Source organism: Carcharhinus amblyrhynchos, chromosome 13 (assembly GCF_965287045.1).
Source record: "Carcharhinus amblyrhynchos chromosome 13, sCarAmb.v2.hapA, whole genome shotgun sequence".
NCBI classification, from domain to species: Eukaryota; Metazoa; Chordata; class Chondrichthyes; order Carcharhiniformes; family Carcharhinidae; genus Carcharhinus; species Carcharhinus amblyrhynchos.
In genome coordinates, this window is record NC_137336.1 from 66,708,655 (window position 1) to 66,843,730 (window position 135,076).

Here is a 135,076-nt window from a genome sequence, read left to right on the forward strand (position 1 = left end):
ATGGTGCTCAACTCATCGACAGTTCCAACGCGCCACAGCGAAAAACCGCACTGACCTCCTCAGAAGACAAACACAGGACACAGTGGACAGAGTACACTTCATTGTCCAGTACTTCCCCGGAGCAGAGAAGCTACAACATCTTCCCTGGAGCCTTCAACATGCCATTAATGAAGACGAACATCTCACCAAGGTCATCCCCACATTCCCACTTCTTGCTTCAAACAACTGCACAATCTCAAACAGACCATTGTCTGCAGCAAACCACCCAGCCTTTAGGAGAACAGTGACCACGATACCACACAACCCTGCCACAGCAACCTCTGCAAGACACGCCAGATCATTGAAATGGATGCCATTGTCTCATGTGAGAATACCATCCACCAGGTACACGGTACGTACACTTGCAGCTCGGGATGTCCCGAAGCATGGTACATTGGGGAGATCATGCAGATGCTACGACAATGAATGTATGGACACTGCTCGACAATCACCAGGCAGGACTGTTCCCTTCCTGTTGGGAACACTTCAGCGGTCACAGGCATTCGGCCTCTGATCTTCGGGTAAGTGTTCTCCAAGGTGGCCTTCACGACACACGACAGCGCAGAGTCACTGAGCAGAGACTGATAGCCAAGTTCTGCACACATGAGGACGGCCTCAACCGGGATCTTGGGTTCATGTCATACTATCTGCAACCCCCATGACTTGCCTGGGCTTGCAAAATCTCACTAACTGTCCTGTCTGGAGACAATACACATCTCTTTAACCTGTGCTTAACCCTTTCTGCACTCACTTTGGCTGAGCCTTTAAGACTTGATTACCTGTAAAGACTCTCATTCCAACCATTACTTTGTAAATTGAGTTTGTGACTTTATATGCCGTGTTTGTGAACAGAACTCCCACTCACCTCATGAAGGGGCAGCGCTCCGAAAGCTAGTGGCTTGTGCTACCAAATAAACCTGCTGGACTTTAACCTGGAGTTGTTAGACTTCTTACTGTCAATAACCCTTTCCATCCCTATCATTCCTTGCCTCTTCCTGTCTCTTGTTCCCCTTAATCTCCTTCTCTGCACAACTGATTCCATGACCATGATTTTTCTCCACCGCCTCCCCTCAACCCACCCCCCCTCCACCTCTACCCACCTCCAGCTCCCGATGCTCGATTTGATTTATTATTGTCAGATTATTGGGGTACAATGAAAAGTATTGTTTCTTGTGCCCGCACTATACAGTCAAAATATGCCATTCATAGAGTACACAAAGAGAGGGAAAGAATAGGGTGCAGGGTATAGTATTGCAGGTAGGGTGAAGAGAATGACCAGCTTAATAATAGGATTTGAGCAGTTTGTCTTCTTTCCAAACAGTAAGATGATTTGGCTTGTTGAAGAACCTACTGACTGTTCCTATCCTGACACTTATTATCATCACACAGTATCATCATAGATACAGGCGGAATAATTACCTGCACTACTCATTGGAACAATATAGAATGGGAATTAAAAAGTCAAACATTATTTTCTGCCATGCCATTTTGTACCTCTGCTGCAATGTGGGAAATGCAGCAATAAGTTTGATCACAGCAAGATCATATCGACATTGTGAGCATTGATTTGAATTAGGTCGCCCACGCCCACTTTATTCTGTGATTGACATCAACAGTCGTGAAAAGCTGATAAGTGGGTTATTTTGGTGAATGGGTGCTGCATTAACATGTCACGCTTGTTTGAAAGTCTGTTTTTAGGCAGCAATTTTCATCTAATTGCTGATTAGAGTAATTTGAATTTGCCCGAAGTGCTGAAGCAGAGCCACAGGATTAGCGCTTAATCATTGATTTGAAGCAGTTTCTGTGGAATGGTACATGTGCGTTTCACTCAATAACTTCCATTGTCCGTGTGAAGTAACAATTTCAGAAAGGCTGGATTTAACAGGTTCTCTGACATGGCACTGATGATGTGGAGATGCCGGCATTGGACTGGGGTAAACACAGTAAGAAGTCTCACAACACCAGGTTAGAGTCCAACAGGCTTAGTTGATAGTAAACTCACAAGTTTTCGGAAACATTGTTCCTTCGTCAGGTGAGCGGAAGGTTCTGATCAGAAAAGGGCATATAAAGTCACACACAGTTTACAGAAACTTGATGTCTGTGTCGATATGTGCAATCTTCTTGGAGATCCTCTCCAATTGGATCTCACAGTTTGCTTTGTCGATGGTAGTCATGATGTAGAGATGCCGGTGTTGGACCGGGGTAAACACAGTAAGAAGTCTCACAACATCAGGTTAGAGTCCAACCAGTTTATTTGATAGTAAACCCACAAGCTTTCGGAAACGGTGTTCCTTCGTCAGGTGTGTGGAAGGTTCTGTAAACTGTTTGTGACTCTATACGCCTTTCTCTGATCAGAACCTTCCACACACCTGACGAAGGAACACCGTTTCCGAAAGCTTGTGGGTTTACTATCAAATAAACTGGTTAGTCTCTAACCTGGTCTTGTGAGACTTCTTACTGTGGCACTGATGATCCAGAGATGACATTCTGTACCTTGCATCACTGACTCTCCCTCCTCTTGAAAATTCTAGAGTATAATTGCTGGTTGTAATATTTGGTCTCCCGTGATAGGCAGGTAATGGGGCATGTAGCAAGTTCTGGAGCCCTCCTATCCTCTCCTGCAGCTGGTGCTGCTCTCCTGGTCTCACCTCCTCCACCCACCCCCCTGACAGACAGTGAGAAGCCAATAATCAAACACTCCCGCTTTTCAGATGAAAACCTAAGAGAATTTCTGGAATAAATGTTGAAGATACAAAAAGTATCCCAACATGTCTCCAATGTTTAAAGTTTATTAATGCTTATTAATTATTATTATTAATTATTAGGCTTATTAATGATGCTTATTAAAGTTTATTAATGCATAGTAGGCTTACATTAACACTGCAATGAAGTTATTGTGAAAATCCCCTAGTCACTACACTTCTAGTGCCTGGTCGGGCACACTGAGAGAGAACTTAGCATGGCTGATGCACCAAACAACACATCTTTCAGACTATGGGAGCAAACCCATGCAGACATGGGGAGAGAATGCAGACTCCGCACAGTGACCCAAGGTAGGAATCAAACCTGGGTCCCTAGCGCTGTGAGGCAACAGTACTAACCACTGTGCCGCTGTGAGTTTCAAATGGCCTCGTCAAAACATCAATAAGTAAACAATGAAAGATTGTATACCTTTAAATAATCTTCAATTCTATGGCTAGTTTAATTGTAATCAGCTCATTTTTGTGGGACAAGGTACTAACCACCAAAATGCATGTAGCCTCCTTACTGAGCATTGGCAACGCAAGTGGCAATCAACTGCTTAAACTGATTTAAACAATCATTATTGGTGCAAACTCTAATTCCTTTAATAAAATTGTGTTATCTACAGGTTAAATTCGCATTTCAGCTTCAGACCCCATCTTGGCCACTTCAGAGTCTCTTTAATGCCTAAAATTCTGGGAAAATGGCCTGTTGTATTCTTATGTGTAGGAACAGGCAGTGGACACCAGGTGGTGCTGTTGTGCCAAGAATCTGATTCAGCACAGGCACTTTCCTTACTACACAACTTGCTTTTATATAGAACATAGCACACTACAGCACAAACAGGCCCTTCGGCCCACAAGTTGCACCGATCATATCCCTACCTACTAGGCCTATCTATAACCCTCAATCCTATTAAATCCCATGTACTCATCCAGAAGTCTCTTAAAAGACCCCAGCGAGTTCGCCTCCACCACCACTGATGGCAGCCGATTCCACTCACTCACCGCCCTTAACATAGTAAACTATTATAACACCCTTATATAACACCCTTAACATAGTAAACCATTCCAAGGTCCTTCAGTGGAGCATGATTTAACAATATTTGTCACCTTGACACGAGATGATGAAAGGGGCTGTCCAACCCAAAGAGTTTTGTGCAGCCGGCAAGATTCTCCTGGTTATTGACTAATGATGACTTTTAGGAGTAAACAGCATTCGATGACTCAAAGTCCCAGAACGATTTTGTGTATGAAGGGAGTGATGAACTGGTAAGAGCCCATGGTAGCATTCACGTGTCTTTTAGTCTTCCTAAAAGACATGGATCGGTCAAGAAAACAATCTCCATCCAGGATAGGCTGATAGGAGCATTTCAGAAGATGAAAGTGAGGTCAAGAGGTGGGAAGTTTATGGAGGGATTTCCAAAGCTTCAGGCCTAGGCAGCTGAGAGTACAGACAGCAACAATCGAGGAAGATTCTTGAATTGGAGGAGTGCAGATATCTTGGAGGGTTGCAGGGCTGGAGGAGGTTACAATGTTGTGCTCAGATCAAGGCCATGCTGGAGGAATTTTCAAACTGGTTCTCTGATTTTGACAGAATGTTAAAAGATTATATCTTATTCAATAGTCCTGTCAGTATTAATATGGAACTAATTCACCTTAACCAGAGGCTGCTCTGTCAAACACCTTCCTGCTTCTTGACCATTCAGCATGGTGGATATGAATATTTATTCGGGACTCTGTGAGCGTTTGAGTTCCGGGTGTGTATTGTTGCCCAGGTCTGACTTCTGTACATTGCCACAGATTATCTAATTAAGGTTAATGGGTCCCTGACCTTTGAGGAGAGAAGTGTGTCAGGGCTGCCACCCTGTCTGGCCAATTGTCTTCTATTTCCATGGAGCCTTTCCAGTGTCTCTCGTGGAAGTGGTTGTTGGGATTAGTTCTGGAAAGGCTGGCCATTGGGGCGGTTTTCTCGACCTCTGCTGTTGATGTATTCTTCATGTTCAGGAACCCGTTTGACGTGCGGGGGGATGTGTGAATACCAGGAAGTGTACTCTGCTGCGGTCTCTGTGAGGATCAACCTGGCTGAGCGTTCTGGAGTACTCTTGCATCAGTGGCTGAGGAGGCTGAGCAGGACCAGTCTCGTCTACCTGGGAGTTTATCTCAGTCCTGCTGAGGAATCTTGGCTGGTGAACTGGCAAGAATGGGAGGCCAAGATCATCATTGACTGCTCCAAGTGCTGTTTGTCTTCCAGAGGTTGAGTATTGACCATAAATCAATGGATTGCCGCCATGTTGTGATATAGGTTGTTCAAACTGACCTCTCCCCTGGAGATTGTCACAAAAATCCAGAGAATGGTCACTGATTTATTTTTGGAAAAAAGGCTACACTGTTTTGCTGCCAAGGTTCTGACACTCGCACTTAGGAGGATAATCATCTAGTGCGCCTTCATACCCAATCAACCTAACCCGCACATCTTTGGACTGTGGGAGGAAACCGGAGCACCCAGAGGAAACCCACGCAGACACGAGGAGAATGTGCAAACTCCACATAGACAGTGACCTGAGTCGAGAATTGAACCCAGGACTCTGGAACTGCGAAGCAGCAGTGCTAACCATTGTGCTACCATGCCTTTTACAAGGACGTGATCAAAGAATGGGACATGGTCGCCTCACATCAAGAGTAGTAGCTGTCTTTCGGGAGCAGCTGCTCAAGAATCTGCACCTCCACCATTACAACATTAGATAGCTGGCAGGAGGGAGTGCTATGGGAGTTCGGCTGACTAGATTGGGACGTGCTGGATAGCAAAGCAGTGGGTCTGGGTGACACCCTTTGAGTCAGCAGATGTCCACCTCGCAGTCAATGTCATCCACCCGCGCTCAGCCTTGATGGCACATCTGGTCTCCAAGAGATTCAGGTGTGCAATGGACTGCCATTCCTGAGCCTATCCCTGCTTGGACAGAATTTCACATCATCCACAAGCCCTGGCTCGAGAGTCAGAATCCCACATCCTGAGCCAGCTCACAGAAATACTGTCTCTGCCTTTTAGTTTGGCATAGTGTTTTCCTGCTGCTGGTCACCCCTCATCTCCTTGTCATCACCCTCCATCTGGACACACCTTGTCCTGTTACTCTCCAGTGGCGGAGGTCCCTAGTGGAGGATTATGTGGCAATTCTCCCCCTTACCATTGGGGTCCTGTGATGGAGGTTGTTGCGCGCAGCAGTTTCACACAAGCATCTATTGTTCCCGTCATGGACTCCAAGATACTTGTACTTTTTGGTGGCCTTGTGGAGCCTGTGGTCCACGCCTATGTAAGTTCCTTTGGGTTGCACTCCCTTTCTATGTTCCTTAACAATGGTTTGGTTACACTTCAGTCCCAAGCTCGTGATTTTTTTTGGCATCCAGTGTAGCGGGAGAGCGAGGAAGGAGGATGACCTTTTCATGCATCTGCTGCTGGGTCTGGTCATCAACAGGTCCAGGCACAGGGCAGTGGAGGAGTCGCCGACCTGGCTGTTAGATTCTCTTCTGTGACTGTTTTCATGGCCGAGTGTCCTGGAAAGGGAGCATGTGGTGCCCAACGGCATGCTAGATGACCTCAGGAGCATTATTGACTCCCATAATCACATTTTAATTTGAACTTTTGTAAGTTTCCTTTGATTTTGTTTCTTGGTTACAGTGCCCCTTTAATCTTTGTTTATTATTGTTCGACCATTTGTTGATTTGTCCTCTTTTTGTTCATTGGTTATTTCAAGAGTATATTGCAAAGAGCACTTAGCAACTTCAACAGATCTATTATTGAGTATAAAGACTGAAATTGGACTGGAATTCTTCAGACTTCTTTCCAATGACAATTACCTACACCTAGTAAACTTTGGTTTAAAGGTGTGTTCAATATTTGGAGGTATTTACTTATGTGAAAATACATTCTTTACTTTGCCCAATATAAAATCTTGACATTGTTTTTTGCTGAGTAATGAATCACTTTGTCATCTGCTTTGACTTGCTTTGAAGAGTCCTGAATTGGAAGAATGGAGGTATCTCAGAGAGTTGTAGCCTGGAGTTTACAGTTATACAGAAGGGTGAGGCTATGGAAGGAGTTGAAAACAAGGATAAACATTTTATATCAGTTTTTAAAATTGAAGCCAATCACTCCCAGTGATGAAGGGTGACTGGGACTCAGCATGAGCTAGAGTAAAGGCAGCATAATTTTGATAGGCTTAAGCTGATGAAGGATACAAGTTGAGAGGTGGGGCAGGAGAGAATAGGAATAGTTGGATCCATACTCAGAGGAAGCAAATGCATCAATGAGGTTTTAAGCAGCTGAGGAGAAGTGGAGATAGGAAATGTTACAGAAATGGAAGGCAGCTGTCTCGATGATTCAGGGTATATGGGGGTCAAAGATAGGCCCATGGTCAAGAAGAAGACCCATTCTGCTAATGAATCTCCAAATACCAATAATATACAGAATTTGTACATTCCTTGGTCCAAACAATCCCCATTCCAAAAACTGCCCACAGTTCACAGATGAGTGGATATGAACAGATATTTTGCATGTGTCTTCATTGTAGAGGATACAAGTAACATCCCAGAAATAATGATGAATCAGGACATGAAGGGAGGAAGGAATTTGAAACAATTACAATCACCAGGCAAAGGTAACTAAGGAAACTATTCGAACAAAAAGCTGATAAATCCCCATATCCTGATGGACTTAATACTGGGGTCAAAAGAAGAAGCTGCGAAGATAGAAGCAATTTCCAAAAGACCCTGGATTCTGGAAAGGTCCCATCAGATTGAAAAGTACAGAATGTGACTCCTCTGTTCAGGAAAAGAATGAAACAGAAAGCAGGGAAGTACACAACAATTCCTATTGCTGGAATAGATTATCAAGAATGTTATGACAGGGCACTTAGAAAATTTCAATGCAATCAGGCAAAATCACATGGTTTTGTGAAAGGGAAATCATGTTTGACTAATTTATTGGAGTCCTTTGGGGAAGTAATACACAATGTGGATAAAGGGGAACCTATAGATGTGCTGTATTTAAATTCACAGAAGGCATTTGACAAGATGCCACATCAAAGATTACTACACAGGATAAGGATTCATGGTGTGGGGATAAAGTGCAAGGCAAAAAGTTTTGACAGCATGCCTCATTTGTCACCAATACACAAGTTCTGTACTGCCAAATGACCATTTCCTTTGGTCTGTAATTTCTGTTTCCCTCTCCCTCCTTTTTTGAATTGCACTGTCAGATCTGCTAACTTTCAATGTACTGAGATCATTTCAAATCTGGAGAAGTTTGGAAATCATAGTCAGCACCACTACCTCTGCAATGACAATTAGCTCTAAACCATTTATCTCTATTTGAGCTACCAGCTCATATCTCTTATTGTGGATGCTTTGCACATTAAGCCAAAGAGCCTTTGATTTTTTTTAATACTACCTTCTGGTACTGCACAATTACTGTTAAGTTCTCTGTCTCTTCCTGTTCCATTCTGTTTTTATGCACGCCTCTACACAGTTCTATTGCCTTGAGTTTTCTCTTTGGACTTTTAAAACTCCTTTCACCTGAATCCTCCTACTCCTATGTTAGTTTAAAGCAATATCCAAAGCTCTAGTTATAGAATTCATACGGTGGTTATCTCACCCAACCTGTTTTAAGTGGACCCATCGCAACAAAAGTTTGTTGAGTATTAATGTCAGTGCCCCATGAATCAAAACCCTTCTGCCTATTCCACTCTTTGAACCATGCATTTAAATTCTGTCATCTGCTAATCCTATGTGAATTGGCATGTGAAGACATTTGATATTTTGCAATTTAATTTTGACCCTAACTTCTCAAACTCTCTTAGTTGCACATTATTCCTCAGATTATGTGGAACTTGGGTCTTTTTTTTCTCTTGTATATCTTTTCGAGGGCTATCTTTTGGTATTCAGGACTCCTTTTTCATTCTTAGTTTACCAATGATTGTCCGCACATGTAATATATGTATATGTGTAGAGAACAGGGTTTTATTAAAATTTAAGGAGGTATTTGCTAATTCAATGTGTGTACTTAACTGTTTATGTGTTGGTTGTAAAGAACTTAGTCAGACAAATTACTTGTGTTACACAAGTAAGAGGTTAGTTTTATTGTGCTCAAGCCCACCCAGGTATATTAAAAATTTGTCCCAACCTTTGCAAAACACATGCAAACACAACATGAATTAAGCATGCAAAAACAAACAAGTTAAATAATTTATCTCATCCCAATTGTCAACCTCAAAACTCAAGCCCTACCCTAACGTATCTAGGTTATCTAAGACTAACAGCAGAAACCATTTCTTACTTCCCTCCAAAACTTTCTGTTTCCAAAGAGATTGGTTACAGTAGCAGCAGAGCAACCAGAATAACTACTGCAGCTCCTCCAATCACACATTCCGACTCTCCCACACTTGTTTCTCCTCCAGTCATAGATTCTGTATCTAGAGAGGTAGCAAGGGTGGGGGAATAAAGTGGATAAATTAGCTATTTCATTGCTTTTGTTTCAAAACAACAAATTGCATCCCTGTTGTTTCAGAGAATGTAGGACATCCAGGGAGTGTTGATCTTGCGTATGCCATGTATATAAAGAAAAAGAACAGTACAGCATAGGAACAGACCCTTTGACCTGCCAAACCTGCGCTGACACATGACACCTTTCTAAACTAAAGATCTTTTGTCTCTATTCCCTGCCTACTCATGTATTTATCAAGCTGCTCTTAAACGTTGCTATTGTATCTGTTTCTCCAGCTCCTCTGGCAGCGCATTCTAGGCACTTACCACTCTCTGTGTAAAAAGGGTTGCCTCTCACATTTCCTTTAAACTTTCCCCCTTTTACCTTAAGCTAATGTCCCTTAGTAATTGACATTTCTATCCTAGGTAAAAGACTCAGACTATCTATTCTATCCAAGGTTTTGAAACCTTGGGGTTTCTGATCGGGTCCCGAACAGTATAGTAACTGGTTTAAAGCTTTATCTGGTCTTTCAGGCCTGGAAAGTTTATTAAAACCTATTTCAGAGAGCCAGCATATCTTTGGCTGTTTCTATATTTGTGTACAAACTTTCAATATGCGTTGTAAAAAATATGGCATTGGATTGTTCGGTTAGGGAGTTAACTACCTCCATAAAATGGTATTTGTCTTTAATGTAATGAGGGGACCTATGATTGGATGAGCTGCAGCAGGTAGCATGGGAGAGACAGAATATATGATTAAGGATCTACTGCTTTTCTTCCACGTAGAGGTGAATTATTTTCTCATCATCTTTCACAGGATTTGTACGGGCTTTTGGTGAATTAACCCTCTGCCCTCATGTACTTTGACCCTGATATGGACCATTAACCAACTTTTTGGAAGCAAGCTCACACATGATTTCTTTTTGTGTGCTGAGACTCCTCAACTTTCATCTTCTTTCTTGTCTGAAGGAAGTGTCTTTAGCCAAGTGCACTAATTCTCCTACATACTGAAGATGATTGTGGTTGCCATGCTGTGATTGTAACAGTCCAAGTTTGTGGCTGGAAACCAAAATTTGATTTGATTTATTACTGTCACATGTATTAACATACTGTGAAAAGTATCGTTTCTTGCGCACTCTACAGACAAAACGTACTGTTCATAGAGAAGGAAATGAGAGAGTGCAGAATGTAGTGTTACAATCATAGCTTGGGTGTAGAGAAAGATGAACTTAATGCAAGGTAAGTCCATTCAAATGCCTGGCAGCTGCAGGGAAGAAAGCAACAGCCTCCATTTACTTCCCAAATGTCATCAGTTTTCTGTTTCTGTCTTCACAGTTTGAATTTTTGAACTGTTGGCACTGGTGTGTGGAATTTTCTCTCACCTGTTTCTCTCACTTCCAGGACATCAGCGTGCATGCGATTATCACTTTCCATGGTTTCCTTGTAAATATACCTCAATGGGGATTTCTTTCCTCTGGGCTGCTTTATGAGGGCCTCCAGGCAGGTGAACAATCTAATCCTGTGGTATATTTTCATTTGAAAATTGACTGAACTATTAGGGAAAAAGACTTTCACCCTCTGTTGTGACTAGTCAGGTAGAGCTATTTTAGATGCATTCTCTCATCATCTATGCCCCCATTGGCTAAATCAATGATTGTCCTTTATTAGTACCCTACAATCCTTATCAGCAAGAAATCTAACAACTGGACAGGACTGTAGGTGCTGTCAGCACTGGAAAATTTGGCCTTTTAGGATCCGCATCGCAGTCTAGTTTGTAGTTTTTTTTCTATGAAGTGCTAAGTCAGGTCAGTAGCAGACAGCACAGTTATCTTCAGTGACACCACTGTGCGGTGTATTTGAAGTAGCTGACATAAATTTTGGTTTTGGATCCTCTGTCAGTTTGGCATATTTCCACTGAACATCCTCATTGTGTGAACATACACCAAATCTTTCATCAAACCCCAACAAATGGAACTGATATCCATGACTAATGCCGTTCTTTTCATCCCACCAATATCTCCAGACAGCTTGTAGAAGATGGAAAACACACAGATGGTTACAAACTGGGAGCACCTCCTGCAGACTTTGACATTCACTGCCACTATCTTCAGTAAGGAAAACAACTGGGACAGGTTGGCTTCACCCATAGAAGGCGTCTCCTGGGACAATCTGCATATACAACTTGGAAGCTAGAACAATAGCCTCTTGTGGTAGTTCCCTAACTGTGCTATGGGTAAAAATCATGAAGAGTCATATCTGCTTATTCAACCTGAAGTATCAATAAACACTGGTTCACTGTTGTACTGATGTTTTGAGTGAATCCAGAGCAACAGGAGAGGTGAAAACAGGGTTTTGCCATTTATCTGGCATTTTACAGAGCTCTAAACCTTGCTCTTCATTGTAGGATATGGTAGAGGCTTCAAGGTTATCAAACTTCTCACCAGTTGTAGTGCCACGTGACTTGTTGACTATCTTTCCTGAAAAAGAGGAAGAAAGAATACTTACGTTTTACATGCAAATATTAAAAAATAGTTGAACTATTGTTTCACGTTATTACAAACAATAACTGTGCATTATTTGTCCCTTGGAAAAAAATCAATGATACCTAGAAGGTTCTGTGCCTCACAAGATGCACGATGCCACTTCTACATTCAGTCGCAACTTTTAAAAGTTAAAATAATATTCTTCACCATCAGTTATTCCTTTCTTTCATGGGACGTGAGCATTCCTGACAAGGCCATTATTTGTTGCCCAGCCCTAATTGTCTATGACAGCGGTTTCCAAACTCTGATCCGGATGTGGTCCGCTGCAGGCCAGATGTGGCCCGCGGGCTGTAGTTTGGAGACCCCTGGTCTATGAGAAAGTGGTGGTCACGGGCCACTTTCTTGAATTGCTGCAGTCCATCCTGGTGTAGGTGGAGTTATGAAGGGGGTTCCATGATTTAGAACCAGTGATAGTGAAAGAAAGCGGTATAGTGTAAGTCAGTATGATGTGCAACTTGAAAGGGAATGTGTAGGGGCATCTGTTGTCCTTCTTTTATGATGTAGAGATTCTGATTTTGGAAAGGCTGCGTGAAGGAGGCTTAGCAAATTGCCACATCTTGTACAAGGGGTTCAAAGCATGTGTTTCTCAAGATAACATTTGAATCAGAAATACATAGGGCCAGATCTTCTGGTCAGCCATGATGCTATTGTGGTTGCTGTTGACAGTGAAGATTATTACAAACTTACTGTTCTTTGTTCTGCAGCTGGGTATTCTGGTCTCAGCTACAGCAGGGATCCCTTGTCGCAGTCATCCAGGCAAAAGCGTGTGGAGCACAGGAGAGGTGACACCCACTTTTCACAATAGCAACTGGGATGGGACCATGGCACAATGTTTAGCACTGTTGCCTCATTACGCCAGGGACACAGCTTCGATTCTGACCTTAGATGACTGTCTGTATGGAGGTTGCACATTCTCCCGCTGTCCACTGGGTACTCTCCACAAATGTGCAGGGTAGGTGGGTTGAACATGGCAAATGTGTGGGGTTACAGGAATAGGAGTGGAGGGCCTGGGTGGGATGCTCTTTTGGAGAGTTGGTGCAGTCTCAATGGGCCGAATAGACCCTTTCTGGAATTCTCTGTGTTCCCAAATGTTTGAAGATTTCATGTTGATGGGGAGGGAGTGACATAAGGGATATAGGTGTGTTTGGGTGGGATTTGAGGGGTAAGAAGTTTGGGTGGAGGGTGTGGATGGGGATTGCTGATGGGGTGGGCTCCATTGTTAATCAATGACCAAAATCAGGGCTTTTCAGTGGAACTACACTCACGTAAATATCCACGTCAACCATGCATAACCAGGCAGGCCCAAACCTCTAACACTGAGGTCAGTGTTGGAGACATTTTCACAGGGGTCCAGGAAGTGCAAAACAGCTCAAGCGTTTAAGCTTCTCGGGCAATTAGTGCACATGTGCATGGCTAAGGACTTCTGCAGGGTTCTTATGGGCAACTGCAAAGTACACCACAACATATGCTCTGATGAAGGGTCATCCAGACTTGAAACCGTGGAATTCCCTGCCCAGTGAAGCATTGAGGTTACCTCATCGAATGTTTTTAAGGTGAGGATAGATAAATTTTTGAACAATAAAGAAATTAAGGGTTAAGGTGAGCGGGTGAGTAAGTGGAGCTGAGTCCATGAAAAGATCAGCCATGATCTTATTGAATGGCGGAGCAGGCTCAAGGGGCCAGATAGCCTACTCCTAGTATTTATGAAACGTTGGCTCTATTCTCTCTCCACAGGTGCTGTCAGACTTGCTGAGGTTTTCCAGCAGTTTCTTTTTTTGTTACACCGTAACATAAGCTGCTGTTATCATTGGAAGATCAGGCCCATAAATTTAAGTCAGTGCACCAGGAACCTAATCTTTGTATGAAATTACTTAAAGACCATATTAATTTGCACAATGGTGGGGGTAACTAACCAAAGTTAACATTTAAAGACACAGATGCCCAGCTTAAGTTAGCCATGAAATGTTGCCTAGTTATGTGCCATTAATATTCTCTGAAATCATACTACAAACAAGTAAACATATCAATGTAAAGGGTGGCACAGTGGCACACTGGTTAGCATGGCTGCCTCACAGTGCCAGGGACTGGAGTTCGATTCCCGGCTTGGGTCACTGTCTGTGTGGAGTTTGCACATTCTCCCATTTCTGCCTGATGGCCTGGTTTCCCCCCACGGTCCCAAGATGTGCAAGTTGGTGGATTGGCCATGATAAATTGCCCTTTAGTGTTAGGGGTAAATATATAGGGTTACAGGGATAGGAACTGGGTGGGATCGTTGTCAGTTCAAGCTCGATGGGCTGAATGGCACTGTAGGGATTCTATAGCCTGTGCCAATATTGAAGACCTGGACATTTTGCTCGATCTGCAGCTTCATTGTAATGTAAGTTACTGTTAGGAAAGATATTACCAGATGTTGTAGTAAAGATAAAGAGGGACCCATTCATTGAGAACATGAGATCAGCACATAAGATCTAACACTGGATGAGGGTTGTCTCATTAGATTAGGTTTCAACATTGCAGTTGCAGAGGGGAATAGAAAATATGGCCATTCTACTGAGCAAATTCCATAGCCCTCCAGGGGACGAGATTGAGATAGAGTACCTCCCATCAATCACCCCACCACCCTCCAAAAAGCACCTCCCATCAAACACACCCATACTCTCCTTTCAATAACCCTCCCAAAATTCACCCCCCATAGCCTCCCATCAATCATCCCCCTATAGTCCCATCAATCACCCTTCAACCCTATCAATCACTCACCAACCCTATCAGTCACCCCCCCACCCCCACCAATCACACACCGACCAATCACTTCCCCAACCCTATCAATCACCCCCTCACCCCCACCAATCACCCATCATCCCCCCACCCCCACCAATCACACACCAACCAATCACTTCCCCCACCCCATCAATCAACCCCCACCCCCATTAATCACTCTCCTTCCTGTAAATTAATCCTGATTTCCCCAAACCCATTCTGTTTGAAGCTTGCTCCATTTCCAGTGGATTAGCCAATCAGAGCCGTGTTAAACTGTGCAACCAGAAGAGGCGGTCAAGGCAGCACATGAGCATAGAACCTACATTCAAACTGCAGCGTCAGCCTGCCGGTCGCCATGGGCTGAGGGTCACATGCACCATGGGCCAAGGTGCGGGCTGAGGGTCATGTGTACCAAGGCACGGCTGAGGATCATGTGTACCAAGGCACGGGCTGAGGGTCACGTGTACCAATGGCCAAGGCACGGGCTGAGGATCACGTGTACCAATGGCCAAGGCACAGGCTGAGGATCACGTGTACCAAGACACGGGCTGAGGGTCACGTGTACCAAGGCACGGGCTGAGGGTCACGTGTACCAAGGCACAGGCTGAGGATCACATGTACCAAGGCACGGGCTGAGGGTCACGTGTACCAATGGCCAAGGCACGGGCTGAGGATCATGTGTACCAAGGCACGGGCTGAGGGTCACGTGTACCAAGGCACGGGCTGAGGGTCACGTGTACCAAGGCACAGGCTGAGGATCATGTGTACCAAGGCACGGGCTGAGGGTCACGTGTACCAATGGCCAAGGCATGGGCTGAGGATCACGTGTACCAATGGCCAAGGCACGGGCTGAGGGTCACGTGTACCAATGGCCAAGGCATGGGCTGAGGATCACGTGTACCAATGGCTAAGGCACGGGCTGAGGGTCACGTGTACCAATGGCCAAGGCACGGGCTGAGGATCACGTGTACCAATGGCCAAGGCACGGGCTGAGGGTCACGTGTACCAATGGCCAAGGCATGGGATGAGGGTCACGTGCACCAATGGCAATGGCCATTGCATTAGGGACAGAACAGCAGGAATGGCGCAATATCACAGGGTAGGAGAAACCTTATTTTGGGCTGTTTCTGCGTTGTAGACGTGGTGGACTCTGCAGCTCTCCAATGGTTTTATTATCAGCACCATATTAGAATAGACCACTTCCGTTATCCATCCCTGAGACCAATGCTTCTTAATCACTGATCCTGGGCCCTGGAGATTTTGGTCTTGGAATCCATTCTGGGGAGAATGTTCTTGGACTCACCTGTTCACTGCTGCTCTGTGACTGACCCAGTATCATCCCCACCTTCCTAAGTGTATCTAGACTGTTGAATGTCTTTGGAAAATTATTTTATTTAATAACTTCAGTAAGGTACTTGAACATTGATGTTAATGTCATTGGTTTATGATGCATCATAGAATTAAGTGTAGTTCAGTTAGGGTTGTAAACATATCAAAGGTGTTGGGCCTAATATCTTCGGCCCTCACAATTTCAAATACTCATTGCAAATAGTTTTATACATTCCTCACCCAATAAGCAATAGGCAACACAGGTTTTGGAGTTGGTCCAAAGCTCGGTTGAAGAGGGGAAATGTGAAATAGAAAGCTGAAGTGGGTTAGAACAAATAATCCAGAGCATGGAGCCTCTGCAGTTAAAGATATGACTGCTGATGGTGGGTGATGAAACTGGATGTGCAAGATGTAGATAGCCCAGAAGTATTGGGCTGGTGGAGGTTCCTGAATTAGGGAAAGACGATGGAGAGATTCGAACACTTCAATTTGAAATTAAGTATTTTCAGAATGAGAGCTAATGTATGTCAATGAGCACAGAGGTGATGGATGAGTTTGGATACAAAACAGTAAAGTTCCTTAATTAAGACAGCAAATTTATACAACTGAAATGGACATAGATGCAATTTGTGGTGTCACATCTAAAGCAACTGTTTTGGTTTTGGTAAGCGTTTATTCTTTTAAAGCAGCAAGAGATTGAGTTCCTGGTATGATCAGAAGGACTGAGCTATCAGCTACCTTATCAGAGAGGCAGATCTTAAAACTGTCACCAAATGGTCCAGAAATGAGAAATGACACCCTCCATATTCTAATGTGCAAGTAACATCACCAAAGTGACCAAATACAATGCGATCTCTGAAACTGGAAATAATGTGACCGAGTCTTGGGTTTGAGGATCAGTTGATCAATTTTAGAGATTTTTCCCAACAGCAAAATGCTGGAAACACAGGTTCAGTGAACACGGTTCGAAATGTGTGTAAATGTGTCACTGTGGAAGTGACCTGGTAAAAGGACACTGTTCCAGCCTCATAGTCCAACAGAACTCGGATCGTGCTCTTTGATGGTAACTCTTGGATGAATATGGGCTGGTAATTGTGCCAGGCTCTGAGAAAATTACCGCCATAAAAGCATAAACCCCATGAGTTGCTGTTGTTGCCAAGATGTGAGTTTATTCCTTCCCTCTCCATGGTTCCACACGCAATACCTATTCTCCAATAATCCCCACTTGTTTCCACATCCCAGGAAAGGGATCCGGAGGAGAAGCTCTGAGTGCAGAGAACTTGGGGGTGGTGTTTAAACCTCTCTGGTTGAGGTGGGTAGGGCTGTTTCTGTTCAGTCCATGTTACTGATCTCAGATCATCAGATAGAATCAAGTTGCAGTTTGCTGTTTCTGGATCCAGGGTCAATGACCTTCTCCCTAGAGCGGTGAGAAGACATTGGTCAGACAGGATTATTTCACTCAATTGTTGACTGCTGTAGTGTCAGTATTTCCTCAACATTGTCAGCCCATATTACCTGTTAGGTTGAAAGTCATTTATTAGAACTGGGAGAATACAATCAGAACCTTCGCTAATTTAGCAGTGTGTGGGTCTGAAGTGCTGTATATTCTGCGAGCAGTGCAGCGAGACCTAGCAATCATATGTTTCCCACAGACACAATCGCTGAAATTCTACTGCCTCACTGCCACAGAATTGGAGAAGGCCAGGAGCAGACAACGGAAATGTCCGTTGACTTCGGGTGAGAATTTCCGGTCTCGCTCGAGTGAGACCGTAAAATCCCGCCCATCGGGTACAGCTCCACAATCTCAGTATAATGGAGTACACAGCTGACAGGAGTGTGTTCTTCCCTATCTCAGCCCGAGTAGTTTGATTAAAACTTTCATCAGTTTACTCATTGTTGTGAAGATTTATCTGCTGCCCCCTCCATCTGTACATAAGCTATTTATCCTTGTTCATTCTGAAGTCACCCAACATCCACTCCAGCTTTGGGTGTGACGCAGACCAATTCAGAACTATGAGGGAGGAACAGGTGCAGGAATTTGATTCCCAAATCAAATCAAATCAAATCAAATCAAATCAAATCGCAACATCGTGGGCCGAAGGGCCTGTTCTGCGCTGTAATGTTCTATGTTCTATGTTCTATATTAAATCCATCGTACTGAACACTGTTTCTATAATGTTTCTTCACTCAGAGTTAAATAGGAACAGAAAATGTGAGGGTTAAATAGAAAGCAAAATCAGTATGAAGGTTGCGTAAGAGTATAAACAAACCTTGGGATATTCCCGCTCCCCTGCTGATCCCAGTTGACAGCTGGAGAATGTTTTCTGGTACATGGGCTGTCCCAGGGGAGCTGCGAGTGGGAGTAGTTACATTTGATCGCTCCCTGTATTTGGTGAAAGGTGACACTGCAAATAAAGCACATGGTGACTTGGAATTGTAACACAGTGAGGTCTAGTCACCTTCATATTGCTCAGTGGTGCGTTATATATCCCATCCATGTATATTCCTATGTTACAATAGTGACTTCACATCAAAAATAACACTTAATCGGCTGTAAAGATCTTTGCATTGATCTAAGGTTGTGAAAGGCAATATTCACATTTTGTTCCTGTTTACTTTGCTTTATAATGAAGTTAACACTACTGAGGTGGATGGGGGACACACTGACAGTGAGTAACCCCCACTCCCCCGCACACGTGCACACACACACACACACGCACACACGCACACACACACGCACACACACACACACACCTGATATTAAAAGAATAATACATCACAGGAACTGGCCCTTCAGCCCTCCAAGCCTGCACTGGTCATGATACCTGCCTGAATTAAAATGGTAGCACTTATGGAGTCTATATCCTTCCACTCCCATCCTATTCATGTATTCGTTTAGATGCTCCTTAAATGTTGCTATTGTATCTGCTTCTACAACCTCCCCTGGCAGCACGTTCCAGATATCCACCACCTCTGTGTAAAAAAAGACTTGCCTCGCACATCTCAACTTTTTCTCATGCGCTTTAAATCTATGTGCCCTAGTAGTTGGCTTTTCTACCCTAGGAAAGAACATCTGAACATCCAGTCTGTCCACGGCACTCATAATCTTGTAAACCTCTATCAGGTCGCGCCTCAACCTCCATTACAGTTACAGTGAGAAAAAACTGAGTTTATCCAACCTCTCCTCATAGTTAATATCCTCCAGACCAGGCAACATTCTTGTAAACCTCACCAAAGCATCCATATCCTTCTGGTAGCGTGACGACCAGAATTGTACGCAATATTCCAAATGAGACCTAACTAAGGTTCAGTACAGCTGCCAATTCAATACATCACCTGCCAATTTTTATACTCAATGCCCTGATCAATGAAAGCAAGCGTGCCGTTTGCCTTCTTGACTACCTTATCCACCGACATTGTCACTTTCAGTGGTTGGTGGACATGAATGCCCAGATCTCTCTGCTGCCAATACTCCTAAGTATTTAAATACACCATTTACTGTATAATTCCTACATGCATTGGACCTTCCAAAATGCATTACCTCGCATGTGTCTTGACTAACCTTCATCTGCCATTTCTCTGCCCAAGTCTCCAACCGGTCTATATCTTGCTGTATCCTCTGACAATCCTCTTCACTATCTACAACTCCACCAATTTGTATGTTGTCTGCAAACTTACTAATCAGACCAGCTACATTTCCCTCTAATTATTTATATATACTACAAACAATAAATGTTCCAGAACTGATCCCTGTTGGACACTGTTAGCCACTGCCTTCCATTCAGAAAAGCACCCTCTACTGTTACCCTCTGTCTTCTATGTCCAAGCCAGTTCTCTATCCATCTTGCCAGCTCTCCTCTGATCCTGCGTGACTTCACCTTTCATATCAGTGTACCATGAGGTACCTTGCCAATGGCTTTACTGAGGTCCATGTATACAACATCCACTGCCTTTCCCTCATCTATCAGCTTCACCACTTCCTTGACAAACATAATCAAGTTAATGAGAAACAACCTCCCCTTCACAAAACCATGCTGTCTATCACTAATAAGTCAATTTGTTTCCAAATGTGAGTAAATCCTATCCCTAAGAATCTTTTCCAATAATTTCCCTACCACTGGTATAAGGTTCAACTGCCTATAATTTCCTAGATTATCTCTGCTGCTTTTCTTAAACAACGGAACAACAATGGCTATTTTCCTGTCTTCTGGGACTTCACATGTAGCCAGTGAGATTACAAAGATTGCTGTCAAGGCCCCAGCAATTTCCTCCCTTGCCTCCCTCTGTATTCTGGGGTAGGATCCCAACAAGCCGTGGGGACTTAGTTAATGTTTTTTAAGATGCTCAACACCACCTTCTTTTTGATATCAACATATTTGCACACCCTACCCTAGGCTCCTCATCCACCAAGCCTCTCTCTTTGGTGAATACAGAGGCAAAATATTCATTTAGTATCTTGGCCATTTCCTTTGCTTCCATGTATAGATTCCTTCAGGGATATTCCCAGCTCTCTGACCACAACCAACCCAACCTGCTCTCAGTCCCTTTTATTGGAAAAAAGCTGCATGTTCTTACTGATATTTTTCAATATATTTGAGTGGTACTTTTCCACTTCACTCAGCCTCTTCTGGATATGTTGAGATACATTGGACAGATTCAGGGTGAGCACTGGAACATCCAGGTCTGTGACTCTCTGAGTCTCAGTCAGTCTGTAATTTAAGAGGAAAGATGAAACATCAGTGGGGTCATTTCAGATCAGAAACCCAAAGAGGAACAAGTATTCGGTGCAACAACCTGCACCCCATCAGTTTCTCAGACCGATACCCTGCAGTAACCCATCCTGAAAATGGCAGGATCCCGGGATTTACCTCCTTCCTGCATTCACACTGATCTCCACATGCAGTGAGATCCTGGTTGGCTGCCACTGCAGTTCAGTTTCTGACTTTCAAATCTGGTTGTGTTCAGTCCAGTTTCCATACCGGAGACTCATTTTTCTACTATTACTAATGATCATTATCCTGAGGGTTCCCCCCCCCACCCCTTTTGCAGAGGCACAAGCACTACAATTGTGTGAAATGAGGAGAAGGAACTGCATCCCAGGGAACTGTTTTCAATGGAATTACTTCAAGAAGGCTGAATTTTGCCAAGATCATCAGGGTCTTGATGTTCAGCTGAATTCTGGTTGGGGAACCTAGAAGTGGACAAGGGCAGGATGTTGTGATCCTCTTGGAGGTTCTTAATTAAGAATGATGGGCTGACCAGGGAATGGGAAGGCCCCACAATGATGACTGACCAGCAGCATCACAGGGAGAGATGGGCACTGCTGATACGAGAATGCAAGAGTGCCTCAAGATGCATGTGCCTTCTGAAGGAAGTGTGAACAGTGTTGCTATAGCTGCCAGAGCATCATTGAGGTTTATATAGGATGGACTGATACCCATGGCTCCATGGTTAGTACTTAGCAGAAGCCTGGTCTGCTGCCAGAACCTGTCTCCAGGCTATGGCCTTAGGAGTGCCTGCCAGATGTCTGGAATATCCCAGCAACCTCACCAATTTGACCCCAAGTGAAGGTGTAGCTAGCTGATGGTGCTCAGACAAGGCCTAGGTAAGATCGTTCAGAGGTGGAAATGGCATTGAGAAGCTTTCCTGACATGAGATTCTCTAATTTTGTTCCCAAATCTGTTTTTGTTGGGATTGGGAAAATTCAGTCTGGAGTGTCTAATGACTTGGACATTCTGGGAAATCTCAACTTATTAACTCATAATAAGGCAATTACAGCACATTTTCCTGTCACTGAGGCACTGAAACTTGTCTCTCTCCTCATTTCTCAATGGGGTGGTTGATATAACAAGCCAATCGCATAACACTTATTCACCCAATGGAATAAAGCTGACAAAGATACACTTGGAACTTTTGAGAACTTTCTGTTAGATCCATCTTGTTGCAGCTTTCTCTCTCACTTTACAAAAAACAAAGAACAAAGAACAACACAGCACGGGAAACAGGCCCTTCGGCCCAATGAGCCCTTGCCGCCATTTTAACATTATGAGTGCTCTCCTCCATCCATGACCTTTGTCTACACCTATTGGGGAAGATTGAGGGAAGACTAATTTAGGGACAATTTGTTACACCAATCAGCCTAAGAGCACATTTTCGGGATGTGGGAGGAAACTGGAGCAGCCGGACAAAACCCACGCAATCACAGGGAGAACGTGCAAACTCCCGCAGACACCGGCCCAAATCCATGTATCTGCACAGCAAACCAACCTGCATTGAAATAGCACCTTGAACACAGTCAATGACCCAATATGTTAAACAGGAGCATGATCAGATAAATTTTGGATATTAGGTTAGATTACCAAAAGCTATGGCAAAGTTGGATTTAAGGAGTGTTGAAGGAATCAGAGGTAGGCCAAGAGATGAATAAGTTTAGTGAGGGAATTCCAGAGTTTAGGACCAAGTTAGCTGAAGGAACAGTTGCTAATGCTGGGAAAAGAAAGACAATATACAAAAGGCCAGAATTGAGGAGCATAAAGATCTCTGAAAGGTCAAGAACTCAATGACGTTACAGAGATAGAGACAGGAAAGACCAGAGAGGAATTGGGTTTCCCCCCATAGTCCAAAGATGTGCAGGAGAATTGGTCATGCTGAATTCTCCCTCAGTGTATCCGAACAGGCACTGGACTGCAGCGACTAGGGGATTTTCACAGTAACTTCATTGAAATGTGAATGTGAGCCTACTCGTGACTAATAAATAAACTTTAAAGAATTTCAAGTGACTAGGATATGGGCAGCAGAATTTTAGATTAGCTGAGGTTTATAGAGAGTGGAAGATGGGAGGCCAGCTGGGAGAAAATTGCAGTGATTGAGTCTGGAGCTAGCAAAAGAGGCTTTCAATAGCAGAGACATCGACAGAGATGTTAAAGAAATGGGAGGAGAATATTTTGGTGTTAGAGAGGGCATGAAGTTGGGGGCTTGGCTCATGTTCAAATAAGATTCCAAGGTAGTGAACACTTAGTTCAGCCTCAGACCAGGAACAGAGTTGGAATCAGTGGCTAAGGAGTGGAGCAGGTAGCACAGATGGAAGCCAATGGCTTCAGTCTTCCCAGTGGTTGATTGGAGGTAGTTTGGACTCATCCAGTTCTGGATATTGAACAAACAATTTAAAAATCATTGGAAGTAGTGAGATAGGGCTGGTTGTTAGCGTACATGTAGAACCTCCCATTTTCCATGGCTGCCTGAGCCAATAATCCCTCAAACCATACTCAAACATCACTCGATATTCCCACCATTTGAAAATACTGCATCTGGGAAGGTTTCTAAGCTGTATTTCTACTTTCAGTCCCAGATACCCATGAATGTTCTGTAGGAATGAGAGGAACGTACCTAGAAAGGAGCTGCTTTGAATTCTGTGGATAAAGAGAGAAGATCAAGTCAGTCAATGAACAAACTATTACCCAATGTAACCCATGGCTCAATGAGAGATTAGTATTTAGCAGGAGCCTGGTCTGCTGCCAGAACCTGTCTCCAGGCTATGGCCTTAGGAGTGCCTGCCAGATGTCTGGAATATCCCAGCAACCTCACCAATTTGACCCCAGATGAAGGTGTAGCTAGCTGATGGTGCTCAGACAAGGCCTAGGTAAGATCGTTCAGAGGTGGAAATGGCATTGAGAAGCTTTCCTGACATGAGATTCTCTAATTTTGTTCCCAAACCTGTTTTGTAGTGACACGGACATTCTGGGAAATCTCAACTTATTAACTCATAATAAGGCAATTTGGGATTGGAAGGAAAGAATTCAGTGTGTAACAGCCTGTGGGGCCGGTCACAGGGATGGAGAATAACTCCATCTTTCACTGCATTACACAGAGGTTGGTGGGGGCCTGGAATGCACTGCCAAGCAAGGTGATTGAGGTGGACACGCTGGGATTGTTTAAGACTTATCTAGATAGCCACATGAACAGACTGGAAATAGAGGGATACAAATGAATGGTCTAATTGGGCTCATGAGCAGCGCAGGCTTGGAGGGCCGAAGGGCCTGTTCCTGTGCTGTTTTGTTCTTTGTTATCATGGGACAGCACCAAAACTCCGAGGGTAGGGCTGAGGGGCAGCTCTAATTTTGGGCCCCTTCAAACAATCCAGTCTCTCTGAAACATCCCAGTCCCCTGCCATGACCCTGTTTATATCGAAAGTGTACCTGAATAAGGGAGAGACAATCCCTTTGTACCAGACTCTGGGTTTCTCCATCTATTAATGTAATCTGCTCCATCCTCTTGTTTAATGTTTCAGAACAACTTCTAATCTGTGAAAGAACTTGGTGTGCCTCCTCATCAATCAGTTTCAGTGAGGATTCTTCATCTTCATCCAGCTTTCTCTTCCATTCAGAAAAACTCTTCGATAACTTTCCTTTCAGCTCATTGATTTGTGTCTGAAACCCAAACCGACTCTCATTACAACCAGTCCTTTCACACAACTGTTATCAGAAGCACGTGGCATTTTCCAGGGACAAAAGTTTGTTTAGATTATAACTCCATCACCCATTAAAGATAGACAAGCAGTAGCAAGTGTCTACTGGGATAGAAAACAGTGTTTAACCAGTGTTGCTTTCAATTTAAAACAAAAAAGACTGCATTTAGACGATGACACTGTTACCTGTGCATTCACACTTGGAGCAATGGCTCGAGTTTTTTAGTCATATCTTGCGAAAAAGATCAAGGTTCTGGAGAGAACAGTGACATGTAAATTGATTCATTTTAGTTCTGAAGATTGGCTTTGAGAGGATGGTGATTTAGAGAAAGAGTGATACAGAGGGATGTAATTTAGTGTCAATATTGTGGAGGACATATTGGACTCATTAGGTGAGGTACTTAAGATAGAACATAGAACATTACAGCGCAGAACAGGCCCTTCGGCCCACGATGTTGCGCCGACCAGTTACAAAACAATGACCCACTAACCTAAACCAATCCCTTTTCGTCCATAAACCTATCCACGGATCTCTTAAACGCCCCCAAACTAGGCGCATTTACAACTGCAGCAGGCAGGGCATTCCAATCCCTCACCACCCTCTGGGTAAAGAACCTACCTCTGACATCCGTCCTATAACTACCCCCCCTTAATTTAAAGCCATGCCCCCTCGTGCTAGATTTCTCCATCAGAGGAAAAAGGCTATTACTATCCACCCTATCTAAACCTCTAATCATCTTATATGTTTCAATAAGATCCCCTCTTAGCCGCCTTCTTTCCAGCGAAAACAACCCCAAATCCCTCAGCCTCTCCTCATAGGACCTCCCCTCCATACCAGGCAACATCCTGGTAAACCTCCTCTGCACCCTCTCCAAAGCCTCCACATCCTTCCTGTAATGTGGGGACCAGAACTGCACACAGTACTCCTAGTGCGGCCGCACCAGAGTCGTGTACAGTTGCAACATGACGCTGCGACTCCTAAGTTCAATCCCCCTACCAATAAACGCCAAGACACCATATGCCTTCTTAACAACCTTATCTACTTGATTCCCAACTTTCAGGGATCTATGTACACATACACCTAGATCCCTTTGCTCATCCACACTATTCAAAGTCCTCCCGTTAGCCCTATACTCGACACATCTGTTATTCCTACCAAAGTGAATTACCTCACACTTCTCTGTATTAAACTCCATCCGCCACCTCTCGGCCCAGCTCTGCAACCTGTCTAAGTCTTCCTGCAAACTATGACACCCTTCCTCACTATCTACCACACCTCCGACTTTGGTGTCATCAGCAAATTTACTAATCCACCCAACTATACCCTCATCCAGATCATTAATAAAAATTACAAACAGCAGTGGCCCCAAAACAGATCCCTGAGGCACACCACTCGTAACCGAACTCCATGATGAATATTTACCATCAACCACCACCCTCTGTCTCCTATCCGCTAGCCAATTCCTGATCCAATTCCCTAGATCTCCCCCAATCCCATACATCTGCATTTTCTGCAGAAGCCTACCATGGTGATTGGATTGATGGTCGGACTTGGTCGGATTGATGGATTGGATGGTCGGACTTATACAGTCTATGTATAAAATCCATAGAGACAGAATTAAGACACCAGAGTCCTCTGTCTCTGGAACAGACTCCCTGAATATGCAGTGGATATGGAGTCACAATCATTCTTCAAAAGGAAACAGGGCACAAATCTTCCTTTGTTCTTTCAATTCAGCAACAATTCTTCTAGATTGGAAAACTGCAAGCATTTTGCTATTTAAGAAATGTGAGAAACTGAAACCATGTCTTTATAGATTAGTTAGCCAAGAGATTAATTGTCAGGAAATTACTTTGTGCAGATTTTCATGGGGGCTCATAGAAACCCAACCCATGTTTGACTGCCCAGGAATTATGTCTTATCACAAGGAGGTGGTGTTCACAATGCATTTGGAGAGCAACGATGAAATGTGTCTCGAGTGTGGCTGCAGTGGGTCAATAGGAAGGCCTGCCTTGATTCTGTAATACAATATCCCAGCTTCCAAACTCAGTCCTCGTATTAGATTACCCTTCAGCTTTTCTTTTTTAAGAGAGAAAAAAATCTACATTGTTAATCGTTCCCTAATCTGTAGCCCACACATTTCTGGAACCCAATGTCTAATGGAGCTGACCTCTCAATGAACCATGGAAGTCGGGGGGGGCCTCAAAATGGAGTGGGGAGGTTGCTGTGGGGAGAGGGGGAAATCTCTTTGGAAAAGCTTTGTGACATGTTCTTGCCTCTAAGTGATTGTGGAGGAGCTGGGGTGACGATGAGAGAGATTATTCACCTGGGTGTGGTTTGTGACCAATTAAACCCCTTTGTGCTTAATTAAGGATTGTATTGCAATGTTTAGATTTTCCAGCTGGCTCATGCAATACACATTATGTCAGAAGTTTGGTGTTGAAATGATGATTAACTGCCAGTGGCTAGCTGGGTAGATGTCGGAGCTGTAGGTTTCATTCAGTGTGGAAGGGACCTCTCCAAAAATTGCCCAGAGCTGTGGCAATGTGCCATACTGTGGACGCTTTCCTCATAACATTTGTCTGCTCTAACCCTTCTGACCGTCTTATTGAATCCTTTTGTGACCAAAGCTAACAATGGAGGCACCCTTACACCTCCTTACATGCTTCAGCAGCTCTGACAGTGTCTTTCACTGATCTTTCACTGCTAGTCAGACTTCTTATCAGCCCTCAGACCTGGAAATACATTCTTAATTGGACAGATCTTCTGAAGGTGACCACTTAATTGTCCAGCACCTCCAATCTTTCTCTGGGTCCTGCCAGTGGCATTTACACATTCCCAGACCACATTTCATCATGATGGCAAGATTGGGATCCTGGAACTAAAATCCTGCTGGGCTGGACCCAGCCTCAATTTTGGATCTTTTATCTAATCACTATTAGCAACTTGAGTGAGGGCATGGAGAACTACATATATCGAAGAAGGCAACATTGTAAACAGTGTAGCTGCCAAAGAGATATTTAAATTGAGTGAATGGACAAAACTAAGCAAAATAAATTTCGGTATTGGCAAGTGAGATTGTTCCCTTTTGAAAAGATAGATGTCCTGGAAAAGGGAGCCATGAAAGTAAAGAATGACATGAGGATAATCTTGGGAAAGGATCTTGTTTCAAAGATGTACATCCCTTTGGGTTGCTGTAGGAACATTAGGCCACAGCCTTTGTGCTGGATTGGCAGTTATTGGAGGAAGGATGATTGTCCAAAAAAATCTGTTAGAATTGTGCTCATCATTGGTGGAATAGTTTTCCTGACAATTGCACTCTCTGCCTTGTCCATAAGTCCAGACAGCAGGTTTTAACAAGAATGATGGCCTGCATTGTGCATTTCCAACTCCTTATTCCTATAAATGTGCAGTGTAACTACATAGTGCAGAGGACTTGATGTCGATATGTGCCTCCTATATAGTCTACATGTATTTTGGATTCTGAGGGCAAATCTTGAGGTTATCAATATAAAAACCTTGCTGTTTATTACATTTTATGAATGAATATTTCAATAAGTAGGTGTCACATCCAAAAACTGTAAGCATAAATATTGGAGTTTGTTGGTAACTTTCAAGAAAACTCCAGCATTAAATGGGAAGCTAAAGAAATAGCTTATAAGCCCCTAACTATGCTTGTACAGTTGGATGGAGCTTTAAGCAAGAAACCTGGCAAAGTAATAATTGTTGGGGGCTCTAGCCTTCATTTAAATTGGACTAATCAAATTGACAGGAGATGGGCAAGTTGGGTTTGTGAAAAGCTTTTGTCACAGTTTCCTGGAACAAGTACTGGAACTCTACTACCCCATCCACGATAGATTTGGAGTGGGTGAGGGGCGGACAATGGAAATGTCTGTTGACCGTGGGCAGAAATTTCCAGTCTCACTTGAGTGAGGCTGTAAAATCCCATCCATTAAGGAAAGGAAAGAAGCTATTTTAGATCCAGTCTTGTGAAATGAGGTAAGATTAATTAACAAGCTCATAATAAAAAATCCTTTGTGAAATGTGATCATGATACATTGGCATAAATTAGAGATTAGGACCAATTCTTTTTTGGAGCGAAGTTTGGAAACATACCTACACATAATGTGGTGGAACTTTGGAACACACTTCCAACAGTAGACTCAATTGTTAGCCTGTCAATTTCAGATTTAAAATTTTTATTAATTTGGGTTTTAAGATTCAGGTCACAATTTAGCCACGATCGCATTGATAGGCAAAATAGGTTTGTGACGCTAAATGGCCTCCTCCTATTCCTATATTGCTATGTAATTTCCTAGAGTTTTGGCTGAATTAGCTGCAGTTTCATTGAATCAAGTTCTACTTTTACCTACCTTTATTCCATCTTCCATTTTCTCCAAATTTTGCTGCTTGCTGGAACAACCCTGCAGGACTTCCCAAAGTTTCTTGACTTCCCTGTCTAGTTCCTCCTGTAAAGCATTTAGAAAGTGTTTAAAAGGGATTTAAGCTGGAATGTAAAAGGGAAATGATTCTGCTCCAAATGTGATTCCTGGATGGAAAGTGGATCATACAATGTTAGAATGATGGCAGTGCCAAAGGAAATGATTCCGCTCTGCAGTTTTTCAAGAATCTTAGTGCTTGAGTCCTGAGTAGAAATATTTCCTCCTCCTCCTAGCTCTCAGTAAACAGATGCTTCCTGTCCTATATAAACTGAGTAACCACACGCACGCACACACACCTTTTCACAGTAATACATTTTCACATGGACGTAGCTCCTCTTATTCCAGTAATCAGCTGAAGGGAAAGGGAGACAGATTAATTCACACTAGTATTTATCAAACAGTAATTTTTCCTTGTTGTGAGGAGCAGTTTTTCCATCCGGCCTCTGAATCTCTCTCTGTGGGTGTCCCTCGTTCTCCATGAGATGTAGGAGCAGAGGTAGGCCTCTCAACTCACTGACTCTGTTCCTCTGTTCAATAAGTTCATGATTGGTCTGATATATTCCTCAACTATTTCCTGTCTTATCCCCATTGCCCTTGATTCCTTTACTGATTAAAAATATATCTATCTTAGCATTGAACATATTTAATGACCCAACTTCTGCAGTAAAAAATTCCACATTTCTGAGAGAAGAAATCCTTTCTCATCTCTATCTTAAATGGGCAATCCCTTACTCTGAGGTTAGGCCTTCTCATCCAAGGCTCTCCCACAAGGGGAAACAGCCTCTTAAGCATCTACCCTATCAAACCTCCTGAGAATCCTATATGTCTCAACAAGATTGACCCTCATTCTTCCAAACTTCCAAACAGGCCCAATCTGCTCAACCTCTTCTAATACAAAAATCCCTCCAGATCCAGGATCAACTTACTGATCCTTCATTGGCCTTTCTTCTAAGTATATCTTTCCTTAGATAAGGGGACTAAAACTTTTCACAGTATCTCAGGTGTGATCGAGCCAGTGCCTTGTACAATTTTAGCAAGACTTCTCTATTTTTATATTTCCCTTTGAAATCAAGGTCAACATTTCATTTGCCTTCTCTATTGCCTGCAGAATGTGCTAGCTTTTCGTGATTTATCCACTAAGATCCCCAAATCCCTCTTTACTGCAGTTTTCTGCAGTCTTTCTCCGTTTAAATGATGGTCAACTCCTTTATTCCTCCTGCCAAAATGCAAACCTTCGCATTTTCCTACATTATATTCTATTTGCCAGGTTTTTGCCCAATCACCTAACCTATCTGTATCACTCTGTGGCAACCTCACCACTTGCCTTCCCACCTATTTTTGTGTCATCCACAAACTTGGCAATAGTATGCTCACTTCCCTCAGCTGGTGATGGTCATCTCTCTGCTGCTTGGTGGGCAGAATCCCCAAGCGTAGAATTACAACATACTCTACTCTGCCAGTGTGGGTGGGAAGCTGTTACACTCCTTTCAGTGCCCACCCTGTTCTCTCATTTAGACTGTAAGAGAAAGGGGAGGGAGCAAATCTGACTGACAAAAAAATAAACTCCTGTAAACCTATACCGAGGACAGCAATTAACATTGCAGTTAATTCCCACCAACAGGAAAACTCACTGTATTTAATAGCAGCAATGATGTCACTCACCTTAATTGCACCTTGTGCTTGATCTAGGCTCAGCAGTATGTGAGATTTATGGTTACCAATAATTATACAGTACCTGCACACACATTCTGCATCATCTTTGCAATAGAACTGTAGGAATTCCTTATGGTCTGGACATTGCCAGCTTGAAAAGTCAGACACAGGTTCAATTAGGATGTGTCCACTGAAGGTCTTTTTGTGCAGATGTGGTTGTAGATGAAGATCACAAAATGAAGCTTCACATTTTAAACATGTCTTGGCAGCTGGTGTTAGTTCATTGATACAATAATCACACACGATTTGAGAAAGACCAGCAGGAGCCTGTGAGCAGTTGTTTCTTTCCATTATTTACACAGCACTGAGTTTCACCCCAGACTAGAGCTGGGATCGAAGGACACCACTAAAGACATTCAAATCTTGAACCTGTTGTCAGAGACCAAACTCCCTCAATGTGTTTCAAACAGAAACTATGTTCGCTGGGTCCCGGTACATGTACAGACATAACTCTGCCTCTGAAACTCCAGTCTCTTATAGCGTCAGAAAAGGTGAGGAACTAGGGCAGAAAATAACATCCTCATCTACATAAGGTACTGTGACAGAGTGTTAGTTTCACTTTCATGATTTATTCTGGCTGAAGATTAACCTTTTCAAATCTGCAGTTGCAGTTCACAAAAATCAGAGAAACAAGATTACAATTTTACAACATGGAACCAGAGTATAGCAAATTAGGCTCATTAAACACAGACACAAAACCTACCAGCTCGAACCAAACCCAAAATACTTCAGCAAACAAATTAAAACCGATTTAAAGAGTGAAATAATAGTTACAAATCCTGCAGAAACAAAGGAGCTCTCTCGAAGGAGTAGAAATATATTCAGAAATAAAGGTTCATTAGAGGAACAAAGTGAGATATGAAAAACCAAAGCCTCGGTAAACTCAACATGAGACATGTAAAACAGGAGAATAAAGTCAAAGTAAGTCATGGTCAAACAGTACAGGGTTCTGGACAGACCCACCTTGGCATACTGTGTCCCACTTCTGAGCGCTCAAAGCCATCTGGCACCTATGGCACTTGGACAATTTATACTGATGTGCAGTGCTTGGAATGACATTAAGAACAGTCAATGGGGACAAGTTATCAGAGCAACCAGGAATTCATTAGAGTAGATATGGAGTAACTATTTTCACTGATGGTGGAGATTTGCTGGATGTTCACTGAAAACTACACGAAGTTCTGCAACATTCAAAACGGCTCAGATACTGAAGAAGTCCATGTCCAAATGCAGCAAGATCTGGACAATATTTAGTCTTGGGCTGACAGTGGCAAGTAACATTCATGCTATACAAATGCCATCTTCAACAAGATTGGATCTAATCACCCCGTGATAGTCAATGAATTACCATTGCTGAATTCCTCCCCCCCACCCCACCCCACTATCTACACCATGAGAGTTGCCATTGACCAGAAACTGAACTGGATCAGCCATATAAATACTGTGGTTACAAAAGCAGGATGTGGAGCTGCTGGCGTTGGACTGGGGTAAACACAGTAAGAAGGCTCACAACACCAGGTTAAAATCCAACAGGTTTATTTGGTAGCAAATGCCACTAGCTTTTGGAGCACTGCTCCTTCATCAGGTGAGTCAGTGACTTCTTACTACAAAGGCAGATCAGAGGCTAGAAAATCTGTTGCAATTAACTTCCCTCCTGACTTCTCCCACAAACATTGAGCCCCTCTACTACTAACAAGCAGTGGCACTGCTGAAACTCACCAAGGCCCCTTAGGCCTTCTAAGTCCAAGACCACCACCATCTGAAAGGATAAGGGCAGCAGATCACAGTCTGTAAGTTTCCCTCCAAGTCATCCTGACTTGAGCTATGAGGAGAGGCTGAATAAACTAGGCTTGTACTCATTAGAGTTTAGAAGAATGAGGGGAGATCTCATTGAGACGTATAAGATGATGAATGGGATGGATAGGATAGAGGTGGAGAGACTCTTCCCACTCAGAAAGGATAGTAGGACTAGGGGGCACAGCCTCAAGATAAAGGGGGGGCAGTTTAGAACGGAGTTGAGGAGGAACTTCTTCACTCAAAGGGTGGTGAATCTCTGGAATTCTCTGCCCGTTGAAGTGGTGGAGGCTGCCTCACTAAATATTTTTAAGACGCGGGTTGATGGGTTTTTGATAAGACAGGAGATTAAGGGTTATGGGGAGAGGGCAGGAATGTGGAACTGAGCCACGACAGATCAGCCATGATCTTATTGAATGGCGGGGCAGGCTCGAAGGGCTAGTTGGCCTACTCCTGCTCCTATTTCTTATGTTCTTATGTAAATATATTGCTATTCCTTCACTGTCTCAGTCAAAATGCTGGAACTCCCTCACTAACAGCATTGTAGATGTACCTACACCTCAGACTACAGGGGTTCAAGAAGACAGTTCACCTCCTCCACTAGGGCAACTTGGGATAGGCAATAAACACTCGCCTAGCTAGTGACTCCCAAATCAAATAACTGAATTAAAAAAAAATCTGGGTAGCAAATTCCAAAGATTTATGATGCTTTTATTGAAGAAATTTCTCCTTATCTCAGTCCTAAATGATCACCCTTTTATACTATACTCCCATGTTATAGATTCTCCAGTCAGTGAAAAAATTGTGTACTCCCCATGAATCCTCTTCAGAATCCAGATGGGCCTTTAAAGAGCTTTTATTGTTGACATGACTGCACATCACCCAACATGCCCTCCTCAGATCATCTAATTTGGCACAAACCAGAGATTTTCAAAAATAGTACGGCGAGATCTCCAGAAGAAGAGACTGAGTGATACATTGAGGATTGTTGTTTCACTTCTAGAGTGAAGCAGGGAGAGTCTGTTAAGGAGCTTCTTCTGAGAGCTCCAATTTCAGTTTGAACTACCGTGGAATTCCCCCAAACTATTCTGAGAGACGTTCAAAGAGGGAAATTCCCAAGGGAAAAACCCTATGAAATTAACTCACGCTTCTGAAGTAATTAAATAAATGGTCTCCTACACAGTCCTGTGCTGAAAATGTCAGAAGTCTCTGTTTCGGTCTGGTGCTCTTCACAGGAACTTTCCTGTTTTCCAGTTAGAGTTGTGAATCTCTTTTATTCTTCATTCATGGGATATGGACATAATTGGCTAAACCAGCATTTATCATTCATCCATAATTTTTAGAATGCTGAACCCCAGAGAACTGTGGATGCTAAGTTGTTGCGTACATTCAAGGTAGGGTATGATAAATGTTTGGGTATCGGGAAATTAAAAGAATATGATAACCATGCATGAAAGTGGAATTGAGGTAGCTGATTAGTCATGATTTTACTGAATGGTAGAGAAAGTTCGAAGGGCTGAATGACCCATTCCTTCTATTTCTTATATTTTTGTGCTGCTACCTTCTTCATGTGTCTGATGTGTAGGTTTCATTGCATTCTAGAAACTTGAATGCAGACTTATAGAATCAACTCCATGGCCGGAATTTTACCACCACGCTAGTCCCGGGATCGGGGTGGACGTGGCTCGCAGAACGGAATTCTCCATTAGCCTCGGGCAGGATTGTACATATTGATAGTATTTAATAAAAGTATACAAACTGAATCACACTGTGTGAGATTCTCTGCCTCACCAAGGTGACTCACTATTAGCCAGTGGCAGATTTTTATGTTCCTGCTGATGTCAATGGCATTTTGTGTTATTTGGTGGCTGTGTCACCAGGGGTCCGGAGATGGGATCGCCAATCAGTGAGCTAGGCTGGAAAATTCACCCCACTGTCTTAGAGCCATTTGGTATGACTCTAGGGCGTGTGGGAAAATAGACTGAGGCGAGAAAGCCTCAAACATTGTTTTCCTGAATTGGGACTAATTACCCAAGTTCAAAATCAAGTTCCCTCCTTGTCATCAATTTAACTTGGTGTATCTCAGAGCATAACTGAAACCATCTATTGATGTTAGGAACGACATCATTGCAGATTTAACAACCCCCTCTGACAATCGAGTAGTCAACACATTCGTTACATGATTCAAGGAATCTGAATGCAGAGTTCAGATGCTGCGTTATCTTCCGATGACTATCTAACTCTACACAGGTGTAAGTCTTTGGTGGGGCCTAGAGAGTGTAGCAAAAAGTATCTCAACTGTCAGGGCAGGAATCTAAGCAATTTTGTGTACCTCTGATGAAGCCAGATGGGAAGCAAGTGCCATGCAGAAACAGAAGTGCAAATTGAAGCAACTTTAATTCACCAGGAATGTACATGGGTGTTTGATACTTTATATTATCAAGTTTCCAGTTATTATAATGCAACATAAAATTTATTGGTTTGCACCACTGTTTTGTTCAAAGACCAGCTAACTGTTTCACTTGTTTCATGTTGAATGTTTGGGTCAAAAGGCTGGCAGTTGTGCTGTATGTTCAATGTTATTATATATCATACATGACCATACCCTCTGGGTGGGAGTGCAATAGGTGGATATATTGGTGAAGGATTTTTAAACATGTGGGGAGATGGGAGAAATTCAAATATCTCGTCTGACTGTGGATATTTCATCCCCACATGCTTCCTCCTCTTTAATGTTCTTCTGTGTGAAATTGAGTGAAGAACACCTCCAACTTCCTCCACCTGCAATCCTTCTTGTTCAAAACAGTGCTTAAGATTCTGAGCACCCTCAGTAGCAAATACTGAAGGATATTTTCAGACCCATCAAGACACCCAATGCATTCCAGTAGTTTGCCTTGTAGTCACTCTTGTAGCTTTTAGTGTCTCATTTATATGTTCCTCACAGATGTCATGAGCCAACTTTGAGAAGGTATCCCTAGTCTCCCTGCAAGTCACATGTGAAGTCTACCTCCTGTAATGGAAAGGACTTTGGATGTTAGAGAACTGCAATATAAAAGTATCAGAACACTTTCCACAGAATCAGGCCCAACTCTGCATGTACCTCTTCTCGTGGTTACATACCAACTACACATTGATGGGAAAATAAATCTTGTGGCTTGCAAAGCCTCTTGGATGCTGTTTTGGTTTCGGATTGCCACATGTGTAATTAATGGGTCCCTGTATGTGGGTGAATCCATCCCCTAAAGAAATTAAAGAAGACATCCCCAGTGGACAAGCCCTCTGTATCTCAGATGAGAAGGATTGCAACAGACACCTACAGATGCTGAAAGATGCCCTCATAAGAACAGGATATGGCGCTCAACTCATGATCGACAGTTGCGACGTGCCGCCGCAAAAATCCGCACCGATCTCCTCAGAAGACAGATACGGAACACAGAGGACAGAGGACAGATTACCCTTCGTCGTCCAGTACCTCCCCGGAGTGGAGAAGCTACAGCATCTTCTCCGGAACTTTCAACATGCCATTGATGAAGACAAACATCTTGCCAAGGCCATCCCCATATCCTCACTTCTTGCCTTCAAACAACTGCACAACCTCAAAACAGACCATTATCCAGCCTTCAAGAGAACAGTGACCATGATATCACACAATCCTGCCACAGTAACTTCTGCAAGACGTGCCGGATCATTGACACAGATGCCATCATCTCATGTGAGAACACCATCCACCAAGTACATGGTACATACCCTTGCGACTCGGCCAACGTTGTCTACCTGATATGCTGCAGGAAAGGATGTCCCAAGGTTATGTTGCAACTGTACACAACTCTGGTGCGGCCGCACTTGGAGTACTGTGTGCAGTTCTGGTCCCCACATTACAGGAAGGATGTGGAGGCTTTGGAGAGGGTGCAGAGGAGGTTTACCAGGATGTTGCCTGGTATGGAGGGGAGATCCTATGAGGAGAGGCTGAGGGATTTGGGGTTGTTTTCGCTGGAAAGAAGGCGGCTAAGAGGGGATCTTATTGAAACATATAAGATGATTAGAGGTTTAGATAGGGTGGATAGTGATAGCCTTTTTCCTCTGATGGAAAAATCTAGCACGAGGGGGCATGGCTTTAAACTAAGGGGGGGTAGTTATAGGACAGATGTCAGGGGTAGGTTCTTTACCCAGAGGGTGGTGAGGGATTGGAATGCCCTGCCTGCTGCAGTTGTAAATGCGCCTAGTTTGGGGGCGTTTAAGAGGTCTGTGGACAGGTTTATGGACGAAAAGGGATTGGTTTAGGTTAGTGGGTCATTGTTGTTGTTTTTGTTTTTTAACTGGTCGGCGCAACATCGTGGGCCGAAGGGCCTGTTCTGCGCTGTAATGTTCTATGTTCTATGTTCTATGTTCTAAGGCGTAGTATACTGGGGAGACCATGTAGACGCTATGACAACAAATGAATGAACACCGCTCAACAATCACCAGGCAGGAATGTTCCCTTCCAATTGGGGAACACTTCAGCAGTCATAGGCATTAAGCCTCTGATCTTCCCACAAGCGTTTTCCAAGGCGGCCTTCACGACACACAACAACACAGAATCGCTGAGCAGAAACTGATAGCCAAGTTTCGCACACATGAGGGCGGCCTCAACCGGGATCTTGCTTTTATACCATACTATGGGCAGCATGGGAGCACAGTGGGCAGCATGGTAGCAAGGTGGTTAGCACTGTTGCTTCACAGCTACAGGGACCTGGGTTTGATTCCCAGCTCGGGTCACTGTCTGTGTGGATTTCCTCCGGGTGCTCCGGTTTCCTCCCATAGTCCAAAGATGTGTGGGTTAGGTTGATTGGCCATGCTAAATTGACTGTAGATGCGTAGGTTAGAGGATTAGTGGGTAAAACATGTATGGATATGAGGGTAGGGTCTGGGTGGGATTGTGGTCAGTGCAGACTTGATGGGCTGAATGGCCTCTTTCTATACTCTAGGGTTTCTGTGACTATCTGTAACCCCCACAACTTGCCTGGGCTTGCAAAATCTCACTAACTGTCCCAGCTGGAGACAATACACATCTCTTTAACCTGTGCTTAACCCTCTCTCCATTCACATTGCCTGTACCTTTAAGACTTGATTACCTGTAAAGACTCGCAATCCAACCATTATCTTGTAAATTGAGTTTGTATCTTTATATGCCCTCTTTGTGAACACTCACTCACTCACTCACTCACCTGAAGAAGGAGCTTGAGGCTCTGAAAGCTAGTGCTGCCAGATAAACCTGTTAGACTTTAACCTGGTGTTGTGAGACTTATTACTGTGGGTGAATCCAGGCAGACAGCCAGTCTATTCCAGCTATTGTCATCACAGCTTGTACAACTACCAGCCCTAGTAAACAAGTACATCTGGGAAACTGAGTACATACTTGAGAGTTTGGTAAATGAGGGAGTTTAAAATGTTAATTTTGGTCTTGTAAAATCTAGCCTAGTCTGCACTTAGCAGTAATTGAAAAGTACTGTGCAAGTAGACTAAACTTCAATCCTCCTGCCTTAGACAAGTAAAAGAACTGAGTAGTTGATTGACTAACTAGTCGATGGTTTCTCTAATTCAGTTTATCATAAATTAAGGATTCTTTAGTGCAGCTAGGGAAAATAAGTGAAGATGAAGAACTGAGTGCATACCTGAGAGTTTGGTGAGGAGAAGATGGTGTTCATTAACTTTTGCTTTTTCTACTGATGTCATCTTGTAGGAATTGATTCTTATGCCACTTACCATCTGGTAAGTGGTTAGGTCTGTTCCAGAACTAAGGCTTAAAACAGTGTACAAAGTAAATAAAATATATTTGAAAGCAACAAAACGAGGTGAATGTTATAGTTAAGAAATTAGTTAAAACACATTAAGGATGGCAGGGCAGGTGATGTCAAGCCTGCAGCATGTGGGAGCTTCTGGATGCTGGTGTGACCCAGAGCAAATACATATGCACTAAGTATTTGCAGCTCAAGGAACTTTAGCTCTGAGTCATTGAGCTGCAGACAGTGTGATGCATCAAACGGTCAAGTTACCTGGATGCTTTGTATCAGGAGGAAATCATACCACTTAAGATTGGGTTTTCTGATTTGGTTCGTCAGGGACAGAAGGGCATGAATGTAAGGGAGGCAGGTAAGTGAAACCAGAGGACAGGAATGTCAGCCTCTGAAATTGTATAACACATCTGAGGTTCTCACATCTTGAGTGGTGGCTGCAAAGGTGAATGGGTTGACTCACCATGGCGCTGTGATACAGGAAGCCATTTGGGGTGGGGGGTGGGGGGTGGGTGGGGGGTGGGTGGGGATGGGGGGTGGGGGGTGGGTGGGGATGGGGGGTGGGGGGTGGGTGGGGGGTGGGGGGTGGGTGGGGGTGGGGGGTGGGGGGTGGGTGGGGATGGGGGGTGGGGGGTGGGTGGGGGGTGGATGGGGATGGGGGTGGGGGGTGGGTGGGGGGTGGGTGGAGGTGGGGGGTGGGTGGGGGGTGGGTGGAGGTGGGGGGTGGGTGGGGATGGGGGTGGGGGGTGGGGGTGGGGGGTGGGTGGGGATGGGGGGGTGGGGGGTGGGTGGGGATGGGGGGGTGGGGGGTGGGTGGGGATGGGGGGGTGGGTGGGGATGGGGGGGTGGGTGGGGGTGGGGGGTGGGGGATGGGGGGGGTGGGTGGGGGTGGGGGGGGGGTGGGGGGTGGGGGGGGGTGGGGGGTGGGGGGGGGTGGGGGGGGGGTGGGGGGTGGGGGGGGGGGTGGGGGATGGGGGGGGTGGGTGGGGGGGGTGGGGGGGGTGGGGGGTGGGTGGGGATGGGGGGGTGGGTGGGGGGTGGGGGGGGTGGGGGGTGGGTGGGGATGGGGGGGGGGGTGGGGGGTGGGGGGGGGGGTGGGGGGTGGGTGGGGATGGGGGGGGTGGGTGGGGGGGGTGGGGGGGGTGGGGGGTGGGTGGGGATGGGGGGGTGGGTGGGGGGTGGGGGGGGTGGGGGGTGGGTGGGGATGGGGGGGTGGGTGGGGGGTGGGGGGGTGGGGGGTGGGTGGGGATGGGGGGGTGGGTGGGGGGTGGGTGGGGGTGGGGGGTGGGGGGTGGGGGGTGGGTGGGGGGGGGTGGGGTGGGGGGGGTGGGGTGGTGGGTGGGGATGGGGGTGGGGGGTGGGGGGGGATGGGGATGGGGGTGGGGGGTGGGGGGGGATGGGGGTGGGGGGTGGGTGGGGGATGGGGGGTGGGGGTGGGGTGGGGGTGGGGGGTGGGGGGTGGGGGGGTGGGGGGGTGGGGGGTGGGGGGTGGGGGGGGGGGGGGGGGGGGGGTGGGGGGTGGTGGGGGGGATGGGGGGGTGGGGGGGTGGGGGGGGTGGGGGGGGTGGGGGGGTGGGGGGGGGGGGGGGGGGGGGGGGGTGGGGGGGGTGGGTGGGGGTGGGGGGGTGGGGGATGGGGGATGGGGGGTGGGGGGGCGGCGGGCGTGGGGGGGGTGCGGGGGGGGCGGGGGGCGCGGTGGGGTGACGGGTGCAAGAAATGGTGGTGTGGTCGGGGGGGGTGCATGAAATGGTGATAGGAGGCAGAATAGTGAGAGGGTTGAGACTGTTCTCTGCAGCAAAGAGAGAGGCTCCAAATGGCTGTGTTGCCAGCCCTATGCCAGGGTTTGGATTATCTACTCAAGGCAGTGAGAAGGGAGGATCTAGTTGTCATAGTTCACATGGGTGGGAACTACATAGGTAGAACTAGGAAGAATGTCCTCCATAGAGAGTATGAGGAGCTAGGTACTAAATTGAAAAGCAGAACCTGAAAGGTTTACAATCTTGCATGCAAATTGGCATAACATGCATAAAATTAGAGAGATAAATATGTGGTTCAAAGACTGGTGTTGGAGAAATGGGTTCCAGTTTGTCGGACACTTGCACCAGTATTGGGGAAAGTGGGGCTGTGCTGTTGGAATGGTCTACATCTGGACTGTGCTAAAGCAGTGTGCTTATAAACCATTTGGAGAAGTAGGGAAAGTTTTAAACTAAATAGTGCAGCAAAAGATGATATGTGGGCAGATGTGGCATATCAAAGAGTAGAGACAAAAGATGAGAGGAAGATATTAATGTGGGAAATGATAAACAGATGATGACAAGAAGAGATGGACTATCCAAGTCTAGGAGTAAATGAACAGATCAGGTGAGAGGTTACAAAAATAATGAAGTAAAACTTGAGGCTCTATATCTGAATGTATGTAGCATTCAAAACTAAACAGACAAGATAATAATAAATACAATCTAATAACCATTACAGAGACATGGCTACAGAATGGCATAGATTGGGAGCTAAATATTAAAGGGTTTATGACTTTTAGGAAATGGTGCAGGGGTCGTTCTGATAATTAAAGATAGCACAATAGAGAAAGATGACCTAAGTTCAGGTAATCAGACAATAGGCTCTCAAAGAAGAAATAAGGAGTTTGTTAGAAAGGTATGTGGTTATCTTGGACAATTGTAATATGCCTATGGCTTGAATAATTAAATGGGAAAAGATAGTGTGCATGATGAATTCATGGAATGTTTTCAGGATCACTTGTATCAGCACATTCTGGAGCCATCCAGGGAGCAGGTTATATTAGGCCTGGTATTATACAACAAGATAGGATTGATCAATGACCTCATAGTGAAGCTGCCCCGTGATAGCAGTGATCATAATATGATTATAGTTTACGTTCAATTTGAGGGTGACGAGAGTGGGTCTAAGACTAGTATTCTAAACTTAAATAAGAATAATTATGAGGGCATGAAAGTGATATCCTAGGCGGAGCATTTACTAGAGTGGTTAGGGAAGATTTAAATTAAAATGGAGGGAGATGGGAACCTATGCAAGGAGTCAGAGGAGGAAAAAACAAGGACATTAAAGGAGGTGGCAGCAGAGATAGTGGATACATTGGTTGTGATATTTCAAAATTCCTTGGATTCTGGTACGGCCCCAGTGGGTTAGAAATGTGCTAATGTGATGCCCCCTAATCAAAAGGGAGAGAGGCAAAAAATAGGAAACTATAGGTCAGTTAGCTTGACCTCTGTTGGGGTAGTTGCTACAAGCAATCATTAAGGATGAGATGACTGAGCATTTGGAAAGACAAAGCTCAATCCACCATTGTGACCATAGTTTTATGAAGGGAAAGTCATGCTTGACAAACTTGCTTAAGTTCTTTGAGGACATAACCAATAAGGCGGATAGTGGAGAGCCTACGGTATATCTAGGCTTCCAGAAGATGTACGACAAGGTACTGCATAAAATACTGATTTAGAAAGTGAGATTGCAGGAAATTGGGAATACAGTACTAGATTGGATTGAGGATTGGCTGACAGACAGAAAACAGAGCGTCGAGGTAAATGGGTCCTTTCCTAGCTGGTAAAATATAACTAGCGGGGTGCCGCAGAGGTCAGTCCTTGGACCTCAACTGTTTATGTTCTATATAAATGATCTGCAAGCTGGAACAAAGTGTAACATAGCAAAATTTGTGGATGATGCTAAAATTGGTGGGAAAGCAGACAGTGAAGAAAATATGAAGATTCTACAGATGGATATAGATAGGCTAGGAGAATGGACCAAAACCTGGCAGATGGAATTTAATGTGGGTAAGTGTGAGGTTATCCATTTTGTCAGAAAAATGGAAAGGCAAATTGTTGTCTAAGTGGAAAGCAGATTCAAAATGCATCTGGGCAGTGGGATCTATGAGGGTGTCTTAGTTCATGAATCGCAGAAAGTCGGTATGCAGGTACAGCATGTAATAAAAAAGGCAAATGGGATGTTGGCATTTATTGCAAAAGGACTGCAGTATAAAGGTAGAGAAGTATTGTTGCAATAACTTTTATGAATTACAAACAAACAAAACAACCATGGTATTGTATATACCTGAACAGTTACAAATACTGTTCCAATGCAAATACCCTACGAACATACTTTGTTTGGAGAAAATCCAGCTACGAACATACTTTGTTTGGAGAAAATCCAGATCTTTACTTTGTTTGGGCAGAATCTGTTGGACTCCAGCTTGAAAACAGTGTTTGTGTCCCTCCCTGGTATTGGCAATGCTGCTGGCTAGTTAGAAACTGTTTGGTCTCCAGATTGGGAGCAATCTTCCTTGCTTGTCTGGAGTGAAAATTTTGGCAGGCTAAAAGCTAGAGCCAAGCAGTGGCTCTACCTATACCTCGAGGGGAACAAAGACACCTAGGAGCTCCAGGATGGGGAAGCCAAAGTTTCATTTCTCCAACCAAGAAGCTAATTCACAGCAGGTGTGGCAAAGCTGTGAGATCCAGCGTCATGTGAGTATACTTGCATCCCTATTCCAGGTTTAGTACAGAAATTATGCTTGAAGGGGCATTTACGTTGGAAAAATATTTGTGTTTCTACAATATCATGGTTGTTATGTTTTGCTTGTTTGTGATTTGTAAAAGTTATTGCTAATTATCACAATATATATTTACTGTATTCTTGAACAAACTTTGATAGGATCTTCCTAGTAAGTCATTTGAATCATATTTGGAGTGAGCTTGCTTATATGTGCCAAATTCAAAGTGCAAATCTTATGGTCTAGGCTGACTTCATAAAAACCTTGGAATTTCTTGGATTATAACAGTGATTTATTTGAACTTTCAGAAGGCTTTTGACAAGATCCCAGTAAAGTGCATGGGATCTGGGGTAGTGTATTGAGATGCATAGAAAATTGGTTGGCAGATAAGAAGCAAAGAATAGGAATAAATGGGTCTTTTTCCAAATCGCAGGCAATGACTGTGATTACTACAGGGATCAGTGCAAGGACCCCAGCTATTCTCAATACATGTTAGCGATTAAATAAGGGAACTAAATGTAATATCTCCAAATTTGCAGATGAGACAAAAAGTGGGTGTGAGAGTGAGTTGTGAGGAGGATGCAGAGATGCATCTATGTAATTTAGACAAATTGAGTGAGTGGGCAAATGCATGACAGCACTAATATAGTTGGATAAATACAAGGTTAACCACTTTGATAGCAAAAACAGGAAGACAGATTACTACCTGAAAAGTTATAGATAGAGAAAGGGAAATGTGCAATGAGGCCTACGCATTTTTGTACACCAGTCACTTAAAATTTTTTGTACACCAGTCACTTAAAATAAGCAAGCAAGTGCAGCAAGTGGTAAATAGAGCAAATGATATGTTATCTCATAGAAATCTATAAAATTCTAACAGGATAGACAGGTTAGATAAAGGAAGGATGTCCCAGGTGGTTTGGAAATCCAGGAGCAAGTCTGAGGATGTGGGTTAGGCCAATTAGGACTGAGATGGTGAACTTATGGAATTCTCTGCCACAGAAAGCAGTTGAGGCCAAAACATTTTCGAGAAGGAGTTAGATAAAAGTTCTTGAGGCTAAAGGGATCAATTTTATGGGTGGAGGTGGGGGGGAGCAGAAACAGGTGGGATGATCATAATGAATGGTGAACCAGGCTCAAAGGGCCGAATGACCTATTCCTTTTCTCTATGTTTCTAGAGTAGATTTAGTGCAAATAGATAGGCAGCTTAGATTAAGGGATAGGTCAATAGAGATGCAATAGCAGATATTTAAGGGAATATGGTAGAAGAGATACATTTCAATAAGGAAGAAAAATTCCAAGGGGAGGACGCACCATCCGTGGTTAACTAAAAAACTTATAGTATCAATCTTAAGGAAAAATGACTAAAATATTAAGGTGGGAAAAGTTTGAGTGTGAGAAAAAGCTAGCTATAAATATAAAGGCAAATTTGATTTGATTTATTATTGCCAATTGTATCATCATAAGTGAAAAGTATTGTTTCTTGCATGCTATACAGACAAAACATACCGTTCATAGAGAAGGAAACAAGAGAGTACAGAATTTAGTACTACAGTCACAGCTAGAGTGTAGAGAAAGATCAACTTAATGCAAAGTAAATCCATTCAAAAGTCTGACAGCAGCAGGGAAGAAGCTGTTCTTGAATCAGTTGGTACTTGACCTCAGACTTTTGTATCTTTTTCCCGAAGGCGGAAGAGAGAATGTGTGGGGTGTTTAATTATGCTGGCTGCTTTGTCGAGACAGAGTCAATGGATGGGAGGCTGGTTTGTGTGATAGATTGGACAACATTCACAACCTTTTGTAGATCCTTGAAGTCTTGGGCAGAGCGTCCTCAGCCATACCAAACTGTGATACAACCAGAAAGAATGCGTTCTATGGTGCATCTGTAAAAGTTGGTTAGAGTCGTAGCTGTCATGCCAAATTTCCTTAATCTTCTCAGAAAGTAGAGGCGTAGGTGGGCTTTCTTATCTATAGTGTTGGGCTGGGGGGATCCAGGGCAGGTTGTTGGTGATCTGGACACTTAAAAACTTGAAGCTAATGACTCTTTCTACTTAGATAGTTAGATATTAAATGTAAGCATTGGTCCTATAGATAATGAATCTGAGAGTTAAAAATGGAAAATTAGGAAAGGGCAGGTACATTGAACATGTATTTTGCATCTGTATTCACCATAAAGGATACAATAGCATCCCAGAAATGGCTATAAATTGGGAATTGGAAAGAAGTGAGGAACTTATGAAAATTACAATGACCAAGGAAGTGGAGCAAATTGTTGAAACTCTGCGTTGACAAGTCCTTGGGTCCTGGTAGATTTTATCCTTGGGCCATAAAAGAAATGGCTAGTGCACAGGCCCCCAGTTTGGGAGGGCGCATGCAGGGAGGAAGAGGAAGATGCTGTATTTGTGGGTTGGTCTGTGTGGGTGTTTTTGTCTTCATTGCTATATCTTTTTGGTTTGGCCTCTTTCTCATGGTTGGTGGGGCAGGCGGGGATGGGACCATGGGATTTGGCATCTGCCCTTGTCAGCAGTTGGGGGGAGGCTCCCAGTGAGGTGGGATACCAGGCTATTGTTAGGGATGTGGGATGCCCTTGCACTCTGACCTCAGAGTTCACTAGCTGGAATGTCGGGATTAAATCACCAGGTAAAGTGCGGTAAGATATTTCAGCATCTTCAACAACTGGAAACCCAAATTGCACTCCTCCAAGAGACCCACCTCAGGCCAGTGGACTATTTTAGGCTCCGTAGAAGATGAGGAGGAGAGGGCAATGCTTTCACTCAGCTTTTCACACCAAGATGCAGAGGGTGGCAATCCTCATCCACAAGTCCTTATCCTTGGTAGTATCCAAAGATATTTCTGACTCAAATTGTCGATACATCATTGTCACGGGTAAATTATGTGGGATGCCCCTCGAGTTAACTAATGCATATGCCCCAAACTGGGACTGTGAAAACTTTTTCCAATCATTTTTCATGCTACTTCCAGATTTGAATTCACATCGGTTGATGCTGGGTGGAGATTTTATTTATTGGTTGAATCCTGCCCTGGACCACTCCTCCCCCACGACTGCTGTATCTTCTAAGTTAGCAGAAATTATTAAACCATTTCTCATGGAATACGTGGTGTTGGACTCATGGAGGTTTTTTAACCCAACTGATAGGGGATATTCTTTTTTTTCACCTGTCCACCGATTCTACCAAAGCACATTGTCACTACTGTAAATGAGGTACTGTTAAATACAACTTATCTTCAGTCTTGTCATTGTAAGTTTGAAAATTCCAAAGTTTAGTAAAAGCTATATCAAAACAATTAACCTCAACCAAATATTTTAAGAAGGTCTCAAGATTACACTGATAATAAATGAGGTTTTCTCCTAATGAGACTTGTCAGTTTCCTAGGCCCCAGGAAATCTTGGCACATGTGGGACTGGAGAACTTCATTATTAATGTAATAAGATGCCTTTTAAATTTGGTTCAATTTACAAATAAACATCGGTATCTCTTTGAAAGGAGCACTTGCAAGCTCTTAAAGTTGATGACATTGTCATCATCACAAACCAATGAAAAGGAGAAACTGTTTCCATAGTAACTGATCCTTTCTCTGTCCTGAATCTCTAACAATTACAAATACCTTCACCCATCCACCTTTGTTTGAAACAATTTCTCCTCACAACTCCTTCTCATCTGGTTTGCAGAGAACTTGAAGTGGGAGGGTAAAGATCCAGTTGTCATGGTTCATGTAGGTACCAACAACATAGATAAAACAAGGACAGAGGTTCTGCTAAAAGATTATGAACAGCTAGGAGCTAAATTAAAAAGCAGAAACAAAAAGGTAATAATCTTTGGATTACTACCTGAGCCACAAGCTAATTGGCACAGGGTCAATAAGACCCTGGTAAATGCATGGCTTTAAGGTGGTGTGGGAGAAATGGGTTTGAATTCACGGGACATTGGCACCAGCACTGGGAAAGAAGGGACCTGTTCCAATGAGATGGACTTCATCTAAATAATGCTGGGACCAGAATCCTAGTGAATTGCATAACTAGGGCTGTAGATAGGGTTTTAAATTGAATGGGTGGGAGAAGGTTCAGTTGTAGAGAAAATGAGCACACCCAAATTTATTTATTACTCACAAGTAAGGCTTGCATTAATATTGCAATGCGGTTACTGTGAAATTCCCCTAGTTGCCACATTCTGGCGCCTGTTCAAGTCAATCGGACAGGCGCTGGAGCGTGGCCACTAGGGGATTTTCACAGTAAACGTAAGCCTTACTTGTGATTAATAAGTAAACTTTAAACCAGTTAAAAGAGATAAGAGTGCAGGTTAGCAATGTGGCAAATGGTTATTAAACAATGAAGGTGAATGTCTTTATGCATCAAGGATATAAAAGAGTAGGGAAATTTATCAGTAGAACAAATTTAAAAGCTTTGTATCTGAATGCATGAAGCATTTGGAACAAAATTAATGAGTTAATGGTGCAAATAGGAACAAAAGATTATGACATGGTGGCGGTTACTGAGACATGGTCACAAGAAGACCAGGTCTGGGAATGGAATATCTAAGGGTACTCAACATTTTGGAAAGATAGAGTGAAAGGAAAAGGAGGTGGTGTTGCTTTGCTGGTGAAGAAAGAGATCAGTGCTGTAATGAGAAATGACATAAGCACGGGAGAAGAGATGTGGAATCAGTCTGGGTAGAAATAAGAAATAGCGAAGGAAAGAAGCATTTTGTAGGAGTAATCTATAGGTCCCCAAGCAGTGGTTCTGCAGTGGGGCACAGTATAAACCAAGAAATACTGGGAGCTTGCAAGAAAGATACGGCAATAATCATTTAATAATTTTAATATGCACATAGATTGGAAAAATCAAATTGGCAAGAGTAGCCTGGAGGCAGAGTTCATTGAATGTATTAGATATTGTTTTTTGGAACAGTATGTTGTGAAACTATCCAGGGCTACTCTGGATTTGATATTGTGCAATGAGAAGGGTTTAGTCGATGACCTCATGGAGTAGTGACCATAATATTGTAGAATTCAAATTTCAATTTGGGGGTGAGAAAGTGGATTCCCACAAAGGAAATTACACAGGCATGAAGCCAGGTTTGGCCCGAGTAGAGTGGGCAGGAAGGATAGTGAATGAGCAGTGGCAGTTGTTTAAGGAGATACTCAATTCCTCACAACTAAAATATACCCCAGTGAGGAAGAAAGATGGTAAGGGGAGGTTAAAAAAAATCCATTGCTAAACAAGGAGGTCAAGAACAATATAAAAACAAAGGTACATCATGCTACAAAGGCCAATGGCAGGCTGGAAGGTTGGGAAACTTTCAAATATAAACAAAGGGATACTAAAAAAAATAAAAAGAGCTGAGGTAAATTATGAAAGAAAACTAGTGCAAAATATCAAAAAGGATAGCAAAAGCTAAGTATATGAAAGGAAAGTGAATCGCTAAGGCCACTTGTTGGTCCTTTGGAAGATGAAACCCGGAGAGTTAATTGTGGGAAACATTGAAATGGCAGAGATGCTAAAGCAATACTTTGTCTCTGTTCTCACAATGGAGGACACTAGTACCATTCCTATAGAAACAGGCAACTCAAAGGTATTAGAAAGGGTAGAACTTAGAATAATCAATATTGATAGGAAAAAAGGTACCCAGCAAACTGTTGGGATTGGAGATGAACATATCCCCCAACCTTGAAGGCCTAGGGTATTAAAGGAAATGGCGGCAGAGATAGTGGATCCATTGGTTATAACATTCCAAAATTCCCTGGACATGGCAAAGATTCCAATGGATTGGAAAAATGCTCATGTAACTCCTTTATTCAAAAAGGGAGGAAGGCTAAATGTGGAAAATTACAGACCAGTTAGTTTAATATCTATTGTTGGGAAAGTATTGTTATCAAGGAAGCAATATCAGGACATTTGAAAAGTCAAAACGCTATCCATCAGAGTCAGCACGGTTTTTTTGAAGGGCAAATCATGTATGACTAATTTGCTAGTTCTTTGAAGATGTAACTAGCAAAGTGGATAATGGGGATCCTGTAGATGTAGTATATCGGGACTTCTGGAAGGCATTTGACGAGATGCCACACAAAAGGTTAATTCACAAGGTTAGATCATATGGGATTAGGGATAATTTATTAGCTTGGATAGAACATAGAACATAGAACATAGAACATTACAGCGCAGAACAGGCCCTTCGGCCCACGATGTTGCGCCGACCAGTTACAAAAACAATGACCCACTAGCCTATACCAATCCCTTTTCGTCCATAAACCTATCCAGAGATCTCTTAAACGCCCCCAAGGTGACTGGCTGATGGATAGAAGACAGATTCGGGATAAATGCTTTTTTCTGGATGGCAAAAAGTAACTAGGGGGTGCCACAGGTTTCGGTCCTTGGTTCCCCAGCTATTTACAATCTATTTTAGTGACTTGGACACAGGGATAGAAGGTTCTATAGCCAAATTTGCAGATGACACAAAAATAGGTGGGGACAATAAGCTGCAATGAGGAAATAAGAACCTTGTAAATGGATATAGACAGGTTGGGAGAGAGAGCCAAAATGTGACAAATGGAGTTTAATGTGAATAAGTGTGAGGTCACGCATTTTGGATGGAGAAATGGGGAGGTGACTTATTATCTAAAGGGTAGAGACTTCAGGATGCTCTGATGCAGAAGGTCCTGGGTTTTTTGTTTATGGGTCACAGAAAACTAGCAAGCAGGTACAGCAGATAATTAAGAAAGTGAATGTAATGTTGGCATTTATGGGTAAAGGAATAGAATATAAAGGTAAGGAAGTATTGTTACAACTATACAAGGCATTGGTGAGACTGCACCAGGAGTATTGTGCACAGTTTTGGTCCCCTTACTTGAGGAAAGATGTAGTGGCATTGGAGGAAGTTCAGAGGAAGTTCATTAGACTGATTCCAGAGGTGAGGAGGTTGTCGTATGAAGACAGATTGAACATTAGTCCTATATTCTGGAATTTAGAAGAATGAGGGGAGATCAAATTCAGGTATATAAGATGATAAAAGATATGGATAATGTAGACATGGAGTAGATGCTTCCTTTTGTGAAGCATTCTAGGATGAGAGGCCATAGTCTTAGGATAAGAGGTCGCAAATTTAAAACAGAGTTAAGGAGAAACTACTTCTCCCAAAGAATTGTGAATCTGTGAAACTCGCTACCCCAAAGTGTGGTGGATCTGGGATAGTGAGTAAATTTAAGGAGGAGTTGGACAGATTTTTAATTGGTAATGGGTTTAAGGGTTACGCGGAGAAGGCAGGAAAATAGAGAAGAGGAGCATATCAGCCATGATCAAAAGATGGAGCAGACACGATAGGCTGAACGCCTAATTCTGCTTCTATACATTATGAAGTTATGACCAATCAATTTTTGATTTTTTATGATGTTTTGACCTCTCTTTTCATTCAACTTTGGTCAAAGGAAGGGGTGAACTGATACAAGTAGCTAGCGATATTGGGACACCAGTCAATAGTCACGGACTACTGTATCTGTCTCCGCTGGGTCTAACTTCAAAACCATCTCACATTCCAGACCCTGATAAATTCAGTGATGTGAATCAGTCTTGAGCACTGGATCAAGAGTGGGCAAGTTATAAATAACTCGTGGCGTGTTCACCCCTTTTGTCTTAAATCCCTTGTCAAAAGAATTCAAAACCATTTCCCAGTTTCTCTGTAATTTTTTAACTTATTTGTGAAACATAAGTGTTGCTGGCCAGCGTTTATTGCCCATTCCTAGTTGCCCTTGAGAAGGTGGTGATGAGCTGCCACCTTAAATTACTGCAGTCCACATGCTGTGGGTTGACCCACAATGCTGTTGGGGAGAGAATTCCAGGATTTTGACCCAGCAACTGCAGAGGCATCGTGAAATATTTCCAAGCCAGCACGGTGAGTGTTTTGGAAGGAAACTTGCAGGAGGTAGTGTTCCCATGTATCTGCTGCCCTTGGTCTTCTAGGTGGAAGTGGTTGAGAGTTTGGAAGGTGCTGTCTAAGGATGAATTGCTGCAGTACATCTTGTAGATAGCATGCACTGCTGCTGCTGAGCATCGAAGTGGAAGGAGTTGATGTTTGTGGATCTGATGCCAATCAAGTGGCTGATTGGTGTCAAGCTTCTTGACTGTTGTTGGAGCTGCAGCCATCCAGGCAAGTTGGGGGGAGTATTCCATCATACTCCTGACTTGTACCTTGTAGATGATGGACAGGCTTTGGGGAGTTGGGTGGTGAGTTACTCACCATAGTTTTCCTATCCTCTGAACTCCTCTTATAGCCACTGTGTTTACTTGGCGAGTCCAATTGAGTTTCTGGTCAATGGTAACCCCAAGGATGTTGACCATGGGGGATTCAGTGATAGTAACACAATTGAATGTCAAGGGGTGGTGTTTAATGTCTCTTATTGGTGAAGGTCATTGCCTGGCATTTTTGTGTTATGTGAACGTTATTTGCCACTTGTCAACCCAATCTTGCATATCGTCCAGATCTTCTTGTATTTGAAAATGGACTACTTCAGTGTCTGAGGAATCGCAAATGGTGCTGAACGTTGTGCATTCATCACCAAACAGCCTCACTTCTAACCTTATGATAGAGGGAAAGTCATTGATGAAGCAGCTGAAAATTGTTGGGCCAAGGACGTTACCCTGAAGGACCCCATAGGGATGTCCTGGGGCTGAGATTACCTATCATCTGGAGCCACAACCAAGTTCCCATGTGCCAGGTATGACCACAACCAGCAGAAATTTTGCCCTCTGATTCCAATTTTGCTAGGGCTCCTTGATGCCACACTCGGTCGAATGTGACCTTGATGTCAAGGGCAGTCATTCTCACCTCAACTCTGGAATTCAGCTCTGTAATGAGGTCAGGAGCTGAGTGATCCTGGTGAAACCCAAACTGGGCGTTTGGGTTATTGCTGAACAGGCGCTGCTTGATAACACTGTTGACAGCCCCTTCCATCACTTTACCGATGATTGAGAGTAGACTGATCAGGTAATAATTGGCCAAGTTGGACTTGTCCTGCTGTTTGTGTACAGGACATACCTGGGTAATTTTCCACTTAATTGGGTAGTGATGATATTGTAAGCGTACTGGAAGAACTTGGCCAATGGAGTGGCAAGTTCTGGAGCACAAGTCGTCAGTACTATTGCTGGAATGTTATCAGGGCCCATTGCCTTTGCAGTGCCTTCAGGCCGTTTCTTGATATCACGTGGAGTGAATCGAATTGGCTAGAAATTGGCATCTGTGATGCTGGGGTCACTGGAGGAGGCCGAGATGGATCATCCACTCGGCACTTATTGCTGAAAATTTCTGGGAATGCTTCAGCCTTGTTTGTTGCACTGGTGTGTTGGGCTCCTCCATCATTGAGGATGGGGATATTTGTAGAGCTACCACCTCCAGTGAGTTGTTTAATTGTCCATCACCATTCACGACTGGATGTGGCAGGACTGCCAAGCTTAGATCTGATCTGTTGGTTGTGGGATTGCTTAGCTCTGTCCATCACTTGCTGTTTGAAAGTAGTCTTGCGTTGTAGCTTCACCAGGTTGACAGCTCAGTTTTAGTTCTGCCTTGTAGTGTTCCTGGCATGCTCTCTTGCACTCTCCATTGAATCTGAGTTGATCCCCTGGCTTGATGGTAATGGTTGAGTGGGCGATATGCTGGGCCATGAGATTGCAGGTTGTACTGGAGTACAGTTCTGCTGCTGTTGATAGCCCACAATGCCTCATGGGATGCCCAGTTCTGAGTTGCTAGATCTGTTTGAAGTCTGTCCCATTTAGCACAGATGTCACACCACGTGATGATGTGGTGAAGTCCCACCTTTACATTCTCAATGTGAAGGTGGAACCCTTGTCTCCACAAGGGTTATGCAGTGATCACTCATACCAATACAGTCATGGACAGATGCATCTGCAGCAGGCAGATTAGTAAGGATGTGGTTGAGTATGTTTTTCCTCCTTGGTTCCTTCACCGCCTGTTGCAGATCCCGTCTAGCAGTTATACAGAGACCTGAACAATCCCCATCCACCACCACTCTCCTCCATCTGGCTGACCTGGTTCTCTCACTCAATAATTTCTCCTTTAACTTCTGCAGGGATAATTCTGTCCGGGTCATCCTGATCCACTCCTCCATCATACCCAACACCTCATCCCCTGCCCTTGGCTTCTTACCATGCAATCATAGAAGGTGCACCACCTGCTCCTTTACCTCCTCCCTGCTCATCATCCCAAGTTGTATACAACCCTTTCAGGAGAAGCAGTGCTTCACATGCATCTCATTCAATTTGCTTTATTGCACTTGTTGCTCCCACCTGCAAGCAGGACTCAGACCTTCCTGTCACTTGCCACTTCAACACACCATCCTGCTTTCCTGCCCACATGTCCATCCTTGGCCTTTTATAATGGTCTAATGAACCCCAAGGTAAACTGGAGGAACTGCACCTCATTTTCCAACTAGGCAGTTCACACCTTCCGGAGTGAACATTGAGTTTAACAACTTCAGAACATGAACTCTCCCCTCCACCCCATTTTCATTCATTTTATTTCATTCTTTCTTCTTTTCATCTCATTCATTCATTTTTATCATCCTTCTTTCTCTCTTCCATTTTTCCACTTCTCCATTCCTGCTTTACTTGCTCCCACTGGTGGCACGGTAGTAAAGTGGTTAGCACTGCTGCTTCACAGCTCCAGGGTCCTGGGTTCAATTCCAGTTCAGGTCACTGTCTGTGTGGAGTGTGCACATTCTCCTTGTGTCTGTGTGGGTTTCCTCCAGGTGCTCTGGTTTCCTCCCACAGTCCAAAGATGTGCGGGTTAGGTTGATTGGTTGTGCTAAGAAATTGCCCATTAGTGTCCAGGGATGCATGGATAAGTGGGTATAATATGTAGGGATATGGGGGTAGGGCCTGGGTGGGATTGTGGTCAGTGCAGACTTGATGGGCCGAAGGGCCTCTTTCTGCAATGTAGAGTTCTATGATTCACCCCCTTTCAGGCCAACTGCCTTAACCATCTGTACATTTTGTTTTGCCTTTCACACATTCTGATCTTTTAATGGATACTTTTAAAACCCCACTCAGCCATCTTTAGCCTCATTTACATTGACTTTTACAGCATACTCTCATAATATTAATCTTTTCTGATTTTCTTTGTCCTTAGCTTAGATGAAGGGTCATCCAGCCTCTCAATGTTGGCTCTATTCACTCTCCACAGATGCTGTCAGACCTGCTGAGACTTTCCAGCATTTTTTATTTTTGTTCTAGCAGTTATATCTTTTAGCACCCAACCAGCTCGATCTATAGTGCTGCTACCAAGCCACTCTTGGTGATGGACATTGAAATCCCCCACCCAGAGTACATTTTGCGTCCTTGCCACTCTCAGTGCTTCCTCTGAGTGTTGTTCAACATGTTCGTGGTAACCAGTAAGAGGTTTCCTTGTCCATATTTAACTTGAAGCCATGAGACTTCATGGGGTCTGGAGTTGATGTTGAGGGCTCGCAGGGCAATTCCATCTAGATTGTAAACCACTGTGCCGTCGCTACTTCTGCTGGGTCTGTCGTGCCAGTGATACAGGACTTTTCCAGGGATGGTAATGGTGGTGTCTAGGGTGTTATCTGTAAGCTATGATTCAATGAGAATGAATATGTCAAGCTTTTGCTTGACTGGCATGTGAGGCAGCTCTCCTAATTTTGGCACTAGACCCAGATGTTGGTACGGAGGACTTTGCAGGGTGAACAGGCCTATTTCTTTTGCTGTTGTCTTTTCCGGTGCCAATGTTGTTGCCAGATGGACCGTCCAATTTTATTTCTTTGTTGAGACTTTGTAGTGATTGATAGAACTAAGTGGCTTGCTGGGTCATTTCAGAGGACATTTGAGAATCAAGCACATTGCTGTGGCTCTGGATTCATGTGTAGACCAGACCAGATAAGGACAGCAGATTTCCTTCCCTAAAAGACATTCGTGAACCAGATGGTTTTTTCTGACAATCAATAATGGTTTCATGGTCATCAATAGATTCTTAATTCGAGATACTTTTATTGAATTCAAATTCCTTCAGCTGCATGGCAGGATTCGAATCCAGGTCCCCTGAACATTAAATGAGTTTCTGGATTAATATTTTAGTGATAATACTACTTGGCCATCGCTTCCCATAACAAAACTATCTGACCATGTCTAACGCATATTGTGATGCTTGAAGAGTAAGACCAGGTTTCTGGAGTTTGATAATGGCCATGACAAAAAGATTTATTGTAATGAGGCAGTGGTAAAAGTCTGAAAAATACAGGAAACCAACCTCTGTCCTATAAAATGCCCATACTTGAAGATCCACATATTTCAAACTGTTACCTCATCCATTCAAATGGTCAGTGGATAGGCATATGGATAATATTGCAATAGTTTAGGTTAGAGGATCATTAGATTGGTTCCACTGGTCGGCGCAACATCGAGGGCCAAAGGGCCTGTACTGCACTGTAATCTTCTATGTTCTATGTTCTGTTTAGCTGCAATAACTGCAGTGTTTAACAAGAGTAACTACCCATAACTTGATTCACTCCCTAACTTTCCAGATCTATCCAGGTGCCTTGAAAAGAACCCTTGTTCTAAGATTATGCCATCTGGTCCTAGACTCTCCCACAAGAGAAAACACCCTCTCAGTATTTACCCTGTCAAACACCCTGAGAATCCTTACGTCTCAATAAGGTTGTGCCAGATCATCTTATCGAAAGAGAGTAACACTGGCATTAGAGACAGTCCAGAGACGATTCACTAGGCTGATCTCGGGTTTGGAGGGATTTTCATATGAGGAGAAGTTAAATAAGTTGGACCTGTACTCATTGGAATTTAGAAGAATGAGGGATGACTTTATTGAATGAAGGCATTTTGGTTCCTCAAAGCAGCTTCTGCTGAAGGTCCATGTGCAGTTTGAACTGCAGTAAACTCTTTCAATTTATTCTAAAAGAGGTGGAACAAGGGGATTCCCCAAGAGAAAACAATGTGAAATTTACCAATCTCTGAAGTAGTGGGGAAAAAACTTAATATCAGTACTGATGACAACTTGTTTTCATAGTCATATCTACTTCCTGAGCAACTGTCTCTGGTTTGTGGATTCCAACTTAAGTTTTACCCTTGGTGCTTTTTATCAACCCATGGTTATGTATACATCCTAAACATTGAACAATTTTCCAAACACCAACTTTTCAACACCTCCCTCCTTTAACAAAAATGAATATCATTAAAAGATGTTTATTATTTTTTATTTTTATATTAACAATAAAACATCCACAACATGTACAATCTGTAAATTAAATGCTTGTAACATGGCACTCCAATGAAATAATCCTCGTCCTTAAATCTTTCCAGAAATGTCAAAGGATTGTGATTGTTATACACAATCATTTCTGATGCATTGTTTGTAATGTAAACATTAAAATGTTGTAAGACTATTACCAAACTCAATAACCCTTTTTCAATTGTTGAGAATTTTTTCTGGTGGATATTGAGTTTTTTTGAAAAATAACAGATTGCCCTTTCAATTCCTCAATTATCCTCCTGGAACAACACAACTCCAACACCTACATTGCTGGCGTCAATGGAAACTTTGAAGAATTTCAAAAAGTTTGGCACAGCTTAAACGGGTGTGGTGGTTGACACTATTTTTAAATTCTCAAATGCCTCCTGGTATTGTTCTGTCCACTGAAATTGTGTTTTTCAACAAACCCATCAATGGTGCTACTATGCTACTGAAGTTTGGTACAAATTTCCAGTAGAATCCGCCTAATCCTAAAAATCATAGCACTTCCACGGTGGTACAGTGGTTAGCACTGCTGCCTCATAGCGCCAGGGACCTGGGGTTCGATTTCCAGCTTGGGTCACTGTCTGTGTGGAGTCTGCACATCCTCCCCGTGTCTGCATGGGTGCATTTACCCGAACAGGCGCCAGGGTGTGACGACAAGAATTTCACAGTAATTTAGTTGCAGCATAATGTAAGCCTTACTTGTGTCTAATAAATAAACTTATAACTTTACCTTTAACTTTCTCTTTGAGGATGGTCTTGGAAACTCCTCGCTGGTCTTCGTCTTCACATTTCTTGGGGTTATCCATCTCTATCCAGTGTTGTGCAGTAGGAATGCCACTTCTGCCTTTGCAAATTCTGCTCTTGCCGAGTTTATGACCAATGTTGCCTCCTGTCGTCTCTCAAAGAGCTCTGACAAATGCTCCATGTGATCTTTCTGGGAATGATTAAAGATCACTAAGTCATCTATTTAGACAGCATAATTAGTCAATCCTGCAACAACAGGTAGGAAATTAGAGGCATAAATTGGAAGGAGGCTTTCTCAGGGAAATGTACAGAAGTAAGGTGGAGGTTTTCAAGGAATGTTTGTCTGGAGTACTGCACGACAACGTTCCGATGAGACAGGGAAGTTTTGGTAGGTTACAGGAAGCGTGGTGCACTAAAGTTGTAAATGAATCTAATCAAACAGAAAAGCGTACAAAAGGTTCAGAGAGCTAGGTAATGTTAGGGATCTAGAGGAGTATATGACTTGTAGGAAGGAACTTAAGAAGGAAATTAGGAGAGCCAGAAGGGGTCATGAGAGGGCCTTGGCAGTAAGATTAAGGAAAAGCCCAAGGCGTTCTACAAGTATGTGAAGAGCAAAAGGATGAGATGTGAAGGAATAGGACCTATAAAATGTGATGGTGGGAAAGTTTGTATAGAACCAGTAGAAATAGCAGAGGTGCTCAACGAATACTTTACTTCAGTATTCACAGTGGAAAAGGATCTTGGTGGTTGTAGTGCAGGCTTGCGGCAGGACTGAGAAGCTTGAGTATGTCGACAGTAAGAAAGAGGATGTGTTGGAGCTTTTGAGTAGCATCAAGTTAGCTAAGTCGGGACCGGATGGGATGTACCCCAGGTTACTGTGGGAGGTGAGGGAAGAGACTGCAATGCCTCTAATCTTTGCCTCATTGATGGAGGCGGGAGAGGTCTTGGAGGATTGCAGATGTGGTTCCTCTATTCAAGAAAGGGAGTAGAGATAGTCCAGGAAATTATCAACCAGTGAGTCTAACCTCTGTGGTTGGTAAGTTGATGGAGAAGATCCTGAGAGACAGGATTTATGAACATTTAGAGAAGTATAGTATGATCAAAAATAGTCAGCACGGCTTTGTCAAAGGCAGATCGTGTCTTACAAGCCTGGTTGAGTTTTTTGAAGATGTGACTAATTACATTGATGGAGGAAGAGCGGTAGATGTGGTTTGTATGGACTTCAGCAAGGTGTTTGATAAGGTCCCCCATGCAAGGCTTATTGAGAAAGTGAGGGGGCATGGGATCCAAGGGGACATTGCCTTGTGGATCCAGAACTGGCTTGCCCACAGAAGGCAGACTGGTTGCAGATGGATCATATTCTGCATGGAGGTCGGTCACCAGTGGAGTGCCCCAGGGATCTGTTCTGGGACCCTTGCTCTTTGTGATTTTTATAAATGACCTGGATGAGGAAGTGGAGGGATGGCTTGGTAAGTTTGCTGATGACACAAAGGTTGGAGGTGTTGTGGATAGTGTGGAGGGATGTCAGAAGTTGCAACGAGATATAGATAGGATGCAAGACTGGGCGGAGAAGTGACAGATGGACTTCAACGCGGAAAAGTGTGTGATGGTTCATTTTGGCAGGTCAAATGGGATGATGGAATATAGTATTAAGGGTAAGACTCTTAGCAGTGTGGAAGATCACAAGGATCTTGGGGTCCGGGTTCATAGGACTCTCAAATCGGCTTCGCAGGTAGAGGATGTGGTTAAGAAGGCATGTGGTGTACTGGCCTTCATCAATCGAGGAATTGAGTTTAGGAGTCAGGAGATAATGCTGCAGCTGTATAAGACCCTGGTCAGACCCCACTTGGAGTACTGTTCTCAGTTCTGGTCGCCTCATTACAGGAAGGATGTGGAAGCCATTAAAAGGGTGCAGAGGAGATTTACAAGGATGTTGCCTGGATTGGGTGGCATACCTTATGAGGATAGGTTGATGGAGCTTGGTCTTTTCTCCTTGGAGAGACGAAGGATGAGGGGTGACCTGATAGAGGTGTATAAGATGTTGAGAGGTATTGATAGAGTGGGTTCTCAGGCTTTTTCCCAGGGGTGAAATGGCTGCCACGAGAGGACACAGGTTTAAGGTGCTGGGGAGTAGGTGCAGAGGAGATGTCAGGGGTAAGTTTTTCACTCAGAGGGTGGTGGGGGTGTGGAATTGGCTGTCATCGGTGATGGTGGAGGGGGGATTCAATAGGGTCTTTTAAGAGACTTTTGGATAAGTACATAGGACTTAGTAAGATAGAGGGTTATAGGTAAGCCTAGTAAGTAGGGATATGTTTGGCGTAACTTGTGGGCCGAAGGACCTGTTTGTGCTGTAGTTTCTCTATGTTCTATGTTCTAACTCTGTTCATAAGCCTTTGAAAAGTGTCTGGTATGTTTTTCATCACAAAGGGCATTACTTTAAATTGATATAGCCCATCTGGGGTAACAAAAGCAGAAACTTCTTTTGCTCTCTCCGACAAAGGTACAGTGAAGTAAGTCCAACTTTGTGATGTAAGTGGCTTGTCCTATTTTTTTCTACACAATCCCCCAGCCTTGGAATTGGGTATGAGTCAGATTTAGTCACAACGTTGACCTTCCAATAATCTATGCAGAATTGTTGAGTACCTTCAAATTTAGGTATCAACACAATCATCAAACTCCACTCACTTTGACTCGGCTCCAGCATCGCTTCCACTTCCTTCTGAACCTGTGCTTCTTTAAGAAGGTTAAGCCAATAGGGGTGTTGTTTTATCAGAACAGCATTCCCTACGTCAACCTCATGTACTATGTCATTAGTCTTCTCCATTCTATTTCTACAGAGGTCCTCAAAGCACTGTAACAAGTCTTTCAATTCAGTTCTCTGTTCCTGGGACAGATAGCTTATTACCCTATTCCATTCCTTAAGGACTTCTTGATTATTGCAATTTATTCTGAGGCACATCAAAATCCAAATCATCTGGATTGATTCCTCACTCTGAGTGGCAGTAAGTAATACCTGTTTCTCTGGTTCCCTTTCCCTGTTATAGTACTATTTTAGTATGTTCACATATCCCATACAATTTTTCCTATCTGGCATCTTCACCAGATAGTTCATCTGACTCAACTTCTCAATTTGTAGGGGCCATTAAACTTTGCGTTGAAGGGATTCCAGACCACTGGTAATAGCACCAATACTTTATGCATATGGGCAAATGTGCGAATTTTAGATTTCTTATCAGCTTCTTGCTTCATTAGGTGCTGTGTCACCTTTAAATATTGTCTAGCCAATTCATCTACTCTCTTTAATCTTTCTCCCACCTCAGGTACATAATCCAACTGTGAGATCTCTGACTTTGGACCTACCAACTTTTCCTTAATTAATTAGATCTTCTTTGATTTGATTTTGATTTATTATTGTCACATGTATTAACATACAATGAAAAGTATTGTTTCTTGCGTGCTATACAAAACATACCATTCATAGACAAGGAAAGGAGACAGTGCAGAATGTAGTATTACAGTCATAGCTAGGGTGTAGAGAAAAATCAACTTAATACAAGGTAAGTCCATTCAAAAGCCTGACAGCAGCAGGAAAGAAGCTGTTCTTGAGTCAGTTGGTACTTGACCTCAGACTTTTGTATCTCTTTCCCAACGAAAGAAGGTGGAAGAGAGAATGTGCAGGATTAATGGATGGGTGGCTGGTTTGCGTGATGGATTGGGCTACTTGCATGACTTTTTGAAGTTCCTTGGGGTCTTGGGCAGAGCAGGAGCCATATCAAGCTGAGATACAACCAATGCTTTCTATGGTGCATCTGTAAAAGTTGGTGAGAGTCATAACTGACATGCCAAATTTCCTTAGTCTCCTTAGTTTCCTTAGTTCCTCTTACTTTGTGTCTGAATATCATTTCAAATGGAGAAAGTTGAGTTGATTCATTTGGGGCATCTCTAATAGCAAGTAATAGAACGGTGATACCTTTATCCCAATCTTTTGGGTAATCCTGGCAATAAGAACATGAGAAGTAGGATCAGGAGTAGGCCATCTAGCCCTTCGAGCCTGCCCCGCCATTCAATAAGATCATGGCTGATCTGAAGTGGATTAGTTCCACTTTCCCGCTTTCTCCCCATAACCCTTAATTCCCTTGCCTACCAAAAACCTATCTACCTGTGTCTTAAATATATTTAGCGAGCTAGCCTCCACCACTTCAACGGGCAGAGAATTCCAGAGATTCACCACCCTTTGAGTGAAGAAGTTCCTCCTTAACTCGGTTCTAAACTGCTCCCCCCTCATCTTGAGGCTGTGCCCTCTAGTCCTGCTATCCTTTCTAAGCGGGAAGAATCTCTCTACCTCTACCCTATCCATCCCCTTCATTATCTTATACGTCTCTATAAGATTCCCCCCTCATCCTTCTAAACTCCAACGAGTTCAAACCCAGTCTATTTAGTCTCTCTTCATAGTTCAACCCCCTCATCTCTGGTAACAGCCTAGTGAACCTCCTCTGCACTCCCTCCAAGGCCAAAATATCCTTGCGCAAGTGCGGTGACCAAAACTGCACACAGTACTCCAGCTGCGGCCTCACCAGTACCCTGTACAGTTGCAGCAAGACTTCCCTGCTTTTATAGTCTATCTCCCTCGCTATAAAGGCCAGCATCCCATTCGCCTTCTTGATCACTGCCCTCAACATGGTCTTTAGGGTCTGATGCCACATTTCCAATGCTTCTGGGACTCAGGATGGTACGCACTTGATGTAAAGTGTCTGATGCCTAAACTGTCCATGACCACTTCAAATAATTTGTCTGTAAAATTGGACCCTTTGTCTGTAATTCTCCCTGGATAATCCATAATAGATAAAGAAAGCAAGCAACACCTCCCTCAACCTTTTTTGCCTTGACATTGATTACCTCTGGAAACCTAGTAGACACATCCATGACGATGAGCAAATACTGGTTCCCACTTTTAGTTTTAGGGAGGGGACCTACACAATCAATTATTACCCGTGTAAAATGTTCTTCAAATGAGGGAATTGGCATCTAAGGCACTGGATTCCTCACTGCCTGTAGCTTTCCTGCCATCTGACAGGTATAGCAGAATTCAACCACATCTTTATGTAATCCAGGCCAATAAAAATCCCTCTGTATCTTAGCCTGAACCTTCCTTGCTCCTAGGTGACCTCTTACAGGTAATTCATGTGCTACCTGCAATACTTCCTATATGTGTCCTATGGCAACACAATCTGGTGAACATCTGTCCATTTCCCATCTGCACTAACCTGCCAAGATTTCCATTTCCACCTAAAAATTTTATCCTTAAGTTAATAGCATTCTAAAATACACTTTTGATTTCTTTTCAGTGTAGACTTTTATGATATAAATTCTTTATTGCCTCATCTTTTGTTATAACTTCAGTAGCCTTTCAGAACTAAATACCTCTGTCTGACCCTCTACCTGCTTAAGTTTTTCCTTTACCATCTCATCAAATAGTGTTTGCTAACTGGACCTCAACTCCTTCATCTTTCTCTTTTGTTCTCCCTTCCTGTTTTAACTTATGGCTATGGGATCTTGTCACCATGCAGTCTGGAAAAATTCCAGGGTATTTTTATTTTAATTCCTCAGTTCCCTGGTTTTATTTTGGCTTTTCCACTACAATGGGCACTACTCCCACCTGTGATTCAGCTATATCATCTCCAAGGACACAGTGTATTCCTGGAATTTTTAAATCTTTTTTTTAACCTGTTTTTTTTTATCACTCCCACTATCACTTCCCCAATCTCGATTGGATTTTCTAGCCTTATCTTACACAGGGAATGCCACTCTTCTCTCCATTTATTCCACAGATTACCACTCTCTCGGGCAATATTTCAGAAGGAGTGCAAATATTTTCATCTCTTACTACTACAGACGGACTACCTCCCATATCTCTCAATATTTTAACTTCTTTACCTACTCCCCCTGTTCAACCTGAGTAAATCTCACCCACACAGGTGAAGTCTTCGAAAAGATTGGGCACTACCTTACTATCCAGCCCGTGCCTAGGCTGTACGCTCTCCTCCAGCTCCTTGACTTCTCAAAGTTTATTTATTAGTCACAAATAAGGCTTACATTAACACTGTAATGAAGTTACTCTGAAATCCCCTTAGTGGCCACACTTGGTGCCTGTTTGGGTCAATGCACCTAACCAGCACGTCTTTCAGACTGTGGCAGGAAACTGGAGAACCTGAAGGAAACACTAGGTCCCGGGTCTGTGAGGCAGCAGTGCTACCAACTGTGCCACCATGCGAGATTTCCTTCATTTCCTTAACTAATCCTATTGGTTGAGCCACTTTTACTGCATCCTTTTTCCCAATGCCTTTCTTAAGCCACCAGCACTGTGCCTTTGTGTGTCCCACCTTATTACAGTCAAAACATCTGAGGTCTTTCACCACTTTTCCACTCTTTGGGCTTCTTTTTTCATATGTGGTTAAACTATTCCCAGTGTGATCTACTTTTTGCTTTTCATTGAAGGATCTCCCTCTTTCCCAATTTTTATCCTTTGCGGAATTTATGCACATCTGCCAACTTTGCGGCTCTTCTCACTGTTTGAACTTGCTGTTCCACAGCTTGAGCTCCTATCCCTTCTGCAAGTGAGTTTTTAAACTCCTCCAGCAGAATAATATCTCTGCGGGCCTTGTATGTCTTTTCTATCATCTTTCTGTCATCCTTTTCTGTCTTTCTAAACTTTCTTGGCAAATTTAGGAAGTATCTTCAACCCCCCAGAACCTCTTTAGCAATGCTAAGAGCCATTTCCCCACTTTTGATTTAACTGACAAGCCACCAAATTAAACAAATTTTTCACTTTTCACTGAAGCTTTGTTTAAAGATCTAGGACTGTTCAAATCCTGGACCTGGCCCCCAATCTGTTATAAAGTAGAAGTTGATTTCCTCCCTCTGAGAACTAACATCAAAACATCCAAAGAGGAGTACCTCACATTATAATCTGTAAAAAATGCATGTGAAGTAGAGTGACCTGCTCTTCAGCACCTCCTAGTGGTTAAATACAAAATAAACCCTTGACACTCACTCTAAACTCAACACATAACAATTTATCCAACCAACAATGAGCAAATTTAATAAACTATTAACAAATTGAATAAATCCTTTTTATTAAGTATTCCCGAATAAAACAAGATTCTAATGGTATACTGTTCCAATAAATAAATTTCCACTCATTAACAAAAAATAGAATTTAGTCACTTTAAATTACAACCAGGTTTTGTGTCTTCTGGAATATTCTGGGCCTCCTCTGTTGATTCTTCTGTCTGGAGTTTCTTTCTTCTTTTGTACCTTTGCTATCTAGATGATGCTTTGAGCTGTAAGCTTGGCAGTTGCTCTCTCCCTTTTGCCCACTGTCCTCTTCTTCTATATCTGTGATGACATATCGATATTTCCCATAACAGAATTAGTCCTTGGTTGTCAAACCATTAGATTTAAATTTAATAGGTTGTTGGTATCTAAGTGTCTAATTCAAACTGGCAAAATTCATAAGCCTGACTGCTGCTTGGCCTTTTGATATAAATGTTTCAGTTTGGGCACTCTACATAGTTGTATTTTTTTTAACTGGAAGCACAGAAAAAGCACTACCTTTTAAAGGAAGCATATAATGCTTCCTCCCTGGCATTTTACAATTTTATAAACTCTAATCTATAATTATTCTACTAAACTTTGCAACAATTTGATTCTGTGGGTTAGCTGACATGTTAGCTTTGTCAAAAGAAAAGGCATATAAAGGCTCATTGATGGAAATTAAAAAGCGAGAATGTAACATTAGTGAAGGTGCACAGGGCTGCTCTAGAAATTACTGTCCCAAGTGGTTAAAAATGATAAATTTGTAGGTTCACATGTATTTACCAGCAGAGGGAGATGGTGCAGGGAGTAATGGAGGCCTTCCACTTGAAGGAAAAACATCCCCATATTTAATTAATAAGACACGCAAGCAAATTATTATTCTTGGCGTCAGTCCAGTCACTGATGTTAATGATGGGAATTTCCCTCCAGAAAATTTACTAAATAAAAATGTTTTGATGGGAATTATTTACCCCTTTCTTTAGGTTAATTTAATAATTTCCAGTCCTGCAATACTGTGGACTTGTTCACAATTTGCCTATTGAATTTTTTTACTGGAAAATGATCTGGCTGGAGTTAAAATATTCTGTTTCTAGTCATTCTAGAGAAAATTGTTGAGGCTGCAGGAATTGAATCCATACCAGAAAAATCAAATGACCCACAAAATCCATTCAACTTCTGTGACCTGGCTGTGAAAATTACTGTTTCAACTAAAGATATGTTCAAAGAGTCAGGAAGCCAAGCTACTTGAAGGGATATTAAAGCCTCAAACAGAAAGCAGTTAGATATGAGGTAAAGCCATCGAAATTAAGCATGCAAGCAAAACACGAGCAAGATAGAAGAAAGTGGGCAGCAACAATACTCATAGTTAATTACGAAACTTAAAAAGGCACAGCTTTGAAATAGAGCACCTACCTGCACCCAATACTGACACCATAGAGCTGTGAGAAAGGATATTTATTCTTAAACACAAATTAAAACTTCAAAATGAAGAAGTGGTAGCTCCTACTAGAAAAGAAGTGAACAAAGGTCGACCTGAATGGGAAGTTGGAAAAACAAAAGAGAAATAAAATCATTTATAAACGAATGGAAAAGAAGTCCCAAGGCTTTTTGACTAATCCTTGCAGTAATGATCCCAGCTGATGCTCCAAGCCAGTGGAGGTGGATGCCAACTTGATAAATTTTTTAAATTAAATTTATTTATTGGTGTCACAAGAAGGCTTATGACAACACTGCAATGAAGTTACCGTGAAAATCCTCTAGTTACCACACTCCAGCACCTGTTCAAGTACACGGAGGGAGAATTTAGCACCTAACCAGCACAACTTTCATACCAGGAGGAAACCCATACAGACATGGGGAGAATGTGCAGACTCCACACAGGCAGTGACTCAAGCCAGGAATCGAACCCAGGTCCCTCGCACAGTGCGACAGCAGTGCTGACCATTGTGCAGCCGGTGAAATCCGTGGAAGGCGACTACTGAACAAAGTCACAAGAATCAGCTGTTGAAATTTTAAAAGAATAAAACATCTACTAAGCAGTAAAGGATTAACTATTTTATACTACTTCCAAACTTCCACTATACCTTTACAGATCTATGCAGATTTGCAAGGATAATAAAATCTATCTTGTACTGTATTATTCACAATGAATACATAATCCATGTTAACCATTAGGCCTCACTGCAACTGAAAGTCAATGTTATGTATCTCTCATCAACCGGCCCCAGATGCTTCCCACACTGTGAACCAACTGGTCTCGCTGGTTCCCATCGTCTTCCACACAAGGGTTTTCAATCTCCACCTTAGAATCTATTCCCAAATAATACTTGCTCCTAGATGTCTTCACCAACTACTTCCAACTCTGATTCTGATGTCCTCTGTCCTGGACAAGTTTCATCTTTCACAGTCTCTCTCAGCTACCCAGTTGTGCCAACAGAACACCATTATTTCATAGGCCTGTAGTGTGTCATCATACTTTGGGTCACCTTAGATCTCTGGTTTCTCATAAGTCCAATTTACTTTCCAGCTTTTTGCAACTTTATCCTTTTCAGACTCACTCCTTGCTGTCCACTCTTAGCTTCACCGAACAGAACCTTTTTTCCAGATTCATATTCTTTGTTCCTTTCACCAGAAGCTACTCTTGGATTTTGCTTCTATCCCACTCTTGTAGTTTTAAGACCTTTTTCTGTTTTTCAGTTTGGTTCCTGCACCCTGTAGTTTCCCTTCAGGTGTAGCTTGTCGCAATAGTATCTGTGAGAAGCTAATTATTCCTGGAGTGCCTTCTTTCAACTGAACTCAAATTGTTTTCTGCCCCCCTGTGGCTGCCCTGTTACTAGACAACAGCTCGGTTTCTTTATAACCTGAGTTTGATTTATTGTTGTAAACCCCATTTAAATGCAGGCAAAGCTTAAAATGAAATTAAACTGAAATTCTTAATCCTTAACATATAAATAAAAAAACACAAATTAGCCTTACCTAAAGCTGTCTTATTCCTAAAACCTGCAAAACAAGTATAAATTACTTAAAGCTATCTGTATCCTAACAATTGACATGATTTTATTTAAGTTCTTAAAGCAGTTAAGTGGGATTTTACTTGCCAGAACAATGAACTGCTTACACAAAAGGGGCAGTTTTAAACTTGCATCCCCTCTTAAGAAACACTGAAGACTTAAAACATGGAAGATAAACCCTTGAAGATAAACGTTGAGGGTGATTCTCCCAGCCCAGCCAGAAGACTTAAGCAGAGGCCATTTAACAGGCTTCACGTTGGGTTCCACAGCCTCTGCGTGTCTCTGTCTTCGGATTTCCATCTTCGCCAACTCCATACTAGAAGTTGGCCTGGAGTTGATATTAAATATTACAATGACTGTTTCCATCTCATTAGTGGGCCCAGGACGGAAGCCTCTGAGCCACCTTCTCCACAGTAAAAAGTCTGACAACACCAGGTTTTGGTCCAACCGATTTATTTGATAATAGACTCACAAGCTTTCGGGTTAGTCCCTTCGTCAGGTGAATGGAGAGTTCTAGAACATAGAACATTACAGCGCAGAACAGGCCCTTCGGCCCACGATGTTGCGCCGACCAGTTACAAAAACAATGACCCACTAGCCTATACCAATCCCTTTTCGTCCATAAACCTATCCAGAGATCTCTTAAACGCCCCCAAACTAGACGCATTTACAACTGCAGCAGGCAGGGCATTCCAATCCCTCACCACCCGCTGGGTAAAGAACCTACCCCTGACATCTGTCCTGTAGCTACCCCCCCTTAATTTAAAGCCATGCCCCCTCGTGCTAGCTTTCTCCATCCGAGGAAAAAGGCTATCATTATCCACCCTATCTAAACCTCTAATCATCTTATATGTTTCAATAAGATCCCCTCTTAGCCGCCTTCTTTCCAACGAAAACAACCCTAAATCCCTCAGTCTCTCCTCATAGGACCTCCCCACCATACCAGGCAACATCCTAGTAAACCTCCTCTGCACCCTCTCCAACGCCTCCACATCCTTCTTGTAATGCGGGGACCAGAACTGCACACAGTACTCCAAGTGCGGCCGCACTAGAGTAGTGTACAGTTGCAACATGACGCTGCGACTCCTAAATTCAATCCCCCTACCAATAAACGCCAAGACACCGTACGCCTTCTTAACAACCTTATCTACTTGATTCCCAACTTTCAGGGATCTATGTACACATACACCTAGATCCCTCTGTTCATCCACACAATTTGTTTCACCAATCAGCCTAAGAGCACATCTTTGGGGTGTGGGCTCTTTGGGGTGTGGCACATCTTTGGGGTGGGGTTCTGGCCTCAGACAGAGCATATAAAGCACAGGCAGTTTAGAGATTACTGATTAGAATGTGAATCCTTACACCTAACCTGCTGTTCAAGACCTGAAGTGGCTGACAATGTGAGTGGAAGGAGCACTGATCACAGGTTACAGAGGTGTGTATTGTCTCCAGGCAGTACAGTAAGTGAGGTTTTGCAAACCCAGGCAAGTCACGGGGGTTACAGATAGTGTGACATGAACCCAAGATCCCTGTTGAGACTGTCCTCATCTGTGCGGAACTGTGTTTACTGTGTTTACGTCAGACCAACGCCGGCACATCATGACCACCTTCTCCACACATGAGTGTTTCACTCCAGTGGGGTTTACAACGGTTCTCCACTAATGGAGATTGTGGCCAAACCCCACTGGAGTGAAGGGAACCATGGAGGCCCCAGAGATGGTTGGGGGTATGGGGGAGGCGTGCCCCCTGACATTGCCAGTTTTGCAGTGCCAGTCTGGTCCCCTGGCACTGCCCAAGGGGCAAAGTGGCAATGTCCAGGGACCCCGTGGCATTTCCCACTGGACCCACGACAGCTCAGTGACTATCACTGTTTGCTTTGCAGATACATGGATTTGGGCCAGTATCTGTGGGAGTTTACGCATTCTCCCTGTGGTTGGGTGGGTTTCCTCCCACACCCCAAAGATGTGCTCTTAGGCTGATTGGTGAAACAAATTGTCCCTAAATTATTCTCCCCTCAATCTGGTTTCCAATGTGGGTGCCATAAGCATAGACATGGGTCAAGGGTGGAAGAGGAAAAGCACATTGTTAAAATGGCGACGCTGGCTCGTTGGGCCGAAGGGCCTGTTTCCCGTGCTGTGTTGTTCTTTGTTCTTTAGGATTGAGCCGGAGGGGAGCGTGGGGGATTGGTGGGGGTCCCGCTGCCACTCTGCACTTTGGGATCAGTGACAGAGGCAGGCAGGCCAGTGATCGGGGCTGGGCATTAGGATTGGAGGCCGAAATGGGGAGATTGGGACTGCTGGAGAGTGGGGGTCGGGGTGGGAGGTGGGGGACTGCCCTGGGGACGGGAGGCCAGTGACCGAGGTGGGGGATTGGAGGGACAGCGTTGCGGGGATGTGGGGCTGGCCAGTGATTGGGAGGCCAGGAATTGTGGGACTGCCATGCATGTGCCACTCTTGGCGCTGACAGATTGGCACAAGTGCAGTGGGCGACTCAGTGCTATGTTGCTGGCACCTCCAGCAGGAATAGGCCCCGCCACTGATTTTTAACATGATACACCCACAGCCATCTGCAGTGCTCGGAGTGTGGAAGATTCATTTTGAAAATCCCGCTGGAAAGAACAGCAGGATTTACTCCAGTTCTTACACTAATTCGGTACTTACAATTTTTTTGGGAGAATCTTATTTGTCATTTAAACAGGATAGGCACAGTACGGACATTTGTCTGGCAGAATCCTTGATCGTAGTGTCCACTAATACTCTGTGACCCCAGACCCACAGCAATGTGGCTGCCTCTTAAATGCTCTCTGAAATTGCTTAGCAAGCCACTCAGTTGTATTCAACTACTACAAAGAAAACACTAAGGAATGAAACCAGACAGACCATCCAGTTTTGACCTAGGCACTGGAAATGACAACGGCAAACCCAACCCTGCAAAGACCTGCCTACTAACATCTGAGGACTTGTATCAAGCAACAGCCTCACATTACCACACTCACAGAATCCATCCCAAAATAATATTCCTTTGTTTACAGGGTTTCCTGGCAAAATATCCTGATCCATATCTTCATACATGCTAAAGGCATCTTGCCATCTGATGGCAGAGGGCTTTCTACATGGGCTGTCCTGTAAGATTGGGAGTCTGGGCTGCAGACTGTTGCATGGACAAAGTTTTCTAACTTATTTCCCTGACTCCCAGGCTGCCTGTAATTTGCCTGAATGAGTCTGTGTTTCAGGTAGATATTGAGGGTTTGGGCCTGATCATCTGCCTCTCTTCAGTATCTGAGCTGTGGTGTCCTTGGCAAGGAAAAAATGAGGGCAGGATTTTCCAAGCCTGAAGATGGGCAGGAAAGTGTGATTTCTTAGCAGAGAGGTCAGATTTATCCGTCTGATTTTTTAAATTTAAACTCATTAATTATACATGAGGAGCGTGTCACATCTCATGGCAGGGTGGGCAGGGATTTCTCAAATCTGTTGTTACCTCATAGGGTTGAAGGTCTTGGTAGCAAAGATTGTAAGGCCAACAGGAAAGGACCATCCTGCAGTGCATAAATGAATGAATGATCTCTGCCAATTAAGTGAAACTTGTACTTGCTCAAAACACACATTCTCATAAAGACATCAGGCATTCTAGGGATTAGAGTCTGCAGGAATTACACATCGTGGTCAGCAAAGGGGACATGAGCACTGAATGTCTGCCAGCCACTCATGCGCATCATCTCACATAAGATCCTGAACAAACATTATCTTAACCTCTTAAGAATTAAGATCCTTAAGAGTTCCACAGACCCCTAGGTATGTACGCTTCTAAAATGCTCTTTCATTCATACTGCTCAGTCAATCCATCTGTCTTTATGCAAGGCAGTATTTCCCGCAACAGAAGGGAGAAATTAGAGACCAGAAGTGGAACCACCGAGCTCCCAGGAGGCACAGCTGTCAGAGCTCCTTGGCATGGACAGCGATTGTTTCATATAACCACAGAAAAGTTAGGGTGCAAAAAAATAGCCATTTAGCCCATCATGCCTGTGTCTGCCAAAAAAGGTAGGAAAGAAACCAGACACTTACTTTAATTCCACTTTCCAGCATCTGGTCCAAAGCCGTGCTGGTTGCAGCACAAATTTGGTGCAGTACAGGTTCTGTACTAAAGGTGAGATTGGCCTCCGGCAGCACGGTGGCACAGTGATTAGCATCGCTGCCTCACAGGGATCTGGGTTCAATTCCAGCCTCGGGTCACTGTCTGTGTGGAGACAACTTTTCTCGGAATCCTCTGCTCAAGGCCTGAAGAACCCCAAACCTGCTAATAGTCTCCTGCTCTGGGGTTGGTTCACTCTTCTTGGTCTGACCTGTTAGCTGCAATGGGGCCACTGCAGAAGGGAGGTGGAGAGGCTGGGCAGTCTGGGAGGGTCCTGGAATGAAGTTTCTAGGGTGCCTGGCTGGCACTTCTTCTCCTTGTGTGTGCTGATGACACTTCCCTGATTCCGAGGAGAAAGGCCACCTGAAGGGGGATTCAGCTGCCCCAACTGCTCTCACTTAGCCACCGATGGAACACACCCGTGGCTAAAGCCATGTAGGCGTGAGTGCACATATGGCAGAAATGCTGGACTTTGGTTTCCAAGGCTACTGCCACCCTTCCCATAGTGCCTTTGATGCATGTGCATGCCAGAGCACCAACTCCAATTAGAACATGGATGGACTCCTCCATCTGAGAAAGACAATGCCATGACAATACATGGTGTTGTCCTCTGACAATTTTGCCTTATGTTCTCCTGCCTGTCTCTGTATCTCCAAAGTTCCTCTCGGGGCTCATGTCCCCTTTGCTGACCACAAGTGTGTAATTCCTGCAGACTCTAGACCCTAGATTGCCTGATGTCCTTCTGAGAATGTAAGTTTGGAGTGAGTACAAGTTTCACTTAATTGGCAGAGATCATTCATTCATTTATGCACTGCAGGATGGTCCTTTCCTGTTGGCCTTACAATCGGGTCGCTGCCTGTGTGGAGTGTCTACAAGTGTTTCTTCTGGGTGCTCCGGTTTCCTCCTACAGTCCACAGGTTGATTGACCATGCTGAATTGTGCCCAGTGTCAGGGGATTAACAGGGTAAATACATGGGGTTATAAAAATAGGGCGTGGGTAGGGTGATTGGTGCAGACTTCATGGGCAGAATGGCCCCCTTCTGCACTATAGGGATTCTATGAATTGCTCCCCCAACAAGCCATTGCAGATCATCCAGTACGGATTGTCAACATGTGGATAATGACAGTGAGTGGCCTATAATATTAGAGTCTGCCTATTCAATCATGAGTAAAATCTTCCCTCAATGCAATGAAATTATGAAGGGCATAGATAGGGTGAACAGTTGAAAGCTTTTTCCCAGGTCAGAAATGACAAACGTAAGTGGTCACAAGTTCAAGGTAAGGGGAGTAAGGTTCAATACCGATATGCGGGGGACGTTGTTTATACAGAGGGTGGTGAGGGCCTGGAATTCATTACCAAGCAAGGTGGTTGAGGCAGACACATTAGAATCATTTAAGACTTATCTAGATAGCTTCATGAACAGACTGGGTAAAGAGGGATACAAATGGATGGTCTAGTTAGGAACACATGATCGGTGCAGGCTTGGAGGGCCTAAGGGCCTGTGGGCATAGCAATTAGCAGGCTGCTTTCCACCTCTGCTGCAGCTGGACATTGTGGTCGGATTAGAAAACTTAAGCTTTTTGAAGGTACAATGGTGGCATGATTATTCATTCACTGTATATTCACTGTATATAATTCATTCACTGCATATAATTGCCCTTTTGTAAATGTAGCTCACATTTAACCCTTTTTTTTCCAAGTCCCAGGCAATGAATGTTTAATCAATGCCTATCCAAAGTCAGTCTGGGGTGGGAGGGCTGGAACGGGAGGCCAGGCTGGACTGGGAGGGGTGGTTGGATGAGAGTGGAGGGCGTCGAGTCTGGGTCTGGGTGTTCAGTTTGTTACTTTGGAGTTAGAACTGATCTTTTTCCTTCTAACTCTTTCAGAGTAGGTGTCAGGGTAAAACTGGCAGAACCAAAGTTGGTGATTTGAATTGCTTCTGGCTGATGGTTCCCAGCTCAGTACAATTGTCCAGATAAAGTTAATACGTTTAGGAAATTACCAGGTAAACCCTTGCATAGGAACCTCCTAAATGGATTTCTTAGCACATCATTAGGGTACCTTTTAAAAGTGACACTGGGCAACCAGGAAGTTATGGGCCCATGTGTTGCAAGGTTCCCCTCCTATTCAGCGAGAGTACTAAATGAACCCTCTCCAATCTGGTTCCCCAGTTCCGTTAAATCTCACTCAATCTCACCATAGTGAATGCAATGTGAACAAAGGCACTTCTCATGTGACAACAATGAGTGGACAGGAACTTTCGAGGACACATGTAGTCTTAGCTCCAGGACAGTCTTTTCAATATGACCTTGACAGCCCAGGATGGTGTGACTCTTTCTTATAACTTATTCTTTTTAACTCTTACTGTGGGACAGTCTCACTACTCGACTGTTCCTTGATCAGTCCCTGTCTCTATTCCCCCACCACCTTCTCATTTTGTCCTTCATAAATTGCCTGTATCTCCCCCACCCTCCTCTCATGTCCCAACCACCCCAGTCCTGCTCTCCTCCCTACCCCACTGGTCTTGCCTTGCATGCTTTGTCTTGGGCAGCTTGTGTTGCAGGCACTCAGTATCTCACAGCAATGCTCTTAAAGGTAGGCGAAAGCAGCATGTACTGATCTCTAAGTAATCAAAGAGGTAAAGCTCCCCAAGTGCACACAATTTTTGTACTGTAGGGAAACAGAACTTTCTAATTGTCCACTAGTGAGCCATTTAATTTCAAGAATGAACTATCATTCCAGTGATTTGGCCTTTTAATGAGCATTTTTGACTTGCAAATGTGGTTCCCAATATCGATCAGTGGGAAATGTGATTTGCCTTTAACCCATCATCAAAATCAGGAGAACAAAATTCCAAACTAATTTGCCACCAGTGGGCAATTGACTTTTGCCATCATGATGAATTTAGTGCCTCCAACCACCTTGATTCCTCTGACCAGCCAGAAGTGGAAAATTCCATCCCGTAGTGTCCCTGAGATATTCAAAGTCTTTCACAACCAGAGGACAGTGGAGAGACTGAAGAACATAATTTATACATTAAATCACATTATGATTAAGATTCATTTAAAAAATATTTATTTTACAATTAAATACTGCTGCTTTTTAAAAAGGGGCCTCCAATAAACTTAATCAATGACATTATCACTGATATGAAACAATCAGAAGGAGAAATATGTTTCCATTTTAACTGAGCATGTTGTGGTGTGTGGTCTGAGTCTCTAACAATATCTCATAATTAATCTTCACTCAGCTTCATTTTATTTGAATGATTTTTTCCTCCCAAGGATTTTACTTTTTGGTGCTTGCGGTAAGGTTTTATTCTCTCTCTCTCCCCATTCTAACTTTGGAAAAGAGAGGGGAGAACTGATATAGAATATGGGTAGATAGTGAAATCGGGAATATAAGCTGACAGTCCAAGATTACAACTGTTCCTGCTAATTCCAGCCCAAATCCTGTCTGTATCTCACTGAATTTATCATAGTTTTGAGTAGTGTATCAAGACTGGACAGATTATAAATAAAGGCACTATTTTGTCTTCAATTCCTCATTAAAATGAGGCTCAAAGTTACTTAAATATATCTCTGCAAACAACACTATAGAAAGCAAATAAGAGACAAGTTTCTCTAAAGTCTCATTTTGCTTAAAGTACAAGATTGGCCATGACAGAATAATTTACTGTAATGCAGCATCAGAGAAGTGCAAGTCATCATTATAAAATCACTGTCCCATGGAACATTCTTCCCCCCTCATCTGATTGCCAACTGTTGGTGAATCAATGTCATTCTACTGCAGAATAAAGTTTAAAGACATTCATTGCCTTTCACAGGAATTAAATATAAATTTTTAAATATCATAATCACACATTAATAACAAATAATAATGAATCAGAATTAACAATAATTAGATATACAACATCTGTTTATTATGAATAATTGCATTTGTACAATGCTAAGTATTACTAATAATTAAAACATATTCTTGATGTTTATGCTACAGGACTGGGTCATATTTTTGTGTTTGCGGGGATCAGCTGGCTTGTTGAATTCTGAAGCATCTATTCCCGCAGCTTCTTTTTATTCTCTTCTTTCAATCTAAGTGTGGATCCACATGACTCAAAAGTTTACCTCACCCAATTAGTAACAACTGCTTTTTTTAAACAAGAATAACTGCCCACCACCTGACGAGCTCCCTAATTTTCCAGATCTATGACAAATGTCTATTTATTTAAGGTTGGAGTTAATGGAGACCGTTTCACAGTTTCTCGTTGAAAACTGACTGGAATCCTTTTGATGAATTGAACGTTACCAACAGAAACTCAAAATCTAACGCGAAGAATGTAATCATGCTGAACGCATCACAGACAAACAATCAAGAAGTCACAACATTGAAGGCTGCGCCAAAAATGACATGATAAATGACATTTTTCGGAGGCCCACACACACCGAAACAGGATGTGACATTATCCAAAATCCTGAGACGTTAAGCGGTCACCAAAGATGTGCAGCTTAGGTGGGGGTTGGTCATGCTAAATTGTCTCTTAGTGACCCAAGGTGTGTAGGTTAGAGGGATTAGCAGGGTAAATACTTGGGGTTATGGAGAACAGGTCTGGATGGGATTGCCCCTTAATGAAAGGAGGATTATGTGGGGTTACGAAGGTAGGCTCTGGGTGGGATTGTTGTCAGTGCAGACTCGATGGGCTTAATGGCTCCTTCTGCACTGTACGGATTCTATAAGTTTTCAATATCTGGACTAATTTAATAGTTTTAGGGATGTGTACCGACAATAAAATGCTGGAAACACGGGTTCAGTGAATTTGGTTTTAAATGTGTGTAAATTGACCAGTGCATCAGCAACCTGCTGAAATGACAAAATCCCAGTGTTGTAATTTAATCGAACTCGGATCCTGTTATTGGAGGGAAATGATTGCAGGCGAGTGACATGGGAATTATGGCGGACCCAGAGAGAGCCGAAACCACAATATATGCACCAAGATTTATTGCTATTCCCAAGACCAGAGTTTTCCCCTTCCCTCTCCACACTCTTACACACAATCCCTACTACCCAGTAATCCCCATCAGTCTCCACATCCCAGGAATGGGATCCCGAGGAGAAGCTCTGGGAGCATAGAACTTGGGGCCGGTCTTTAAACCTCTCAGGGTGAGGTGGGTAGGGCTGTTTCTGTTCAGTCCATGTTACTGATCTCAGATCATCAGACAGAACTAAATTGCAATTTGCTGTCTTTGGGTCCAGGCTCAATAAGCTTTTCCCTAGAGAAGAGAGAAGAGATTGGTCAAACAGGGTTATTCCACTCAGATCAATGATTGACAACTGTAGGTTCAGACGGTCAGTATTTCCCAGACACTCTCAGTCCCATATTACCTGTTAGACTGTATTCTAAACCTTCAATCAGAATTCCTGTTAAGGAGTGGTATATGGCTTCCACTGCTGGGCATTCAGTGCAAGCACTGCAGTGAAACACATAGTAGTCAGTTTAATTATACGAGATCCTGACAGTGCTTATGCCTTCCCAGGCAAAACCATCTCAATTATTTGCTTGTCAGGTTCACCACAGTCATCCTCAAAGTGCTGCCTGGTAGAGTAATGGCTACCTAATGTGAAACATGCCCTGTGAAAGGCTGAGCGTTGCCAGTTATGGCGGGTGCCAAGTAAAGGAGAGTGGAGGGTGTGAGCTAACATTCCTAATGTGCTCCCTCAAACGAGACATTAAACCACGATGCCCTATTTTACAATCTTTGTGTTGAATCCAACAGCCAATAGAGCGCCAGCATGCAAAACCGCTCCACATTGAGCTTCAGTGGAAAGTAGGACCCCACAGATAGAGGCGACCTTTGGAGCGGTCTCACAGAGCTGCTGATATCAAAACTGACATGATCTCAGACAGACTGTAAATTTTATTTCAGCCCTGACACTTCATTCTACCCTGGATCGAGGTTGCAGCTAAAATGTGAAAGCCACCAGCTTATTCAGTCTGCTGGCTAACTGTAAAATCAGATGGACCACATAAAATTGCATTCAATTGCCCTTTAATGGGCTAAATTATTTGCTTGATTTTCAGCGGGCGTGCTTCTGATTCTGTGCACCCACTGATTGAAATATTGTAAAGATGTCAGGACGCGTCCAACATCTTGACCCATGATTTAATGCACTTCTGGATGTGGTATGCACCAAGTCTGATCAGTTTAAAATTCGGGCAGACATGAAGGATTCATGGGAACGCAACAGAATTGACTGCCTCACAGTTACAGCCGCTCAGTCTCAGCACTGGCTGTACAGAGAATGCACAGCTGGCAGGAGTGTGTTCCCCCTCTCCCTCCTGTTACTGTCCCATCCTGAATAGAGATGTGGCCTGGGATCTTTCCTTCCTGTTACTGTTCCTTGCTGAATACAGCTGGAATGAATCCTCCATCAGTTTACACAATGCACTGGAGATTTAATTGTAAATTGAGATGAATCTGATGTCCTTACTGTATGTTAAACCATGATGCCCTATTTTACAATCTTTGTGTTGAATCCGACAACCATGGAAAACTACGCCACACTGAGCTTCAGTGGAAAGTAGGATCTCACGGTTAGAGGCCATCATGAGAGTGGGATGCAGAATCAAAGTGATAAGAAACTGGAAGCTCAGGGCCATGTTTGCAGATTGAATAAATAATGTCATTAAAAATCTGATAATCCTGCATTTAGTCCCCCCAGTGTAGACAAGACTCATCATGAACGGTTAATAATGTCAAAGTAAATTTCTTTTTCCCCTGAATGGAACGTTTGGAGCCCTAGCCAGTGGAATGGAAGGAGTTGAGAGTTCATCCTGGTCAGGTGTTGCAGCTCCTGCGTTTGCACAGGAAGTATGTACTTTACAGCAGTGACACTGCACAGGGATCAGGATTAGGAAACTGTGAGGGTTTCTATTCCCAGCACAGAATCAGTGGGAGAGAGAGCAGTTCCAGCAGGAAGGGGAGAAAATGAAAATTTAAGAATAATTTCCAGTGGGGGTCAGAACATCCCAACAAGAGAAAGGAGGGGAAATTGGCTGGGAAACCAAGTCATGGTATCTGTTAGGCAAGGTCCCATTGGCTGCGAGTTTAGGACAGCTCAGATTTACTGATTTTTATTGAGGGAAAAGGGGGAAGATATGAATTTAGGTCAGAGATCAACCAAGATCTCATTGAATGAGGAACAGGCTCCAGGGGTTAAATGAAATCCTGTCCTGTCTTCCACCTACACATTAAAATGTTCCTCCCTGTTCGGTCTGACTTCACCCCCACTCTCTCAGATGCTGGGTCCAAGACACAAACCAATAGAGAGCTGTGAGGACGGAGCAGGAGCAGAAACTAAAATCTCAAATTCCTGACTGAAAAAATATCACTGAGAAAGAAAGGGTCAAATAGAAAAACAAAGACACTGCAGCCCTACGGTACCAGGGACCTGGGTTCAATTTCAGCCTCAGGTCACTGTCTGTGGAGCTTGCACATTCTCCCTATATCTGCATGGGTTTCCTCTGGTGTTCAGTTTCCTCCCACAGCCCAAAGATGTGCGGGTTAGGTTGATTGGCCATGCTAAATTAACCCTACTGTCAGGGGAATTAGCAGGGTAAATGTGAGGGGTTACAGGAATAGGGCCTGGGGTGGGGTTGTTGATGCAGATTCGATGGGCAGAATGGTCTCCTTCTGCACTGTAGGGGTTCTATGAATGGATTAATAGGAAAAATGAGGGTTAAATAGAAATTACAGTCCATGCGAACCCTGTTTCAGTTTATAAACTCACCTTGGGCTATTCCCGCTCTCTCATTGGTCCCAGTCAACATTGGGAGGATGTTTCCTTGGACAGCGGCTGCTCCAGAGGAGGTACTTGATGGAGAAGCTGTGTGCGATGGGCCCCTGTCTTCAGTGAAAGTTGGCGCTGTAAATAAAGCACGCCGTGATTGCGAATTGTGACACAGTGCAGTCCAAGCTCCTTCATTGTACTCAATAGTGGGATATATCATAGAATCATAGAACCCTACAGTGCAGAGAGAGGCCCTTCTGCCCATCGAGTCTGCACCGAACACAATCCCACCCAGGCCCTACCCCCATATCTCTACATATTATAGTCACTAATCCCTCTAACCTACGCATCCCTGGACACTAAGGAGCAATTTCTTAGCATGGCCAATCAACCTAACCCGCACATCTTTGGACCGTGGGAGGAAACCGGAGTACCTGGAGGAAACCCACGCAGACACAAGGAGAACGTGCAAACTCCACACAGACAGTGACCTGAGCCAGGAATTGAACCCAGGACCCTGGAGCTGTGAAGCAGTAGTGCTAACCACTGTGCTACCGTGCCGCCCCAAATATTACACCGTTACATATTTCTACATTACAACAGTGACTACACTTCAAAAGTAGAACTTAATTGACTGTAAGGATATTTCAGATCTGAGATTGTGAAAGGTGCTGTAAAAATATAAGTTTTATTTTTAACATATTGACAGGTCTGTCAGAGATGTGGCATTTAAGAGACATTCTGATTGACACTGCCCCTCCTGACCCATGCTGGGTGAAGCTCTAGTTAGGAATGTTTAAAGCAGGTATCACTGGGGACTGAGGATTAATCTCAAGCTCCTGATGCACACACACAGGGAGCAGATATTAAAGCCCAGGGATATTCCCAGCTGTCTGAACAGGACTAACCTGACCTGCTCTCAATCCCTTATATTGGAGAAAAGCTGCACGTTCTTACCGATGATTCCCAGTATATCTGAGTGGTACTTCTCCCATCCACTCAGCCTCTTTTGGGTAAATTGAGATGCATTGGACAGGTTCAGGGTGAACTCTGGAACACCTGGGTCTGTGACTCTCTGAGTCTCAGTCACTCTGTAATGAAAGAGGAGACAATGTTATTATCAGTGGGGATTTTTCAAATCAGAAACCCAGAAAAAGAAACGAGTGATCAGTGTAACAACCTGCATCCCTTCTAATGCTCATTCTGACCCCCTGCAGTAACCCATCTTGAAAATGATAGAATTCCAGGATTTACATCTCCTGATATTCACACTCCACATGTGCAGTGGATTGTTCAGCTTTTGTTCTACATTCCCCACTCCCAATGGGGGATTTGGAGCTTCTGCTTTGTTTTCGAGTTCCCGGCTGTGTCCTCCTGCCACTTGTTTTTCTCCAGTCTGCCAGCCAAGTTATTAATCATCAACTGTCGGGTGGAGACTTAAGGAGATTATTTAAATTAGACTCTGCCATTGAGATCACCACGGTCTCCGCATCCCCTAATCTTCCCACATTAACATCAACCCCTGCATCCTTCTAATCTTCCTGTTAATACAGGGGTCAGTGTCCTGTGATGTACATATTACTGGGAATCACAGCTTCCATCCATTTCTCTGTTGGTGAATTGAGAAGCCAATCTCAAGTCTGGCACAGGGACTTAGCCCTCTGCTCGTTTGCCATTAGCTGATTGATAGGACAAACCAATCACAACATTTACTGACCGAGTGGAATAAAACTGTCACTGAGACACTGTGGCTGGAATCTTACCACCGTTCACATCGGCAGGATTTTCCCATCCCGTTGCAGTGAATGGAGTATTGGCTGGCTGCCAAATTCTCCAACTTCGCTGAAGCGAGGATGTGACATGAACGGCAGGTAACAGCACGCGGTCTACCTTTCGCAAACCCTTAGTTAGGTACAGCTCACTGCAGATTTCACTCTCTCGCTTTCATATCCAACAGGTTCCTGAGAAGGTCTGGAATCAAAGAAATTAACAGCATGGAAGCTCCATCATGTCCTTGCTGCCTGTCAGTAACCATCCAGCCTAATCTAATTTCCAGCTATTGGCCTAGCTTGTAGCTTCCAACATTCATTTAAACTCTCCCTGGATGTGCACTTGAATGTCCTCTTGATTACTGTATTACCTGTCCAGCCACCTTCACAAATCTGTTGGAATTATTTTTAACCTCTGTTTTTCTACACTTCACAGTATTTTACCATTTATTATGCATATCCTTGTCTTATTAGCCTTCCCCAAATGTATCACCTCACTTTGGATTGAAGTCCATTTACCAGTGTTCTTTCTGCCCAGCTGACTAGCCCATTAATATTGTCCCACAGTCCACAGTTTTTTCCTTTATTATTAGCCACAAGGCCAGCTTATGTAATGACTGCAAACTTCTGACTCATACTTCCTACTTGCAAGTCTAAATCATTGCTGAGGAACACGGGAGACCTGGGGAGCTGGCCAGGAAAGTTTTTAAATTAGAAAAATCAGGGGGCTGAGGGAATTGTTGAAGCCACAGGGCTCCATGCTCTCACACTGACCCATCTTTGTGCCATTAAGTCTGGTTCCCTGGGTTTGCCACAGGAAGGCTATCTCCATTCAGCTGGAGGTATCTCTGTGCCAAACTGTCAACAACCACATAAAATGGCCAGCTAATTGGAATAGCCAGTCTTTACAATTCTGGTCTGGCTGCTGGAAAAATGCCCCAGCGATAGGACCATGTCAGAGAGCCACCCAAACATAGCTCCATGTAATTTTATTGACTCCTGCCAATCTCCCAACAGTTAGTAAACTCCTGATCATTGAACCTCCTCATAAATTGCTTCCCCACCTATCACTGTATCTTCAGAAAATTTTTCTACAGTAAATTTGGTTGTTCGTTCCAAGTCATTAAAATAAATTGTACACAGTTCAGGCCTCAGCAGTCTTCTCTGTGGCATCCCAATAGTTATACTTTGCCAACCTGAAAATGACTCATTTATTTTCTCTCTGTTTCATGTTAGTTAGCCAAACTTCTGTCCAAGCTAATGTACCACCCATCAACACCATGACTCTGATCTTGTGCAGTAAATTTTACATGACAGCTCATCAAGTTACTTCTGGAAATTCAAACATATCTATTGGTTTCTTTTTATTTATCCTGCTCATTAAATCCTCAAATTTCAAGAATAGGATATTCTACTCAATTGTACAAGATTTTGGAGGGTCCTTATCTGGAGTATACAAACAATCTTCATACCAAAGGAAGGATATACTTACCCTACAAGTGGTACAATGAAGATTCGAGAGATTGACTCCTGAGAGGACATGACTGTCCTATGGGGAGAGTTCGAGTAGAATGAGCTGTCTTTCATATCCTATAAACTGCAATCTCATTGAACACATAACATTTTGAGAGAGTTTGCCAATACAGATGCTGAGAAATTGTTTCCCCTGGCAAGAGAGCAAGGCGTGACTGTCTCAGGATCAGGGCTTTGCCATTTAAAAAAGTGAAATGAGGAGCCAGTTATGTACTCTGAGGGTTATACAGCAACCTCTCAAAATAAATATAAGATAAAATAATGTGAAGATAATCTGGTTTCATTAAATTAATTGAGTGATAAACACTGGCCAGGGAAAGACTTCTTGCTGTTGCAAATAGTGGCATGGAATCTCCAATGCCTAACTGAAAGAGTAGATGGGGCATCATTTTTACTTCTCATCTAAAACACAGCACTCCCTCAATACTGCTGTGAGACCCAAACTGACAATCTTCCGACACGAGAATGAGAATAGAAGCAACTGAGGCACACCTGGCAGTCATATGGTCAACTTCAGCCAGTGGGCAACAAGATGAATGGAGGAAATGGCTAAGGAATGGAGCCTTTGGCTGGGATTGAAAACAACAGTTTCAATCTTTCCAATATCTATATGGAAAAAATAACTCATGCAATTCTGGATGTCAAACAAGCAGTGAAACTAACTGGGGGAAATGGTGGGATGGAGAGAGGTGGTGATGAGGGTAGAACTGGATGTAATCAATGTAAGTGTAAAATCACCCATTTCACAAAGTCTGTCTCAGCTAATAACCCTTCAAACTACACTTAAATATAACTCGATATTCTCATTATTTGAAAGCACCTCACCTGGAAGATTCAATATTCTCACTATTTGAAAACACCTCACCTAGAAGACTTCTAAGCTGAGACTACTTTCATTCTTCACCCAGATCATGGTGAATGTTCTTTATCAACAGCAGGTTCTGTACGAGTGAGGAGAACTTACCTGGAAAGAAGCAGCTTCGAATTCTGTGAATAAAGAGAGGAGATCAAGTCAGTCAACGAACACCCAGTGGAACCAACTAGTGAATTTGGGATTGGGAGAAAAGAGTTCAATGTGCAACAGTAGGTGGAAGGGACATGAATGGGAAATAACCCCCACCTTTCATGGCACTTCATCCTGGGATGACACCAACACTCCAAGGGCAGGGCTGAGGGGTTTAGCATCAATTCTGGGCCCCACTATCAATCTTCAAACAATCTAGCCTCACAGAAACACCCCACTCCCCAACCATGACCCTGTTGATATTGAAGATGTACCTGAATAAATGAGAGAGGGTCTCTTTGTGCCAATTCTCGGGATTCTCCATCTATTGATGTAATCTGTTCCATCCTCTTGTTTAATGCTTCATAACTGTTTTGAATCTGAGAGGCAACTCGGAGCTCCTCCTCATCAATCAGTTTCAGTGTGGATTTTTCATCATCTTCCAGTTTTCTCTTCCATTCAGAGAAACTCTTCGATAACTTTCCTTTTAGCTCATTGATTTGTGTCTGAAACACAAACCAACTCTCATTACAAACGGCCCTTCCACACAGCTGTTACCCTGCACACACAGAACTTTGCAGAGAGGCACAGGCTGTTAGATCATCACTCTGTCACCCATTAAAAATAGACAAGCATTGGAATGCGTCAACTGGGAGAGAAAGCAGAGTTTAATCAGTGTTACACTGAGTTTAAAAGAAAGAGTTATTTAAATTGGGTTGGCCACTGCCATCTGCTCCATCCACACCTGGAGTGTTGGCTCCAGTTATGGTGTTCACACCTGGTGAGGGAGATTCTGGAGAGGGCGGAAACCAGAATGCCTGATGGATTTTAGTTCAGCTCCAGAGTTTTGGTGATTTAGAGAAAGGCAGGCTGAGAGGGATGTGATGGAAGTTTTTATAACGATGGAGGGATTATTGGAGTTGCTCATTGAATGAGGTACTTGAGATAGATCAGGTTGGTAAGAGTAGAGGATCTGAGTATAAAATCCATCGACACAGCATTAGGTTAGACATCAGAGTCCTTGATCTTTGGACCAGATACCCTGAACATGTAATGGGTATGTAGTCACTGCCACTCTTTAAAAGGGAGCAGGAGAGAAATTTCCCCTAATTTGTACTGAATTTGCTGCAGCTGTTTATTCTCTCTTCTGTTTGTCACTCTCAGTGCGTACATGTTTCAGGGTGGATTTATGGTGTGTGTGGGATTGAACCCTGTCTGCATGGGGTGGCCCCACTGGAACGAATGGGTTTTTCTTCCTCTTCCTCTCTATGTTCAGGACATGGTCAACACGGTGACACAGTGGTTAGCAGCGCTGCCTCAAAGCGCCAAGAGCCTGGTTTCCTGTCTGTGTGGAGTTTCCACATCCTCCCTGTGTCTATGTGGGTTTCCTCCAGTTGCTCTGGTTTCCTCCCACAGTACAAAGATGTGCGGGTTAGGTTGATTGGCCATAATAAATTGCCCCTTACTGTCAGGGGTATTAGGAGGGTAATATATGGGTTCACGGGGATAGGGGCTTGGTGAGATTGTGGTCAGTGCAGGCTCGATGGGCCAAGTGGCCTCCTCCTGCACTGTAGAATGTAGACAGCTTGTGGCTGTCTATCTCAGTAAATCCAGTGTTCAAGTAATGGAATAATATTCCCTGGGAGGTACCGCAGCCCATCTTCACATCAACCGTGCACCAGAATTTTACACACCCACCAGTGAATGTGAAATTGAAGGAATGAGATTCCCTCCTGGTTCCCGCCCACCCCGATCATGCAGCTATTTGATTCTGGGGTGTACAAGTCCTCTTGCCCCAGTTGAATGTAATCAGTGACTTGATCCAACAGAACTAGCCTGGTTTGGATAACCTGGTCCTGACATGCTGTTTGACTCAGTGAGGAGAAAACCTCTTGAATCATTTTTCCCTACCTTAATTCCAGCTTCTGATGTCTCCAAGTCTCGCTGTTTGCTGGAACAGTTTTGCTGGACTCCCCGAAGCTTCTTAATTTCTCTCTCTATTTCTTCCTGTAAAAATATTTTAAAAATGTTTAAGGTAACAGCCTGCTTTTAAATATCACTTTCAACAGAATAAAACTCCACCCTTCCTCATTGGGTTAATCTATTTTGACTCCCATCACTCTCCCCTCAACAACAATATCTGTCCCCAGATCATCAATGGCCCCATCGTTTAGTGATAGATTCCTGCAGGTTCTCCTTCAGGGCAGCAGAGGCACTCTTCCCAAGTGATGGAAACAGGGGACCCTCCCATCAGACCAAGGGGGCCTGGCTGGAAATTGTAGTGATGATGAGCAGCCATGGGACTCATAATCACTGTTGGGTCCAGAGGCACAATTTGCCAGGGTAAGTGGCTTGGTGGCTTTCCATCAACAGGGCTCTCAGGAGGTCTCAGGTCATGAATGGAGAGTGAGGTTAGTGGAAGAATGTGTACTAAACCTCAGCACTACATGGCATTTGACACTAGAACATGTGAAATTCTTGTTTGCTGAATAAGGGCTGTAAATACAGAAAACAGTTGGATACCAGTCAAAAGTGATAGGGTTAGTCCATGACATGGGTCTGTGCAGACAAGATAGGAAGTTGCCCAATAACACATCACTAACTCTGTCCTTTTCCAATACAGGAGAGTTTATTACATTGCTAGAGAGAGGACTGGGAAGGATTGAGATGTGCTGGAGATGAAGATCACGATCATAGCTGAAGAAGCGGCCGTGGACCCTACCTGAGAACAGGGCAGCTTGCCATTGCAGGCAGGAGTGGCAAAGCAGCAGAGTGAGAATGCCTCCAACCCTGTGTCAAAACATGGGCACACAGGAGACGTGAAGTGCTCATAGAAAGACCTTAAGGTCCAGGAGATTCTGTGTTCTCAAATGAAAATCATTGAAATCCAGAGCTAAGCCTATAGTGAAGTCTCCATCTCTGAGGAATGCATTGCCCCCTGTTCCTCCTACACTCTCCAACAGCGCAATGGTGGTCAAATCATTTGTAATGGAGTCAGGTCATGTTTAGAATCGGGGACACAATCTTATGAGCACATTACACACAAGTCAAAGAAATTGAGGGAGGCTGTGACAAGCAAGGTCTCTGATATTGGGAAGAATTTCAGGGACCAGGCCTATATCCTGGGCTGTACACAGCAATTGTTATGAAGAAAAGTTGAGGCACCTGGACTTCCCTCCAGTTATCCTTTCTGCTCAGGAAAATAGGAGGTTCCATCACAGAGGGAGAGGTCAAAGAGGTGCATGTCAGCCACCCCTGGGTGTTCTTTCAGGGAAGTCTTGTTGTATGGCCACCCCATATCCCCATCATCTGTGACTCCAGATGATGATGCGGAGGAAGCTGAACCTAAAACCATGCAGGAATCCCCCAGAATTTTGACCACTCTTCAAATTTTCCTGGCCTGCCCACAATGATGCCTGCCTCTGACAGGACAGCCTGAAAATCCTGTTGGAGGTTGTCTCTAACAGCCTTGGCAAGTCTCTCTGTGTCCCTGGTATCTCGGAAATGTGCTGTGACATTTCTATCCTCCTACTCAGATTCATCAGCTTTAGGTTCATCTGATGAGGAGAGCATCTCTCCATTTCTTCGCCTGCTAAATCATCTTGTTGCACTGCAACATTATTCATTGCACAGCAAACCCTGATAATACTTGGTAATCTCCTGCATTCCTTAGTGCTTCACTAGATCAGTCCAAACAGCTGAAATGCATTTTGAGCAAGCCAAAGATTGGACGATAAGCGTCACTGTCTGCTCTCCACATAGCAATGGGGATGATGCACTCGTGTCGTGAGCCACATCCTCAGCGAAAGTCTTTTCACCCAGGATCCAATCTTGCACTGCGGCAGGGCTTCAAATAGCTGTGGGAGCATCAGAAAATTTAGGAATCGTGTGAGCTCCTTGGGAAATGAGTACCAAACTGCAGGATAATTTTCTTTGTTTTTAGACTATTTGAACATTGAGAGTGAATCCGTTGAGGGAAATAGTCATCACGAGGGAAGAGGTGTTGGGACTTTTAGACAGTATAAAGACGGATAAATCTCCGGGGCCTGATGGTATCTATCCCAGGCTGCTAAGGGAGGTGAGGGATGAAATTGCTGGGCCTCTGACGCAAATCTTTGTCTCTTCTTTGGACACAGGTGAGGTCCCAGAGGATTGGCGGATTGCAAATGTAGTACCGTTGTTTAAAAAGGGTCAGAGGGATAACCCAGGGAATTATAGGCCGGTGAGCTTGACTTCAGTTATAGGCAAGCTAATGGAGAGGATCCTCAAGGATAGGATGTATGAACATCTGGAGCGCTGCAATCTGATCAGGGATACGCAGCATGGCTTCGTTACAGGGAGGTCGTGCCTTACGAATCTAGTGGAATTTTTTGAAGAGGTGACAAAAACGGTTGACGAAGGACAAGCCGTTGATGTCGTCTATATGGATTTCAGTAAGGCGTTTGACAAGGTCCCTCATGGTAGGCTGATAGAAAAGGTGAAGGCTCATGGGATACAAGGCCAGGTATGTAGATGGGTGGAGAACTGGCTTGGGAGGAGGAGACAGCGGGTAGTAGTGGAAGGCTCCTTTTCCAATTGGAGGTCTGTCACCAGTGGTGTGCCGCAGGGCTCGGTACTAGGACCTCTTCTATTTGTGGTATATATTAATGACTTGGAAGAGGGGGTAGGTGGCGTGATCAGCAAATTTGTTGATGACACTAAGATGGTTGGATTGGCGGGTACTGAGGAGCAGTGCCTGGCAATGCAACAGGACATAGACAGGCTGGTAGATTGGGCAGATAGATGGCAAATGGAATTTAATCCGGAGAAATGCGAGGTGATGCACTTTGGCCGGAATAATGTGGAGGGGAGTTATACGATAAAAGGTAGAACTATCCGGAGTATAGATACGCAGAGAGACCTGGGGGTGCAAGTGCACAAGTCCCTGAAGGTGTCGGTGCAGGTGCAGAATGTGATGAGGAAAGCGTATGGTATGTTAGCCTTCATAGGAAGGGGTATAGAATATAAAGAGTAGGAGTCTGATGTTGCAGTTGTATAGAACGTTGGTTAGGCCTCACTTGGAGTACTGCGTCCAGTTCTGGTCGCCGTACTACCGGAAGGATGTAGAGATCCTGGAGAGAGTGCAGAGGAGATTTACCAGGATGCTGCCTGGTATGGAAGGGCTGTCTTACGAGGAAAGATTGAACGAACTTGGGCTGTTTTCCCTTGAGAGATGTCGGCTGAGGGGGGATCTAATAGAGGTTTATAAGATTATGAAGGGGATAGATAGAGTAAATGGTGGTAAGCTTTTTCCGCTATTAGAAATGGATAGAACGAGGGGTCACGGGCTTAGGGTGAGGGGGGCTAGGTATAAGACAAATATTAGAGGGCAGTTTTTCACGCAAAGGGTAGTAGGGGTGTGGAATGCACTGCCGAGTAAGGTGGTGGAAGCAGGCACGCTAGGGTTGTTTAAGAGTCACTTAGACAGCCACATGAGCGGTCTACATATAGGGGGATATAGCAGGCCTTACTAAACATTGTAGGCTTGGGATTACGTTGCCTCAGGGATGTTACAGTCTTTGTCTGTTTAATAATGAATTTTTTTTGTCTCCACAGGCATTTAAGTCCACCTTGTTGACCAGCAAGGGGCATGCACGCGGCAGGTTGTAGTGGGCTGCTCTTGGACGTTGCTTCGGGAGTTGCCTATTGCTTCATGTCGTTAGTGTGCTTAAACTGGACCATCTCGAGGGCAACATGACAGCTCAGAGACTATCTCTGTTGCTGTGCGGACACATGGATTTGGGCCTGTGTCTGTGGGCGTTTGCACGTTCTCCCTGTGGTCGCGTGGGTTTCCTCCGGGTGCTCCGGTTTCCTCCCACATCCCAAAGATGTGCTTTTAGGCTGATTGATTGGGTAACAAATTGTCCCTATATTGGACCTCCCTGATCCTCGCACATTAGGCGTAGACTAAAATCATGAATAGGTCACTGAGACAATGGGACGGCGGCGTGGGCTCGTTGGGCCGAAGGGCTTGTTTCCCGTGCTGTGTTGTTCTTTGTTCTTTGAAACTGCTGGCAATTCACAGTGAAGTGCTAGAACAACCGTACAGCACCCACACTGCTCTATACAATTGGTCCTCAACTGATTCTGGCAATTTTCATTGACACAGCTTCATTGTGATGTCTGTTCCAGTGTTGGCTCTCCGAAGCAGGAGTGTGCTCACATAATTGCTGAGCAAAAACAGTGGGCATCCTTGGTGAGAATGAAGCAGATGAAAAGGACACTATGGTTCTGCAAAACCAGTAAGGGGTTTTAGAAACCATTAGGATAAGGACAAAATAACCTGAATTTACCCAGAAAACTAATTCTCAGGATGTGTGTGTCACTGCAAAGCTGACATTTATTGTTCATCTTCAATCGTCCTGCAAGTTGGTGACGAACTTTCTTAAAAGGTTTGAGTTTTGTCATGGTACAACTGGGTGTTTTGCTGCACCAATTCAGAGGGCAGTTAAAAATAAATCACATTGCTGTGGGACTGAAATCATAATGTGGATATGCTGGCGTTGGACTGGGGTAAACACAGTAAAAAGTCTGACAACACCAGGTTTTAGTCCAACTGATTTATTTAAATCGGTTGGACTAATACCTGGTGTTGTCAGACTTTTTACTGGAATCATATACATAGCAAACCAGAAAAGGACAGCAAGATTCCTTATAAATCATTGCCAATTAAAGGTGATGGAGAAAGATTTCTGAAAACCATTCTATATAGACTTAAATAGTGACAACAGACTGAAAACACAGCCTTCAGGAGAACAGTGATCACAACACCACATAACCCTGCCACAGCAACCTCTGCAAGACATGCCGGATCATCAACATGGATGACACCATCTCACGTGAGAACACCATTTACCAGGTACACGGCACATACTCTTGCAACTCGGCCAAGGTTGTCTACCTAATACGCTGCAGGAAAGGATGTCCCGAAGCATAGAACATAGAACATTACAGCGCAGAACAGGCCCTTCGGCCCACGATGTTGCGCCGACCAATGACCCTCTAATCTAAATCAATCCCTTTTCATCCATAAACCTATCCACGGATCTCTTAAACGCCCCCAAACTAGGCGCATTTACAACTGCAGCAGGCAGGGCATTCCAATCCCTCACCACCCTCTGGGTAAAGAACCTACCCCTGACATCCGTCCTATAACTACCCCCCCTTAATTTAAAGCCATGCCCCCTCGTGCTAGCTTTCTCCATCCGAGGAAAAAGGCTATCACTATCCACCCTATCTAAACCTCTAATCATCTTATATGTTTCAATAAGATCCCCTCTTAGCCGCCTTCTTTCTAGCGAAAACAACCCCAAATCCCTCCGTCTCTCCTCATAGGACCTCCCCTCCATACCAGGCAACATCCTGGTAAACCTCCTCTGCACCCTCTCCAAAGCCTCCACATCCTTCCTATAATGTGGGGACCAGAACTGCACACAATACTCCAAGTGTGGCCGCACCAGAGTTGTGTACAGTTGCAACATGACGCTGCGACTCCTAAATTCAATCCCCCTACCAATAAACGCCAAGACACCGTATGCCTTCTTAACAACCTTATCTACTTGATTCCCAACTTTCAGGGATCTATGTACACATACACCTAGATCCCTCTGTTCATCCACACTATTCAGAGTCCTCTGCATGGTCTCCCCAATGGTACATTGGGGGGACCATGCAGACACTACGACAACAGATGAATGAACATCGCTCGACAATAACTAGGCAAGACTGTTCCCTTCCTGTTGGCGAACACTTCAGTGGTCACGAGCATTTGGCCTCTGATCTTCGGGTAAGCATTCTCCAAGGCAGCCTTCATGACACACGACAGTGCAGAGTCGCTGAGCAGAGACTGATAGCCAAGTTCCACACACATGAGGACGGTCTCAACCGGGATCTTGGGTTCATGTCACACTATCTGTAACCCCCGTGACTTGCCTGGGTTTGTAAAATCTCACTTACTGTCCTGTCTGGAGACAATACACATCTCTTTAACCTCATGCTGTCTCCACTCACATTGTCTGCATCTTTTAAGACTTGAATAGCAGGTTAGTTGTAAAGACTCGCATCCTAATCAGTATTCTATAAACTGTGTGTGCTGTTATATGCTCTGTCAGAGACCAGAACTCTCCACTCACCTGACGAAGGGACAAACTCCGAAAGCTTGTGGGTTTACTATCAAATAAACCTGTTGGACTTTAACCTGTTGTTGTGAGACTTCTTACTGTGTTTACCCCAGTCCAACGCCAGCATCTCCACATCATGCTGTGCAGAGGACAGGATCTCCTATTGTTACACAAAACTACGTATTCTGATCCCACGGCCTTACACCATCAAGTACCAGAACTCAAAGGTGCTCACTTAGTGAATTACTGAGCTCTATAATGCCCATCACAGAAGGGGCTGAGTGTGGATGAGGGGCAGTCACTTTGCTCACTCTCACATCCCTCCCAGTGTCCACCCTGATCTCTCAGACAGAATGTGAGAACAAAGAACAAAAACAACCCGGGAAACAGGCCCTTCGGCCCAACGAGCCCGCGCCGCCATTTTAACATTACCAGTCCCCCCTCCACCCATGACCCTTATCTATGCTTATGGCATTCCACATTGAGGGAAAACTAATTGAGAGAAAGAGGGGAGAGCTAAACTGACTCCCACAATCCCAGACCAGCAACAAAATACTAGGATAAATCAACAGGGTCTGCAATCAGTTCCAATGAATGTTGCTCGTTAACAGCATAACTCTCCCTCACTGTATTTAACATCAGAAATTGTGTCACTCACCTTAATTGCTGCTTGAGCATCATCCAGACTCAGCAATGTGTGGCTTTTATGTTTCCCTATTATTGCACAGGAAACACACACACACTCAGTATCATCTTTACAGTAGAAGTTTAGGAGCTCCTTATGGTCAGGACACTGTCTGTGTGTAAGGTCAGCCACCGGCTCAATAAGGGTGTGTCCACTGAAAGCCTTGTTCCATAAATGTGGTTTTAAATGAAGGGAACAAAGAGATATTTCACATTTCAGACACGTCTTCGCAGCTGGGTTTGGATTCTCATCACAGCAATCACACACGATGTCAGCTGAATCAGCAGGAGGCTGTGAGCCGTTGTATTTTTCCACTATATTACGCAGAGTGAAATTTCTCTCCAGACTGGGCCTGGGATTAAACGTCCTGCGACACTGAGGGCACTCAAATCTTCCTGGGCCTACTGTCTGGGCCCAAACTCTCTCAATACATCTCAGACAGAAACTGTGCTGACAGGGTAATACCACAGGATCCTGGTACACCTGGAGACACACAGCACAGGTTAATTCATCCTTCAAAGCCCCAGGATCCATTGTTACAGCAGCCGACAGGGTTTCACACAGCACCGAGGAAGCAAACAGGAAGTGGAATCCAGATAACCATTCCATAATGAGAATGCTGGCTGCAGATTAACCCTTTCAGGCCTAGCACAGAAAATCAGAGAAAGCAAGACTGAACGATCCATGTAAAGATGAAAATTAAACTTTACAAAATCCTGCAGAAAGGAGCTTTCAGGGAAGAAAAACATTTGCAGGAAAAGTTTACAGAGTCATCAGAAGGACAAAGATATTAAAAAAAAGCAGCAGAGGCTACAAATATCAGTAAATTCAATATAAAATATTGTCTAAGCAACACGTAGCTGTAATAATGACAAATTAATGTTCAATGACTATACGTTGTGGCTCCACAATAAGGAACAATCAGTCGTTTATAAACAAGAATTCTTTATTAACTGACTCAGCAGTTACTTCATGCTAGTGCCCTGCCTGTGTTCCTGGAGATTACTCCTGCGATCCTGACGTGACCCCTTAAGTAGATGACTGTTGTCAACACACTCTCATGCACTTGGTCTATGGGTGAAATTTCCGCGAAATCTGGTAGAATGTCAGGGTTCTGATTGAAAACCAACATGTACCTTTCCAAATGGACAGTCAAATTCCCACTCCAGACTTGGTCCGGGGTTAAATTTCTGATGACAGGAAACTGAAACCTTCCCGGACCTGCTGCCTGGGCCCAAACCCTGTCAATGTATTTCAAACAGAACTGTGCTGACAGGGAAAAATTACAGGCTCTGGGATCCATTGTTAAAGCAGCTGAAGAGGTTTTACATAGCAACAGAGCCACTGAGGAACCAGATTGGGAAGTAAAATTCTTATAAACATTGAATGCAAGGAATGAGGATGTTACTTTCATTTTCCTGATTCACAGTGGCTGAAGATTAACCCTTCCACTCCTGAATTGCAGTTCAGAACCAAAACTCAGAAAAATAAGATTGCAGTTTTATAAAGTAAATGAATTGGACACTAATTATCTCAGACCAGGCCCAAAATAGTTTTACAAATAAATTAAAGCTGACATAAAGAGGAAAAATAATCTTCATAACTCCAGCAACAGGGAAGGGGAAGGCTAGTTCTCTTACACCAGTAGAGAAATATATAGGAAAGGTTGAAATCAGAGGGGCAAAGTGAGATATTAAAAGGCAAAGCATAAGGAAAGTGAGAAAAGTTTATTAGTCACAAGTAGGCTTACATTCACACTGCAGTGAAGTTACTGTGAAAATCCCCTACAGAGGCTACAAGAGTCAGTAAACTAAACACAAAACATGTATAAGCAACATCAAGAGTCAACAACAAAGACCGAGGAATGTTGGGAGTACAAGCTCAAAATCAGACAATTTCATGATTAACTGTACATGATTCTAGTTGGATTCGCCCTCAGTTCCATGTTCAGTTTTAGCCAGTCTCACCTCAAACGCAGGCCGCAATTCTCCCATTGCAACCACAACTTTTCTGGCAGGTCGCGGCAGGTGAACACATCACCGACCTTATTTCGGGATTTGCGCATGTGCCGGGAATGCATGGGAGCTAGTGACTGGGCTGTGAGTGGGTGGGTGGTTTGGTCACAGGGCTGGCCAGCAACTGGGAGACTGGCAGTGCAGGGTCACTGTGCATGCACCAATCTCAGCGCTGATGGATTGGCGCATTCACGCTAGTGCGTGATTCACTCCAGCTCTCTGCAGTGCAGAGTGTGGGAGATTCATTTTGATACTCCCACTGAAACAAACAATGTGATTTTCTCCAGTTTTCATACAAATTTGACTCTTACAATTTTTTTTGAGGAGAATTCCATCTGTTGTTTTTATAATCTCTGCTCAACACTCCCACCTTGTGTCTAGCAATGGCTATGGCATTTGAGAGAGACAGAGAGTATTCACTCTCAATTTTTACCATCTATTAGCTTAATTGTGCTGTACAACTCCAAAAAATGTCCTAGCTTTAGAACTACACATTGCTATATCTCCCAATACCAGATTAAGTTGGCAAAGGCACAAGTAGTAAAGCAGGCTCAGCAGTTGAATTGAAAGGTGCCTGGTTCCTGGCCTTTCATATTTGTCAAATCCCCGTTATTGTCATATCCCCGAATCCTACAATCTGTATTTACACAGGCCAAATCCATCCAGTTCAGTGATGAGAGAATCTGACAGTCCTTGTTCACTTTTGTTTTGAATCCCAGGAAAGTGGGCTTCACTTTTTCAATAATGTTTTTCTTCTCCTGCAACACCATGATGGGCATTAGCCCAGTTTGAATGCGAGGTCCAGGATTATGGTCACGGATGTCTTTGGTTGAGTAGGCAGGTGTTAACTCTGAGGAGGAAAGCCAGTGGGATGGGGGGACTGTAGAGGGGCAGTGGGTTCATCGAGAGAAGGGGGAAATTGTTCGCCCCTGAAAGGAAGGAAGGGCTCATTGCCAAGTGGGGAAGAAAGTCAAGATTAAAACAGACTGATCTTGAGATTGCAATATTCAGCTGCTGGGCGTCTGATTCGTGATGAGCCATAACATGGGTAAGGGAAGCTGGGCACTGGGCTAATGGTTTAGGTAGGTGTCCAATTGATATGGCCTGAAGGATTCACAAAGATACAAAGTTGGGCGGGGGGGAGGTGGGAAGTGACTGTGAGTTCATGACTGAGCATGCGTGACAGCAGTGAAATTTCTATGCATAGTAGATCATTGAGCCACAAGTCTATTAAAATTCCTTCAATTGACAAACTAAGCCAATTGTGTCCACTAACTCCTCACAAGTGTGAGTGATTGTCACTGATTACCAATCAGCAGTTAACTCTTTGCGCGCTGACCTCCCCATTCTGTGAGTGCCATGGTTCCCCTTGATCTGAGTGGGCAAATACACCCTCCTTAATAGAGAGGAAACAGGCCCCAAGTCCATCACGTGTGGATGCTATAGTTTCCTTATAGCACACTCTCCCCTTTTCCCCTGTGCTCACCCCCTTCCTAGTCTTAAAAGTTAACCAAGGGACAAATGCATCCATTTACATCAGCTCAGGAGACAGGATGGCCATTTGGTCCAACTGAATGGGGAAAGGATACTGTGGGGTCTTTTCCACTCTGGATGATTTTGAGGGGAAGTTCCTCAATGAGATGGCCAGTATAGTAGCAAGTGACTGTCGGCACGCTGCTTCTGTTCTGTAGAAGTGTCAATGGACTTAAAAAGTTAACTCTCTCTCCACAGATGCTGCAGACCTATTCTCTGAATTATTGTTTTGCACTGTGGGTTATTAATTCAGGTTTGCAGCCACTATAAAGAAACTGTCCTTTAGTGTGAGGATAAGGCGTTTCACTCCAGGTATGATTCTATTGACACACTAGGAAGTTTTATCAACAAACATTACTTTTTAACAATACAGTTTAACTATAACAAATGAATTAGCTTATCTTTATTAGTTCCAATTCAAGCAACATTCTTCTTATAGACTTAAACTCCTCTTCAAAATCAATTATCGACACACAGTCTTACGTACTTGGGCTTGGGCTGCCTTGAGTCTCTAGAGCATCTCGGAAGAGAGAGACAGAGAGAGAGAGAGAGATCTACTTCTCCAGATAAGTGAGCATAGGACTAATGGGTGAATGGTACTGTGAATTAGGATACAGACATCAGTGTTCTGGATTTACAGCAGGTGGAATATAAGGGGAAGGCTAAGAGTGTCTTGGAATAGTTGAGTCTGGATGGAGAAATGGCAACAATGAGGGTTTCGCAGTAAATAGGCTGAAGTAGGAGAAGAGATATGAGATGTGACAGAGGTGGAAATAGGCAGCCTTGGTAATGGAACTGGTATGGGTGAGAAAATCAGCTTAGAGTGTAATTGACCCTGAGGTGATGAGTAGTTTAATTGCAGTCAGACATTGGCCAGGATAACAACAGAATCCAACCAATATAGCCAGATGTAAACTTGCTGTATGACAGCAGAGTGAATTTCTGAGTGAACTCTTTCCCCACTCCAGTGTCAGTGAGTTGGTATTTCATCAGATCTTTAATGCTTTGAAAACACACAACGAGAACAATCAAAAAGGTCACATCGGAGTGAGCAACTTGATGCTCAGCGAGGCTGGATGTAAAATTCAATGCTTTCCCACACATGGAACAGATGAAATCATGGGCTGTAAGGATTGAACCTCTTACAACAGAATCAGATGTAACAATAAAGTTCAATTATGGAGCAGCCTTTTTAAGAGAACAGCAGAACAAACTTGTCGACTAAAAGGTAAAGTTCAGGCAGTGATTTACAGAATAAAGTGAACTCTATATTTTGTCATATCTAGACAACATATTGCACTTCTTGTAGCTTCTGGTTTTCTTGTGAAGTTTCCAACTTTCCTGCTTCTTTTCTCTTTGTATTTTCTTTCTATTTTTCTGCACTGCATCAACCTGGAGAGGACAGTTCTGATGCTGGAAATGCTCCAGTTGATCCCCCAAGGCTATCAATTAGAACATTTCACTACACAATCGTGTGGTTTTTGTCAACATAGAGATGTTTTCATTTTTCTGTTTATTAGAGTAACATATGAGGAGGATATAAAGGGCACGAATTAACATGAAAAATTCTAAGTGCCAAATGAGCGAGAAAATGGGAGAGTTCCAGACCAGTCTTTTGGATGAGTTTGAAAATGGATTGTTATGGCACTTAGTGCAAAAGAAGTGCTAGGATGAGATTTTCACCACTAGGGGGTGGAGGGGGTGGTCAGTGGACACTGAACTTGCCAGGGATGCCAGCTGCTCAGCTTTGGGGGCGCCACTGCGTAGGCACTCTGATCTTCAAGTGCCCTGGGAGATCGCCTGCTACCAACCACCCAACATGCTCATCCATGCTGATCACCTCCTGTGATGATGTCCCCACCCCACCCACTCCATGAACATCGGATCCTCTTGTTGATGGCCTCCTGTGCCAGTCGAACCCCCACTCCCCCCACCAATTGCCCCATCTGCAAAGCTCTGTCCCTCCCACTTCAATCATCCCCCTGGCAGCGTTCCCCTCTTTTTTCCCTCCTCCCCATCATTGCTCCACCCCCACACTCTGTGCATTACCCCAGCAGTTATGGTATCCAGTGGGCAATGCTGAGTGCCAGATGGGCAGTGCCAGGATGCCCAGTAGGTAATGCTAGGGTGCCAGCTGAGCACTGCTCAGCCCTATCCTAACCACCATGTGGGCTTTAATAGCCTCCAATCCCCCACAGCGAGGTGGAGACCATCTGTGATTCTTGCCAGGGACAACCTTGACGGGCGAGGTGGTTAAGGTAAATGAGTCTGAACAGCAGGATCCAGGACTCATTACTGACATGCATGCATTAATATTTAGATCAGCGTTGCATCCTTTCTGGGCGTGAAGCCAATTTCACCAGCAAAATAGGATCAGACAGATTGGGGGGAGGTGAGAAATTGGGCACGTTTCTCATTTTCCCACCTTCTGCCTGATTTCACCATCTCATCTCACCGAAATTCGGGCGGGACTAGGTCATAAGATCATGCTCAATGAATCTCTTTTCTCAGAGGATTTTTGGAATTCTCATCCACTAGGAGCAGTGGGAGCTGGATCACTGAATGGATTCAAGGCTGAATGGGACAGATATATCAAAAAGGCATGCGTTATGGGCAGATAGGAAAGTGGAATTAAGGCCACAATAAGTTAACCCATGGCCTAATTGAATAGCGGACTAAGCTTGATGGGCTGAGTGGCTTACTTCTACTCCTATTTGTGTTCTTTTGTTCTCTGTATCTGAAATGAGGGAACAATGAACAATATCAGTGAACGTGAGCAAATTGGGTGGTCAGCAGTTTAGTGGTAATAGGTACAAGGGTGGATGTAGATCTCCTGAATAAGATGAGATTGAGAGAGTATGAAGGGACATCAGGAAACAATTTAGGAAGATGAGGGGCAATTTTATAGACAGTTTGGCCCAATGGACTGGTGGAAGGGAGCAAACCAGCAGAGGCAGCTGATTGGATTCTCTCAATCTCAGTTACAAAGAAGCTCCATTAGTTCCTCACACTTGTTGAAGATGCGATGGGCAGAGAGCCCTTCAAAAGGAACAACTTGTGTTTGAGACAAAAGAAAGATTCAACACGCTGTATTTAACACAAAGCTGATTTATTTGACTTTTATCCAGGATATTAACAACTATAATTGGTTGGAATTTATTAACATCAGCAGAAATAAATCCTAATGAACGTGGCTTACTCCTGAATGTCATTAACATCAAATCTCACCTCGAATACTAGTTTCCTTATTTAAAGAAGGTTGTAAATGTGGTAGAGGTGGTTCAGAGGATGTTTATTAGATTGATATCTGAAAGAGATTACATTTTTTTCACTCAGAGAGTTTTGCAACTGTATCAGAAGACAGTGGAAAGAAAGGGAGGTCTTGCTGCAACTGTACAGGGCATTGGTGAGGCCGCAGCTGGAGTACTGTGTGCAGTTTTGGTCGCCGTACTTACGCAAGGATATTTTGGCCTTGGAGGGAGTGCAGAGGAGGTTTACTAGGCTGATACCGGAGTTGAGGGGGTTGAGCGATGAGGAGAGGCTGAATAAACTAGGCTTGTACTCGTTAGAGTTTAGAAGAATGAGGGGAGATCTCATTGAGACATATAAGATGATGAATGGGATGGATAGGATAGAGGTGGAGAGGCTCTTCCCGCTCAGAAAGGACTAGGAGGCACAGCCTCAAGATAAAGGGGGTGCGGTTTAGAACAGAGTTGAGGAGGAACTTCTTCACTCAAAGGGTGGTGAATCTCTGGAATTCTCTGCCCGTTGAAGTGGTGGAGGCTACCTCGCTAAATATTTTTAAGACGCGGGTTGATAGGTTTTTGATAGGCAAGGGGATTAAGGGAGAGGGCGGGAATGTGGAACTGAGCCACGACAGATCAGCCATGATCTTATTGAATGGCGGGGCAGGTTCGAAGGGCTAGATGGCCTACTCCTGCTCCTATTTCTTATGTTATGTTCTTATGTTATGTTATGTTAAGTCATTGAATATTTTTAAGGTGGAGGTAGTGCCATGATACTGTGTCTTTCAGAAATGTATTTTAATCATGTTCCTTTACAGGATTTTTGTCGGCACCGTGTTGTCTGCAGCCTGTGTCCTCTAATTGTTACTGAAGCAATATATGGATATCATGCTGATTTTAATCTGGACTAAGGCAGTGTTCTGTGGTTTAATGGTCTTTTGGGGATTGCTGAGTGGAACTTGATTTGGGGATGATTGACAAGTCAGGTGATAAGCCTGGGGACAGCTATTTTTACCAGAGCATTCCAGGTTTTTAGTTTTGTTTCTCAGTCCCTGCCAGAAGCTGGTGGAAGAAGGCAGGGTGTCTGTCTCTGTCTCTCTCGAGAGGCCTTCTGAAAGTTTCAGGAACATAGAGAGAATTGATCCAACGTTCAAGGAATCAGGTGTTAAAAAGCTGCAAATCCAGCATCATGTGAGCATGTTTCTGCACCAAGTCTGAAGAAGGGCGTATGTTTGTAAGATGATGTTTAATTTGGAACAGCAGAGATAGCTAGCTATTAGGAGTTACAGCTTATTTAGTTCTTGTAATTGGTAAAAGCTATGCTAATCTTTTTAATTTTTAACTGTGTTCTTTATAAACTTTGTTTGAGAAAAGCTTCCTGTTAAGTCACTTGAACCATACCTAGAGTAAAACATCTTACCTTCACCCATACCAAACTCAAGTATGAAGCTCTAAGCTAACCTAACTCCATAAAACAACCTTGAAGTTTTTGGCCTAGGTCTTAACAATATAAACATTCTTGTTGGGCAAGCAAATCAAAGGTTATGGGGGTAGATGGGTATGTGGAATTCAACACAGTCAGATCAGGCATGATCTTATTGAACGGTGCAGCAGGCTTGAGGGGCTGAAAATTTGCTCTTATTTCATAAAATGTGAACTAAACTGGCTATTAACTGGCCTTTTCCCAGTGTGAACTCGCTGGTGTGTCAGCAGCTGGGATGAATTTATGAACCCCCTTCCCACACTTGGAGCAAGTGAATGGCTTTTCCCTAGTGTGGATTTGATAGCGTGCTGTGAGATGACATGGTTGTGGTACTGGGTTCAAGCAACGAGAACACTTGTCCAGTCTCTCATCAGTGTGAACACGCTGATGGCGCATCAGTTCCCCAGAACTTTTAAAGCACTCCTTACAGTCTGGACATTTAAAAGATCTCTCGACAGTGTGAACACGCTGATATGTCAGCAGGTGGGATGACTGAGTGAATCCCTTCCCACACTCGCAGCAGATGAATGGCTTTTTCCCAGTGTGAACTCACTGGTGCACTAGCAGAGCGGATGACTGAGTGAATCTCTTCCCACACTCAGAATAGGTGGTCTCTCCCCAGTGTGATTTCCCTGATAATTCTCCTGCTCAGATGCACTATTCATTCCCAAAGTCCCCACATTTCCATGGATTCTCCCCAGTCTTCCTGTACGTGTGTTTCGATGGGTCACATGATTGGCTGAATCCTTGTCCAAATTTCTCCAAGGTTTTTGACAGACAGGGAATTAAGGGTTATAGGGAGAAAGCGGGAAAGTGGAACTTGTCCACTTCAGATCAGCTATGATCTTAATGAATGGCGGGGAAGGCTCGAAGGGCTAGATGGCCTACTCCTGCTCCTATTTCTTATGTTCTTATGTTCTTAAATACAGAACATGTGCATGGTTTTCCCTACTGGGGACAGTGCCTTTTCTTTTCAAAGAACAAAGAACAAAAACAGCCCGGGAAACAGGCCCTTCGGCCCAACGAGCCCGCGCCGCCATTTTAACACCATCAGTCCCCCCCTCCATCCATGACCCTTATCTAATGTTTTATGGCCATCCACATTGAGGGAAACTAATTTAGGGACAATTTATTACTGCCAATCAGCCTAATAGCACATTTTTGGGGTGTGGGAGGAAACCGGAGCACCCGGACAAAACCCACGCAAGCACGGGGAGAATGCACAAACTCCCACAGACACCGGCCCAAATCCATGCTGTTTGCACAGCAAACAGTGATAGTCACTGAGCTGTCGTCTTGCCCAGTATCTGGTCCAGTTTAGGCACACACTAACGACATGAAGCGCTAGGCCAATCTCGAACAACCAAGAGCAGCCCAAGTACGACCCATCGCGTGTATGCCCCTCGTTGGACACAAGGCGGACCAACTTAAAACCTGTGAATGAAAAAGAGAGAAAAAAAACATTATTATTGTACCATATCCATTTACCTTACCAGGGACGCTCCAATGCTAATGACCCTTATTTAAAACAATCTCCTATATCCACCCACCTCCAACCCACTCATGTGCCTGTCTAAGTTACTCTTAAGCAACTCTAGCGTGTTTGCCTCCACCACCTTACTTGGCAGAGCATTCCATACCCCCACTACCCTCTGTGTGAAAAACCTCCCTCTAATATCTGTGTTATACTTCTCCCCCCTCACCTTAAGCCCATGGCCCCTTGTCCTGTGTGTCTCTATCATAGGAAATAGCTTACCTCTGTTTACTCTATCTATACCCTTCATAATCTTATATACCTCTATTAGATCCTCCCTCAGTCACCGTCTTTCAAGGGAAAACAGCCCCAATTTATTCAATCTTTCCTCATACCTCAGTCCTTCCATACCAGGCAACATCCGAGTAAACCTTCTCTGCACTCTCTCCAGAGTCTCCACATCCTTCCGGTAGTAAGGTGACCAGAACTGGATGCAGTACTCTAAATGTGGCCTAACCAACGTTCTGTACAACTGCAACATTAGACTCCAGCTCTTATATTCTATACCCCTTCCTATAAAGGCTAACATACCATAGGCTTTCTTCACCACACTCTCCACTTGCACTGCCACCTTCAAAGACTTGTGCACTTGCACCCCCAGGTCTTGCTGCGACTCTATACTCCTTATGGGCTTACCCTTTATCATATAACTCCCCCCTACATTATTCCAGCCAAAATGCATCACCTCACATTTATCCGGATTAAACTCCATTTGCCATGTATCTGCCCAATCAACCAGCTTATCAATATCCTGTTGTATTGCCAGACACTGCTCCTCACTGCCTGCCAATCCAGCCATCTTGGTGTCATCAGCAAATTTGCTGATCACACCACCTACTCCCTCTTCCAAGTCATTTATATACACTACAAAGAGAAGAGGTCCCAGTACTGAGCCCTGTGGCACACCACTAGTAACAGACCTCCAGCTAGAAAAGGACCCCTCCACTACTACTCTATGACTCCTCTTTGCAAGCCAGTTCTCAACCCATCTAGATACCTGGCCATGTATCCCATGAGCTTTAATCTTCTCTACCAACCTACCATGAGGGACTTTGTCAAACGCCATACTGAAATCCATATAGACGACATCAACGGCTCGTCCTTCGTCGACCGTTTTTGTCACCTCCTCAAAAAATTCTACCAGATTCGTAAGGCAAGACTTCCCCTTTACAAAGCCATGCTGCATATCCTTAATCAGATCGCAACACTCTAAGTGCTTGTACATCCTATCCCTAAGAATCCTCTCCATCAACTTGCCTACCACTGACGTTAAACTCACCGGCCTATAGTTACCCGGGTTATCCCTCCTACCCTTTTTAAACAACGGTACCACGTTCACTATCCTCCAGTCCTCTGGGACCTCACCTGTGTCCAAAGAAGAGACAAAGATTTGCGTCAGAGGCCCAGCAATTTCATCTCTCGCCTCCCTAAGCAGCCTAGGATAAATGCAATCGGGCCCCGGAGATTTATCGGTTTTAATGCCATCTAAAAGTCCTAACGCTTCTTCCCTCGTAATCGATAGATCTTTCAATTGGTCTACCGCTCCCTCGATGACTGTACCAGACATCAAGCCCATATCCAAAGAGGGATGATATTCAATCCTGATAAATTCAGCATCGCTACCAGCTCCTGATTTAATGTTTACTTGTTTCCTGAACACAAAACTCCTGTTTCCAATTCCCTGTGAAATAAATTTAAGATGTGGAGATGCTGGCATTGGACTGGGGTAAACACAGTCTCACATTTAAAACAGGAAAAAATGACCATGAGAGCTGTCAGATTGTCATAAAAATCAAACTAGTTTATGAATGTCCTTCAGGCAAGGGAACCTGCCACCCAATCTGGCCCTACACAAAACTCTAGCCCCAATGGGGAGGAAGACGAGAGAGGGGGCGGGGTGGCAGGCCAGAGGTTGTGGAGGGGGGAGGAGGGTAAAGAACATGGAGTGTAAACATCTGCACTCTCAGGGTGTCGAACCTCACAAACCCACAAATTCTACCAAATGGAAAGACAAGAACAGCTGGTGCATAGGAAAATCAATACAACCAAGACACTCCAGCAAGTTCACTGGGAAAGACTGTTCCTCTGCTCCATGTGCGAGAAGGAAATTAATCGATCATGTATCCCGCTGAAATTTCAATGAGTTCAGAAGTGAGTGCTGGAGTTGGGGTTCTGCTGTTAATCATATCCATATTCATTCTAACAAATGGAAATTACTATTAAAAATCTCTAACTGTGATAGAATTTAATGTTCTGACAATCAATTTGTTTCACTTTGTAAATCTTTACTCTTCAAATAAGGTACTTCCTTCAGGTTGTTCTCAAGGTTTTGAAAGATGAAATCAAACAGTGATTTATTTGTTCAGTGCTCACTATGTGGTCTGCTCTACATTGTTAAGGTGTTAAAATCTGTGTGTTTGACTCTGAGCTTCCGGGCACCTGTCATTTTAATTGTCTGCCCCACTCCCACTCAGATCTCTCTGTCCCTGGCTTCCTGCACTGCTCCAATGAGTATCAATGGGAGCATGAGGAACAGCAATTCATCTTTCGATTTGGTACTTTATGTTTGACATCAAGTTCAGCAGTTCCAGCACCAACAGAGAGTTGTTATGATTTGGAACATTCAACCTGAAAAGGTGCTGATTCTCTGTTTAAACTGTGTTCTCTTATCCTAGATTCTCCAACCAGTTGGAGAACTGGTTGATAGGATTGACAGAGAGAAACTATCAATCTCATTTGATACCTTCAAAATGTTGATCAAATCATCTCTTTATCTTCTCAATTCCAGGGATTATAAGTGAGGCAGTTCATTTGCAGAAGGGTTAGAGAAAGACAAGATAGAATTAATGACACAGCTCTAAACAGAGTGAAAGAGGGGTCTGAGGCATCATGCATCTTTGAAGGTGACAGGACAGAGATTCAAAAGATCTAAAATATCTTGTATGGTTTAAATAGCTACAACAACAGGGAAGTTATCCTTAATCTTTATAAAGCTCTGTTCAGGGCACAACTTGAGCATTGTGTCCACTTCCTGTCACCACCTTTTAGGAAGGATGTGAAATTCCTTAACATTTGTTGGTGGTGGGGGGAGGTGGGGAATGCAGAGGAGCTTTATCACAATGGCCCTAGCAAAGGAGGATCGGGGAGATTTGATTCAGGTGTAGAAGATTGTGATTGCACAAAGACTAGGGACACAGATTTAAGATTTTGGGTAAGAGGTAGAGGGAGGACTGTTTGTGTAAAACATTTTTACAGTGACTGGTAATGATCTGGAACTTGCTGCATATGAGAGGAGTTGGAAATATTCTCAGTGAATGATTTCACAAGGAAATTGCATAGATATTTGAGGGAAATAAACTTACAGAGATAAGGGAATAGAGCAGGGGAATAGAACTGACTAGATTGCTTTGGACAGCTGGCACAGACAAAATGTCCTCCTTGCTGCAGTTGTCATCGAAACTGAGGATGACATCTAGCAGGTTTGTGGGTCTTCAGATGACTGAGGAACCCAATTCTAGATCCATATCTTCTCCCACAGTTGGGGGATTTTGCTGTGCAGAGGAGTGAAATTCGCAATCCAGGTTAACTTCACATTCTGCCAATATGACTATGACTTGCCATGTAATCTAATCCTTGGAGTTCAGATATCACTCTGGTAAATCTGTGCTACACTCTCTCCAAGGCTATTCTGTTCTCCCTAAGGTTTATTGTCCAGAACTGCACGCAATTCTCCAGATGTGGTCAAACCAGAGTTTGTGAATCATGCTGCTTTTTTGGTCACACTGACACCCAAAATCTTTTCCCACATTCAGGGAGACCAGTCTTTTTCTTTCCACATTCAAAAGCTGATGATATTCAGGTTCTAATGAATCAAGTGGCTCTGTCAGATTTGGATGTGATTGTTAGGTTTGCAATTCCTGAGTACAAATCCCCCCCTTTCTAATATCCTGTAAAATAAATTTTCAAATCTTATTACCTTCAACGAAGGATGGCAATTGAGAAGAAACAATCATTCTTGGATTAAGCTTCCTGTGTGTAAATCCTGCCCTTCTAACACCCTGTATGTGGGGTTTCCAAAATCCATCAGTCAGTTCAGGATGGGGAAATCACACCATTCTCTCCTTCTGCTACCTGGACCAGGGGATGCTCCCAGCCACACACTGCCCCCTGGAAAGAATGCGGCTGCGCATGCGCCCTGCTGCGGCGAGAAAGATGCCCATCGTTAAACTTGCCGGCCCCCAAAAGGTCATTCCCAAAGCGAAAGCAGTCATTTTATTATTTAGCGTTTTAAGTTTGCACGGAATTTTTAGGAAGCCGGTGGCTGCAGTCCTTTCCAAACTCAACTACCCTGGATTATTTCTTGGCCCCTTCTGCAACTCAAAGGACAGCTCTCACTGCGCATGCTCCGCTCACAGCCCCGGCGCTGCACCCGCGGGAGGAGTTCCTATTGCGAGGATAGGGCACATTCTGCACCGCAGTGAATGCTGGGTAAGTGCTCAGCCATCCACACAATATTGTTCAATAGCAAGTGCTGATTGGTAATCCCATTATGGTTGAGTCAAGGTATAAAAATTTGAATCAATTGATATAGCAACTAAAGACCACCATAGCTCTGTCCTCGGTTAACTTGGTTCACCTGAAGAAGAGGGAAACCTCGAAAGCTAGTGAGTTTACTGTCAAATAAATCGGTTGGACTTAAACCTGGTGTTGTCAGACTTTTTACTCGGTTAACTTAACAACAGTTGAAGCCCATCCCCAAACAATAGTTTCAGGTAAAGCAGCACTTGAACGCTCTTCAATTTGGTCTACTATATTCACAGCTCCCAATGGGGCATCCTCTACATTTGGAGGACAAATTGACTGCTTTGCAGAACCCCTTCACTCAGTCTGCAACATTCCTGTTGCTCGCCATATCAACTCTCATTTTACCAACTCTCATTTTACTCTCATGCCCATGTGTCCATTTTTTAGTCTGCCACAATATTCCAATGAAGTTGACTGCGAACTGGAGAAACAGCACCTCATTTTCCAAAGGTATTTACAGCCTTTGGGACTCAATATTGCATTCAGACTATGAACTCGCTCCTCCATCTTGATCCCCATTTTTAACCCCATATTTGTTTCTCCCATCCATCCTTCCTCCCCACATCAGGAAACTTGTTCTTAATTTTTGCTTTCACGGTTCTGCTATTAACACATTCTGCTTTCTTACTTTTATGCCAGCATCAGCATCTTCATTAGTCTTCAACATTACAATCATCACTCCAGTTTGTCCAGTTCTCACCTATCCCTGATGTTATACTTTGTCAATTGTCTCTCAGGCAGCTTACAATCCATCACTTTTTTCCCTCTTCTTAGCTCTGATGATGAGTTATATGGACGCGAAACATTGACACTGATCTCTATTACAAATCTTGCCAGACTGCTGATCTTTTATAGCATTTTCTGTTTTATTTCAGCTTTCCAGCATCCACAATATTGCTTGTTTTATTTATTAAAGTTAGAGGTGAACCCACTGGAGTCTCAGCAGATATAGTGAACAAGTGATTTCTTTTCCCCCCCCCCATCAACAAAACTGTTAAACTGCAACGCCGTCAACAAAAAGTATTGATAGTGGATTAAACTTTTGGATTGAGCTTTTCAAAATGGAATGTTGACCAGTGAAAAAATGGAGTAATTCCTCAGTAGCTTTACAATACAAGCTTCCTGCACCATTTAATAAGATCATGGCTAATCTGATAATAACCTCAAATCTGCATCCTGTCTATGCCTGATAACCTATCACCCACTGGCTTATCAAGAATCTATCCACTTCTGCCTTAAAAATATTCAAAGACTCTAATTCCACCACTTCTTCAGGAAGAGAATTCCAAAATCTCATTACTCTCTGAGAGAGAAGAATTGCCTCAGCTCCATTTTAAATGAGTAACCCCCTCATTTTAAAGTGACCCTTAGTTTTAGATTCTCCCACAAAGGAAACACTCTCTCCACATCTACCTTGTCAAGGTTCCTCAGGGTCTTATATTTTTCAATATGGTTGCCGCTTACTTTTCAAAACTTTAATGGATACAAGCCTACCCTGTCATATCGGAAACCGCATTCCAGGTATTAGTTTGGGAAACCTTCTCTGAACTGCTTCCACCACTTTTACATCTTTCCTTAAATATCTTTACTGTCATGCCAGAGCCAACTGAATATTTAGTGCGTGCTCACCAATGATATGCTAACGTATTCAAATTATATTTGCACCCGTCCTTGGGGTGTTCCACATTACTTGGCTGATGAGGTCAGCTCAAAATCAGAAAACGCAATCTATTAGCTGAGAACTACACTTGAGCAAACTCTCTGCATTTCGAACCTCTGGATGGTGAACATCGGCTAAGGATTCCTCCCTATATCTAACATACTATCAAAGTAAAAAGACAATAGTGATTTTGAAAGCCTTGAATACATATTTTGAATCCTGATTGAATGTTATATATAAACACTATGTGTTCAATATTAGACTTCAGAGTAAAAATGAGACCATTAAACATTACATGATGGCAGCAATGCAGCTAGCAGAATCATGTGCATTTGAACAACTAAAAGATGACCTCATAAAAGATAAATTATTGGTAGGTCTGAGAAACTCCTAGGTCTGAGCAAGTTTACTGGAAGATGAGAAACTGACACTGAAGAAAGAAATTGACATTTGTCAAAGTGCAGAAGTTGTGAAATTTCAGCAACAGCATATGTATGGCAGAGCAGACTAGGAGGTACATTATGCTGAGAGACAATCTAAGCCAACAGACCGGACAAAGGACAGAAAGCAAATACTGCGGAAGACAGTGTGTGCATGGGGAAAGCAGTCTTTCAACTACAAGAAGTAAAATCATTTTGCGGATAGGTTTTAACCAGAGAAAAAAACAAAACAAGCCTATACAGATGGCTATTGGATGTCAGTAGAACAGTCTGATCAAGAACTATACTCAATACAACAGGTTGATTCCGTCAAGTCTATAGGGGAGATAGCTTTTAACTGTTAAAATGATGACCCCGGAGGAGAGAATGAAGTAAATAAGAAATATTAGATGGACACACTGGTGCCTTATGTAACACAAAAACCTTCACAGATCTGTGTGAAGTGGCACAACATGAGATCCAAAAATGAAACCCTGACAGGGCCCTATGATGATACGATGCTCATACCAAGAGGACGAATTAGTGCAATGGAAATAAAGAAGATTTAAGAAAGAAGAGTTCCATATCATAGATGGGCCACAATGGCCACTCATTTCAGCTGAAGCAAGTCGAAATCTTGGACTGATAATTTGAGCAGTGATTCATAATGTGTCATAACACACAAAGCCATTGACAATAGAACAGATCCTAGAGAAATACAAAGCTGTGTTTATAGAGTTGGCATGTTTACAAGGAGAATATCATCGAGAAGTTGATGAGACTGTAAGATCAATTCAGCATCTGCTGAGAAGAGTTCCCATTACCGTCAAGTCCATCCTAAAAGAAAGATTAAAGAAAAGAAGAATTGTAATCAAAAATCCACAGACTGGATTAGCAGCATGGTAGCAGTGAAACAACAAGGGAAGCTGGGAATGTGTTTTGATCCAAAGGATCTAAATAAACAGTTCTCACTATCCCATGCCAATCATTGAAGGAATTTTAACACAGCTTTCCAAGGCAAAGATATTCACTACTCTAGATGTGAGAGATGGTATTGCAGAGCTTTTTGGTGTTCAGCCTTTTAGTTTCTTACAACTTTGTTCCCCTTGAAGTAGCTAGAACAAATCACAGAGTTTTTCAAGCAGTTGTTTAATCAAGCTATGTAGTGAGGATTCTGGAAGGTCAGCTTGTGGCAAGTCAGAGTACAGAATTCAGGATTTGGTTACAGATAATTAACATACATCAATTAGGGTATAGGAGTTATCTCTACCCACTTACAACTATAAGATAAACATCTTAAATATCAATCACTACCATCGTGCACTTGCTCAATTATAATATCCAATCAGTGTGAAGACTTAATCATGTTAGCTGATCTAATACACTGTTGTTACAAGTTACCATTGATGTCCCACCTGTGTTTGTGGATATCAGTCACTCCTCCCATGTCCAGACGTCTGATTTAATGAATTCTGTCAGACTAAGGGCCTTGATGCTTAACTGGTTCGACTTTATTAAAGACCTGTGGTTTTACTGATAGCAGATTATGTGATTTCTTTTTAAACCTGTGTAATTATTAACCCTTTCAGATGATTACCAGTAAGTGAAGTGGATGAAAGCTTTCTAACTCGATTCTGGGTATTATTCAGGAAATGCAGACGATTGCTCATTTTGCCATTTCCTTTGCTCCAGAAGAGTATAGACATAGACAATGTGCTATAGTTAGTGATCTTCCTGGAGTGGATGCCATGGTGGATGATCTACTGGTCTATGGATGTAGAGATACAGTGAAAGAAGCCATAGCATACCATGATCAGAATTTAGAGTGACTGCCAGACAGCTAAACTAATCCTGCATTTGGCCCATAACCCTCTATACCCATCTTACCCATGTAACTGTCTAAATTAACTGCCTCTACTACTACCTCTGGCAACTTATTCTAGAAACTCACCACCCTATGTGTGAAAAAAATTGGCCCTCTGGACACGTTTGTATCTCTCCCTTCTCACCTTAAACCAATGCCCTCTAGTTTTAGACTCCCCTACCTTTGGGAAACAAAATGGACTATCTAGCTGATCTGTCTATGCTCCTTGTTATGTTATAGACCTCTATAACATCACTCCTCAGCCTTCTATGCTCCAGAGAAAAAAGTCCCAGTCTACCCAGCCTCTTCTTATAACTCAAACCATCAAGTCCTGGTAGCATCCTAGTAAATTTTTTCTGCACTCTTTCTACTTTAATAATATCCTTTCTATAGTAGGATGACCAGAATTGTCCACAGTACTCCAAGTCTGGCCTTACCAATGTCTTGTACAACTTCAACAAGACATTCCAATTCCTGTATTCAATGTTCTAACCAATGAAACCAAGCATGCTGAATGCCTTCTTCACCACTCTGTCCACTTTGTGACTCCACTTTCAAGGAGCTATGAACATGTACCCCTAGATATTTTTGTTTTGTAACTCTCCCCAACGCCCTGCCATTAACTGAGTAAGTCCTGCCCTGGTTCAGTCTACCAAAATGCATCACTTTGCATTGATCTAAATTAAACTCCATCTGCCGTTCATCAGCCCACAGGCCGAATTGATCAAGATCCTGTTGCAATCGCAGATAACTTTCTTCACTATCCATACACCACCAATCTTGGTGTCATCTACAAACTTACTAACCATGCCTCCTATATTCTCATCCAAATCATTAATATAAATGACAAATAACAGTGGACCCAACAGTGATCCCTGAGGCACACCGCTGGTCACAGGCCTCCAGATTGAAAAACAATGCTCTACAACTATCCTCTGGCTTCTGTCAAGAAGCTAATTTTGTATCCATTTAGATACCTCACCCTGGATCCCGTGAGATTTAGCGTCTGTAACTGATGGTAGCTCTGCACTCAGTACAGCTGGTGAAATCCCTTCTCCCTTACCGCCCGATTCTCATGAAGGAACAGCTTTGTTCTGTGAAGTAACAGATTGACTAGCTGTTTGAATTTACCTGTGGCTGCACCAATATGTTTGGTTATTCACTTCCACTGCGGATGATCAAGGGTTCAATAATCAATGCTGAAGGAGTCAAGTCGGCCTATCGGGTCTGCACCCATATGTTGGTCTGAAAGATTATCTTACTCAGTCCGTCCCCCTATCTTAACCCTGTAACCCCATGCATTTACCATGGCTAATTCATCTAACCTGTACATCTTGGGACATGAAGGGACTAGTTAACATGGCCAATACCTGCATGTCTTTGGACTGTGGGAGGAAACTGGAGTACCTGGAGGAATGCCATGCAGACACAGGGAGAACATGCAAAGTCCACACAGACAGCCACCCAAAGCTCGAATTGAACCTAGTGCAATGAGGCAGCAGTGCCAACCACTCTGCTACCTCTTATTTCACTCATACTCTTAAAAGCAGTTCATAATATTCCTGGCCCGTTTTCTTGCATATTTTATTTTTTCTTTGCACAACCTATCGATCTTCCATCATGTGTTTCTAAAACACACCAAATCCTGAGATGTAATACAAACCTTAACTTTATAAGCCCCTTAGTTCAATCTAATACTATTTCTAACTTCCTTAATAATCCTTGTAATGGTTTTAATTGCTGAGTTTTTGTTATTATGAAATATATTTTGATGAACATTTTGACAACATAATTTGGCTTTGAATCATATTACAATTATTTTTCCAAAGGATATTTTATTCTGAGATGATTAAATCTGTCTCAAAACCATTTGTACAGTATGTTTTGTTGATTGTGTAACATATAGTTCCAGAAAACTGTCACAAAAGACATTTTAAAAACTCACCTTCTCGAGCATCCTTTCCAATTTGATTGCTGAAGAATAAATTCCCTGAAGATAATTGCATTGACCTGGTTACAAGCTCTAATAATGTCTTGCTTAATGTCCTGGTTAATTATATAACTCAAGTGTGGCCAAACCATTTGCATACAGTACTTTGACAGACAGATAGAATGCAAATCATTTCTTGCGCTGTGAAACCTGTTACATTGTACACTGGGGGAGGTAAAGAGCAGAATGCAGTTTCAAACATGAGCCTTTTCCACATTAGGATAGCAAAACTGCCAAAGTCAGTTAAGCAGTGGGAATGTGCTAGCTCTGATGAGTGTCAGTGAAGCAGATTTGTTTTTGACAGAATCTGAGATGTGTGAAGAGAGCCTGGAAGAGAGGAAAAAGCTGAAGATTTCCTCACAGAAATGTATGCAATAGTAATAAAAGTATGCCTGAAATGTTGGTGTCTTATAGCTCGCCAATGTTTGAACATGTGGTTCTAATTTTCAGAAGCTCTGGCCACCCCTGTATAACTACCATTACACAAACGACGCCCATTTTGGGTGAGAGACTGACTGTTGGAAATCCTATTGTTATAAAATGGCACCGGTTGTGAAAATCGCTGCCAATCACACTAAACACTTTACGCCACACTTCCTTTCCGCATTGCGCCCGAAAACGGGCTCAATGCAATGATAAAATCCCAGCTGTTAATTTTGTTTCAGCACAGATGCTGCAAGATCGCTGAGTCTTTTCACTATTTTCTATTTTTATTTCTGGACTACATTAAGGTTTCAGCTGATAAGTGGTAAATAACATTTGCACCACACAGGTGCTAGGCAGTGACCATCTCCAACCATTGTGCCTTGACATTCAATGCCAACCATTGTTGAACTTCCACTAACTAAATCCTGGGGGTTACCACTGACCACAAACTGAATTGGGCCAGCCATATGTGGTTACAAGAGCAAGTCAAAGGTTGAACTTGTAGGGTGAGTAACTTGCCTCCTGACTCTCCCAAACCTGTCCACCATCTAAAAGACACAAGTCAAGAGTGTAATGGAATAATCTCCACTTGCTGGATGAGTGCAGCTCCAACAACACTCAAAAGCATGACACCATTCAGGAAAAAAAGCATTCTATCCACCTTAAGGTGAGTTTTTAAAATGTCTTTTGTGACAGTTTTCTGGAACTATATGTTACACAATCAACAAAACATACTGTGCAAATGGTTTTGAGACAGATTTAATCATCTCAGAATAAGATATCCTTTGGAAAAATAATTGTAATATGATTCAAAGCCAAATTATGTTGTCAAAATGTTCATCAAAATATATTTCATAATAACAAAAACACTTCTTCCACCACAAACAAACAATGGCAGCAATATCTACCATCTGCAAGATGCACTGCAGCAACTTATCAAGATATCCTTAAGCAGCACCTTCCAAACCCATGACTACTTGAAGGACACCTGGGTGCATCACAACCAGCAAGTTCCCCTCCAAGACACACACCATCCTGACTTGGAAATTTATTGTCATTCCTTCATTATCACTGGGTCAAAATCCTGGAACTCCCTCCCTAACAGTACTGAGGATGTATTTACACCTCAGGGAGACTATGGCGGTTCAAGAAGGCAGCACACTACCACCTTCTCAAGGGCAATAAGGAATAGGCAATAAATGTCCACATCTCATGCAATAATGAAAAAAGTGGTGTTTATGAGGCCAGCAACCTTTCTCAGCCTCCTTTATCTGTTTTTCTGTTCTTTGTTCCTATTTTCATGTGAAGACACAACTTTGATGATAACAAGATTATTGCAGTTTCATAGCTTAGTGCACAAAAATTAACAGAATTAATAATTGATTTTATTTCAACCATTTACAGAAGTTTTGTGCATTCAGAAGAATGTACCTTTTATTCTTTCCTAATGATATTAAATGCACCTTGCAACAGAAGTGCTCTGATGCACACACAACCAAGTTAGCAGAAAATTGAAGGCAGAAAGAAGCATTTCAGAGGAAAAATCTTGCCTAATCCCTCAAAATTTCCTCAGAGCCCTACATTCTCACTAGTTGCTTGCAGTGCCCAGTTGCTGCAGGCATTTCATTCCAGATTCCTTTGAAACCATTGCCTCCTCTCTGGGCCCTTTTTGGAAAAGGAATCTGATGCTTATGGACTGATGTCCACACTGAATAAGGTGGCCCTTTATACTTTGATTTTGGAGTCTAACTTACAGCTCCATCCATTCTACCTTTCGTTCTCTGCCCAGCGGCTTCTGCCCAGTGTTTTATTGTCTCTCAAGAGCCAAACACCAGAGAATTTAGTGAAGAAACCTCTCTCACTGACACAATGTTCAGTGAAGTCAAGGATCACTGAGTGTAAGCAACAAATCCCAGCATTATTACTCAATTCCATCGCACCCCAGACACTCTCTTTTCCACCTTCTTCTGTCAGGAAAAAGAACAGAAGTCTGAGGTCAACTATCAACCGGCTCAAGATCAGCTTCTTCTCTGCTGCCATCAGACTTTTGAATGGACCTACCTTGCATTAAGTTGATCTTTCTCTACACTCTAGCTATGACTGTAACACTACATTCCGCACTCTCTTGTTTCCTTCTCTGTGAATGGTATGCTTTGTCTGTACAGCATGCAAAATACAATACTTTTCACTGTGTACTAATACATGTGACAATAATAAATCAAATCAAAATCAAACCATTGCTTAAATCAGGTTGAATTTTTACTCATCATAATCACTATTTTGCATTGAAGGGAAGCACAGACACCCGCTGGTGACTTAATCTTCCCAAAATATCACCATAAATAATCTGAAAGGACCTTGTCTAGCAGTATGTGGTTTGTGAATTAAAGACTATCAATTTATGGATCTTTTCACTGTTACCCGATCAGGGTAGAGATATTCGGTTCAGTCTGCTCCTCCAGGCCCTTTGATGTTTAAGGCTCTAATAGCCTTTTACTATGAGTTCATTTAGATAGTTCATGAAATTCTTTCGAGTGAAGCTTGGGTTAGAATCCATCCTTGAGCATCTCTAAACTGTGACCTAGTGACCTCATTGGAAAGATGCCATCCATGATGTCTCAACACTTGTCTCTACCAGTGCACATTACAATTCTTCCAACCACAAGAAGCAAGCCCTGTTTCATACTCATCCTCCCGCAGAACATTGGGGATGGTTGCAGGTTGGTTACGCAGTTGAGATATGTCAAGTGCAAGAGCAAATAAATATCTTCCAATTGATTATTTCACTCAAAGCTATTTCTCATTGGCTTGGCAATGGCAATGGAAGGTGGAGATTATATATGAGGGTTCATTGATGGATTCTTAAATAGTGTCTTGGAACATAGAACTTTTTATGATTCTGGCCCAGATATGAGACCTGATGTGGATGTCTCCATGCTCAAACGCCTGACTGAAAATTCTGTGCCCTTGATCTAAACATAGAGCATCCTGGAATTAAAATTTCAAAATGAATACACAGAAAATAAAACAAGCTCAATATCCCCATCCTCTGGTCTTAGTCAAAAGTGAAACTTTTGAGAATATTTCAACTCTGGTAAACATTTTTCTATTTTTGTGATCTGCACTAAGAGTGAAATTTTACAATCCCATTGTGGCAGGGCAGGGCAGTAAATTGTGATTAACTGTTCAAAAGTCCATTGACTGGTGGGATCATAAAATCCCACTGGTGTAAATTTCTACCCTAAGTAATCAAATACATTGACTTTTTTTCATGTGAACCAACTTTCTTATCAATATAATTTTACTAAACACAGTTTGGAAACAGATTCAGACAGCAGGAGATTTATAGTTAGTGGTCCCTGTCCTCAGCTTCATTTTTGCCCCTCCAGGACCCAAAGGCCGACACCAAGAACTGACAAATTGGTCAGTGCTTCTTATACAAATAGGCTTGTATGAACAATTGACTGATTGAAATCCAAACTAACCTCTTGTCTGAATGATGGCAACAGTGGTGTATATTAAGATACATGACATACATATATGATAGAATGATAGAACATAGAACATAGAACATAGAACACTACAGCACAAACAGGCCCTTCGGCCCACGAGTTGCGCCGATCACATCAACATCTATCTATAACCCCCAATCCCATAAAACCCAATATACTCATCCAGAAGTCTTTTAAAAGACCCCAGCGAGTTCGCCTCCACCACCACTGACGGCAGCCGATTCCACTCACTCACCACCCTCTGAGTGAAAAACTTACCCCTAACATCACTTCTGTACTTTCCTCCCCGCACCTTAAATCTGTGTCCTCTCGTAGCGACCATTTCAACCCAGGGAAATAGCCTCTGAGAATCCACCCTATCCATTCCTCTCAACATTTTATAAACCTCTATCAGGTCGCCTCTCAACCTTTGTCTCTCCAGGGAAAAGAGACCCAGCTCCCTCAACCTAACTTCATAAGGCATGCCTCCCAGTCCAGGCAACATCCTTGTAAATCTCCTCTGTACCCTTTCAATAGCTTCTACGTCTTTCCTATAGTGAGGCGACCAGAACTGCGCACAGTACTCCAAATGAGGCCTGACAAGGGTCTTATAAAGTTGCAGCAATACGTCCCGACTCCTAAACTCAATCCCTCGATTAATGAAGGCCAGTACACCATACGCCTTCTTGACCACCTCTTCCACCTGCGAGGCCGATTTAAGAGTCCTGTGGACCCGGACCCCAAGATCCTTCTGCTCTTCAACATTACGAAGACTCCTGCCCTTGATAGTGTACTCGTTCATCCCGTTGGTTCTGCCAAAATGGACGACTACGCATTTATCCGCGTTGAAGTCCACCTGCCACTTCTCCTCCCAGTCCTGCATCCTATTTATGTCCTGCTGCAACTTTTGACATCCTTCCAGACCATCCACAACACCACCGACCTTCGTGTCATCAGCGAACTTACTTACCCATCCCTCCACTTCCTCATCCAGGTCATTTATGAAAATGACAAACAGCAAGGGTCCTAGAACAGATCCCTGGGGCACTCCACTGGTGACTGACCTCCATTCAGAAAAAGACCCATCCACAACCACTCTCTGCCTTCTGCAGGCAAGCCAGTTCTGGATCCACAAGGCCAAAGGCCCTTGGATCCCATGCCCTCTCACCTTCTCAAGAAGTCTTGCACGGGGGACCTTATCAAACGCCTTGCTGAAGTCCATGTACACCACGTCCACGGCACTTCCTTCGTCAATGTGTTCAGTCACATTATCGAAGAACTCAACTAGGCTTGTAAGGCACGACCTGCCCTTGACAAATCCATGCTGACTATTCCTGATCATGTCAAACCTCTCCAAATGCTCGTAAATCTTGTCCCTCAGAAGCCTCTCCATCAGCTTACCAACCACTGAGGTCAGACTCACCAGTCGGTAATTTCCCGGGCTATCTCTGTTCCCTTTCTTGAAAATAGGGACTACATCCGCAATCCTCCAATCTTCCGGAACCTCTCCCGTCTCCATTGACGACGCAAAGATCATCGCCAGGGGCTCTGCAATCACTTCCCTTGCCTCCCACAGTATCCTGGGGTATATCCCATCTGGTCCCGGTAACTTATCTATCTTGATAGAATTCAAAAGTTCTAACACGTCCTCCACCTTAATATCCACAAACTCAATCTTTTCCATCTGCTGCAAATCCGTAGCAAAATCTCCCAGATCAGCTTCCACCGTGAATACTGAGGCAAAGTACTCATTAAGCACCTCTGCCATTTCTTCTGGTTCCACACAGACCTTTCCCCCTTCACCTTTTATAGGTCCTATCCCTTCTCTTCTCATCCTTTTACCTTTCACATATTTATAGAAGGCCTTGGGATTCTCCTTAATCTTACCCGCCAAGGTCTTCTCATGACCCCTTCTGGCTCTCCTAATTTCCCTTTTAAGCTCCTTTCTACAGTCCTTATACTCCTCAAGATCCTTAACCTCTCCTAGTTCCCTGAACCTTTTGTACACCTTCCCTTTCCTCCTGACTAGGTTCAACACAGCCTTCGTGCACCACGGTTCCCGCGACCTACCAAAACCCCCTTGTCTCATCGGAACGTTCTCGTGCATAGCTCCAGACAAACATTCCTTGAATATCCGCCACCTTCCTTCGGTACTTTTCCCTAAGAACGCCTCCTTCCAGTTTATTTGTCCAAGTAACTTCCTGACTTCTTCGTATCTCCCCTTACTCCAGACAAACACCTTCCTAGCCTGCCTGATCCTATCTCGTTCCAATGCAATTGTGAAGGAGATAGAATTATGGTCACCATTCCCAAGATGCTCTCCTACCGAGAGATCCATCACCTGCCCTGGTTCATTCGCCAGTACCAGGTCAAGTACAGCCTCTCCTCTCGTAGGATTATCCACGTACTGTGTCAGGAAACCTTCCTGAACACACCAAACAAACTCCTCCCCATCCAAACCCCTTACCCTAGGGATATTCCAGTCGATGTTTGGGAAATTGAAGTCTCCCATCACGACAACTCTGTTATTAATACATCTCTCCAGAATCTGTTTCCCTATCTGCACTTCAACTTCCCTGTCACTATTGGGCAGCCTATAGAATACACCCAGCAAAGTTTTCGACCCTTTGCTGTTCGTAACTTCCACCCACAGAGACTCTGTAGATACTCCCTCCACGGCATCCTCTTTCTCTGCAGCCATGACACTGTCCCTGATCAACAGTGCCACTCCACCACCTCTTCTGCCATCCTCCCTGTCCTTCCTGAAGCATCTGAAACCTGGCACCTGAAGTACCCAGTCCTGTCCCTGAGACATCCAAGTCTCCATAATGGCAACCACATCACAATCCCAAGCAGCAATCCACGCCCGAAGCTCATCTACCTTATTCACCACACTCCTTGCATTAAAATATATACACTTCAGCCCCTCAGTCTGGGCATTTCCCATCTCCACCCCCTGTCTAACCTCCCTCCCATACTGCCTGCGGTCCTCCCCTACCTGGGAGTTAACCTCCTCCGTCCCAGTTTCCCCATCGCAATTCCCTCCCCCCATCCTTTCTAGTTTAAAGTCCCCCCAGTAGCCCTAGCCAGTCTTCCCGCCAAGATATTAGTCCCCTGGGATTTAAGTGCCACCCATCCTTACTGTACAGGTCCCACCTACCCCTAAAGAGGTCCCAGTGATCTAGGAACCGAAATCCCTGCCCTCTACACCAGTCCCTCAGCCACGCATTCAGCCTCCACCTCATTTCATTTCTTCCCTCATTCTCCAGTGGCACAGGCAGCAATCCTGAGATTACTACCTTCGCTTTCCTCTTCCTCAGCTGCCTACCCAGTTCTCTATAGTCCCTTTTCACGAGTGCCTCCCTCTTCTTGCCTACGTCAGTAGTACCTATATGTACTACAACCTCTGGTTCCTCACCCTCCCCTTTCAGGATGTCTGGGACACGCCCAGAGACATCCCGGATCCCAGCCCCAGGGAGACAAACCACCATCCGCGACTCCCGTCTACGTCCACAAAAACGCCTGTCCGCCCCCCTCACTGTGGAGTCCCCTATTAACACTACCTTTCTGCTCTCTTTTTTGATTTTCTGACTCACTGGCTCAGCTCCAGAGACCTGGCCACCGCTTCCTCCCTCAGATGAGCTGTCCCCCCTAGTAGTACTCAGGCCAGAGTACTTATTTTGAAGGGGGACATCCACCGGCGTGCTCTCCATCACCTGTGGTTTCCCCTTCCTAATAGTTACCCAAGTGCCCTCACCCCGTTGCCCTGGTGTGACTACTTGCTGGTAGCTCCTATCTATAACCTCCTCACTCTCCCGAATGAGCCGAAGGTCCTCGAGCTGCAATTGCAGCTCCTTAACCTGGTTTCGTAGGGCCTGCAGCTCCAAACACCGAGCACAGGTGTGGATACAACACAGAGTGAGGGACAAATTTTCTGGCCTCCCCATGGCGTGTTTCTTGGCTGTGGGAGGCAGCCCGCCATTCGTCAGGATCTTCTGGTCCCACCATTGTTAGTGGGATTTTCCACTGAAACCACCTCACACTGCCAGGAAACCTATGACAGGGGTCGGCCGTTGGCAGGACACGATATTCCACCAGCATGAACAGCCAGAAGACTTCAACAAAGATCTTTCAGCCCATTATGCCCATACTGAGACTTTGGGAGAAGTATCCAATTAGTCTTCTTTCCTACTCTCTCCCCAACGACCTGATTTTCACTGTAAATAGCTATCTAGTTCTATACTGAATTAATATACTATTAAATCTATTACCATCATTTTTTCAGGCATTGTATTTCAGATCAAAAAAACTCTAAACAATTCCTGCTTCATATTATCACTGGTAATTCTGAACCACACTCACAACATTCAATTCTAATCCCATTTTTTGAATGTTCTACAATTTTTAGTAATCTAATAGCTTTGTTTATCTCTCACTACTTCAAACCACATTCCATATTTCCTCTACTCCAGCAGTTTCTTTTATGTTTAACATCAGATGTCCTTCCCATTGCTTCATTCACCAATTCTGTAAAACGCATTGTTGGTGATTAGTTCTGAGTGGAGGTCTCCCTCCCTTCCTCTCAGACCTCACTCTATTGCACCAAGAACTTGAAGCTTTCACTTCTGCTCTAGGCCTGCAGAAATCCATTCAATTTGTATACAGCTTTTTAACTGTCTCAGTAAAAACAATTGGCCATCAGCATCTTGAGGGCTGGTTTTTAGTCCTCAACTTTCATTCTAACACTCCCTCCACAAATGTTTTATTATTATTATTCATTCCAATCTTTGTTTTCTTCACCATTATATTTCAATTTAATTCATAGAATCATAGAATCCTTATAATGCAGAAGGAGGCCACCCAGCCCATCAAGTCTATACCGACTCTTCAACAGAGCATCCCACCCCCTATACCAAACCTGTAACCCCAATGCCTTTACCCCACTAATCGCCCTAACCTACACATCTTGGGACACTAAGGGGCAATTTAGAACATAGAGCATTACAGCGCAGTACAGGCCCTTTGGCCCTCAATGTTGCGCTGACCAGTGGAACCAATCTAATGACCCTCTAACCTAAACTATTCCAATGTTATCCATATGCCGATCCACTAACCATTTGAACGCCCTTAAAGTTGGCGAGTCCACAACTGCTGCAGACAGGGCATTCCTCGCCCTTACTACCATCTGAGTAAAGAACCTACCTCTGACATCCGTCCTATAATTACCACCCCTCAATTTAAAGCTATGTCCCCTCATGTTAGCCATGACCATCCGAGGAAAAAGGCTCTCACTTTCTACCTAATGTAACCTTCTGATCATCTTGTATGCCTCAATTAGGTCACCTCTTAACCTTCTTCTCTCTAACAAAAATAACCTCAAGTCCCTCAGCCTTTCCTCATAAGGCTTTTGATTAGCATGGCCAATCCAGCTAACCTGCACATCTTTAGGCTGTGGGAAGAAACCAGAGCACCAGGAGAAAACTCACACTGATACAGGGAGAATATGCAAACTCCACACAGTAACTCAAGGTTGGAATTGAACCTGGATCCCTGATGCTCTGAAGCAACAGTACTGTTGTCATTGTGTTGCCAAGTTCCAGAATTGTTCCAGACTATTATTTTCTCTGGAATCAGAGAGGAAACTTACCATTCAGTACAAGCTCAGAGATTCAAAAGATCCTGTCTCTTCTGATTATTAAATGTATTTCTCACTACTATTGCTGTCCTACTCCTGCCGCACATCTACTTCTCATCCCTGTCCAATCAGCTTGTCCTCCTGTTCCCTGCTAACATGCTGCAGTTTAGGAAGATGTTGCTTGGAGTCACTGGGCAGGATTGTCTGGCCCTTCTTGCTGCTGGGATCTTCCGGTCTTGCCAAAGGTAACCCCCAGCATCAAGGTGAGTGAGCCATGCTAACTGCTGCAGATTTCTGCAGGACTGGAAGATGGTAGTTATAGGATGGATGTCAGAGGTAGGTTCTTTACCCAGAGGGTGGTGAGGGATTGGAATGCCCTGCCTGCTGCGGTTGTAAATGCGCCTAGTTTGGGGGCGTTTAAGAGATCCGTGGATAGGTTTATGGACGAAAAGGAATTGGTTTAGGTTAGTGGGTCACTGTTTTTTAACTGGTCGGCGCAACATCGTGGGCCGAAGGGCCTGTTCTGCGCTGTAATGTTCTATGTTCTATGTTCTATGGCTAATGACAAGCCATCTCTGCCATGGGAAAACACGTTGGGTTGGAGGAGGAGAGTAGAGAAGCAGAAAATCCTTGCCAGCGTCCCTAACCACCTTACAGTCCCTAGTGTTGGACTGTTCCAGTACTCAGGTGTCTGTTATATTCTGGCATATGTTAATTGCCATGCAAACCTAATTGATATATGTACCACAATTTTTTTTTTATATTTTGATCATGAGAAGATAAGTTTACCAAATTCAAAAGCCACAAATTCAAGCAACACTTATGGGTCTCTGAACAATGAATTAAAACATTTATTAACAATGGAAAGGAAAACTTAAACACACAGGATTACATTTTCATAGTTAAAATTAGTCTTATAGAACTTTACCCCAAAAAGACATTCTACTTGGTTAGACTCACAAATAAACACCACTTTGGACAATCATCCCTTATGTTTAACTATAACAAATCCAGTTATATTACCACAAGGCAAACACATTGTTGCGGTAGGGGAGGGATGTCACAGGGTTTCTCATCCCTCCCACTCTGCTGTTGAATTTCAAGAGGAACTTTAAAACAAAACCCTGCTTTCTAAAAAGCAGGTAAATTTCTGGGTTGGCTAAACATTGCTCACATTGTCTCTTCACAGCTCCTTTCTCAGCATAGAGCGCAGGAAGTCTCACAAACACATCTCCCAACCTCTCTAAGTATTTTGATCATCTATCATGATTTTATTGTCCTTAGCCTTTATCTGAAATTAAACAGCCAAAATTCTAAATCCTCCCTTACCTCCTAGTGTAGAGGGAGTGGAGAGAGGGATAATCACAGGTTAAAGAAGTGTGAATTGTCTCAAGCCAGGACAGTTAGTAAGATTTTGCAAGCCCAGTCCAAATGATGGGGCACGTAGTGTGACATGAACCCAAGATCCTGATTGAGGCCGTCCTCATGCATGCCAAGTTCCGCACGCATGAAGATGGCCTCAACTGGGATCTTGGGTTCACGTGTTCCAGATCTAATATTGGAAAGAATTTGATCCAGATCCAATGTTGGAAAGAATGTGATCCAAATCTAATGATGGAGCAAGCATGATACATGTTTGATGGGATATAGAATGTGACCAGATCTAACAAAGGAGAGAGAAGGTGATCCAGGTCTAATGTTGGAAAGAATGTGATCCAGACCTTAAGGGGGATGGATAACATGATCCAGATCTAATGGGAGAGATGATGTGATCCAGATCTCATGGAGGAGAATGTAATCCATGTCTAATGCTGGACAGAAAATGATCCAGATTTGATGGGGGTGAGAACACGATCCAAATCTAATGCTGGTCATTACCCAGATCAGATAGGGGAAACATGTGATTGTAATCAAATGGAGGGGGACAGGATGGAGATTCTGATTCATCTCGAAGCCCCAGCAATCTCACATCCTGTTTCTGCATCCTCCCTGGCAGGGTTCCTGCTCCTGTCATTCAGTCCATTCCTGTGAAGCCCAATTGTTGACATACAAAATTTAAATGGAATTCACTGTGAGAAAGTTTATCCATTTTGAATCCAAGAACAGCACAGTGGCACAGTGGCTATCATTGCTGTCTCTCAGCGCAAAAGACTTGGGTTCGATTCCCAGCTTGTGTCTGTGTGGAGTTTGCACATTCTCCCTGTGTCTGTTTGGGTTTCCTCCATGTGCTCCGATTTCCTTCCACAGTCCAAAGATGTGCGGGTTAGGTGGATTGGCTGTGCTAAATTGCCCCTTAGTATCAGGGAAACTAGCTAGGGTAAATGCATAGGGTTGTGGGGGGTAGGGCCTGGATGGGATTGTGGTCGGTGCAGACTCGATGGGTCGAATGGATTCTTTCTACACTGTAGGATTCTATGATTCGATGAACGATTGGAATATTTTCTAAATGATGAGATGTTTGGAACTATGGAGGAGCAGAGAGATTTAGGAGTTCATGTGCAAAACTCACTGAAAGTGAGTGGACAGGTATAGAAAATAACATAAAACTCTAAAATAATGTTGGCGTTTATCTCAGAGTTCTGCTTAGATCCTGTCTGAAGAAATACACCCAGTTTGGACTCTCACACCTCAGGACAGATATATTGGCCTTGGAGAGATATCAGCACAGATTGACTAGAATGATACTTGGGCTTAAAGCATGATATAGTGAGAATTGGTGGCATACAGCAGGCTTGTATTCCCTTTAGAACAGCAAACTAAATGGTGATCAAATTGACATGTTCAAGACGATTAAAGATATCTGCGATGCAGAGAAGCTATTATCATTGGTGGAGAATCCAGAACAAGCTAGACTGTTTAGCATTGATGTCAAGAGGTGTTTCACCTGCAAATCTAAACTTGCTGCCCAAAAAGAGGCTCAAGATTTCAAGAGATTTTGTCAGGCAAGAAGAGGATTGAGATTTCAGACACAAAGATGTGCAGCTGGAGTTTAGATACAAACAAGGAATGATCTAATTGAATGGTGTGACAGGTATGAAAGCTGAATGACCTCCTTTTATTCCAATGACAGAATTAGACTTGGTATTTGAACTGTGTTTGACCAGAACCCTGTACAGTTTGTTGGTGACTTCCTCTGACTGTATTCAACATTATATTCTTACAGTTCTGCATAGTTTGGAGGTTTTTCGTGGTGAGGCCTGTAGTCTCTGCTGCTTTATTGCTTTTTAATCTCTTTGCTGCTATAATGAGCCTCTTAACTTTCTCTATATATTGTGCTATTCCTCCCAGGAAGGTCCTTCTCCTCCCCTTCTTCATGGTTTATAAAATTTATTTAGCCCTTTTACATCATTTGTAATGTGTTAAATTATTTTTGGGTCTGGTATGAGCCTGAGTCTGTGTTTAATGAACCCAATTTGCTGTACTCCGGCTTCATGTTGTAAAAATCACTTTTGGTTTTCTTTTATGGTTCTGAGCTGCTACTGTTGGACTGGAAAGGTTAACCTTCAGCAAAGTGAGTCATAAAGTCCCTGCACTGAGTATTTATAAGGATATCACTCCCTGCTTTGCATCCTCAGTCTCTTGGTGGCGTGTGAACCTTCTTCAGCTGCTGTAACAATGGACCCTAGCATTTTAGAAGATGAATTAACCTGTGCTGTGTGTCTTCACGTGTCATGATGTGGATGTGCCGGCGTTGGACTGGGGTAAACACAGTAAAAAGTCTGACAACGCCAGGTTTTAGTCCGACCGATTTATTTGATAGTAAACTCACAAGCTTTCGAGGAGACTCCCTCTTCGTCAGGTGAATGGAGAGTTCTGGCCTCGGACAGACCAAATCCTGGATCACTCGCACTGAAATCAAATCCAGGATCACCCACACTGAGACCAAATCCCAGATCACTCGCACTGAGATCAAATCCCAGATCACTCACACTGTGAGACCAAATCCCAGATCACTCGCACTGAGATCAAATCCCATATCACCCACACTGTGAGATCAAATCCCAGATCACTCACACTGTGTGACCAAGTCCTGGATCACTCGCACTGAAACCAAATCCAGGATCACCCACACTGTGAGATCAAATCCCATATCACCCACACTGTGAGATCAAATCCCAGATCACGCACACTGTGTGACCAAGTCCTGGATCACTCGCACTGAAACCAAATCCAGGATCACTCACACTGTGAGTTCAAATCCCGCACCACTCACACCATTAATCCAAATCCGGGATCACTCACAGTGAATCCAAATTCAGGATCACTCACACTGTGAGACAAATCCAGGATCACTCACACTGAAACCAAATCCAGGATCACGCACACCATGAGATCAAGTCCCGGATCACCCACACCGTGAGATCAAATCCTGGATCAGTCACATCATTAGTCCAAATCCAGGATCACTCACACACTGAGCCCAAATCCAGGACCACTCATACTGTAACCAGATTCAGGATAACTCATACCGTGAGATCAAATCCAGGATCACCCACACCTTGAGGTCAACGCTGGATCACTCACAACATTAATCCAAATTCAGGATCACTCACACTATGAGACCATATAAAGGATCACTGAAACCGAAACCAAATCCAAGATCACTCAAACTGAAACCAAATCCAGGATCACCCACACTATTAGACTAGGTAAGCCTAGTAGGTAGGGATATGATTGGCGCAACTTGTGGGCCGAAGGGCCTGTTTGTGCTGTAGTTTTTCTATGTTCTATGTTCTAGACCTAATCCAGGATCACTCACACTGAATCCAAATCCAGGATAACTCGCAACATGAGATCAAATCCAGGATTAACACCATTAATCCAAATGCAAGATCACTCACACCGTGAGATCAAATCCCAGATCATTCCCACTGTGAGATCAAATCCAGGATCAGTCAAATTGAAACCAAATTAAGGATCACTCACACTGCGATGCCAAATCCCGGATCAATCACACTAAAACCAAATCCAGGATCATACACATTGTGAGACCAAATCCAGGATCACCCACACCGTGAGATCAAATCTGGATCACTCACACCATTAATCCAAATCCAGGATCACTCACACTGTGAGACCAAATCCAGGACAACTGACAATTCTGGGTGGACTGTCCCAGTGGTAACAATCACACTTTCCTCAAATTTGATGCCAGTGCCAAAGATCCAGAACCCACTTCTCCCACGACAGCCTTTGAGGCGCGCATTCATCTCCTTAATCTGATTTGTCCAATGCCAGTTTGCAAGTGGCTGAGATAATAATCCAGAGTTTCTGACCATTGAGGTTCTGGTACTTAGTTTGGTGTCTTGATTCTCAGGATTTACTGTGCAGAATCTCTTTCTTTGTCCTGTCTATGCTGTCAGTATCTACATGGACCATGGTGACTCAGTCCTCCCCTGCCCACTGCAATTTCTTCTCCAATCCTGATATCCTGAATGCTGGCACTGAGGCAGTCATCATAACCATCTGGAATCATGTTCTTTGGTGCAGAGAACAGCGTCAATCCCTCTGACTATATTGACACGTGGCACTGCTGCATTCCGAGAAACTCTTGCCACTTGAATGGCTTGCTGTACCACAGTGCCATGGCCAGATAGCTCATCCACTCTGCATGTCCTGCTCTATCAACAAAACAACGTTAAAAAAACCTGTTGGACAATCCAAGGGCCAAGGCTCCTCCATGCTTGCCTTACAGGTCTCCTTACCTGCCTCACTTGCATCCACATTCTGCCATCTCTGACCACCGATCAAATCAGAAGACCTTCTCCTAAGGGGTGTGACAACCACGGTATTAATCTCAGATGTGATACTTATTTTAATAGTGTTACAAATAGTAATGTCATTGGCAGTGACATTAGTCTCAGCAGTGATCTTGATATTGGTAAAGTTATTAATATTGATACCCTTAATAGAATGTTAAGATTAGCCATGATATTAATCTCTGCAGTGTGGTTAATGGTGATATTAACACTGATATTAATATGATTAAAACTTAGCAGTGATATTAATAGAGATATCACTACCAAGATGAATTTTACTGCTGAGATTAATGTTTCTACTCAACTGAGTATCAACTGAGTAAGATTATTAATGTATAAATATAGTAATGTCAGTGGTGATGTTTTTTCTCAGCAGTTGGAGTATAGTGTAGTGATATTAATCTAATGAATGTAATGCTAATTTATTAATTTAAGGGTGAGTGGAGCAGTGTGGGGTGATTCGGGTAAAAGGTGAAGTACAAGTGTAATGAGAAAGATCGAGGCTTCAGAAGAGTGTAGCAATGTGGATAAAGACCAGCAGAATGAGACAGGAAGGATCTCCAAATTAACAAAAACTGTACCTCAGTATTTAAGGGAACTGCAGGGAATAAAAATAAAAATATGCAACTAAAGGTTATTTTTTATGAAGCATCTGTGGTGAGGAGATGAACTAGTGGCATAAGTAGAGGTAAATTTTTCAGATCTAACCATTCCAGAAACATGGGTATAGCGTGATCAGGGTTTGGAAATAAATATGCCAGGTTCAGAAAGGCAAATAGAATCACAAAGGTGGAGGGGTCCTCTAATATAATATGAAAGGATGACATAAGGAATTATTGAAAAGGTATCTGGTCTTGAGCTATCTGAGATCATGAAGTAGCATGGTATGGGTGGAAATTAGGAATTGCAAAAGTCAGGAAACACTGGTGGTAATAGCTTAATAGGCTTCCTAATGGTAGTTTTACAGTTGGACAGAGCGTTAAACAAGAAACTATTGGAGCTTGTAACAAAGGAAATGTAATAATTGTGGGAAACTCTAATTTTCATGCGGACTTAAACAATGAAATCGGCAAGAGTGGTCTAGAAGACACGTTTGTAGAATGTTTTTATGACAGTTTCTTGGAGTAATATGTTGTGGAGCTGACAAGGGATAAAGCTATTTTAAACATAATTTTGTGTAATAAAGCAGGAAATAGTAATCATAATAACTTTGTTATTATGTGAATCTTTTCACAACCAATCACAAACAAGAATCATTCTTAAATAAATCCAAATACATAGGTATGAGTGGATAACTGGCTAAAGTTAATTATGTAAATAATAGGCAAAAAGATATGATGGGAAATGAACAGTAGGAGATATTTAAAAAAAATCAATTCAAAACGTTCAACAAAAATGTGTTTCATTTAAATCCAGAAACTCAGACCAGAAAGATCCTTCAGTGGTTCATTCAGGAAGTTATGGACAGTAATACATTGAAAGAAGAGGCTTGCAACAATGTAAAAAAAAGTAGCAAGCCTAAGAATTGGGAGTGCTTAGGAAACCAGTAAAAGGCCACCAAAAAATTGATAAAAAGAGAAACATAAAATGAGAGTAAACTAGCCAGAAATATAAAAACAGATTTTAATTATATAAAAAGAAAAGTAGACAAAGTAAATATGGGGAACAAGGAAATGGCAGAGATATTAAAATAATATGTTGTGTTTGTCTTCACAGTGTAAGACATATGGTTCATATCAGAAATTGACAATACCCTAGGGGCTAAAAAGTGATGAAATTAAGGAAATTAGTATCAGTAGAAAAGGGTATTAGAGAAACTTAAGGGTCTAAAATCTGACAATTCCCCGGGACAATATTGTCTGCACCTTAATAAAGATAGCTGCAGTGATAGCTGGTGGGCTAGCTATAATATCCCAAACTTTCTTAGATTCAGGGACAGCTCAATCGAATTGGAAGTTGGCAAATGTTACACCACTTCTCAAGAAAAGAGCGAGAGAGAAAACAGCCCAACATCAATCTTTGTGAAAATGCAGTCTTAACAATACACTTTGGAAAGTGGTTGAACAAAGAAAAAGTATGATTAGAACAAATTTTACTAAAGGAAATCCTGTTTGACAAATTCATTATTAGGTTCTTTTGAGGATATAACTTGTTGGGTAGATAAAGGAGGAGCAGGGTGGGGTGGGGGTGAGCAATAGATGAACCCCTGGGTTTCCAAAAGGCATTCTATAAAGTGCTAAGCAAGAGGCTAATAGGCAAAATAAAAGCTCATTAAATTGGAGTGACATATTAGCATGTATGAAGGATTGGTTAATGGACAGAAAGCAGAGAGTGGGCATAATGGAACATTTTCAAGTCAGGAGGCTGCAGCTGGGATTCTCCAGTGCCACTGCAGAACGGAGTTTTGGCTAAGCACCAAATTCTCCATTCTCGCTGGCAGTGGGGTTGGGTGAATGAGTTTGGAGATTCCTGCTTGATGATTACTCAGCGCACATATGTAGAAAGATTTGTGTTTTCAAATGAGAGGCTTGTGCCATGGCTGGGATTTTTCCTTGTCCATAGCTGGGATTCTCTAGTGCTGCTGCAGTGAGTGGAGTTTTGGCTGAGTGCCAAATTCTCCATTCCTGCTGACAGCGGTGGCGAATATGGACAAGATTGGAGAATCCTGCTTGTAGTTTGAGGCAATTGCAGTCTGCAGGCAGGCCTGGGGTTCACTGCAAATCTGAAAGATGAGCAGCAGATGGCAGCAGAAACCCTTATGAAGCACATCCGCTGCAGGGTGAATTAAAACCAAATGAACTGGAAGAAAGATTGAGATCAGGTTGATCACTGCACTCACACACTGCTTGCTGCTAAAGGTGAAGAAGCAAATGAATCTGCACCTCAGGTTTAAACAGCCTAACAGTAATCTTTATTTTTCAATACTCTGCCCTTGAATTATAAACATAGGGAATAGAAGCAGGACTGGGACATTCAGCCCTTTGACTCTACTCCACCATAGAGCATGGTTATGGCTGATGCTGTATCTCAATGCCACACTCCAGTACTCTCCCACCCTCCCTGGAGCCTTTGGAGTCTAGAAATCTTTTTCTTTCTTCAATATATTCAGTGATTTGGCCTCCACAGTCTTCTCTGATAGAGAGTTCTGCAGGTTCACCCTCTGAGTGAAGAGGTTTCTCCTCATTGGCCTCCCCCATACCTGAACCTGTGACCCTTTTTGTTATAGACCCCCCAGAACAGCCAGAGGAAGCTTCATCACTTCATTCAGTCTCTCCAGACCTGTCAAATTTTATACATTTCAATTAGATCCCCTCTAATTCTTCTCAATTCCAGTGAACACAGACTTAGTTGAGCCAATCTGTCCTCATATGATAATCCAACCATCCCAGGAATCAGTCTGGTGAACCTTTGCTGCAGTCATTCTATGGCAAGGAGATCAAAAGTGCACACAATATTGCAAGGTGTGGTATCACCAAGGCCCTGTACAGCTGCAGAAAGACATCCTTGCTGCTATACTCGAGTCATAGTCATGGTCATAGAGATTTACAGCATGGAAACAGGCCCTTCATCTCAACTCCTCAATGCCGTCCTTTTATTATAAACTTCTAATCTAATCCCAATTGCCTGCATTTGTCCCATATCCTTCTATGCCCGTCATACCCATGTAACTGTCAAAATGCTTTTTGGAAGAAAAAATTGTACCTGCCTCTACTACTACCTCTGGCAGCTTGTTCCCGACACTCGCCATCTCCTGTGTGAAAAAATTGCCCCTCTGGACACTTTTGTATCTCTTCCCTCTCACCTTAAACCTACGCCCTCTAGTTTTAGACTCCCTTATCTTTGGAAAAGGATATTGACTATCGAGCTGATCTGTGCCCCTCACTGTTTTATAGCCGCCTCTAAGGTCACCCCTCAGCCTCCTATGCTCCAGAGTCTATACAGCCTCTCCTTACAACTCAAACCGTCAAGTCCCAGTAGCATCTTTTCTGCACGCTTTCTACTTTAATAATATCCTTTCTATAATAGGGTGATCAGAACTGTACACAGTATTCCAAATATGGCCTTACCAATGTCTTGTACAACTTCAGCAAGATGTCCCAACTCCTGTATTCAATGTTCTGACCAATGAAACCAAGCATGCCGAATGCCTTCTTCACCACTCTGTCCACCTGTGACTCCACTTTCAAGGAGCCATGAACATGTACAGCTAAATCTCTTTGTTCTGTAACTCTCCCCAACCCCTACCATTAACTAAATAAGTCCTGCCCTGGTTCAATCTGTCAAAATTCATCTAAATTAGATTCCACCTGCCATTCGTCAGTCCACTGGCCCAATTGATTAAGATTCCATTGCAATCGGAGATAACTTCTTCACTGTCCACTGTGGCACCAATCTTGGTATCATCTGCAAACTTACTAACCATGCCTCCCATATCCTTATCCAAATCATTAATATAAATGACAAATAACAGTGGACCCAGCACCGATCCCTGAGGTACGGTGCTGGTCTCAAGCCTCCAGTGTGAAAAACAACCCTCTACAACCACCCTCAGAAGCCAATGTTGTATCCAAAATACCTCACCCTGGATCCTGTGAGATTTAACCTAATGCAACAATCTACCATGTGGTACCTTGTCAAAGACCTTGCTAAAGTCTATGTAGACAACATCAACTGCACTGCCCTCATCTGCCTTCTTTGTTAGTCCTTCAAAAAACTCAAATTTGTGAAACATGATTTTCCACTCACAAAGTGCTGACTGTCCTAATCAGTCCTTGTTCTCTGAATGCCTGTAGATCCTGTCTCTCAAAATACCTTGCAACAATTTACCCACCACAGATGTGAGGCTCACTGGCCTGTAGTTCCCAGCCTTTTCCCTGCAGCCCTTTTTAAACAAAGGCACAACATTTGCCACTCTCCAATCTTTAGGCACGTCACCCGTGATTATCAATGATTCAAATATCTTGGCTAGGGGACCTGAAATTTCCTCCCTAGCCTCCCAAAATGTCCTGTGATACATTTCATCAGGACCTGGGGATTTATCTACCTCTTGCAGTGAAGGGCAACTTATTATTTGCATTCCGAACTGCTCATTGCACTGCATGTTTGCTTTCAGTGACTGGTGTACAAGGACACCCAGGCCTCTTTGTATATTATTATTTAAACAATACTCTGTCATTCTGTTTTTCCTTTGAAAAATTGAATCGATAACACAAACGTCAAACTTTTATATATTAAACTGTGGGTTCAAAGCATGAGACATACTTTTGGTATGGAAAATGAAAGTTGCCCTTTGAATTCACACTGTTATTCACGAATTAGCTTCTAATGACCTGCCTCTTCTTGATTTGATCATTCCATTAAGCAGTGATTCGATATTCTCCAATATGCTTCTATCAGGCTTTTAATGTTCAAATTTTTTTTGTCAGTGTTGCGTTTGATGTTCACTGCAGGTGCCTGTTGTATTACTGAACATAGTCGAGCTTGCTTGTGAAATCAGAATTAAGCTCTTGTTTTGGCAGCTGATTAGGTGATTTCGATTAGCTATCATTTATCAAGGATTCTGGCATTATTGGGTGGGTCAGATTATTTGAAATTGGTCTTAAACCCCAGCTAATATACTTATGTATCCTGGCCTAGTGCTAGCTCTCTTGTGTCTGAGAGCTATAGAATCCCTACAGTGCCAAAGGAGATCATTTGGCCATCGAGGCTACATTGACTCTGTCTCCAAATGAGAGAGTCAATGTCATCCTACCCAACACCTCCACCCCTACCCTAATTCTATAACCCTATGCATTTACCATGGCCAATCCACCTGACCTACACATCTTTGGACTGGCACAGTTATGAGTTTAGTACCAACTCCTGACTGACACTCCAATACAATGGGACCACACCAATATTTAATCCTATGTCAATGCACCTTAACAGATTTTGTTGGGCAGGGATGAGCCTGCTACTGAGATGGGCAGATTGTTATTGTTAATGGCCTGCTATTCAGGACCAATATCTCACATCTTTCCATTGGGAAACCTGCTGGTGGCAGATAATACACATACATGACATATGCACACATACACACACATATGTACACATACACACACACACACAAACACACACACACATATACATACACACAGATATACACATAGCACTGCCACTCACAAAGGCACATGCATAGTCACACCAATACTAAGTGTTGATTTGGCACTCATTTTATTTGTAAAACTTGAATTATTCTGATATTGAACCAGTTCATACAAGTTCATTTTTTTTCTCAGAACATTTTAGTTCTAGAATTAATCCAATTACAAAAACTTGAATTCAACAAAATTTTCTAATATTTTCTTAAGATAAATCTGCTTCCTCCAAATGCTTGGGGGTGAATTTGTTTTTGAAGCTTAGGCTTAAAAGTTAATTTATTAGTGTCACAAGTTGGCTAACATTAACACTGCAATAAAATTACTGTGAAAATCCCCTAGCTGCCACACTCCGGCACCTGTTTGGGCATACTGAGGAAAGAATTAGTGTGGCCAATGCACCTAACCAGAATGTGTTTCGGATTGTGGGAGGAAACAGGAGCACCTGGAGGAAACCCACACAGACATGGGGAGAATGTGTAAACCCCATCCAGACAATGACCCAAACTGGGAATTGAACCCGGTTCCCTGGCGCTGTGAGGCAGCAATGTTAACCCTTGTGCCACCATGCTGCCCATGTTATACTGGGATATAGGGACCCATTTATAACTTGGCCTGGTAGGAGAGGATTAATAATTGTGATTCAGAACAGATCCCAAGAAGAGATTAGGCATAGTGAACAAAATAACAAATTAAACTGTCTTTGTTTTGCCAGGCACGTCAAACAACATTCCAAGGCAGATAGGTGGTGTCAGGTCACAACTCCGTCACAATCTCATTGAATGTTGGTATAGGTTCAAGTATAGGCTGAATGGCCTTCTGCTCTATCTGTGTTCCCATAGCCTCAAATAACAGAGTAAGGATAGTGGAATTTATGCATTTTTAAATGTAGATTTTCTGCTTTGGGCATATTTAGGAAATTGTGGCTCACATGTGTTTGAATTGAGCTGGTTAGATAATGGCTCACCTTGCTGCTGAAATTCATTTCTATAATTACAAACATATCTTCCATGGGCCAGCACTATTAATCAATGGAACAGAATGTAATCGTTTATATTTCTTTTCCTTAAAAAGTATTATTTGATACATTTGAGAATGGTAACCTGATGCAGTGTTGTTAACACAGATAAAAATAGATTTACCGCAAAAATGTGCATTTTTTGTAATATTGTCAAATCCCTGAACCGAGGGTAACCTGCCTTTAAATCACGGAAAATGCTTTAAAAACCTCAGTAAAACATTTATTAATTTCATGTCTGTACATTGGTTAGTTTCTTATTAAAACAAGAACTTTTGACATGCTCTTAAAATACATTGTGCTGTGTGCCTGAGAATAGGAATTCAGTTGCAATTCTGACTTGTGTTGTGACCAGGGCTAATCCCCCTGACAGTCAGGGATAATTTAATCATAGAATCCCTATGGTGTAGTAGGAGGCCATTCGACATATCAAGTCTGCACCAACTACAATCCCACCTAGGCTCTATCCCTATAATCCCATGTATAATCCC

The 135,076-nt window shown here is 43.4% G+C and overlaps 1 protein-coding gene across 1 annotated transcript; it reads right to left on the reverse strand.

Annotated features, from left to right (window-relative positions):
• Positions 1 to 16,003: 16,003 nt before the first annotated feature.
• On the reverse strand, positions 16,004 to 92,361 carry LOC145351307 (uncharacterized). The gene is given in 16 exon segments (XM_080200931.1): positions 16,004 to 17,303; positions 18,157 to 18,291; positions 20,462 to 20,595; positions 23,273 to 23,295; positions 24,082 to 24,312; positions 28,725 to 28,820; positions 30,456 to 30,800; positions 30,802 to 31,005; positions 75,164 to 75,203; positions 75,609 to 76,125; positions 78,644 to 78,778; positions 79,601 to 79,734; positions 82,910 to 82,932; positions 83,224 to 83,454; positions 84,860 to 84,955; positions 91,766 to 92,361. Coding segments are annotated over 16 exon segments (3,426 nt in total). The 5' UTR covers positions 92,327 to 92,361; the 3' UTR covers positions 16,004 to 16,782.
• Positions 92,362 to 135,076: the final 42,715 nt, after the last annotated feature.